At 35.1% G+C, this 144,179-nt stretch overlaps 12 protein-coding genes and 1 long non-coding RNA gene across 20 annotated transcripts; 9 read left to right on the forward strand and 4 right to left on the reverse strand.

Moving 5' to 3' along the window:
* Positions 1-3,583: 3,583 nt before the first annotated feature.
* On the forward strand, positions 3,584-15,951 carry LOC120328020 (uncharacterized). Of its 2 annotated transcripts, XR_013477215.1 has the most exons (13): positions 3,584-3,746; positions 3,971-4,081; positions 4,601-4,695; positions 4,965-5,069; positions 5,758-5,898; positions 6,471-6,652; positions 7,012-7,131; positions 8,170-8,275; positions 8,672-8,792; positions 9,459-9,591; positions 9,960-10,108; positions 14,664-14,880; positions 15,576-15,951. XR_013477215.1 is itself a non-coding variant. In XM_078114181.1 (12 exons), the coding sequence occupies exons 1-12, from the start codon at positions 3,659-3,661 to the stop codon at positions 13,293-13,295; spliced, it is 3,096 nt and encodes a 1,031-aa protein (XP_077970307.1). In that variant the 5' UTR covers positions 3,584-3,658; the 3' UTR covers positions 13,296-14,646. The 2 variants fall into 2 exon arrangements, 1 of the variants encoding a protein (XP_077970307.1); XM_078114181.1 differs by lacking the exons at positions 14,664-14,880; positions 15,576-15,951 and adding an exon at positions 11,551-14,646.
* Positions 15,952-26,810: 10,859 nt separating this feature from the next.
* LOC120328221 (potassium channel, subfamily K, member 16-like) lies at positions 26,811-36,150 on the forward strand. The gene is made up of 6 exons (XM_039394652.2): positions 26,811-27,273; positions 28,503-28,623; positions 29,226-29,356; positions 30,517-30,733; positions 33,825-33,989; positions 35,067-36,150. Exons 1-6 carry the CDS (start codon positions 26,899-26,901, stop codon positions 35,495-35,497), a joined length of 1,440 nt encoding a protein of 479 aa, XP_039250586.2. The 5' UTR covers positions 26,811-26,898; the 3' UTR covers positions 35,498-36,150.
* A 129-nt stretch (positions 36,151-36,279) lies between these two features.
* LOC120328222 (carbohydrate sulfotransferase 10-like) lies at positions 36,280-40,707 on the reverse strand. The gene is made up of 5 exons (XM_039394653.2): positions 40,634-40,707; positions 39,826-40,065; positions 38,875-39,169; positions 37,709-37,818; positions 36,280-37,240 (listed from the first exon to the last, which is right to left on the reverse strand). The coding sequence occupies exons 1-5, from the start codon at positions 40,690-40,692 to the stop codon at positions 36,832-36,834; spliced, it is 1,113 nt and encodes a 370-aa protein (XP_039250587.2). The 5' UTR covers positions 40,693-40,707; the 3' UTR covers positions 36,280-36,831.
* Positions 40,708-40,974: 267 nt separating this feature from the next.
* On the forward strand, positions 40,975-44,341 carry LOC120328046 (carbohydrate sulfotransferase 10-like). The gene is made up of 4 exons (XM_039394432.2): positions 40,975-41,953; positions 42,054-42,348; positions 43,076-43,185; positions 43,502-44,341. The coding sequence occupies exons 1-4, from the start codon at positions 41,679-41,681 to the stop codon at positions 43,905-43,907; spliced, it is 1,086 nt and encodes a 361-aa protein (XP_039250366.2). The 5' UTR covers positions 40,975-41,678; the 3' UTR covers positions 43,908-44,341.
* Positions 44,342-53,515: 9,174 nt separating this feature from the next.
* LOC120328875 (carbohydrate sulfotransferase 10-like) lies at positions 53,516-57,469 on the forward strand. Of its 2 annotated transcripts, none has more exons than XM_039395430.2 (4): positions 53,516-53,968; positions 54,398-54,692; positions 56,313-56,422; positions 56,962-57,469. In XM_039395430.2, exons 1-4 carry the CDS (start codon positions 53,667-53,669, stop codon positions 57,362-57,364), a joined length of 1,110 nt encoding a protein of 369 aa, XP_039251364.2. In that variant the 5' UTR covers positions 53,516-53,666; the 3' UTR covers positions 57,365-57,469. The 2 variants fall into 2 exon arrangements, with proteins under 2 accessions (XP_039251364.2, XP_039251367.1); XM_039395433.2 differs by having other exon boundaries at positions 53,889-54,030.
* A 1,240-nt stretch (positions 57,470-58,709) lies between these two features.
* On the forward strand, positions 58,710-61,528 carry LOC120328736 (carbohydrate sulfotransferase 10-like). Its single transcript, XM_039395265.2, has 4 exons — positions 58,710-58,990; positions 59,412-59,706; positions 60,253-60,365; positions 60,542-61,528. The coding sequence occupies exons 1-4, from the start codon at positions 58,743-58,745 to the stop codon at positions 60,945-60,947; spliced, it is 1,062 nt and encodes a 353-aa protein (XP_039251199.2). The 5' UTR covers positions 58,710-58,742; the 3' UTR covers positions 60,948-61,528.
* Positions 61,529-62,697: 1,169 nt separating this feature from the next.
* On the forward strand, positions 62,698-69,068 carry LOC120328867 (carbohydrate sulfotransferase 10-like). Its single transcript, XM_039395417.2, has 4 exons — positions 62,698-63,143; positions 65,366-65,663; positions 66,093-66,202; positions 67,185-69,068. Exons 1-4 carry the CDS (start codon positions 62,875-62,877, stop codon positions 67,588-67,590), a joined length of 1,083 nt encoding a protein of 360 aa, XP_039251351.2. The 5' UTR covers positions 62,698-62,874; the 3' UTR covers positions 67,591-69,068.
* Positions 69,069-69,927: 859 nt separating this feature from the next.
* LOC120328210 (uncharacterized) lies at positions 69,928-74,433 on the forward strand. Its single transcript, XM_039394642.2, has 5 exons — positions 69,928-70,108; positions 71,183-71,480; positions 71,690-71,866; positions 72,283-72,498; positions 72,572-74,433. The coding sequence occupies exons 1-5, from the start codon at positions 70,057-70,059 to the stop codon at positions 72,720-72,722; spliced, it is 894 nt and encodes a 297-aa protein (XP_039250576.2). The 5' UTR covers positions 69,928-70,056; the 3' UTR covers positions 72,723-74,433.
* A 4,858-nt stretch (positions 74,434-79,291) lies between these two features.
* Positions 79,292-85,744, forward strand: LOC120328265 (carbohydrate sulfotransferase 10-like). The gene is made up of 4 exons (XM_039394704.2): positions 79,292-79,802; positions 80,719-81,013; positions 81,665-81,774; positions 82,794-85,744. Exons 1-4 carry the CDS (start codon positions 79,321-79,323, stop codon positions 83,197-83,199), a joined length of 1,293 nt encoding a protein of 430 aa, XP_039250638.2. The 5' UTR covers positions 79,292-79,320; the 3' UTR covers positions 83,200-85,744.
* Positions 85,745-87,020: 1,276 nt separating this feature from the next.
* On the reverse strand, positions 87,021-98,865 carry LOC120327483 (uncharacterized protein C12orf56-like). 2 transcript variants are annotated; one of them, XM_039393784.2, is made up of 14 exons: positions 98,727-98,865; positions 97,880-98,047; positions 97,369-97,513; positions 97,193-97,289; positions 96,843-96,904; positions 95,683-95,876; positions 94,167-94,211; positions 92,432-92,568; positions 91,683-91,841; positions 90,810-90,899; positions 90,227-90,383; positions 89,515-89,595; positions 88,813-89,036; positions 87,021-87,941 (listed from the first exon to the last, which is right to left on the reverse strand). In XM_039393784.2, the coding sequence occupies exons 1-14, from the start codon at positions 98,781-98,783 to the stop codon at positions 87,830-87,832; spliced, it is 1,728 nt and encodes a 575-aa protein (XP_039249718.2). In that variant the 5' UTR covers positions 98,784-98,865; the 3' UTR covers positions 87,021-87,829. The 2 variants fall into 2 exon arrangements, with proteins under 2 accessions (XP_039249718.2, XP_039249719.2); XM_039393785.2 differs by lacking the exon at positions 94,167-94,211.
* A 65-nt stretch (positions 98,866-98,930) lies between these two features.
* On the reverse strand, positions 98,931-105,670 carry LOC120327484 (replication termination factor 2-like). Its single transcript, XM_039393786.2, has 6 exons — positions 105,320-105,670; positions 104,100-104,179; positions 103,174-103,324; positions 102,439-102,571; positions 101,984-102,115; positions 98,931-101,045 (listed from the first exon to the last, which is right to left on the reverse strand). Exons 1-6 carry the CDS (start codon positions 105,481-105,483, stop codon positions 100,794-100,796), a joined length of 912 nt encoding a protein of 303 aa, XP_039249720.2. The 5' UTR covers positions 105,484-105,670; the 3' UTR covers positions 98,931-100,793.
* An 8,833-nt stretch (positions 105,671-114,503) lies between these two features.
* On the forward strand, positions 114,504-120,604 carry LOC144425161 (uncharacterized). 5 transcript variants are annotated; one of them, XR_013477334.1, is made up of 6 exons: positions 114,504-114,617; positions 115,399-115,460; positions 116,462-116,580; positions 118,489-118,582; positions 118,751-118,801; positions 119,190-120,604. It is a non-coding gene; the product is annotated as an uncharacterized LOC144425161 (long non-coding RNA). The 5 variants fall into 4 exon arrangements; XR_013477338.1 differs by having other exon boundaries at positions 118,545-118,582; XR_013477335.1 differs by lacking the exon at positions 118,751-118,801.
* A 2,281-nt stretch (positions 120,605-122,885) lies between these two features.
* On the reverse strand, positions 122,886-125,483 carry LOC120328257 (uncharacterized). The gene is made up of 4 exons (XM_039394694.2): positions 125,140-125,483; positions 124,812-124,959; positions 124,352-124,473; positions 122,886-123,562 (listed from the first exon to the last, which is right to left on the reverse strand). The coding sequence occupies exons 1-4, from the start codon at positions 125,389-125,391 to the stop codon at positions 123,323-123,325; spliced, it is 762 nt and encodes a 253-aa protein (XP_039250628.2). The 5' UTR covers positions 125,392-125,483; the 3' UTR covers positions 122,886-123,322.
* Between the last annotated feature and the right edge of the window lie 18,696 nt (positions 125,484-144,179).

The raw sequence follows: 144,179 nt of genomic DNA on the forward strand, positions 1-144,179 counted from the left end.
TACCCCGTACATGCACACACAAGTATAAACGGCACTCCGGGAGCGCCGTATAAACTTGCCGTTGCTTTTGCTATTCAATGCATATTTACCCCACACATACTCTAAAATACATATTTCCCATACCCTAAAGCAAATTCCCGTCATTCCCGTCTTTTGTGAAATTTCCCGTAGTTCCCGCAATTTCAAATTGACAAATTCCCGTCGTTCCCGCATTTTAGTGCATTTCCCGTTTCCCGCATTTTAGGGTTGCCCCAGTCTGGCGTCGTGGACTCGTGATGCCTCTTTGTGGATTGAACAAAACTGTAATATGCCAGAAACTGCATAGTGCAGTGGTTCTCAACCCGTACCGATGGCCCCCAGGGGGGCCACGACACATGCCCAATAATCGATCATAAAGCAACTTCATTTGCTTACTTTTCTTTCAAAATAAAATCAGGCGTTTACAGCAGTTTCATTACCGGATGAGGTTATTTGCGATTACTGGGTGAATTCACTTTCGTATACGCCAATTGTTTGATCATATTGCCCAAAAGAATAGAATAGGATTTACATATTTATCCCGAGGGAGAGGAAAGCCGATAAAACGTCTTAGTAACATGGCGAACCACGGCCCCTCGGATGGTGAAGGAAGCCGTAACCGACAAGCGGTCACGTGAACCACCCTACGGCGGCGAGGGGCAATGTTCCCTCTAATTATATGTAGTATGTGTGCGCAGAAATTTTGGTGTGTGCGCACTTTTTTGGAAATGACTAATATTTGTGCAAAAACCAATGAGGAAATTTTGGCGTTCTAACCGGGTAATGGGTGGGCCAACAACAAACTTTCTCAATCGGCCAACCGAGAACATTGTTACATTACATCGCAATACGTCTGTGCGCAGTAGATCTATGCGTGTGCGCAGCCTATGAAAGCTGTGTGCGCGCGCACACCTTAGAGGGAACACTGGCGAGGAGTCTAGCAATCCTCTCGCACATGATCATCTCCGCATGGGATCCGAACCTGCGAACCCACAAAAGGCAATCAGAGATGCGATGGCGAGCGTATTCCTAACGCTGAGAACGATGCGCCACACCGCCGAGCCGAATGCAAAAGTGGAATGGCAATTATGTTGGCTTTGGCCTAACCGAAGTAAATTTAGATGACAGATCATGAGCAATTGATCATTACGCCCATCTAACTACATAACCATCGTGAAAAAACTTATGCCCAGTTAAAAGACGTTGGCATCGGTTTCTTGGCTGACAAGCAAGTTAGATCTGAAAAGAAAGCAACATTGGCCAAGTTCGGGATTCTGTCGGAGGATAAGTCTGCTCTTGAATGTAGCTATGAAGTGGCATTTCACTTAGGGTCCATGTAGAAAGAGCAATCAGAAGGGTTAAAGAATATCAACTATTTGAAGGCAGAATACCACTGAGTATGCCAGGAACAGTTAATCAACTATGGACTGTTGCTTGCTTATTAACTAACTTTAGCGGTCCTTTGTTTTAGAAGCAGTTGTTTAGTTTTATTTTGTTCATTGTTGAATAATTATTTTAAGTTCAAGCAGTTTAGTTTATCAAATACATTCAGGACATATTTCATGTCTCCTCAAAAAACCTTATATACAGTAGATGGTGTGGGTGTTACAACATTATCAGGTTAACAGTAAAAGGAAAATTCAGAATAGCCTTTTATACTGCCTGTCTCGCCTGTTTCCAATAAATTGCACATGGCAAAAACACAAAAATATCAATTTATTGAAAAATAGTTGAACATGCATCTTGAATTTTTGTCCTCAAGATGACATGTTTGATGCAACCGTATTTATGAAATGATCATAAAAAAATGATTCTAGACGCATTTGCATGTGTAGAAAATATGCATCATCAAAATATATGCGATCAATAAAACATGCATCTGAAGGCAAAAGAATAATGATTCCTAAACACACCATTATTGGACACGTAGTGGACATAACGATCGTTTCAATATTATGTTGTTCTTGTTATTTGACACAGAATATCACACCTAGTGGAAATATTAAAAAACCGCTTTTCTCTTCGAATACTGGACCATTTGCTTTGAAATTTTCAGTGGTTGAAGATAAAATTTTTCCCCAGAAGGCTATTACTTTTATTCATTTTAAATATTTCTGTTAGCTCTGTGAGATTTGTTTTTGTTTGCTATGACGTCATTAAACGTTCTGCGGACATCGGACGCCGTTTTGTGTCCTACTGTACTGCTTCGCTTGGTGTGAATATATTTGTAGGTCATCATGAAGGTCATCAAGGCTATTGGGCCATGTCACATGTGCGTATGCTCTATATAAGTATTCATTCAGATATAGCATCAGCGATGGAAATGGATGTAATAGAAATAAAATATATATGTGCGAGTCAGCAATTTAGCATTTTGAGGTTATTAGCAATTCCCGCGTTTGAGAATTATTACTATTATCAAACGCATACATAGTTTAGTTTTTATAAATGTTTGTAATATGTCACAGATGTGTATATATGAATCAATTTGTTACTGATGTTCTTATTATCTGTTTCCTTGTTCTTCTATGAAAGAATTCTATTCTCTTAAACTAATGGACCAATTGCTTTGGAATTTTCACTGGCTGAAAATTGTATTTTGCTAGAAAGCTGCTACTTTTATTAATTTCAAAACTTTCCGTGGGCTCTATGTGATTCGTTTATCGATTTGTGTGATGACCACTGCAAAATTATTGATGAAAATTATTTCAACGATTGTTCATTAATTGTTATACGCTGCTTTAATGTTGCCCTTATGAGAGGCAAATTTCGACATATAATAATTTGATTTCTTTTTTTGGAGCAGTCGAACATAAAGATTCCTACATTCACTATACTGTGGTTTAAGATCTATGTTTTTATTATTTATTAGTTTCTTATATAGCTTTTGTTTGACTTTGTTGAGTTCGCGTAACTCAGTATCATACCAAGGTATGATATAAAAATATATAAACAATTCAATCATTTTTTAAAAAACAGATTGCAAAAACACTCTCAAAGTAAGCCTAAAATATTTTGCGATGGTGAAATATAGAAAAAAAGATTTTGGGGTCATGGGTTAACATTCAACTGCTCGTAAATCCTGCGATGGTCGACATGGTTCACCGATCACATTTCATAACCCTTACTATTATGTCCGTACTATTGGCCAATCGTAGTATCCCACGGGTAGGTAAACCGGGAAGTAGTTTTTGCTAGGCAGAAGTGTTGTGAACTATTAGGTTGCGCTGATCATTTGTCCATAGTCAGTGGATCTATCTCGTACAAAACCTTGAAACAGCTTTTCTGTCAGTCTATTGTAGTCTACTAACTGACAGTCAACAGCCAGACAGCGGTGATGGACCGATGGTACGGTACCGTACCGTACCGGTATATTGTGAACTTGTGTCTGTGTGTGCAGAAGTACCGGTACCGGTACTGGTACCTATTCTTATTGCCTTACCCTTTTTGCTCTGTCAGTATGTAGACTGCGGGTACCGGTATATCTAGACTATATTATATACAGATATACCGGTAGGTACCGAGATATGATTTTTAAAATTGTTTGTTTCTTTAACACAGATTATAGACTAAAAGTTTATGGTACGGTATAAAAGTTTATACTTACAGACTTATTTGTATATGAAGATATTTTGTTGGAATGATGAAGGAAAAATTACTCAAATATGTTCATTCATTGGCTTCTCAAATGCCAATATTATTAGTTTTACTTGATCTACATTTTGAAGGTATGATATTCATGATAACTGGATTTCAGGATTTATACAACTTCCAGTCTAATTTTGATTTTGTTGACAAAAAAGGGAAATTCAATAAAAAAAAGAAATTTTGTATACTATTGTTTCCAACATAGCACTTCACAGTTCAGCATTTTATATGCTAAATTCTTATGGAATTTATGCGTCAAGTCAATAAAATTTTATTCATCAAAAATGAACTTTTGTTTTTACAGGTGTCGAAGGAGTGAATAAGGCAGAAGGAAACAAACATTTAACATTAGGAAATCAGTTACTTCATGCAGGACAACTTGCAGATGCTTTAACACAATATCATTCTTCAATAGGTCTGTATATTTGTATATTGCAATAAGTACAGTATTGACTGGAAAGTTTTATCTTTCTATGCATGTATGTAGTAGCTATGTGATTGTTTGATACAAAAGCGTAGTTATGTGTTTTGTGCAAGTCTCTGGAGTTGCAAGTTTGGCACTTTTTTATTAGTATTGAAGTCAGAGCCCTGAACCAAAGTTTTTTTTTCAAGTTGGAATTTCAGGTTCCTTATGATGGGTACTGATGTTAAAATTTTGAGAGCGGATAAGAATGAAATGCCTTTCAACAGGGAGTTAGGAGCCATAGTCAGAGATTAGATTTAACCGACCAGGAGTCTGAGCTGAAGTAGTTTTTAAAATGGGTCGGAGTTTTCTTTGGACATAAATTTTCCCCTTGGTTTTGTGTCTTCTAAGATTATTTTTTGGTATTGTATATCATATGTGAAATACTTAATTTAAACATAAATCATTTAACATTAAAACAAATATAAATACATGAAATACCTGTGTATAATCTAATCTTATATATTCCAGATAATGATCCCAATAATTATCAAGCATATTACATGAGGGCCACTGTGTATTTAGCAATGGGACGGTCAAGAACTGCTCTTCCAGACCTTGATCAGGTAAAGTTTAAATAAAGCTTATATTATCTAACTCTACCCAACTAAATATTGATAATAAAAATAGATTTATCACTTGCGATTTTTGAATTTATTTTGAATCATTCTAAATTACAGATAAGCTTGAGTTTGGGATAAAAACTGGCAATCCACTACAAATATCAAATATCTTTTATAGTGGGTTCTGAGGGACTTCATGTAAATAGATTCATAGTTGGAAATTTTTTTTCTTTTTGGCAATATAATTTTTAATTATGTTGTTATGATTTCAGGTGATCAGTCTTCAACCAAATTTTGTAAAAGCCAGATTACAGAGGGGAAATTTATATTTGAAAATGGGAAGATTTAATGATGCACAGATTGATTATGAAGCAGTGGTGAGGATCGGTCTTTTTTCTGTTTTAATGTTCTGGTCACATACAGCGTGACCACAAAAACTAAAACCTCTCAGAAAAATTAGAAATTTTATTAATTATACCAATGAGGAAATAAATCTTGATCGCATCAACTTTCGTTTGTGTATTGTACCTAAAAGATTCAGATATTTAGGAGTAGTACGCCTTGCACAAAGTTATGTTCTCTATAGAATATGTTCCAAATGGCCTGGGTTCTGTTTGATCACCCTGTATTGATACTATACTCCCTTTGAGATTACTGTTTCCACACATTGACTTTGCCTATCTTGGTGTTTTTCTACTTCAACTGAGAACATTCAACTGTGGAGGTTGCGATTTATCGGGTAAGAATTTGTTATGAGAAGTTTAGATGGTTGTAATTGACTTTTGCCAAGCTGATCTTTGATCGATTTCGAACGTTTCAATTTTAACAACTGATATTATTACGTGCCACATATTTCAATAAAAACAATGTGTTCACATATGTAGCTTATAAATATCATTGGTTATTTTTATCTACCCAATCAGCAATGATCTGCTTTTGGATTATTGCTGGCAGTAAATAAACCTACATCCACTAAATACTAATTGTTACTTATTCCCGCTTTTTAAAATATCCGTATAATTGGACATTTGGCAATAACTAATTAGCCATTTGTTTCCTTTCCAGTTAAGTCAAGAAGATAATGCAGATGCCAAAGCAAAGGTGGAAGTAATTCGACCACTGAGAAGAAACATTAACCAAGCGGCTCAATCATTTCAATCAAAGGATTATCGACAAGTTGTCAATTACATGAAAGAAGTTATTGAGGTCGGTTTATTCTAGTTATGATAGAAATTCAAATTATGAAGAATTCATTTTCTTCAATTTTTAAATGGTTTTGCAGACATTCAGGCTGAATGCTGAATTTTAGGGACACCCGTAGTGTGTGTACCAGGTTAGGATTAGGCCATAATTTCATTACGATTTTTCTTATTCTAGTTCTATTACGAGTTCATGGATTGTCTGTGTTAGCCAAGTGAATATTCCCCCCTGCCCATACGGGTCAGTCCCTTCATACAACTTTATGTAAAAAAGGGAAACAAAATTAGTTACCTCCACATTGGTACACACACTTCTGGAGTGCCAAATTTTATTTATTTGTTCCTCTCCTACTTCCTCTCCTTTTACTGGTATATAACAAAGGGTATAATGAAGATTGATAGATAAAAGTATGCTAAATAAGCATATAATAAAAATACATCCTGCTTTTGATAATTCAGTTGTGTATAGTCACTAGTGAATAGTTTCCTATCATTCACACACCCTTGATATCTTTTTCATCCACAATCTTTTGGGCATGTCGTCAAGTTTATGATTTAGTATAATACATCTTATTACAGACTTGTCCATGGAATGCTGAATTTCGTGAAACAAGAGCGATGGCACATGAAGGGCTCGGTGATCTTAGAAGTGCAATTTCCGATTTGAAACCTACCACAACATTACGATTGGATAACACCGCTGGATATTTAAAAATCAGTATATTGTATTATCGTCTTGGTGATATTGAACAATCGTTAGAGTAAGTTGCTTCACTGTCTCTCATTAATATAGGAATATGGTGATTGATGGACGGCCTAATGCGAAAAATTGTATTCATTTTTATAATTATTCTTAAACTAGAAATAACGATGACTCAATAGTTGCAAAATCTAATAGAATTGTCTTGAGCTTATGATAGAATAGGATTTTTCATCTTTATCTTGTGAGTAAAACGTTGACGAACTACGCAATCCTTCGAAGAAACTATAATTTTGACTAATTCATATTTCATCTGCAACAAAGTATACTGATTTTATTTTGAGAATTTAAACTTATTTACTCGTTTATTCCAGTATTCATTTAGTATCGTTTAGTTTTTTTCATTCTTATATTCAACAGTGAAATTCGTGAATGTCTCAAACTTGATCCCGATCATAAAGAATGTTATGCTCATTACAAAAATGTAAAAAAACTTTTCAAAACTGTGGAATCTGGAAGGAAATTTATGAATGAAGAAAGGTATGTTAAGTTATAGCTCAAACTTGACTAAGATTTTGTTCATTTTTCATTTTTACTCAATATAAGGCTCTGAATAAGCTCATATGGCGTATTTATAGACTTTTGTTCTGAACATGAAGCCACTGCTATGTAAAAAGATAGGTAATATCATTTTGAAAGACCTTGTTGCACCTACCCAATTTATACCACTGTGGGTGAGGTGGTGGCCATAGAATTTGAACCCCCGATTTCAACCTGCGATGTAAGATGAAATACTACTGGTAATTTAAATGTTCTATATCATGGGTCTGCAACCTTTGTCATTATTAGCTTTATGCCTCCCTTTTTTATTGAGTTTCTACTGCTTCTAACAATACACTGCTGCAACCACTTGATTCACACGAGCCAGAGCTGCGTGAATAAAGAGCCGCAGGTTGCCTATCGTTGTTCTATATAATGAAAAGATTATTATTTATCGATCTCGGTCGGTAAATATGTTGTTCGGTATTTTCCTGTTTGTCTGTTAGACACTTTCGTATGTTACGCGATATCTCACGAAAGCGAGATTGAATCTGCTCCAAATTTTGCATGTGCATTCATCATATCTCTGAACAGAAACCTATTGATTTTGGATAAATTATGTCGTATAATTACCGAGTTATTAATTAATTAGTGATGGAACACGCGATGTCGCTATGGAGTCAGAGCAAAGGAATCGAAACCGCAGTTTTTTTTGGGATCCCCCAACTGCCTAACAATGCCCTAATTGTCGAGTAAAATATGGAACATGCGCAAGATCGATAAGTCGGCGGTCTCCTATCACTATATCGTTCAGATTGTATTAGATATATGTGCGACTGTTTTCTCACGGTGTATCTATTGAATTTAGTTTAAGCCTATGAAGAGAAAATATTTTTGGTGAAAATTAGGTGAAATGGAAAAAAGCACAGAACAATCGTCCTTAACTACTGCTTTTATTACTGCCCTTTAGCACTTATCCTGTGCATTGAAATGTGTGGAAAATTTTATATTAATCTACAAAATTATCTTTTTTGTTAGATGGGATGACGCTATTGGTAAATTTACAAAAGCTCTTCAACAGGAACCAAGAATTCCAGCATTTAATCTCGAAATAAAACTCAGAATATGCGAAAGTTATGTAAAAGTAGGCGACTTTTTTTTCTCAATGAAAAGTGTTGTAATAGGAAAGTTTTAGTAACTGAGATTACCCATAATCAACGTATTGTGATATTTTTTTCCACAATTTATATTTAGACAATTCTCTAAGTTAGTGTACTGAGAGGTTTGGTTAAAAAATTTTGACCCTAAATTTTATTATTTTTATACATTTGTTACGGATACTCTTGAACTTGATACTCTTACGGATACTCTTGAGCATTTTATTTTATAGTATTATAAAGTGCATATTTGTGAAAATATACTGACAATATCAAATGGCAAACACCTTACAATTGATACACAAATGAATAATATTTTATCCACTTTTCCCTGAAATGCAAGCATTATTAATCAGTATCAAAAACTCTTGTTTATATTACAGAAAGCATCACCTATTGAAGCTTTAGCTGCATGTAAAGATGTTTTAAAATATGATAGCCACAATATACCGGCTATATTTTTAATATCGGAAGCTTATACATTAAATTCACAATATCAAGAAGGTATGTTTGCTTCACTTTATTGCTACTTAAATATACTTTATATTAAATATACGGTCTATATCAAGGATGGCGAACGTTTTGTAATAAATAGGACAGAAATTATGTTTTTATTGTGTAATTGGAGACGATGAGTTATAGATATTAAATCAAAGTTTTCATTACTCAAAAACTAGCTGTTGTGGACTTCGGAGGTTAACGAAAAAACATGGTGGGCCACTTTGTGACATGCGGGTCAGTGGTTTGCCATCCCTAGTCTATACGAAAAATGCAATTTGCATGTTATCTTTGTTTAAGCTGAGAGCATCTCCGTTTTAATCTCTTTATAAGTTATATTGTTGTCCTTTTGAACACAATTTCAGAGGTTTCATTTTTCTATATTGTTCCTATATATTCAATGTTCATACAACCATATGGGCAATATAAATCGGACAACCAAGTGGCTTTATTTCACAATTTTGTCTCCCATAAAGTATAAATTCTTAAATCTTTAACTAAGCAGTCCTGCGTTCATAAGCAAATTTGTAGCTTGAACGATTTTTATTGATCATTGTTTCATGAGAACAACTTCCCAAAATATTCCATTTACGGTAATCACGAGGCAAGAAATTCAACCAATATTCATAAAATATTTTTTCAAAGCTCAATTATAAAATTTCCTATTTTCAGCCGTTGATATTTTACAAGAGGCGAGTCAAATCGATGAAAATTATCCAGGTTTAAATGACAAAATTAAACAAGCTCAAAAATTATTGAAACAATCTCAAAAGAGGGATTATTATAAAATTTTGGGAGTTTCAAGGTAACAAGGGTTTGATGTGTTCTTGTAACAATGTATTTTGTTTTTTGCATTGGAACTCCTCTGCTAAGCGGTGTCCCACCATCTATAAGACACCCCCTTGACAGTGCATACAATAAGTGAGTTTCAGAGGCATGTGTACCATAAAGTTACACGTTATTTATTTATCGAACAACGTTCAAATTTAAAAATAGGGTTTAGGAATCTTGGTGCACTCTATGCAAGAATGTGGAAATCAAATTACCATGTATAATTACTATTTTCTGTTATAATCAGCAGTTATTGCAGTGATATCTTCGTTTTGACTCTGTCAGAGTCTTGCTATATGAGTTCAATTCAATTAAGACTTCAATATAACTTTTTTTTACCAGAAATGCAAGGAAACGTGAAATTGAGAAAGCATATAGAAACTTAGCCCGTCAATGGCATCCTGATAATTTTAAAACAGAAGAAGAGAAAAAATCAGCAGAATCGAAATTTATCGATCTTGCTGCTGCAAAAGAAGTTTTAACTGATCCTGGTTAGTGCCGTAGATTTGTATTCGTTTAAAACTCAATATACTGTATTTATATCCCAGGTATAAACAGTATAGCTATATAAAAATACAGCCAGTAGATTCAAATACGAGTTGTTATAGCAATCGGCTTATAGCTTTTGTTAGGTCATTAGGCTAAAATTCATCAGAAATAACAATTGATATGACATAGCCAAATAGCGGTGTTTGCTCAAGTCATTTTTGATGAAATTAATCAATGGCAATCAAGCAGCATAGGCTTCACTAAAACATATTTTTCTGTAGAATGAATATTTTGTTTATTCGTCCTTTAATTTATTGAAGTTTTGTTATATTAGTGTTATACGGATATAAAATGTGTCAATACACATGGACGGGAAACACAGTATAATGCATGCCCTCCCAGCCCAACTAAACTTGTGGAATTAGAGAAAATTGATGGACCAGACCCATTTAAATGTTTAAAGGGTACTGTTAGATATGTTGTTTTGGCAGAAATGCCAAAAAATATCATTTTCTGTCTGTCAGAGTTGTACAAACCAAAGTGATAAAAATAATGACTTTATCGAAAAGCGAGAATTTCTCATGTGAAAGTTTGGTGTGAGGGTATTTTTTTTTTTATTAACCTGTAGTCAGTTTAGCAAAACTAGAACATAATACCATGTTAAGTGGCCCGCGCAGTATTATAATCGAATTTCTTTGGGTAACATGGCAGAAAGTAATTGTCTTACATGTTTCATTAAATTTGTTCTCAACAAATCTTTACACCTACTCATGTGCAAATATAATCTATAGATCTGGAAAGACATGAAATTTTTAGCTTCTCTTTCCACACTATTACATTTATCACATACTGGGCTTATCCAAGTTGTTGGCTATGGGGTATATCCCAAGACTCAACTGGGGCCGCTAGCATAGTTAGACCACTTCATCTTGTAGTTTCTGCATTTACTTCAGAAATGTTGTACTTGTAGGTTGTAGTCTAGACTTGTAGTGATATAGTACATACATATGTTATATTTTTCAAAGCATATGATTGTTGAAACTACAAGGAAGTAGATGTTAATTTAGTAGGAGCAAATTGTTTTAGCAGAGCGGTGTGCAATTTTTCTATTGCAAAAATTGTGGATGACTCCTTTCTTTGTTGTGATTGTAGACGTGGAGATAAAAAAGGTAACACTTTATATTTTCATACTATTTCATTATATAGTTCTCAAATAGGCTAGGATTAGATGAGTAGTCATTTTGTCTTAGAAGAAATACTTCACTATTTTAACTTCATGATGTAAATAAAATTGTCATTGTAAAAAATATATACCTCCAAAGGAAGTGCAGTCATTTTATGAGATAGATGCTACATTGGTAACATCTATATGCTTATCGTTGTAATTTTGTGTTTTCCTATATTTTGATCGTTACTTGAAATGTATGTTTTTTTCTTTCTGCAGACAAACTCCGAATCTATCTTGCTGGATACGACCCATTAGATCGTGACGACGTTGAACAATGGGAACGTGGAGAATCCCCTGGCGATATAAACAACGTCTTCAAATTTTTTTTCCATTCTGGAGGGAAGAAAGCTGACAAAAAACCATTTGAGGATATTTTGAAAGCATTCGGGAAAAAGACTAGAAAAGATGTTGAAACAGAAGACGATGATGAAGATGAAGAATTTCTCCAGGAAAGCAGGAGAAGGAAGGAGGAAAAATTGAGACGAGAAGAACAAGAGCAATTTAAAAAGCAGGAAGAAATGAGGAAAAAATCTGAAATGGAACGACAAAGAAAAATGGAAGAGGAACGTAGAAGGAAAGAAGAGGAACAAAAGAAATATGAAGAAGAAATGAGAAGGAAACGGGCAATGGAAGAAGAAAAACGAAGACAAATGATTGAAATGCAGAAGAGAAAACTGGAGGAACAAAGGAAAAGATATTACGAGGAACAGCAAAGGAAATTGCAGGAAGAGAGAAAAAGAAAAGAAGAACAACAAAGGAGATATGAAGAGGAACTGAGAAGAAGGAGAGAACTAGAAGAGGAAAGAAGAAGAAATATAAATATACAATTGCAAAAGCAACAGGAACAAAAAAGACAGTATTTTGAAGAACAACAGCGCAAGTTTCAGGAACGCATGGGAAATTACGCAGGAGGGCGACAGGATAGTGATGCCCAGGGAATCCATTCCCAAACAGCTGGTAAATCCAAGAAAACTAACAAAAAGAAAAGTAAAAAGAAGACAAAAAAATCCAAAAGTAAAAAAGCAAAAAAATCGAAGAAGGATAAATCAAAGCACTATACTAAAGGTACAGATGGTAGATGGTATGAAAAAAATGCATATGGAAGATGGATTGTAAGTAAAGGCCCTGATGACACAGATCATGACACTTCAGTTGAAGACGAAACAAATGGAAAAAAGCCTGAAACATATAGAGACTCTGAAGGAAATGTTTTTGTGAAAGCAAATGACGGAAACTGGTACATGCGTGTTGAATCACCATCAGTACCACAGAAACCTGATGCAGACAGTTCAGATGACGATGAACAAGATGGTGGAAACACTGAGCCAAAAGTTAAAATATTAGCTGGAGGGGTTTATAAAGACAATCTTGGAAGAATCTTGGATGCCCAGGGTAATATATACCTCCCTAAGGGTGATGGCACTCTAAGAATGATAGGTAACGTCAAACATCTTGAAATTAACAAAAACGTCTTGAAAGATAAGAAAGAGGCACCGAGACTCAATCCTTGGGCTAGGCAGAGTAGTTTTGTTCATGCAGAGGCAGATAAGTCGTATTTTCATGATAAAAACGGTATTCCTTACGTCGTTGATAAGAACGGAAATTATGTCCGTGTGAAAGGGCCGGAGGAACTAAAACAAGAGGCGAATTCACGTAAACATTACGAAGACTTGAAATCTCAATATTCGTATAGAGAACAGTCAACTGCCCAAGCTAGAGACAGGTGGACACAACCTCAGTATGGACAAAATGAACAATGGAATACTGCTGACCAAGCTCGCCGATTTCAGACTAACACAGGACAAGCAAGCTCTCAAGATATTAGAGCAGAAATAATGAGACAGCAGGAAATGATTGCAAAAAGGCTGATGGATGCTCAATTAGGACAGACTCAAGATGAGTTTTACAACGACAGAAATAATAAAAGAACTCGGTATACAAATATACATGAGGAACTTTAAATTTTCAATCCTGATTTTTGATTGCATATTTTTCCCTCGATTTATCCATGCACTAAAACTTTATCACTGAGAATATTCGGCGCTCCAGAAGTATGTGTACCAATATGGAGGTAACTAATTTTGTTCGCATACTTTACATCAAGTTGTGTAAAGTGACTGAAGCCTATGGGCAGAGGGTATATTCACTTGACTAACACAGACAGGTACATATACTATGGGAGTACCAGATATTCAACCTGATCACTCGGTAAATTTTCCTTTTTTGTGGGTTGCCACACTTAAAACAGCGCTTCATAAAAAGAGCAACTCTGGTTATGGATTCAGCACTGGTATTCAGTAGACACCTGTGAGTTGTGACTTTGCCCAATGTTAAGTTGTTGTTACATTGAAGTGTGTTTCCCCTGAGTATTTTTTTATAGAATATGAATTGATGTTATCATCCTTGTTCTAAACCATTCTTACACTTCATATAACATTGGTAAGGTGTTGGACATAACATGGCTCCAAATACGACATCTCAAAGCTGACATTGCTAACGAAAATAAGCTATTATACTCATTACTAGTTCATTGTACTCCTAAAATATTGTTACTTAAAGACTTGTATATGTTATCTTTTCAACTGTTTAGCCAGGTGGTTTTTCCAAGTGTGCTTGTATTGGTAATAAACTCTTAATGAATAATTTGTGCGTTTCCTTTTTAGATCTGTTTTTGAGTTTGGTGATATTGTATTTGTTTTTATATGGGTCTAAATTCGCCTCTCCAGAAGTGTGTGTACCAATATGGAGGTAACTAATTTTGTTCGCCTACTTTACATCAAGTTGTTTAAAGGGACTGAAGCCTATGGGCAAGAGGTATATTCACTTGGCTAACACAGACAGCGAACTTGTGATAGAACTAAAATAAGAAAAAACTGAATAAAATTATGGCCTAACCCTCCCCTGGTACACACACTACAGGAGTACCCTAAATTCTGATGAATAAAAAAAGTGTTTCCCAAAATTGTTTTTAAGCACGGATCTGTTGGATGAAACATCTTTTTTTTGCTTCGTAATTTTTGGCGTGGGTCTTAATTTTTTTTATACTGGAACAATTATATAAAAAAGCATTACATATTAATACGAGAAGTCGAATAACTGACGAGGTCCAAAGCAATGCTTCAATGTATCTTTTTTTTTAATTATCGTTATTGTTACCTTGAATAAAAGTCTTGGTCAAATTTTTTTGTTCATTATGATGTCGAGATTAGGGAGAGAGAGATAATACTCGATAATAATGTTATGGTAAGATATTTTTACATTTTTTTGGTCATAGATCAAATTTTTCTTGAAGACTGGTCCATTGTTTATTCGAATTTTTACATTTTTAGAAAAAAGGAGAAAATTTGATTCTGGTGTCGATCCGTTGGATCCAGAAGAACAAAACGGTGGTGGACATCATGGTCATGGTTTTCATTTCAATCCTTTCGGAGGTGGTGGATTTAAATTTCATTTCGGTGGGAATCCTTTCCATGATCATGAGGAATTTTAGTTTTTTTTTTGCGATTACTCAATTACATGGCAGTGCTGCTAGAGAATTTTCATCAGGTGAGTTTTCTCATGTTTAATGACACTTGTGCGTCCTTTTAGGCATGTTGTCTGCAATGGATTCCATTCATCATTTATTATCCTTGACTACTGTTTTGGATGTGTCGTGGTCAAACAGTGAATATTCTTCACTACAATAGTGCTTTCTTTCCCATTCGTCATAGACTCATTACCAGTGTATTCATTTTCATGTGGCATTAGCATATCTTCACTCCCAACAAGGCTGTGTATAAGCACCTCTTCACACATTATAACAGTGGTTCTCAAACGGTGGGGCAATATATTTAGGTCCTATTTTATGTGATTCATTACTGCACATTATATTCCTGAAACTTTTTCAGACAAACATAATCTTGTATGTATACATGAGGATTAGGGACCTCCCAGAGCACAGTATAGGGATAAGTACGGTAGTTTAACCATCATGCTCGCTATGCGTTGGTTACAACTTGAATAGAACTATGAAATTGGGAGGCAAAACTAGGAAATTAGTGATTTGGGAAAATTTTCTTTGGTAAAATTGACTATTTTCACAATGAAATTATAATTTCTGTCATGTCAGGATTTAACTACAATATTTGAAACTGAATTTATTAATCACAAGTTGGTTGATGGTAATGTCACAAAGCAATGAAATTTTTAGTCTTCCACTTGCTAATTCAGTTGTCATTTATGTGCACTTTCTTTCTATTTAGGAACTCCTTCGAGCAAAACTATTCTGCCGATACTGTGCCAACAATGATCAACTGTCTTTATCTATGAAATTCTACATCTCTAGAAACAAAGAAATTGTGTTTCTGGTGCATATGTTACTTCTCATTAAGTTGACTTAAATGGTGTTTTTTGTTTGTTTCATACTCTTGAATTTTTTTCTTGATAAAGTCGCCTAGTTGGATGTATGAAACCAAGATTAACAGAGCATAAATTTTTCTATCTATTTTATCAAGATTTCTCGACCTACGTCTTATGGGCCTCCATCCGCCATTGGTTGTATATGATAATTTTGTTTAGCGGTGGTGTAGTCAAACAGCATTTGTCTCAAGAATATACACTTCCTTTAACCCAGATTAATAAATAAAATCACTGTTACATTACTTGAAGTTTGGTTGCACATGATAAAACAGACTTTGCTCTACAACTGAACATTTAAACTTAACTAATATCAGTTTTACTATGAAAGCCCTGCTGCTACTTTTTTGACACTTTGACTTTTTGTCATCAAAGCGTGCCTTTATAGCACTTTGTCATCAGACGGATTCAATTGATTTATTTAATATGTTTGATTAGTAGAAAAAAATATATTGAAATTATTTGAAATGCAATTTTGACGACTTTTAACCTGCAGTCAACTATTTCAGAGATCAGAATGTCCATTATCTTTATTTTTTTCCGACTTCCTCGCGTACAAATTAAAGCAATTTAAGTAGAACATGTATATTTTCCAGTTTTGGTGTGAAAAAAATACTATTTTTCGGTTCTATACGTATATATTTTCGTTATTTATTGTTTCATTTCTTAAACGGAACTACAATGACCCAAAATTGAAAACGTCTTTGATTATTGTCACATGGCGGGGTAGAAACTGCCAGTGTTAACTGCCTATGTTAAACGAATGGGCTAGTATATAGACCAGGGGTTCACAACTGGTTGTGAATTTACCCCTCGTGAGGTGAATTTAACCAGCAAAGGGGTTGGATTATACAAGCGAAAAGTATCATTCTTTATAAATTTGATACTGGTTTCATTACATTAGGGGTTCTCAACCTTTATTTTTTCGTTTGGTGATTCGCAAAATTAAAATTCTTCCCCTAAGTCGAATTTCTGTCTGCGGATATCATTCTACCCTGTAATTACTTCTTCGCACAAAGCCACTTTCTCTCCATTCGTCGTATACGGGCTTCACTTTAAATGTTTGCAAAGGGATGATTAAAGGTAATTTGAGAACCCTTGGTATTGACGTAGCGACATAAGCTGTAGTCACACACAAATTTATATATGTATGTAAACTTGTTTTGCTTTGTTAAATGAAAAAGCCTACTGATGCAAGTATGTGGCAGAGGTTCGGTTGGGAGTTCTTTATCTGTTCTAGCTTTTGTGTCACACGGCTGGTTTTTGGGATGATAGTCGCAACTACACATTCCATCAGGTGGAAGGTGCCTGAAGCACAATCGTTGCTACGCTTATTCCTGTCGCAATTGTTTATCTTGCTGGATGTTTGCGACTCCTGACACCATGTCCATGTAAAATTCGAGGTGAACAGCTAAAAAAAATCACGTTTCATTATGCAGACATACTCAACCTGCGCTTATCATAGAAAGGAAATGGATTCTGCTACTTTATTAACTTTTTATGGAGTGATTGATGTTTCATAATTAAACAGTAACTTATGTGAGATTGGAAATAAAATCCTAAAGTAGATGTAGGCCATAAGGGTTCAATATTCGTTATTAGTAGTTGTCTAATCCCAAAAATAAAGGGCAAAGTTGAATTGAATAACCATTTGAGTATGTTTAGACAGAAATTAAATGCGGAATTGAAACTTTGCCCGAGGCTTTCGTGCTAGATTTGCGCACATCGTTCACTTTAGTTGACGGAAGTGTGGCACAAATGTGTCTTGAGACCGCTATAAACTAAGATTATCAAAGTATGTTTACTGTTTGAGATATAAATTACAGAACTGTCAAAGTAGACTATATCAGGAAGAAAGGTCACTATTTTAACGTATGTTTATCAACATTTAATTTCCACGATAATACTTTTTTTTGTCTCCCTTAGCATGGTGCTTTTTGAGATTCCAGAACAAACTTATTCTGTCTAATTTAATCTGATTTTAGGCAATTCTGGAAAAAATCGCAATTTTACAGAATATACCTAAAAAAGTTCTCCACGTTTTCGTAATGATGCCGTTGGTTCAATAAAAAATGTAAAGTAGCCTATGTGCAGCTGCATATAACCGGGTACGGACCGATTAACGTCAATTTATGATTCATATCACTATTCTACTGTATTTGTTGTTTGCATCCTGAAATACTACTAGGAAACATATTAAGCCGCTTAAATCGGCTAACTTTTTAATGACGAGTGTATGCTAAATTTATGCCTTCGTGAAGCCGTGATGAAGTTAATATTCTCTTTCTCGATTTACCGATAGAAATGGTTTAATGATGTAAATACAAATGAGATTTCCATAAACATATTATTACTCTTCCATTGTCGGTAATTCATAGGCAATTCTATTGGTCAACTGTAGGCTATCTTGCAGTGCTAGTCCATTTCTAGGATTTATGGTGCATTCCAATTTTACCATTGCTCACATTCATGATTTCGAGAAATATAAAAATGCACACCGGCATCTAGAATAACACCATTTCTTCCTCATTGTCAATGACAAAATTTACATTTTTGAGGTTTGATGAATTTCGCTTGACACCTGATTCCACGTAATTTAAACTGCTCACGGGCATATGAAGAAATGTTAAAATATTCCTACTCTAAGCTTATAATAGGATCGCAACTAAATGACTTTGTAAGCAGCTTGACCTAAACAATTCCATGGCAAATATGTGGCTTTTGTAACTGCCTAATCCTTCATTATTTACCTGCCGTTATTGCACTCTGACACTGTAGTTTCACATCAACTGATTATTTTTTCACTATGTTTTCACTCTCGATTAGTTTCTATTTATGATATTGCTTGAAGGAAAGCCTCATTTTATATGATTGATGTAGACAAAACGACTGACGCCAGTCTTTCTTAGAAGGCTTGCAAAATATATACATGTACCATACAACGCTCGTTGGTTATGACATTAGTCAGAAATAATAAAGCGAATGAAGCATGTTGGTTGTAATGCAGGAGGCATCGGAAATAGCCCAGACCTACAAATTCAATCACGAACTGTGTAATGTATGCTGTCCTAACTTTCGTTTACATGTGTGCGGTATCGCATACTGACACTTATAACTGAAATCCGCCCAAAATTTCGTTATGCGACAGCACTTCGTATTGATTAGTTTCATTTTTTGAGTTTGGTTTTTGAGATTTGGCAGCTAGCTACTGAAAACATAATAGGAATGAGAACAAATGGCAATTATGTGAAGATATATCACACTGTATGTTTAATAGACGAGTGAATGAAGTTATTGACGAATTTTGGCCTAAAAACCAGCGATCAGTGTAAACTACTATTCATGACAACAGAGCAGAATACACCTAAAATAATAATAATCAATATACTCAGAGTTGCAGAAATTCCCGTCTAATGTAATTTCTTATCAACAAGCATACAGTCATGTGATCAACACCTTTTAAGGTTTACGGATGTTAGACCAGGCAATTTTATTAGTTTATTTAAAGTGATATGGCATAATTTAAACTTATTTAATTTATGTTTTTTATTCAGCAAAGTTGTGAGTGTCTCTACATTCACACATCTCCCCAATCTAATCATTTCCCTTTTTTGAACATACTAAGTAATATTGGATGTTGACGTTATGTCAGGGGTACTCAACTTTACACAAGTAAAAGGGCCGCATTTTAACCAGAAAAGATGCGACGGGCCGCAGAATATTAATGGCATGTATTTATACCATTTATTAGTCCGATAATGCTTAATATGATTCTAGTATTTATTTTTATTCATTCTAAAACATAGTTAATGAATAGCATTCGTAAGTTTGCAGCTGCCATTTCTCCCCAAGCGAGAGCTATGACAAAATTTGACAACACAGGAAAAATATTATTATATCCAACAACAACAATATTTTACAATTATTTTATTCCTCATGAGAGTTCAGAGTACTTTAAAATCTGGTTGTTGGTCAGTCGTAGTTGCTCGTAGGTAATTTTCCAAATTTTTGTCAGTAATACGAGAGCGCTCTTCTGATTTCATTTTTCTCATGCCAGAAAAAGAGGTTTCGCATAAATAAGTAGATCCGAAGCAGGTTAGAATTTTATGAGCACACAAAAGTAATGCAGGGTATGACATCTTCGGTACATATGATATCCAGAATGCTTGAATACTCTCCTCCTTGTGTTTTTCTTTAATGATATTGTTGTGCTGCAATTCGATTAGTTGCTCCTCAAACGCAGCCCTTTCAACTCCGAATTGGCCTAGCGTAAGTGACAATGAAGTAGTCTGAACGTTGCAAGAGAATGGATTCTCTGTGAATGCGATTGGTCCCAAAAACTTAACGTCCGCGAACCGGGATGAAAACTCCTCTATCAATTCCGTGACTTTGGTGTAGTAAGGGGTTGGTGAGAACAAGACATGTTTTTGTGACACTTGTGCCTGTAGAACTGGAAAATGTGTAAAATTACCCGCCTCAAGCTGTTGCGCAGTCTCAGCTTTTCCTCGAATGCAGTCACATCACTCATCATCGTCGGCAGAACCTCATTTTTTCCTTGAAGTTTAAGATTGAGGGAATTCAAGTGACGCGTTATATCAGTAAGAAAAGCTGTGTTTTGTATAAAGATGTCATCTTCCAGGGGCGTGGGTAAATCACGACGATTTCTTTTAAAAATATGCGTTCTGCTGATAGCAACTCCGTGAAGCGTTCGAGGACGTTTTCCCGACTGAGCCACCTCACTTCCGCATGCATTGCTAAGTCAGTATATTATGCACTTTCAAAGCATTCCACAAGCGAGCGGAACTGTCTGTGTTTCAATGAGTGAGCAAGTCTAAAATTGACTGTTTTCGTCACAGAGCCCATTATCATTTTGAGTTTTCCACCTCTCAGTTTGCTGCATAATTGCTCTTGATGCAGAATGCAGTGATATGAGAGGAAGTCTGGCATTTCGGGATCTTTTATGAGAAAAGCAATTAAACCTTTCTCCTTTCTTACTATAGACGGAGCCCCATCAGTAGTCACAGAAACCAGTTTTTTCAGGTTGATGTTTTTATCTGGTCGTCTAAAAAAGTTCATCATTGCAGAACAAATAACCTCTCTCCGTGCCCATTCAGTGATAGCAAAGCCAGCATTTCCTCAGCAAACGTATCCACTGTGAGAAAACGCACCCAGATTATATTGACTGCGCAATGTATCTGCAATCAGTAGATTTGCCCAGTGCTAGACTGAAGTATTCAGACTTTTCAACGTGTTTCAGCTTCTACTCTTCTGGTCACGGTTGAATTAGACAACTGCAGTTTTGAGATTTGCCTGATGATTTGGTCACTGTTGGTAAATTCTGAAAACAGCGATTTCGCACAGTCTGCAAAAGTGTTCTTAGGAAACTCACCTTCTGTAGCCGGCTTCTTGCATTTTGCGATATTCTAAGCAATTTTGAAAGACGCCTCAGTAACATTGTCGGCATTTTTTTTATAATACCGCAAAACATAGACTGCTGGGCATAAAACCTGGTTAACAACGTTCGGATTTTGTTTTTCCTAACATCACAACCAGGTGGATATGCAATTTTGAAATCTGGGTGGAGCTGTTCGTGGTGTCGTTGTAAATTTGCTCGCTTTGGCACGGCAACTGTTCTTGGGTTTTCCATTAATCTCTGCAAAAGCAAATTCATTGTTCCACGCAGAGTTGAAAATCCTCTTCTTTGTCGCCATGAGGTATTTCCCATAATCTGGATGGACGCAGTGTAATACTATTGTAAAGCGCACTTCCGAAGGTGGCTAGAGGGCGCGATGAGCGAGCCAAGTAACTCAATTTTTACGTGACATTACGATACGTCATTCATCTGTTTCTGTGATGACACAATCCATAGTCTTATCGTGCGCTGTGATGAATGAGAAGAATGATACCGTATCGAAAAATCGTTTATATCCGTTACGCCGAACCAACGACTAACATACTGGCCGAACATATCATGATATATGTTTAGGTTCGTCAAAGATCTTTGCGGGCCGCAAACTATGCATCGGCGGGCCGCAAACTATGCATCGGCGGGCCGCATGCCGCCCGCCGGTTGAGAACCCCTGCGTTATGTTATATGTAGCCTACAATATTCTTATATTGTATCATTACGACAATTTGTGCGTACGGTTAGTTGCATTGAAACGAAAATGCCGCCTGTGAATCAATGCCAAGTCAAGCTCTCTTGGATTCATAGGATTAATGATTATTCACGTCACAATAATACAATATTAATCGCGTGTTCCACTTCTAACTTTGGATAAATAAATATCAAGTGTAATAATAAATACTCGACGAGAGTGTTAACTGAAATCATAAAATTCTTGTATTCTTTTATTTTTGAAAATTTATCAATTCTTCCAAATTTCAAAATTTCAGCCATAGACAGATTACAATTCCGCTATATGATAGAATTGTGAACTGTCATTTTGAGCTTTAATCGAGCGATATAATATGAAAAAAGAATTTATTTAGTCAAACCATCCGAGCTTAGACCAAACCCGTGAGTGAGTATGAATGAGTTACATCGTAATCAAAGGTTTTAACGGATTTTAAGAACTGTGAGACAGATGTCCAAACTAAAATATCATATTAGACGGAAATAAGGCGTTTATCACATTTCATTGAACCGGAATAGTACAATAATGATTTACTCAACAATTATACGCATACACTCATCTGTCACGCATGCCAATCAATTACTTTTATGTCGTCGTCACGTTTGACAGTTTTCTTTTTTTAGGTTTTCTGAAACATACTTCAAATTGCCAATATTGATATGTTGCTCGAGTTTCTTTTAAACAATCGTAAGACTGCGTTATGGCTATATGAGAATGTACTTAATATACCATCACGTAAATGTGAGTGATGTACGGCACTTTCTGCATTTCCTTGATAGAATAGTTTTAGGAATTACGGGCAAAGATCTTCACGCTCAAAGCAATTTTTATGTGATTTGTGCTTGTTATTTTTCATTCAACGTTTCTGTTGACGCATTTGGATGTATGTATAGTGAGTTTTTTTGCTGCATTAAAGCGTCTGTGGTAAATATGCTATCAGTAGGCTAATTGCATTTGACAGGATTTTGAAAGGTGACGTCAGTATTTTATCTCGTATCTCGCGTCGCAAGCATAAATCATGCTTGGAGACATTTGAAAACAGGGGAAAGTAATCAAGCATAAAAATAAATTCCACGTTTTACACCGCTTAGTTTCAACGCTAATCGTTAAATTTTTGATGTACTTCGGTATTTGTTTTAAATGTGCTGTCATGACAACTGTTTTCACGCTCGAATACATTCTGATTTTATCTAAGACGACGGATCGATCCATATAAATATGGGATTGTATAGGGTTGTGGGCTTTATTAAAAATTAGACGACTAGATTGGATTATTGAGCTCATATATAACGCTTTAGCATTGAGGTGTGAGTAATCTGAGGTGTGAGTGACGAATAACGAAGCAGTCAGAAAAACTGTACTGGACCTACTTTCTTCGAAATTTTTGCATTGTCCGAATCGTATCATTCTCAAGAATTTGCGCGGTGGCTTCACCTTATTACCTAACTAACTATAAAAACCTATTTCTAAGCCCTATTTGGACGTTCAATTCTATCATGAATAGCTTAAATATGATTAGCATTTAGATTGGTAACAATTGCAAATTGATCGACTGGTTTATTCAATTGACTGGCTTTCTTTTACTCTGTTATTGTGATGTAAAAACTTCAGCGGGCTCCGTATAATTTAGAGTAAATATAGGCAACAAAATTGAAGACTTCGTGAATAGCAAACAGATCGAACGTTTCGCCTCAATTGTACGTCCAATTCATTATAATTATCCGTTGTCTTTACAGCTGTAGATAAATAGGTAATTATTTTTCAAATTGCTGTTAAAACTGCAGTATCACTTGTTTGGCAGAAGGACATATAAATTATTGAGGTTTTCTTTTTGGAAGTGGGTGGAGGGCCACACTCGAAAATAACATTCTCAGAGGTTTAGTGAAAATATTTTAATTTTTGTTAAAACTACATCCTTTAGGCGTCTCTAATTTATGGTTTATTTATTCGATAGCTCTATTTGTGTTACTCGGTAGGATTGATTTTATGGACGATCCACTATAGAATTTTAACTAAGATAGGAATTCTTCTATTAATAAAGACCTTTGAGTGTCTTGATCTGCCACTAATTAGATTAATATAGATTGAATTCTATTTCGTCTTATATGGAAGATTCAGCGACGCCGTGGACTCGTGATACGTCGTACTATGTCATTCAAATATACCTTTATAAGTAGGCTTACCACATATCTGAAGCAAAAAAGACGGGACAGTGCGGATTGGACAAGCCAACCTTGGCTCGATTCCGATGCTTAGTAATAGTTGAATATTGGCATACCATTGTTGGTAGATTACGGGCATCAAAATGAGATGTAAATTCTATTGAAATATCCTCTATTGGTCTTTGTTTCAAGAAAAGGAAATAGTTCTTTAACTCAGGGTGGTACAAACTGCGGCCACATTCAGTGACACATTCAGTGCGGCCCGCGGAACAATTTTGACATACACTAAACCATTGGTAGATATTTGTATTTATTGGCAGTAAATGTTTGAGTTATTTTTTAACTAATTCAACTGGGAATAGTCCTTTTCGTAACGCCATGAAACCATTAAAACCATGGAATGCTGTATTTATAAACGTCGAGACGGTGTCTTATATGGGAATAATGTCCTGTGATCGGTACCAAGAAAATGAATTGTCTTGTGCAGACAGGACCAAGCCGTTGAGATGAGTTGCACTTTTTATCTAAACTTCAAACCTTAAGCTCGCCTCAAGTAACTTCTCATTTGACGTTTGTGCCTTTATTTTAGTATAAACACTCCTCTATCTTAAATCGTTGGCTATTTTGACAGCAGTGACGAACCGTGGAGCTGACTTAGCGCCGCGCGATCCAGTTTTTTTTAGCTGGGTTCGGAGTCACAACTTAGACGGACTTGGTTTTTCTTCGACAATAGCAATATATAATATAACAATTCATAATACAAGGAGTGTAATAAAATATATGACCGAGGTAAACTGGGAGGAAACGTATTTCCTTACCCACAACAACGTTAAACCACAGTGTCTGGTGTATTTTCAAGTAATATCTGTCACGAAAGAATATAATTTTAAAACATTACAAAACCAAACACGAGAAAAGATGCCGAACATACCACGGTATTTCGCGGCAAGCAATTTAATAACTAAAGGCTTTATATATTCCCCTCAAAAAACTGATTAGAGCGGTAAAATCTCATTCTTAAATATATTTATTAAAGTGAGTAAATTCGCGATGTTTTGATCACTTTTGGGTTTTCTCCGACTGCGGCCCGCGAGACATTTCAAAAGTTTTTGCGGCCCGCCAACCTCGTAACCTTGGACCACCCTGCGTTTAACTCATTAGAAAACTTGCACTTTGTTTTCGGCATTAACGCGTTGTTTATACTTCATATCATAACTATGACAAAACAATTTCTCTCTTTTTTTGAAATAGTGAAATGAGTTGCAAATCAGTGGTAAATTGGCTGCATCCGGTAAAAACAAAACATTTCATATTAATATCACATAAAAAATGTTTATGACTGTAATACTGCAAAACTGGGACATTTAGGTCTACCGGCCGGGTCGGCGGGAAAACTTGATAAAATCGGGACTATCACGGCTAAACCGGGACGTATGGTAAGCCTATTTTATAAGCATAAAATTGCAACGTATTCTCACATATCCTGTACTTTCTCGATTTGTAAATTAATACCTTGTTTTAGTCTCACTTCATACATTTTTTATTGGTTTAGGTATATATTTTTGTTATTCATGCTTGGTAAGACATGAGGACCGAACTTAAAATTCCCAAGCGGATCATATTAGCGGAAATATCATTCTATTGACGTATGAACTAAGTTTATTCAATTTCGCTTCGATGTTTCATCGCCATAGTGTTATTGACGCCTAATGCAACGTACTGTTGATGTATATTCATTCTCTTGTTTTCATTGAAAATGTCTGGCAGCCAGTTTGCAGAGAAACTTGAATAGGATTAGTTAGTCGACGTGCATAAGTTGCCGGCATATTTCAGGATATTCAATATTCTTGTTAATATGTTTCAGTTATTTTTGATTTTTTTTGTACCTTCGGGCACATTGCCTTGAATAGATTTTGATCAAATTTACACTTACTTATGCGTATAGGAAACGTTTCCACTACAACATATTCCTACCAATTTACCGAGACTTGAATGATTTGGTGGGAATACAGATTGACATACATAATTTAACTTGGGGCGTGTTTTTTCTTCAATCATCTGTTAAAAATATTTGGTACTCTCATAGTTGGTGTTCCAGGCTAGGGTTAGGCCATAATTTTATTCCGAATTTCCTTATTTTAGTTCTATTACGAGTTCGGGGACTGTCTGTGTTAGTCAAGCGAATATACTCCCTGCCCATAGGTATTAGTCCCTTTACACAACTTGATGTAAAGTTGGCGAACAAAATTAGTAACCTCCATATTGGTGCACATACTTCTGGAGCGCCAAATATTCCATATCGTTAATCGATCTCATATTCTGAAATTATCACTTTCAATTGACACTTTGAGAAATCAGTGAATGCGACGTACATGACCATCAAGCCGTTCATTTGAGGCATCGAATGAGTCCTATTTTACCATTCGAGTGCAAATTTCATCACTTGCTTCTCATCATATGCTAAATGGCTCCCTTTAACAAATTGTGAAGTAATTGTCCTATATAACACTTTTCACTTTTCATCCAATCCTAATTTAGCCAACATTGATAGGTCAGCGCGCATTTGAAAGGCATTTGGTAGTGAGAGAATTGATGGATAAAATTAACAAAATTCTATTTATATTCATTTATATAATACACCGTAATTAAAAATGTTTTCAATATTTTACCGTAGTTAGAATTTATTATTGTCTCAAAAATATATTTCATGATAATTGTTTTATATTAACTATAAATAGTCGATCTTTCCACTTGACCGAGCTTAGTAAACATGATTTTTATATTTTTTAAATTAATATAAATTGAGGATAATAACGCTAAAATACGCAGAATTTTAATACTGATTTTTAACAGTGTATTAGTTTATAAATATGTCAAAAGAAGAAGATAAAAATACACCAAACCCCCAAAATGGCGACGCTAATTCCCGACTGGCTATTGAAGTTACTAAAGCTGAAGACGACGATAACGACGAACCATTGTCCGAGAGGCGTCCATCAGCTATGTCGTCCAGTTCAGGATCGCAAAGTGAAAAAAGTCGACCACCGACTTGGAAAAGCTATGTTTTATTAGTTGTATTATTCGGTATTTATATTTGCGTCAATCTTATTGGATCAGTCATATTCAGAGCAATCGAACGAAAATCGGAGGCTGGATCCCCTCATTGGTTTCGTGAAACGAAAATTAATTTTGTGAAACAGCATCGAAATAATTTAACGATTGAGGCTCTGGAAGCGTTTTTGTCGGTAAGTGACTGTTACTGAACTCTAAATATGATTAAGGTTTAATTCAAATTTACGATACTCCCACAGTGTATGTACCATGTTATGGTTAGGGCATAATTTTATTCCGATTTTCCTTATTTTCGTGCTATTACGGGTTCGGGGACTGTCCGTGCTAGCCAAGTGAATATACCTGCCCATAGGCTTCAGTAACTTTACACAACTTGATGCAAAATAGGCGAACAAAATTAGTTACCTCCTTATTGGTACACACACTTCTGGAGCGCCGAATTTACAACCATATACATCGTTTCGATATTGGTTGGAAGTCACCCATATTTATGTGTCGCGATTTTTGCGTTTATGTTTAGAAAACAGTATTTTGCGATGGGACAAGTTATTACGACTTTGAGTTTCCGCGAGTATAAATTCTGTTCAAATTGCATGCAGCCAACGCTATTAGTGTGTGCAATTTTACTATCGGGTGTGTGCGACTTGACAGTAGTAAGAGATCTTCAAAACGTATGGCGGACGATATATCTTTGCTAGAGATCATCCACCAATATTAAAAAAAATAATAATTATAATAGGGGTTAATAATGTTCATTGTTCATACTAATATATCATTCCCTTTTTTGTGTAGTACAATCATATCAAATACTTACTAAATACGTTGTCTCATTCAATATTTAACGTTTATGCCAGCAAAGTCATGCCGTGTCAGGCATGTTCCGAACTCAACAATGTCACTTTTATTATTCAATAGTTGTTATGCGTGCGTGCAAGTATAATTTTCGATGCCGATTAAGTGTATATTCCAAAACTTAGTATCTATGTTTGTACTGTAGTCGAGTACATTGTCCAATCTCGATCTGAATTATCGAGCACGTGTACTTTTAGGTCGCGGTATATTACCCTTACAGATCGATGCGCGTTCTATTTTGGGAAGTAGCACCCATGCCTATGTCCTGTTCTTATAACAAAAACACCGAAAGGAAATTTCAAAAAATTACCAAGTTAAAATGAAAAACTATAATGTTGCGTTTTCAATTCAATTTGTGTCACCCTGAGGTATGGTAGTTGTGGTGAATAGATGACGTAATCATTACGTCATTACTTCATGCAGTCTCTGAATTTTTTTCTTGGTTCTTCAGAAATAGACACTTTTTCGATATTGGCCAATGACAATTTACTGTATGTCTATAATGTGGGTTCTATGCGCCAAAAATCTTACATGATTATTATTTTTGCAGAAAACTGAAAAAGCGTTGTCAGATGATGTTTCATCTATTATTGGGAATGAAAGTATTTATACCGATAAATGGACCATTGGATCTGGCTTCCTTTTTAGTTTTACTATAGCCAGTACAATCGGTAAGATTCACTGTATATTAAGATCAAAACTTTATTATGATAAACCGCATTTCTTAATCCAATCTCACTGGATAAATATTGATGATTGCTAGAGACATCCCGTTTTTACTAAAACCAATCACAATTCTAATGTTATAAATTGCCAAATCCTAAACGAATATATACATAAAAATATATTGGAGATGACTGAAAATGTTTTGTGTGGTTGCACATTTACATAAAATTGTAAATTGCAGACAAATTTCTTGACATCAAGATTTAACAAAATTATTGCAACCTGAATACTATCTTTTTTCATGAACTATGCTATCCAATTATAGTAATAACCTACCTTGTATAATGTAAGTTTTAAATGTATGGGAAGAGTTCACTATGCGATTAAGGCCAAAGTTTGGTAAACATACAATTTGTACAATTTTGTTTTTTGATTTAATGGCCGGCTTCATTCCATTAATCAATTTAATGTCTTATACAACTTATACAACTATAAATGCCTACAGTAGAAGTAATTTCACATAGGTTTGATGGAAAGTAAAGAGATTTGTATTAGAAGTTGTGACTCTTGCTTTGTGTGTTTAAAAATTGGCTTCATTTCGTTTCAGGTTATGGTACTGTTACTCCAGTGACTGGGGGTGGTCAGGCATTTACGATTTTATTCGCATTACTGAGTATTCCATTCACCGGATTGTTAGCTGCAAAATTGGGCTCTATTTTGGCATATTTCATTAAAAAAGTGGGTATATTGTTAATTTATATTTCTCATATTTTGTATCACGATATTGTTAGGAAAGTTTCTTAAAAAATCTAACCTTTCCAGTTTGACAGAAAATAATTTTAGCTCGTAATTTTATAAAGTTTATAACATTTTTAACACAACAATTTGGTTCTGACAACCTTCATTTTTAGTAAAAGTTTTCGACCGTCGAAACTTTGAAATTTCGACTTTTACTTACAACTTTGGATAATGCAAAAAAATTTAAACCCGACGCTTGGAGAGTGATTGAATTTTGCCTATAAAACTGAGCAATCTTTGACGATGAAACGTGTTTTCAAACCGTGTATTTGAATTAACGTGGTGGTAGAAGAGGCGACGAAAATTAAACGTAGACTAATTTCAGAACAATCTTTGAACTGCGTTTACGTGATATCTTACGCATTGCTTAATCAATCGAGTAGTTTCAAATTTGGAGTTACTCCAAACTACACAGAACGTGCGTGCATATAATGCCGCCCTGATGTTGCCGTTGTGGTAATGCGAATTTCTGAAAAAATTCATCGAGTAGGAGTAGAGAATTTTTTTGTTTCAACCAGAAAAATCCACAAAAATTATTGATGATTTATGCATAATAAAACATTCTAAGCATTTTACTAATACTTTTTGCTCCGATTGAAGTTTGTGCCAATTATTCGTGTGTCTGGACGTGATGTCATAATCTTACAATTAAAAAATAATACAACTAATACATTGTTGGACATGAGTGTTTGATACGAGTGATTGAATAGTACCGCGGCCTGAATACAAAATCAAATTACAAAATAGGCTTAGTGATTGATCAATTCTTATAGGTAAAGTGGCTGACATTTTGAAGAGAAAATACATAGTTTGTGAAATAGAATAATTTTGTAATCTTTTATGGACTGGGGTTCACATAACCACTGTGCAAATAAACTTTCAACTTTTTCATCAATAATCATTTGTATCTATATATTAGCATGGAAGTGTGGTATATTTATAGTTCTCTTCAAGTTTGAAATATATTCAAGCCGTCATTACGCCTTTTTTCTCCCGGAATACATTCTTCTATTTCTTCTTGTGATAATTAAATATTCAAATGAATTTTTGATAAAAAAAAATCAACATATTAATTTCATACCATTTTATTTCCATTTCAGGCGGCCGCCATTATTTTTAGAAGAAGGGGTAAAAGCAACAGATACGTGAAAATAGCTAGCATTGCATTCACGTTTATATTCGGATTATTTCTCTACATCGCAATGCCGGCAATATTGTTAACATATGTTAGTAATGAAGAGGGATGGACATTTATCGAATGTTTATATTGCGTATTTGTAACATTGACAACAATCGGATTTGGAGATTATGTACCGGGTATGATCTTCACTATTCTTCTATAGCGGTTCTCAAACTTTTTAAAGCAGCGCCCTCTTTTTAGAATTTGTCAAGTTTCGCGCTCACCCCAAAAATACCTAGCTAACAATACGCTACACAAATAACAGATAGTGAGGCGGAAGTATGTTTCATTAAAAAAGCACGTTGAAAATACGTGGATTGGACGTGAATAATAATCAGCTTCACGCCCCCTCAAAAAATTGGCTACTTTATACTTATTGCTGTTTCATTGTAAACGTTCGCCTACTTGCGCTTAAGTCGGACCTCACATTTTAACTAAGAATCCAGCCCGGTCCGAACGAGAACAGAAACGGCCGAGTCACATTTGCAAAGTGGGCGTCCATAATCAACGTTTCATATTTCTGGATTAGTGCCTAAGCAAAAGAAACGGTAATCTTTATGACATTTTCTATTTAGTTGAATTGGATTACTAGATTTGTGGTTAATAATCCGATAAATTAATACATTACGCGTTTAAGTGAGTTAACTTGTCATAAATAATTAAGTCTGATTAAGCACCGAAAAAGATCAAGCCACAAGGGAATACTTAAGTATTCGACGCCCCGTAAGTACTGCAAATAACGATTGCAGTACTTGCTAGTCTGTCGTTGCGGATATTTGTTTGGCAGTTTTATACCTTTGGAGTATGTTCATTGTCTGTGTTAGTTCCTTAAGTCGGAATCGCAATGTCAAAAACCACAATAAACTTTTATTGAGAGATCTAATGAAATATACGATAAATCGCCGATACAAAATAAGCGAAATTAATTTTTTTACTACCGGTGTCGACACCCGATGTTAATCGTCAACTGTTTTGTGGTGTCACTCACCACCGTGTTGCAAATCCGTGACAAGCTCATAGAAATGTGGCATATTTTAAAATTCAAGTTCATGTTCTAAATTCATTGGTGAAATTAACAGTGACGACGATAGTAATGTATGAAACACGTGATAGTAAATATTACAAAGTCTTACATACGATGAATAACTAACTTTACCATCAATTCAACCGAAATTTTGAAAGTTTTTTATGAGGTTTACCAAGTTGTTTGGATACATATGTGTGCTATCAATTAAACAATTTCATACATCATCGCTATTTACTCATTCCCATAGGACTTGTAGAATTTCCGGAGGGAATTATGCTTAGAATTTCTCGTGCGACCAATAACACCACGATGACTATACCGATGACAACATCGTCCAAATATATTGTAAATTTGCCCGGCTCTTACCACATTGTCACGATATATTTCTAATGTACAATCAACTATTTTTTATTTGATATATACAAAAAGCGTTCTCTCAAATTATATAGTTAATTTTAGAGTTGTTGTCTAAAACAGTGGTCACAGCATATTGCTTATTAGTTATTACCAAACCCTTGCGGAAGACACAAAGATATAATTGCTCTTCTTTTTGAGTAAAGTGAATATTTCACCAGTTGAAGGTGTTGCAATGTTCCAATATGTACGAACAACTGTACTGGGTTTTATTTAATTTTAATTTCTCTGTGGGTGATGTGGTGAGTTCCAGGCCAGGCAACAAACTACTGTTATTGTAATTCTATTCCCTACGTTAGTACCACCGACTTTTACGTAACTATGGGAGTGGTTGAAACTAGATAATCAAGTTTTGTAATCCTTACTGAGCGTTATTTTATCCCGTCTAGGAGATGACAAACAACGCTATTATCCGGAAAAATGACACGTTGTAGACTAATAAATAATGTATAAACATATAATACAAAATTTTGTTTTTGATACAATAATAAGTGGTTTTCGTCTGGAAGCGATTATATATCTGAAAAAGAAATTTAGTTCTAACAATTTTAATGTGTCCGAATCCTATATAATTATTTGAACTTTTTAGACAAACCAATAGAAAAATTATTGGGTGTAGTATCTGAATATTAACTCATATTAAAAGCGATTTGAAAAATACAATTCGTAATTAAGAAAAGGGTAAGGGTAGTAAGGAAAATAAGGCAATGGGATCTCTGAGTGCTATATTTGTTCAATGTGGAATACGTACATGTACAAGTGGTAAAAGTAAACTGTAAATCACGTGCTATTAAGGGATTTTTTTATTAATCATTATTTATTAGGGGAACGTTATTACTATGATAGCTACAACTTTTTGAGACTTTATGATATTAGTCTATTGCACTTGCTAGAGTATAAATTGAAAACTAAAAAAGTCGAAGATACAAAGATCCGTTTTGGGTATTTTTGATTAAATCAAAAGTTCCGATAATAATGCTACATAATATTTCATTTCATCAGCGCAAAACGCTCCTGACTAATATTCAAGAACGCTTTTGGTGCCAGTTATCATCAGTCGGAATGGACTTTAAATGAAATATTGTTTTTACCAGACTAGGAGTTTGTTATGTATGAAACGTAAACGCATGGTTATTTATTCCTATGTCGGCCAATAATGAGCTTATAAGCAATTGGGTACTGTCATGTGGGATCATATGTATCCTATAGATTCAATACGCTGACTGGTGTATTTCTTTGATGTTTGTTGCTCTTACATTTTCGGTAAATAATTTGCGCTTAATTTATAGTTAAACGTTATATACTCAGATAAATATATTAAATTTACTTTTTCTGACAATTAGCGACTTTTGAATAATTAATAGAGTTCCTCACACCGTCCAGCTAAATAAAACCTACGCCATTGGCAAACTGAATCACCATTTTGTTTTATACTAGTATGGACCGGTGGTGAAATCACCCCCATCATATATCCCCCGTGCTTGGTTCTTTGACTAATATCGTAAACTTTAATTTTCAAAGCGTATACGGAAATCGATAGAAATCTATTTCCGTTATGAATGTCATTTAGCCTCTATTATGTGAAAAAATATTTACTTATTTGTGAGAAAGTGAAAACTCTCCGGCGGTCATTCTTATCTAACTCTCAATCTCAACGAATCTCCACGGTGTTAGCAATTACTTGCATGGATTTTTTTTAGATTTTTTTTAGATGAAAAATATTCAACATGTGCTAATGCAATTAAAGTTTTTAAGTATAGGTTTGAAATATCTGTTTATTTTTTCAGATCCACATTCTACGGCTGGTATGTTGGGAAACATCGTTGTACTAATATGGGTTGTAGCAGGCTTGGCATGGTTTGCCACAATTGTGAATCTTATTGCCACCCAGTTGTCAAAACAAGCTACAACGCTAAAAAAGAAAGTTGCCAACCAACAAATTACAATGAAAAGTAAGTGCAGCAGTCCATACTATGCAAGCGAATGACCCAACTCTTTCTTGTAATTGATCGCTGTACATTGCGACTTTAGAGAGGTTGGAATCAGTATTAAAAGGAGTTCATCCTTTATGGACAAATACAAACACTGGATCAGTCTATTATAAATAATGCATGGTATGTCTCTATTCTGTGTCAACTTAGTAGGAGATTAAATTACGGAAGGATCATATCTTATTTTTGAATTTAATTTGTTTTGATTCATATTATAAATTATTAAGAATGAAATTTTACCCAATTTGTGGTGAATTAGATCAGAATCCAATGTGGCGTAATATCTTAATCCATGTGCGACAAAGGTAATTTTTGAAACATTTGGACTTTGCTGGAGGGTCTGTCAGGGTAGGATATGATTAAATTCATCAAGAGACATATATAGGAACATGGGAATAGTTAACCAATTAAATGTCCCATATGCTTGAACATTACTGGTACACGTACTACTCGGTATGTTGGAAAGCGCTTTACCAACGCTTAGTACCTTCGCAGGGCAGCTTCGGCATTCTCTGCGTGTTCTATAGACGCAATCACTTATAAATTGTAATTGAGTACTTGGCGAAATTTAAGATTTTGATTTCAAACTTAAATATCGAACTTAACGCAAATGCCATCCAGGTCACCAGAGCCCCGTTCTCCTCTCTATACTGACCAAGAAACAGCATTATTTTAGCATGCCAACATCATATGAAAATTATCCGTAATATGCACATTACATGAATTCTTATTTTACGTTTGGTAATTATAATTTTGGGTACTCCCGTATATATGTGAACCAAGATGGCGGACACCGGAACGTAGTATGTGTACCAGGTTAGGGTTAGGCCATAATTTGATTCCAATTTTCCTTAATTTAGTTCTATTGCGAGTTCGGGGACTAGCCAAGTTACTCCCGTAGTATTTGTACCTGAAATTATGGCCTAACCCTAATCTGGTACACATCCTACGTTTCGGTGTCCGTCATCTTGGTTCACATACTACGGGAGTACCTAATTTTGTTACCTTGATATTTATGTTTAATTGTAATATCTTTAGCTTTAAAAAATGCGACCGCAACACTTGGAAGTCGAATATCCACCAAAAAATCAGGATCGAAGCAATCTGTAAGTTCAACGAAGGATTCTAAAGGAAGCAACGACAGATTTTCGGATATCGAGTCAGGGAAGAAAAATTCGGATTCAAAACCCGAATCATTGGAAGGATCAGCTGACCCGCTCAACCCAAATAAAAGCACGGATACTGAATCTAGCTCAAACAATAGAAAAAGTCTTCCTGGCGAAACAAGTAGCGGTCCGTCCACACCTGTTAAAGCTCCAGATGATAGGCGAGAATCCACTACGTCTAGAAGCTCAAAACGCGATGACCGTATGCTCGGACCGAATGCTTTTATGTCCGTGATTTTGAACAATATGGAAAACTATGATGACGTGCATGAAAGAAGCGACGAGGAAGAACAACAATCGTAGGCCGATTTTGTTTTAAAGAATGGTTAAAAATCGGATGATGGTCGGTAAGTAAACGCGAGGAGGAGTTTGATCGCGGCATTCACTTCGCCGTAACAGTTTATTTAGCATTACAAAGAGATTAAATTTGAGACAAGGCCTTAAATAATTTTATTTATGTCCGCATTTTATAGAGACTGCACTTTTATATTGATTGGTTTTTAGACCTTTTTATCTGAAGCACTTTTCAATTTGTGACAGGGAGGATTGGAATCATTTAAATAGGTAACTTGCGTGCCTCATTACTAGATGATTTATCAACTTATCTTTTAACCAATCCCACGACACACTTTTTATTCTATTGGAATTACGCTACTCATGTAGTGAATCGTAATAGATAACAGTGATAGCAATAATAGTAATAGGTAATTGTCATTCAATATAATGTGTGTGTTCAATACGTACAAGTGGCACTCACAAATGAATTTGGACTTGGTAGCGTGTTTTACCAATTGAGCATTGCCACACTCACGTTCCGAAATGAACGTGATGGGTGGCACAATCGTTGAACTTTGGTTCCATACGGAAATATCAAGAATCGATCAATTTGCTTTACGACGTTGCCTTTTATTAATAAAAATCAATGTTTGTTGAAACAGTATCGTAATCAATACAAATTATATTGGATACTTTATAATATCTGAATTTTGATGCTTTGATGTTTTATTATCTTAAATATCTCAATTTTGGAATACAACAACCTTTATTACAGTACATATCAATATCATTACAACCAAATTCAAAAGTAGGGTGTTACCTATTCTAAATCCTATAATTTGCCTATATGTGTATTTCTTTCTTTCTACACTTTTAGCTTCTCACCATTATTCTGTAGCAAACTGCAACGCATTTTATTTTAAATCTTTGAGATTGTTTAATAAAATCACAAAATAAAAAAAAAGGTTTACTAAAATTTTGCTTGATAGGTTGCGGTCGACTGTTTGTTTGATATCAAGGGCAAATTTAATGGGGTCGTGGTTTTAATTCTCAGTCAGTCCGAAAATTATAATGGTTAATTAGGGTCTTGAGGGTATTTTTGATCGCGGTTAAAAAAATTTTGTTCAAACATAAATATAGAGATTAAACATGTCATGTAAGCTTGATTCTAGCTCCAGCATTCAAATCACTGACATTTCTTTTGCATGGATATATCCAGATATATATAGCACTCAGCACGAAACGGGCTCTTTTGAAATTTCCATCCAAACTTTTTAAAATTCAGTTGCTAGCTAGATTTTAGCGAATTCGCAACAGCAATTCTATATAATTTCAAGTATGCTCAAAAATTCAGCTTCAGTTTATTCAAACCCTCCTGATTTCATAGTAGTTAAGCTGAACGTATATCCAAAATAGACAAAATCTTTTACATATACAGTGTATAGTTTTTTGACGACTTCGAGATCCAGTTTCGACATATATTCTTTAATAGAGTCACTTGGATTTATCTGAAGCAAACTTCCTTTTTTATTTACTCCTCGACGTACGACTTTCAGATCAGTCATATTTATCCGATTCATCAGCCATTGCTGATCTTTATCAACGCTTTCTGCTTTTAGTATATAAGTATATGCATAGTTGCAAGGCTTGCATAGTGATGTTGCCGGCATAAAATGATAGTCCAATTTTCGCTCATCCCGACCGTGATCTGCTATATAACGAGCTAAATCCTCAAACGCTAAAGTGAAGTTTTCCGGTGGAACTGAAACACTAAGAAAAAGTACGAAGGTAAATTGAACGTTGTGGAATAAAATGTGATTTTAAATTTGATGAATGTTTTGTATCGATAGACGTCAAATTAAACCTCGAAGTTTATATACTGGACACGAAGCGTACTGTTGTTGTTGTGAAAAATCGATTTTCGTTGCCACCAATGGACCCATCGGGTTTGAATTGCCAATACTCGAAGATGGAAGATGTTGCTCGAAGCCTATTTCTCATTTATAATATCTGTCGCACACACCACCATGTGACTTCTGTTGCAATTCTGTTAACATCTAGCTCAATTTTAATGAAATTGCGGTAGTTATTTAGCCTTTATGTCCAAATATTCGAGCATTGTTCCTTTTTATTATTTTTCCGTTCTTAAAAATTCCTTAAGCAACTAAATTTGTAAGGTGTAACCAAGGATGAAACGAGGATCGTCAGCAACTAAAACAAAGTTAAAAGTTTTCTCACTTGTAATCTTTGAGTTTTGGAAAATGTTTAAACATCCTATCTCCGTATGCCGTATTATAGCTGAATTTGTCTTTCCATCCTGAAATCAAGCGAGCGAAAGGATGGCGCGCCTGTAAATGTGTGAAGAATGTTATAAAAAGCTTCAAAGTCGGTATTCAATTATAATTTCATATCTGTTACAAATTTTTATAGCCGATAAAAAAATGTCAATGAAGAGCTGATCGTAATTGGTGAGATCATATATATCAAATCTAAAACCTATTTGAAGTTGTTGCTGAAGTCGGAGCCGAATTTAATTTTAATTTAAACTATTCAGGAGTAATAATTAAACATTTCAAATAACCCAATTTTGTGGTCGGACTAGAGCTCCCTAATTCGAACAAAATACAGCCTGGCAATGTTAAAATTTTGTATTTGATTGGCCGGTAGTCGGAACCAAAATCGCAATTTCTGGTCATCTTGATCCCGAGTGAAATTCGGATTCAGAATTTTTGTCTGAAATTGGAAACAAATATATTCGATTTCACTTATAGGTAAGGATTCTACTTATGACTACTTACTAGTTAGTATTCGATTCTCAACCGATTCTTAAATTTTCGATTCCGATTCTCGATTCCAAATCTCTATTGCTCGACATATCTTATCGAGAAAACATACCCACCTAAGCAGTACCATAAGAAATTAAACAAGAAAGCTATGTTCAGATATAAGGACGGACATGACGGCCAAAACTATGTATTAAGGGTATCAAATCTGTCACAGGAGACAAAATTGCACAAAATGAGGAATTTCTCAGAACCCACAGACAGCACCCTTCTAGCGAAAAACAATATATAGTGAAGTTTGCGGCGTCGTAGCAACTCAACATAGCAGTAAAGCAGTTTATACATATATGTGAAGGAATTGACGCAAAACGTTACACATTGTTTGCAATCCAAGTTTTAACCTCGAGAATCGATTCCAATGCATCGGAATCGATTCTAGTCGATTCCGCAAATAATCGAGTCTGTAATCTTACTACTTATAGGATGTAAAACATTCCCAGTCACATCATCAACTCACAAAATGAAAATAAATACTAGAAATTCTTTCCAGATGCTAGATGTAAATTGTAAAGAATAAAACGCTGTAATCAGGTCGTAAGTTATAATATTTAACAAACTCACCAATACAAGTCGATGACTTTGTCCCAGCCTCGGACTTTGAAATAGGTCGTCATCTCCATCATGGTAGACGCCTAGCATTTGTCCAACTTTTGGAGGAAGCTTACGAGCCATAGCATGATTTTCAACTGTATCATTCCATCTATAGAACTTCTGATCTTCATCGAGTCCAGCTCGTTTTCGACGTAAAGCCCAAACAATACCGTGCCACGTAGAACTTCCAGACTTTGGAACTACGCATACTAGTAATTTTTTTGGAGGGTCTACGAGAAAGTGAGGTATTGGCACCCAGTTGGACCTAAACTTAAATTATGTAATTATGTTTCAATTTGTCGAATTTCCCCCAAATCATAGATTATAGAGTGTGGGCTAAAATTAGAGTAACAATTATTAAATTATTTAATAATTATTCAACAGTTCGCCTGATGACCTTCGATTGATTTATAAACTTGGACAAAGAAGTATAAATTTATACTTGGGATAAACTGAAATTGGAGGTATCGTTTTGATATGCATTATTGGTCCATCTAAATTCTGAATAATTTTGCCAGAACTAAATTATTGTAGCAAACCTTTTCAAACTTTAGCACCTAATCGGTGGAACCAGAGTTCAGGTGTTTTTTAAACTCGGGCGAAAGTTGTATTTTCAAATTTATTCAATTCCGAGTCTAATTTCTAATTGCTCAAGAGTCGAATCCAAAATATCAGATTTTTTATAGTCGAGACGGAGGGTCTAACTCTAAAACATTAACTGTACGGAAAAGAGCATGAAAATAAAAACATAAAAACTTCCTTCTGAAGAATTTGTTATGCTATCATGAGTGAATAACTTCCCATGGTTTTATTTTTTATTGTAACCGGATACAAATAGTTACGTGACGTCATGCTGGCGAACTGTGGCTTACTCAGAAAGGCGCCTTTGATTGGATGGCTTATGATGATTGCGTTTCTTACCTTTCTTTTGCCTTCGTATAATCATTCGGGCATCTTGAATGCAGTAATTTGAGTCTTTTATCAAAACGCTCTGGCGCTAAGTTGTCTTCTTTTATGGTGGCGATAGGATAAGAACGAAGTTGGAATACTGTATATCGTTTGATCGCATAAAATGTAAAAGTTCCTATGCCGAGAGCAACGAGGAAAAAGACCCTTAAAATATTTAACGACTGCATGTTGTATACAAAATCTGGAAAATGTCTAAAAATACACAACGTTAAAATATCAGACATGGTCATTTTAAGATAACTACAAACACTGTGTTCAACTAGTAGCCCAGATTGTTAACCTAGTGCCCGTAATAGAACACGACCAGGCAGCACACCGAACGTGTTCTATTATTTTGCTCAAATTCTGATGAAGTGGAATACAAACATGCATCAAGTATAAACTGAGAGACTAAGCAAACTTTTGTAACCTGCAATTCTAAAACTATCTCACTTACAATACCTCTATCACTGGTTATGTATATACGTAAATTGAAATATCGGCCGAGGAGCAACTTTTGCACTTCGCACGCAACATCACAGAGTCGTTTTACATATATACCCTCCGGCAATTCAACGAAAGCTGTTACATCTATCGTTTCGACGTCCCGGAGATATATCGTATATTTAGCGCGTAACGCATTTGCGTTGATGAAGCAACGTCTTAGTTGATATTATCTCACACATAAACAAGAACGAAAGTTATCGGTCTAAAAGAAGACACCTGATATATACTATAAATGTGAAACCTTTGAATTCGTTATTCTCTCAAAACATAGTACCTTCGAACGTATAAGAGCATGAAAATGTCCTTGTCCAATCTATAGGTGTCTGATTCCATTTTGTTTTGTTGTCGGTGGTATAATAGCTGTACATTGAATCATTACGTTACTTGCAAAAGCAGAAATATTACATACCAAGAAACATCATACGCGGTATTTTTGTAAGCGACGGAGTTTATTAATCGTAGTTGCGAGACTGCTTTATTAGGCATGTTTGTATGTGAGAACTTCATCGTGGCCACACAAGTTGGCCTTAGGCGATACGAGGGAAATTGATGTTCGGTAAGCCCGGCTGAAGCGAAGAACTACAATTATATACTCGATGATAGAAATATTTTTCTAGCTTAGCCATTGGTTGAAGTGTAGGCCTTTGGGTGACCTATCAAAGTTGTAAAGTTGTATGAGCTGCAGTCTTTCATAAGACATTTGTGAAATGAATATAAGGAAATATAGTGACTATGCACTCTAAGAAACTAACTGCCTGGAACTGGTTTAATAGGTATGGCGTATGAGACGTATGTTCAAATTGAGAAACGGGGTTGAAACTTTGAATCCAACACGATCAAACGTCCAGGTTAATGTTTAATAATCATTTAAAAGTTTGAATTCAAAGTCAAAAATGTAAATTGAAACTAAAGGATTTTGTGAAATCGAAAATTTCAAAGAGTTACAATACTGGTGCTGGAGTAAGAGATTTTTAAATAGTCAATGCGGAGTTGGAAGTTTTTCTTCCTCTCTATAGCCATGTGCATTCCAAACTATATTTACCGCTTATTATTTGTAGGAGCAATTTTATTTTTCAATGTCAGAGACACGCTATGTGGCAAACAATTAGGATGAAAATTTGTTTTCTTGATCAAAAAAGTTTATCAACAGAATTACAGACCAGCGTGTCATCTATAATACGGAGATAAAAGTTTCTCAATATAATTCGATATTCAGAAGAGACCGATACCAGATAATTTGAAACATTTATAATAATATATGAATAATTTTCTTCAACCTCACGTATAGTACAGTATTATATTTATTGGAAGTTCAGAAAATGAATCTGAAACGCAGAACAAAGGGAATCTTGCTAGCGTTCCCAGCTGTAGTAATTTTAATTCTCCTTCAACGTAAGAAGCATTCTATTACATTCCAATATGATGTGAAGACGAAAAAGATATCGCCAACAGTGAAAATAAAACAGACCAAATTTGTACATGATATCAGCACTACTACCCATGCATACGACTGGAATGCAGCCCCTCAACGATTTTCGAAAAGAAAACTTCATTTGGACAATGCTTGTAAACGAAGACTGAATAAGCCTTTGAGGTATGTCAAGTTTTTGAAGTATGACAGTTTTTCGTGCAATATATTCCATTTCAACAAGGTAGTGGGCATAGTTATGTACATGAAATGTTTTACCTTGCAGGTTGAAATGGAAGAAAAATCAAGCTTTTATAGCGAACTATGAGCGCCGTATGCTAGTTTGTGCGTCTCACAAAGCTGGAAGTAGTACATGGCATTGGAGGATTTGGGCAACAAATATAAAACAGAAGGGCCTGGATCCATATAAAGAACCATATGGTCGCGACGCAGCACTGGGAAACTATAAGATCGTTGGTGAGCTTTCGGAGACCCAAGGAAACAAACTAATTACTCACGTGAAAGGAGACGATAATTTTTTCAATCCATCTCCAAAGAATTCAAGCTTACGAATTATATTGGTAATAATTTATTTATGGTAAATGTGACAAAATTTTCGCAGTAGATTTCGACTGCCTTGTAGATAACTATAAATATAAATTGGTAAATACATAACATACATTGCACCAGGCTGTTTTGTTTTTTTGAACCATAATACCTTGAGCAAATTAAACATATATAATTCATTCATATTTTAGTCTCTCTCTCGAATTTGTGTACACGTACGATTGTCGTTTTGTGAAACAACTGATCCTTCCTTATACTTATATTTTTTACCGAGATTTAATAGAGCTATTCTAGTGATAAGGGGACTTACTGCATCTTATCATTGATATATTTCTGCTGCGCTGCAATGATCAAAGACAGACTTTCTCACAAATTAAACAAACCTTCACACGTATAGAGTTATAGACAATCCAATCAATACTTGTTTTAAGTGGATTTTTAAAAAAGTTTAAACTTGTTTGTATTACAGAAAGTCTAGCTTATATTGCATACGATTTCTATCGTTTCCTATTAACCACCAGAAAGACTGCATTTTGAAAAAGTATTCCTTGTACGTGTGAATGCCGAATAAAGATGACTCGGGTACAATCGCAAATCCGCATTACTATTTATTGTGTACAATTGTCAATCTATTCCAGATATGAGCTATATTTGATATTACATATAAACAATCTTTTTAAACTAAATATGTCATTTTTTATCCTACTTTTTCAAAAAATCATTTTACGATATATTTTTCAGACTAGGCATCCTTTTGGACGATTAATTTCTGCATGGAATCAAAAATTTCTTAAAACATCAAACTATTGGACAATTTTATTGAAGACTTATAAACTTATGTTAAACTTCAAGTAAGACATCATGGATAAACATATCATTCTAACCTATTTGTAGATTTACTTACTTTCTTTTAGTTATGGAGTCATTTGCGAGAAAAACCCATTTGCGCGAATATCGATGTTATTCATTCTACAGCGAGTGTTGTTATCGTCTTCTTCGCTGTAGTGTATAAATATCAGTTTGTGTTATTTTTACTGAGGACGTTTGAAGGCCGTTTATATCTCCCTTGAAACAGGTATTTGTATTCAGTAGTTTATTATATCAGCATTTTTCCAAGGAACTTTTTTTCAGCAGCTTTAAATAAGAAAATAAACATTTTAACTATAGGGAGGACATCGTAAAGGATCATGCGATGTCATTTAAGGATCTTGCAACTTATATCGCAAATATTCACGGCAACGGACGATATTTCGACATGCATTTTCATCCAATATCGAAAATATGTCAACTATGTGAATATGACTATACCTATATCCTGAAAGCAGAAAGCGTTGATCAAGACGAGCCATGGTTGATGAAACGACTCAATTTAACAGACGTTACAATCGGAAAGAGAAACATGGCAATTGGTGGAAGCTTAATTAATAATAATCCCAAGGAAAACATTAAAAAATACATGTCAATGTTACCACCGACAGTTGTTCAGAAGTTGTACAAATTATACGAAGCTGATTTCGATTATTTCGGATATACTTTCAACTTGACAACCCTAGAAGCTGGAGGATTTGAATGAAATATATATTTATAATCAATACTAGTCATAATTTTGCACATTTGCTCATTGTAAAAACGTGCTTTCAATAGATAGTTCTATCGTTGAGATAGAATTTGTGATCCCGAAATTGAGAGCTCGGGTAAAACTTGCATTTTTTGTCATCTGGTGGTCAGGCTGTTTTTTACGCAGACGACAGTATCCCTGTTCGAAATACAATCACTTTATTTTTATTAATCTACTCTGACTTTGAATATTCTAATCCATAGAAGTTATTGAAACAGAACGTCAAGTTTAATTGCCACAAGGATTGAAAATACTGAAAGACTGAAAAACTGAAAACTAAACGTTGTAGAAGCTCTGAAAAGCACCAGCACATATATAACTGTTCTCAATATTTTAAAAATAGTTTACATGCAGATTGTTTGAATGAATAAATCTTTTTCCAAAATAGAGTAGTTAGAGTTCAAATTTACACATTTCTCGCACAATTTTGTACGGCTCCCCACAGCATCATAAACTGTGACGGATGCCATTGACCCTTCTACAGAATTATGCATATGCGCTGAATAGTTTTACTATCATCATGGTTATCATGAGTAATAGAAGACCAAATTGGCACGTCTCAAAATCACAGAAGAAATATGCATTAAATAACGTGTCCCGTTTAATATTTCACTGTAAATGAGTTTCATCGTCACCAGTGCGTGAAATATATGCATGAAGGCCGGAATAACATTAGGATGATTGTTTCCTTTTATGAAGTTCCATGTCGTACCAAAATCCCTTCACGCGCATTCAGGGCCTACCAATAATACTATGCTAAGACAAGAGAGCGATGCTGTAATATATAAACACGAAGGCTAGACGAAATATTTGGCGCTCCAGTAGTGTGCGTACCAATATGGATGTAACTAATTTTGTTCGCCTACTTTACATGAAGTTGTGTAAAGGAACTGAAACCGGTACTCCCGAAGTATGTGAACCAAGATGGCGGACACCGGAACGTAGTATGTGTACCAGTGGGGTTAGGCCCTAATTTTATTCCGATTTTCCCTCATTTTAGTTTTATTGTCAGTTCGGGGACTAGTTAAGTGACTCCCGTAGTATTTTTACCTCAAATTATGGCCTAACCCGAACCTGGTACACACACTAAGGGATTACCAATATTTTACCGACAATTAACATAATATTTTACTGACAAAAAACATAATATTCTGGGCGTAGCTGGAACTGTGGACTATTGTAACTCACTAGTACCGGTACCCGGACTGCCGTAGCTATACCAGGTTTCCTGGCAATGATGATTCATGCGTCTTGTGCCAACGCGAATTAAAATTCTAAACGATTTGATCACAACTACAGTATTAAATAAATTACAATACTTTGCTTTTTGCAAGATACCTATTTAAAGTAGGGATGGGCCGGGATTCGAATCCGGACTCGGATTCGATTTCGAGTTCACGCCTTTTTTACCGAGTCTATAATCAATTCTGTTTTTCCTAAATGACGCCTAAATTTGTACTTTTGCCTCTATAAATCTCACAGCCTATACCTTAACTAGTTAAAGGTTAGATCTGTAACAATTTCCCTCGTGTGTATTTTAAACACTACTAAAAAAACGACGACAGATATCCAGATAATATAACGCAAGTTGAAAACTATTGATCGCTCATAACAATGATGTTGCGCCAGTCGCCTTCAAACTATCTATTCTTTTTGGTATACATGTGGTACACAATAAAACGTGTGTTAGCGCAATATTTTTCAGTTTTTGATTCGCGTAAAAATGAAACATGCTCTGGATCAACCCAATTGGGAGTCTCATCAATACCTCTTTTAAATCGAGTTTATTACGTACAATATTTTCCCTAAAAAAGGAGCAATGGAAAGCACGGAGAGTTTTAGAACGTCTACATAAACTACTAAATTGCAAGAAGATGTACCACATTGCATTGGAGACGAGTGGCTTTTCTCTACCATTTGCGCACGTGACAGAGTGAATTTACAGCTGGAAATATTTGGAATTATGGAAAAGCATTGTACTCAAAAATTTTTTATTTTTCGTATTGACATAAAAGAATTTCTGAATAGCCGCCCAGAATCGACACAAGGTGGGGGGGGCTGGGAATCCAGTTCACAGCCAAGGCGCACATTGACTAACGTTTACGTTTGTATTAAGGCCGCCAAAAAGCGGGAATACAAAGAGAATACTAACAAAATGATAAGCAACATTATAGCAAAACGATCCATAGGTCCACCTCGTTTCAAATAATATTGAACAGGCTTCAGTAATTGGAATTTGTTTGGCGTAATTTAACTCGGCTCGATGTCCTGATTGTGCCGATGTGATGGGAACCAGCAAACCTTTCTTGTTTCAACCGTTCATGCCATCGTATTCAAAAATTAACGATACTATTAATTAGGAAACTCAAGCCAACTTCAATGAAAAATAAATTATCTAATTCGTGTTTACTCCGCATCGTCTAATATGTCAAATTAGCGCAGTTCTTAATCATTATGAATCCTGAATTAGATATAGTCACACTGAACTTTGCCAGATGGTTGGTTCGCTAATTATTTTTAAGCTACTGTGGAATGCAGTATTAACGCAATTCATAAGACACGCTGTTTTACCTCAATTCACAATAAGTGTCCTTTGACAAAGTCCGCGGCAAAATCCTTGTATTTTCTCAATCAGGTGCAATGCCATTGGTAGAATAGATGCGATGCCACAAATAAATGTCGTTACTGTAATGGTAATAAGTCAATAGTATATAAATTATAGTGTAGTCTGTACAAAATGTTATTGCTATTTAACTTGCTACCAACTACTAGATCAGCGACCAATGTTTGTTTACAGTACTCTTAGAGTAGGGGTAACGACCTTATTTGCTATCGCAGGCCAATTTATTAGTCACCGCTGAGTGAGCCGGGCGCACAACTTTTCGTTCATACCATAATATCTCTTATTAGTTGATCACATAAGAATGTTGTAGTCGTACTATAGGCCCAATCATTCATATAATAGGGTATGGAATATTCCATTAGCTCATTCATGAGTTAAAGGCTTTATAAGTGACTTGATCAAAGTTTGCTATACAGTTAGGTGAGGTTCACAGTATTTATTTTATAAGAGATTTGTGAAATTAATATAGGAATACATAATGACTTTATGCGCCCTCAGCAACTAGCTACCTGGAGCTAGTGTAATAGGTTTGGCGTATGACCAGGGTCGTATGTTCAAATTGAAAAACGGAACTCGAGGGCAAAAATGTAAATTATAACTGAAGTAACGTTTGTAAACGCGAAATTTCATAGAAATGCAATACTGGTGCTAGAGTCAGAGTTTTTTTTGAGGGATTTGGAGTAAAAAACAGTCAATCCGGAGTTGAAACCTGATACCCGATGCAAATTTTCTATCCTCTATACATAGCCATGTTCATTCTAAACTATATTTACCGCTTATTATTTGTAGGAGCAATTTTATTTTTTCATATCCGAGACACTTTGTGGCAAACAATTAGATTGAAAATTTGTTTTCCTAATCAGAAAAGTTTATCAACAGAGTTACAGACCAGCGTGTCATCTTTAACACGAAGATAAAAGTTTCTCAATATAATTCGATATTCAGAAGAGACCGATACCAGATAATTCAACAACTTTTAAACTAATATAAGAATAATTTATCGCAACCTCGCGTATAGTGCGGTATTATATTTCTTGAACTATTGGAAAATGAAGCTAACACGCAGAACAAAAGGAATCCTGTTAGCGTTCTCAGCTGTAGTAATTATATTTTTCATTCAAAGTAAGAGGCATTCCGATACATTCCAATATGACGTAAAGACCAACACGATATCGCCAACAGTGAAAATAAAACAGACCGAATTTGTACATGATATCAGCACTGCTCCTCATGCATACGACAGGAATGCAGCCCCCCAACGATTTTCGAAAAAAAAACTTCATTTGGACAATGCTTGTAAACGAAGACTGAATGAGCCTTTGATATATGTCAACGAACACTGGTACTGTACGAAAAGAGTTTTAATAAAATAATCTGAACCTCACTGGTTCGGCATTCCTACCTTATTATTACACGCTGGATGAATAATGTTTATATTTGACACTCTATTTTTTTTGGCTATGGCGCAGTGATGGCATCGGTAATGAAAAAAAATGTATTTTATGTGTTTTTCAGCATTTCAGGATAAACCCGGTGATGAAGCCAAAAATTAATCTCAAATATAAATAAATTTGTTTTATTATTATCTGGTGATAATTCTGTCGGTTGGAGTTTTTCGTGCAATATATTTTATTTCGAGCGAGGTAGTGGGAATAGTTATGTACATAAAATGTTTTACCTTGCAGGTTGAAATGGAAGAATAATCAAGCTTTTATAGCTAACTATGAGCGTCGTATGTTCGTTTGTGCAACTCACAAAGCTGGAAGTAGTACTTGGCATTAGATGATTTGGGCAACAAATACAAAACAGAAGAGCTTGGATCGATATAAAGAACCATATGGTCGCGACGCAGCACTGGGAAACTATAAGAACGTGGGTAAGCTTTCGAAGACTGAAAAAAACAAATTAATTACTCACGTGGAAGGAGACGACAATTTTTTCAATCCATCTCTAAAGAATTCAAGTTTCAGAATTATATTGGTAATAATATATTTATGGTGAATGCGACAAAATTTTCGCAGTTGTTTTTGACTGCTTTGTAGATACCTATAAATATAATTGGTAAACACATAACATACAATGCACCACGCTGTTTCGTTTTTCCGAACTATAATAACTTGATCAAAACAACATTTAATTTATTAAACATATATAATTTATTTATATTTTAGTCTCTCTTGAGAGATTTACCGAGATTTAATAGAGCTATTCTAGAGGACTTACTGCACCTTATCATTGATATATATATTAATTTATATATGTTTTTCACTCCATTGCGAGTCATTGGCAATAGTGTATTAATTTCAGTTTGTGGTATTTTTACTAAGGATATTTGAATGCCGTTTTACCTCGCCTAAAACAGATATATGAATCTTAACCGAGTGCTTCAATTAGTTGATCAAGCAAACTATTTTTCCGAGTAACGGCTTCCAATTTTTTTTTCTCAGCTGCTCTGAATGAGAAAATAAACATTTTAATTATAGGAAGGACATCGTAAAGGATCACGCGTTTTCATTTAAAGATCTTGCAACTTATATCGCAAATATTCACGGCAAGGGACGATATTTCGACATGTATTTTCATCCAATATCGAAAATATGTGAAATATGTGAATATGACTATACCTATATCCTGAAAGCAGAAAGCGTAGATCAAGACGAGTAGTCCGGCAGAATCGGGCCTTAACATTGTTTTGGGACATAAAGTTTTTTTTATTGTTTAGATATAATGTATATGACATATATAATGATACCCAGGTGGGTGTGGAGTATATAATGTTGAGCAATTTTTTTCAAGTGGATTTAAAGTATTCGGTCCAAGATGACGCACATCCTGAACCCCAACCTGGTAAACATACAATATTCAGGTTGTGCGCCATCTTGGTACGAATACTTCCGAGCGCCCTTTTGTTAAAAACAATTGTTTCATAACTACATGGTTTAGTTTTGCATACATAGTAACATTGAATCTCCTTACAATGTCAGAAATTCAATTTTAGTAGAATAAATGGTAGTTTATTTCACTAATACAAGCCAAGATCCATCGACAGTATCTAGCCACTTTCTATTGCGCTTTTCAAACTACATTTGCGTTACCGCGCGCATTTCGTTTTCCTAGTTTAAGCTTAGGGACTTGGCAAATATTTTATTAGTTGAATTGGATTGGAATATTTGACCTCGTATTTCACTCCGAACAAGGCCATGTAAAACCATCCACTGGTATCTAAAGATGTGTAACGTGTTTTCTTTTGCAAGAACCGCAACCTTTCAGTGCTGCATTGATTTTGGCAAAATCAATATATCCTTGTGGAGATAGAAGGTATGCGTATGCGAAACCGAGATGTGCACCTGTTATGCCAACATAGTTGAGTCAAACGTTTTGAATACTAGTACATCACACACATTTTCCTGCGTGCTTCGGTTGTACGTAGTAACGCGCACATTTTTGCGCACATGCATCAAATTCCACTTGATTATTGAGCTATAGGTTTTTGACGAGTTTTTGTGTATGATTCCATTTCATAGAATTTGTATGCTGTTCTAAAGAATATTAGTTTCAGCTTTTTCATTCATTCAAACCGCGTGTTGGAAGTAAGTTTTGTAATATTGCGTGTTGGTTTCCAACATCCTTAAATCGGTGATGCCAGTAAATCTTTAATACAAAAAGATCAGTAACATCTGCAATAAAAACAGCAGTACCCACTAAAATGACAGCTGGGGGATGGAAACTCTTAGTATGTGATCTATCGCGTGCCTCTTACAGTCTGTGCCAATTGGTATCCGCGCTCAGCCAGAGACAAAAAGTTTCGGACTTTTCCACGCTGTTCAGATGGGAATGCGCGAATATATATAAGAATTGCTAATATTGGTTTGCAATGCGATGAAATCCCATCTTGGCATTTCTGCTTCTCGCAATTGCTGCGTATACTTATCGGGGAAGTTCTGTGACGTGGTTATCAAATGAGAAAAAAAAACATTATTTTTTTCTACTTCTCTACTACTATCAAACCTTGACATTTTGTGAAACCTTTTTTCCATGCAACCTTTTTTTAAAACATCCCCAACAACCACAATTAATTCTGTTATTAAACTTCCGAAACAAACACATAAAATCATCAACAGATGCATATCACCAAGTAGATATTGCTGAATTGATCTTTAATTTACCATTTTTCATGTAATTCTTTTTGGTAAACCTGTTATCTATCGTAAATACAGCACATTTGACAAAGTTGTAGTGTGACTTTTTAGGCCTCACATTTTTGATATTTGTAGTTAGAGCTCTTGGGGCTCGTTCAAACAAAGTTACATACAAAATATTGGTTGTAAATTGCAAAACATGATCATGTTGTTGAAATAACTTGGCATTTTACCACCCGTATATCATTCATTGTTGAGAATAATAATAAAGTCATAAAATTTAAAAATCCATTTTCATGAAATTTTTGTTGTAGCTGAATTCCAGGAACAGCATGACAACAGGCAAGAGAAGCATGATCGCCTCTTTTAGCTTATGACAGGGTTTCTTAATAGGGGACCCCGTCCTCCTTGGAGGCCGCTGATCGGTTATCTGGGAGCACGAACAAACAGATGGAAATGCGAATATATAATAACATATACATAATAATATAATGTTTTTTTATAGAAGAGAAGAAGTAAATGTGTTGAGAGTCTTTGGTAGTTTGAAAAGCATTGGCATGGAACATAAGAATGAACTACATTCTTTCCCAGGGATATACTATAAAATGTAGCAATTTTCTCATTCTTGTTCTTGTGATATCATTATCTTTCACTGCGCCGTCGTGATCATCCCGCTGCATAACAATTCTCGCTAACAAATAATTGACTGTTCTCCACCGGGTGTATATACACTTGAACCACTGGCGACTGCATTAGCAGGCTTGTATTGTTAATTAGTATTTTGAACTGTACTCTTTATTTTACGCGTATGTTTCGACAGTATTTCCATGTACTGTATATGGGTCGCGACCCAAAGCTGGGCTCAACAAATACCTAAAAGTTATTGATTTTATTTCCTAGTAAATTTGGTGCTTCCGTAGTTTGTTCACCAAGATTGCGCACAACCTGAACATAGTATTGCAACAGGTGCGTCATTATGATGCACAGGTTTGACGAAAAACACTAATAAAAATATCGAGCCGTAAAAAAAATTGCTCAAGGCTGCAAACTCCACACTCATGTAGAAATGATGGCCAATGACCCCAAGATGAATAATCACAAATAAAAAAACTTTATGTCTGAAATCAAACTTGGGCCAAAAAGGTCCCCTTATCTTCCGGACTAGAGCCATGGTTGATGAAACGACTCAATTTAACAGACGTTACCAGCAAAAAGAGAAACGTGGCAGCTGGTGGAAGCTTGATCAATAATAATCCCAAAGAAAACATAAAAAAATACATGTCAATGTTACCACCGATAGTTGTTCAGAAGTTGTACAAATTATACGAAGCTGATTTTGATTTTCTTGGATAGACTTTTAACTTGACAACACTAGAAGCCGGAGGCTTTGAATGACATATTTATTGTCCTAATTTTGCACATTCGCTTGTTATAAAAATTTGTTTTCGAGAGATGGTGCTTTCAACTGGGAGCTTAAACCTTGAAATTTGGAAGTTCGGGTCGGAACTGAATTATTTATTATCTCGTAGTCGGTCTGTTTTATTAGGTGCCGAAAGGAGCCCGAAATACAAACACCGTTTTTTTTTTTTAAAATCTACTCTGACTTTGGATAGGTCACTCATAAAAAGTTATTGAAATAAGACGTTAAATTTAATTGCCGTATAAATATATCGGCGCTCCAGAATTTAGGCATCAAGATGGCGCACAACCTGATACCCTAACCTGATACACATACTATGCTCAGGCTGTGCGCCATCTGAGTGCACATACCTCGAGAGCACCAATATATGATTGAAGTCATTGCATGTACCAGGCCGAAATGTCAAGTTTAAATTTCTAGTTCAAACATCTCTATCGCATGAGTAATAGCAATTTTGGAGGACTTTGCACAGGACCACAAACTGTACGTACACCACTGACCCTTCCACAGAATTATTCGTACTTCAAGTGCACAATAGTTTTACGACTGTATAGTATGGTAACCGTCTGTAATAGAAGACCGAGAAGAACGTCTCGAAATCACAATATATTCTACTTAGTTGAATCAGGCATTGATATTACGGCCTTTTATAATCTTGTATTGCAAATGAGTTTCACCGTTTCTTTAGCAAAGACCAGTGCGTTGAATATATGGATAAATGTTAGGACGATTGTTTCATTTTATAAAGTTCTGTGTCGTACCGAAAATACGTTTACGTTGATTAATAAACTACCAATATAATGATAGGATACAATTGAAAGGATTAACATTAAGCATTAACACGCAGATCCGATGGGAACCATCAAAAATTTCTTGCCCTCAAATAGATCAATAAAGATACTATTAATTATGACACTCGAGTCTATTGCAATGAAAAATGAATTTTCGAATACGAGTTTATCGTCGAAATTGTCCAATATGTCAAAATAGTGCAATTCTAAATTCTTGTCAATCCTGAATTAGATATTTACGCTAAACATTGCCTGAGGGGTAAAAAATTGTAATTAATCTACTACGACCAATTTATGCTTAAATGTTGCAAGGTTATACGATACGTTGAATGAGTGTGATATTCACAGCAGGCGGTCAGGATATTTTATCTTAATTCACATAAGGTGTCCTTTAGTGAAGTCCGAGTCGAAAGCCTTTTTAAAGGCAATGGAAAATTGCCATTTTTACGTAGAAATGCAATGCCGCGAATAGAAATGATGTCGAGTACCGTATATTGTACAAAATTTCATTGCCACTAGACCAGCCACTAGATCAGCTAACAAAGTTTTACCGCACTTCTTGAGTATTTTAGCATTTGAGTAAAAAAAACGTTATTATTACTTTTACAGTATACGTAAAATTGTAGTATAGTTTATCGCAATTGGGTTTGTCTTTGGCATTCAAAAAGATTTCAAGAACGCAACATAACCTGCATCAAAGACACTTATAATCAAATCTTTCAGTCAAAAATAAAGTAAGGAATGATATGGCATCGCAAAGTAAAGCTGATCGGAGTGATCTGCACTATGCCTATAATTCTGTGTATACTCTATTATTCTACATGGACGCCGTCAGTAATAATAATCAAGAATCAGGAGCAAACCGACAGGAGGCCTAATACTCTTGCTACCACATCCAATAGTTTAACAACAATGAGTAAGAATTTAACGACAATAAAAACAGAAGCATATAGTTGGAAAAATGCTGCTAACAGATTCTATATGAGGAAGAAGCACCTCCATGGAATATGTAGCAAGAAGTCACATATTGACCCCCGGCTTAGGTAAAGAATGCTGTATTTGAATTTTTGATATGAAGGAAGTTGAAAAGTTGGAAGAAGGCGAAGTACGTGGTGTTTGTGTATTGTGAGTTTGCTCAGACAAATCATTTCATGTATATATATATATATTATTGTTTTAGTGTAGTGTAATTTTTCTTGTTGTACTCAATTGCCTATTAGAGTAATTGACAAGGCTGAGCAATTCATCTACATCCTAGACACAAACTTGAAAACATCAAAGACGACTACACTCTCATGAAAATGTATTTTTCACTTAAAAAAAAAAACGACAAGCGGGGCAATCCGAACCTAAATAATAATTTATTGAAAATGGTGTTTTACTTCACTTATCAGTTTGATTGTCAGAAGTTTAGTTCTGAGAAAAGATAACAATAATATTACTACACACAATTCTTGATTCATTTTTTCCAGAGGCCGGTGGGTAAAGAACCACAATTTTCTCGTAGATATGCCACACAAACTTATGATATGTGCTGTACCCAAGACTGGTACGACGACTTGGCACAGAACTCTTTGGACCATGAGAAGAAAGCGTGAAGGCCTTGATGCACCTCAATCATTGTACAACCATAAAATAAGCGTATTCAACCAAGCCATGGTAATGAAATTAAATTCTAGAGAGGGAGGGATTCTGATGCGGCATACAACGGGAGACGACAATTTTTATACTGATCCACCAGCTGATGCTAGTTTTCGTATCTTATTGGTAAGAGGAGCATCTCATTTTATTTTTGATTTATACTATATAGCACAAAATGAACTGACTTAAAGACATTAAAATCATAACAAATGAGAAAATATAAACTGCCAGATAAAACCATGCAATAAAATCATAAAAACGAGCAAAACATTTCCGATTAATACAAGAGCCATGCACAAATGTATGGGCACGAAATTGATACAGTTCATCGGTCAATCTGAAACTACATTTGTCGAGCGCGTCACGACAGCAAAATTATTACTCGGTGGATTGCGATACCTTGAATTCACTAAAATTCGGGGTAGCTTAACGAGCCAGTAAACCAAGAAACATATATTTCACGTATAGTATATTCTATCATTACCTACTAGTCGAAATTAAGACCCAAAAAGATTTGAGTTGCATTAGTACCCATAATGGATGTTTACCCTAGCATCGATTTCTTGATTATTTCTGAAACTTTTAAAGTGTGGTTGTATGCATTGCTCTTTTTGTTAGTTTTCGTGTTATTTGACAGTTTTTAGTCGTGTTTCTAAAAATTAGTTGTAAATTAAATACCTTAATTGTCAGTGTGTCTTTTGACGATTTTTAGTATAGGTACAATAATCAAAAATTGATACCGCAAACGCTGCGATAGACTAGCCCAGGGCTACTCAACTATTTTCAACGAAAAGCATACAAAACTTCAAAACTATTTAGGCCCGGTCTTTCCAGAAATTGTATTTCAGCATCCTTAAACGCGCACTTCCTCGGCGGGCTAACGATTATTAGCTAACCGAGATTGTTTATCATGGTGTTGCAGTTCTTTTCATATATATATATATATATTCAAATCTACAAAAGTCATTTTATAAAAGGAAACTTCAAAAGTGGGGATGATGATCCAAAATACAGAAGTAGGGGCGGTCCGAATCAAATACTCGAAAGGTCCAGATTCGGACCGCGGTCCGCCAGTTGAGTAGCCCTGGACTAGCCTAAAGAACCTATTAACGGCACCTGGTTTATTGTTTCGAATAAAAATGATAGTTTTGAACACGTGAGCCAGTTTGTAAACGCCAAATTGCCAAAACACTCAAAATCAGCTTCGGAAATTTTGCAATGATAAAGTATAGAAAGAATCTTCCAGGGGTCAAGGGTCGGGGAACGTCCATATAAATCTATTTTTTCAGTGTAGTCAGCAATGGAAGTCCCTCTATATAGCTTAAATTTGGTATGTTATATCGTGAGCATTTTCATTTCTTGTGTATTAGTGGTCAATTTTAGTAATTGGTTAGTTTCTGCTCGCTACGATATAACGCAAGTGATGGTTGTACATTACGTGGTACGCCGACTTAGGATGTTTTTGTCAACAAATTATTTTATCTTTATCCAAATCTGTTTTGTTACAATAGCTTGAATTCATTCCAAATCTCTACGACTTTGCCTCAGAAAACTGCATTGCAGCATTTTTGCTCCAATAGAACTTTGATATGAATATGCTAGTTTAATGAATCGGGTACGCCAAGTTGAATACTAATAAATATGATTTTATAATAAAGACAAGGACCGCATACTGACTCATAAAAGCTCAAAAGACCAAGTTTTATACTCAGTCATAACTAACCTTTAAAAATTTATCGTTTCCAGACTCGCCACCCATTCGCAAGATTGATATCGGGTTGGAATCAGAAATTTATGGTGAAATCAAATTACTGGGCCTATTTATTTAAAACCTTCAAACGTCTCTTGGATTACAAGTAAGATAGATTTTCAATATTCATCTCGAAAATCAGGAAAGGCAAATAAATCGGTCCATGTGATGCTACTGAGCAGTTACATGAAATAATTTTCCCCACAGAGAGCAATCCAATGTATATATTCATTCCCATACGGCATTTTGCAACAGTGAATGAAAATACACTCAGTTATTTACATGTCGGCTTTGGTAAACGATCTTGATTGGCCGTATATTAGCCGGAGATGAAACAACACAAATGTATTCCTATACCAAAATTATGAATCGTAGCATAAAAACACATTCAACTGGCAAGACATATTTATACTTTTATATTTCACTCAATTTTTTGCAAATATTTCGAACAACGTTGACAGTGTTATCTGAGCACGGTGCATATTTAAACAAAATCTATTTAAAACACCGCTATGAGATCTCGAGGAAAATTGTCTGGAGTGAGTTCGGGAAGACAATTCCATTAGGACAATTCAAGTTGATTTGCTTTCCTTCTTATAATATTACATACTTAACTTGCTTACTATTAAATTTTTCAACTCACAGGAGAGATGTTGACACAGATTACGTGATGAGTTTCAGAGACTTTTCCAGATATATAATAGATAATGCACTTTCTGGGCAAATAGATTTTCACTTCATTCCTGCAACTATGCTCTGTAAACCATGCTATTATGATTTTACATACATAGTGAAAGCTGAAAGCGTAGCCATTGACGAACCATGGTTTCTCAATCGACTAAATCTCACGGACGTTTACGCCGGAAGGAAAGGAGTTCCTCCAGGAGGAAGCGTTGTCAATGGAGATTTAGTTGAAAACATTAAAAAATATATGAAGACTTTGAGTCCGAAATTGATCAAAGCACTCTACTGGACCTACAAAGACGATTTTGAATATTTTGGGTATACTTTCAATTTTGACACGTTGGAAGCTGGCGGTTTCGAATAGTGAGTCTGGTCCAAATAATTCAAATTCTTCTTCTCGTTTTTATTGTTATTTTCGACAAAATTATAAAAACAGGACGATGTTGTTTATGAGCAAAATTAGGTGAGATTGCAAACAGTCGTTGCGTAATTATCTCTGGTAGTATTTTAACCTCAAATTGCGGTTTATAGTAACTTCTATTTTGTGAAGCATATAGTCTGCGATAATTTGACTATGGTAGTGAACAGTTATTTACAAATGAGAAAATACGAATGCGATTAATTTTTGGTTATTTGTGGTACGCGTGAAATAGTATAATATTTATATATATATTCGGACCTCCTGAAGTATGCGCACCAAGATGGCGCACAACCTGAACTCAGGTTGTGTACCAGGTCAGGGTTCAGGTTGTGCGGCATCTTGGTGCGCATACTTCAGGAGTACCATATATTCTTTAAAACTTTATATTATACAGTCTTTTTTATTTATCTTGCGTAAATAAACTTCCCAATATAAGATCTGAAGTTTTCAAACAATGATTATATTTCATTGAATGCGTCATGCTGGGATGGATGGTTATATGGCCCCAGCTGCCATTTGTCGCTGTAGAGGCCATATTGGACTGCCATTTGACAGAGGTTTGATTTTAAGGGCAGTTACGCAAAATGGTGATAATGATATCGTTAAAAGTATAAAAAATTAAACACGATAAAAAAGACAAAGGAAGTAAAGGGAAAAAATCGAGGCTCCTATACAGAGTCGATAAGACAGCTGGTCATCCATTGTTAAAGGGTGCAGTAATTTGACATTTCAAGTAATTTGCTATTTGAAACAAGAAATTCGAAAGTGTCAGTTGCTCGTAGACTGGTAAAAGCGACCGAATTTAAATCCCTATAGCTGGGCACACGTGCTTGTGGGATAGCGTAACTCACAAGAATAGATGTTAAGGTCAGGTTGTTGAACGGAATGGCCTTGGCAATCTGGGAACAATTTATAATAAATAACACAGCAGTTTTAAACTAATGTCAGATGTATCTATGGAATGTATACAGGAATAGAGAATCAGGTCAGCTTATATCAAAAAATGGAAGATGCACATGTAGAATAAGGGTTAGTTTTTCTGTTAGATATAAATCAGTTCGTAAGACGGCCGCAATCTATAATTCTATACCAGGAAGTAATATAATCATTTGGCGGATGCTAGCGACATGAAAACCTAATTGCATGTCAGGAAGAGACAATTGTAAATCAATTGTACAGAAACTATTCATAAATGTGGAGATATCGGCGCACACTAATAATAATAATAATAACTCCGAGATATGCCTAATTTATTATACTTTGAAAATATAAATGTTAGTCTTTTGATTGCAGGTTGTTACAGAAAGAGTTTATTTGAGCGATGAAATCTCACACATTACGTTTATTATGCTTCATGGGCCTCGTTCCCCAAGTTATTCTAATCTTACTATTTTTGAAGGAGAAAATTTCTACACCTCGGCTTATTTCAAAATATTATACCGATCGTACAAGCAATCGCATCAACAAAACGTATAATATGACAATTCCATACGACTGGTCTGATACAGCAAAGCGATTTCAAAACCGATTGTCACAAAAGAGGAAAGCTTGCAAGAATTATAAATTTCAGTAAGGGAAAGTGATATTTTTGAATATTGTAAGCATTTATATTGATGCCATAATATCAAACATTTGATATTCAAAAAAATAACTTTTTTATTACATACTTGTATAAATAGATTTTTATGTGTTTACATTTGCTTTTATAATTTAATGGGAGTATGTAGCTTGTAACTTCATTCTATGCCAATTTCACATAACATTGCTTTATTATTCATCACCCGAGATGCCCCAAGTTTTGAATATAAAAATAAGCAAAGTATATTTGAACAATCAAATTTTATCAGAAATAAGATGTGCCATATATCCTCTATGGGCTTTTTATGTGCATGACAATCAATGCTCTGTGTCGTGACCTGTTAGCGTTTTACACTTCCAGTATAGTGCAAACTTCGACACTCACGATTCAAATACAACCTTGTATTAATAGGAAAATATTGAAACCGAATTTGTATTACATACTGGATATACCACGAAGATATTTAATGTGCGCTCCATTTAAAGCTGGAAGTTCATCTTGGCATAAAACCTTCTGGGCAATGAGAAGACAGAGGGCAAATTTAAGCATGGATTCACAATATTTCACACATGGTGATTGGCAAGGAAATCAAGGAAGTTCTTTTCATTTATCTGACGGAAACCGAATAAACATAATTAAGTCTGTTCACGGTGATGATAATTTTAACGAAAATCCTCCGAATGGATCAAGCTTCAGACTAATTTTGGTAAGCTTATATATTGGACAACAAAAGAAACAAATTTTTAAATATATAAATTCATAACTTTTTTAAAACAATGACTATTTTCGTGTTCGATACATAATAATTGTCAGAAAATCGTCGAGGTATATTACAAAGCTAAGTATGAAGTAAAAACTTTACCATAATGTTGAGCTCACAAAAATGGGATATATATACTAGGAATAATAATTATAGAAACTGAGGAAGTTAAGTTTTATTTTATTTTCATCTCATGATAATCCGTAAAAATAAGAGAAAACGAAATCCAGCCCTATGATACTCCATCCGTTTATATCTAAAATGTTAAAACAATTTCACAAACCGTAATGAATCATTGTGTTTATGCCACCAATAAGTCATTCTCAAATTCCAATTTAAAATAATTGAGAGGACTAACTTAAAAGTCACTTTTTACTCAAATAAGTGGTGTTTTATCATCATCCAAACTGTGCTGAAAATCGAATTCAGCAATTTTCAAGTATAGTAACTGTAAACACAGAGATGGTGAAATAACGTTTTTATTGTCACCAGACTCGTCACCCATTTGCAAGATTCATATCCGGCTGGCACCAGAAATTTCATAACACAGATAATTATTATTGGAGACAACTGTACAAAAAATTTCGCAATTTGAAATTATATACGTGAGTCGCTTATGTTTTATTTGTTTACAAATATACAGTTGTTAGATTAGAGCAATGATGCTTAAGTTTGGAACCCAAGTGATTGCAAAATTGCTACGTAGTGGTAACATTTGGTCAGATTTAGAATTTGAAGCCGTATTTCATCATGCTTAAAGAGAAACGTTTTCTGATTGCAGGAAAAAGCTTGATAAAACTCATGTAATGGCATTTGAAGATTTTGCAACGTATGCTGCTGATAACCCAAAAATTATGAAAACGTTGGATGGACATTTTATACCTATTTCTACACTTTGCAAACCCTGCTCGTTAGATTTCGTTTACATTTTAAAAGCAGAAAGTGCAGATGTAGATGAACCTTGGTTAAAAAGACGATTGGGAATGGAGGATATCAATGTTCTGAGACACGGAATCGGGCCTGGAGGAAGTGTTATTAATGAAAATCCTAGAACAAATATTAAAAAATATATTTCAACTCTCCAGCCAAATGTGATAGCAAAATTATACGAAATTTATGAACAAGATTTCACTATATTTGGATATACATTCAATTTCACTACATTAGAAGCTGGTGGCTTTGAATAGGTGATGTTGATTTTTTTGGTGATGAACAGAGTGGGCCGAATGTGGGGTTAACAGTTAAATGAATTGATAAAGAATTAATGTCATCCTACTTTTGGCCCACTCTCTCTCTATATATATGTATATATATATTCATTAATTGGAAGCGCATCTGTGTTGACTCGTGGAGAAACTTGGTACGCTAAAACAGATGCGCTATTTGTGGAATTTACAGGCTTGTGCATGGGAATGGGAAACCCACTGGAAACGTCACATGGGATGGGATGGGACAGCACACATTTGTATTTCCCATGAGACACGAAAACCGTATGATTTGAAGGGAAATGATGATAAAACATTTCGTTATGGACTTCGTGTCCATATATTTGAGCATAGCTCTCTTGTTATTTATAATGAGCAAAATATATTCAGCATTATCAATATACTTCGTGAAGGGGCCGATGGACACATGTATAATAGTTATGAATATAAAGTTAACAACGTCCGTAAATTTTGTTGTTTTGCATGTCTCTTCTTACACGTAATCCTATTTTTAGTAGACGATGAACCTAAATTTAACAATGTTTATTGAATTGTATTCCAATGAGAATCCCATGGGATGGGTTGGGACAGGCATAATTGTTATGGGATGGGATGGGAATGGGACAGAAAATATGTCCCATGGACAAGCCTGGGAATTTACATCAGAATTTGCAACAAAAACCCAATCAAAATGAGGGATTCTTGGCAATCTATAAAATATCGATTGAAGACAATTGTATGTTTCAAAATATAAAATTAGTAAATAAACGTTTTTTGTCATCAATAACGTTGCTTCATTTTTCATAGTTTCGTGTGCTGTGTAGACATATTATAATGTATGCCGCCTAAACCCGATGATATTCCATCAAGAGATCGGCAATTCTAATTTAGATCTTGATTTGCCATTTGCAGGAAACTCCCAACGCGCTACGCCATCTAAAATTTGTAACAGACACTATTAAGACACTACTATTTACTAACTTGTAACAGACACTATTAAGAAACACTATTAAGTCGATTTATAGAGATAAACAGGTCTACAAAAATGGGGTGAGACCTGTCAAACATAAATTTCTTGAATCGGCAATGGTTTCGCTTGAGATTCTAAAATATTTCATTTTAAGATATTTTGTTTTATCGTACTTTTATGTACTATCCTGTAGTTCTCATGTGCAAATATCTATTGAATAAGATGGACATTTTTAATGAGGGGTTCAATCTTTCTTCGCCATACTACATTGTGAAATTGAAAAAAATCTGCTTTTTTAAACTCTGGGGTAATATCAATATTGCATACCATCATTAAAAGTCACCTCATTTAACGAAGGTAAGATGTTGATTTCAACATTATTCTGAATGCACTTTGTCTAAATGCCTTTCTATTTTATCAGCTTGCCAACTTATAAAAAAGGCCGCTCGAAAGCATATATATATAAGCCCGCTCGAATTGTATTTTCGGTTTTTACGCTGAGATATCGATTACTTTGCTAAATTGAGCTGGATCAGAGGATATTATTAACTTGGTCAGACATAAAATCTGTAGATAGATATAGAAATAATCAACTTGGGATGATATTTGATTCCTAATTTATGTTTTTATGATTGAAATATCACTCATGATTGCGCTGATTTGCATAGGATATTACTTCTAATTCAATTGCCCGCGGGGCTTCAGTAGCAAGTAATAATATAACGTAAGACCGGTACTGGTTTTATAAGTTGGCTGGCAAAAGTGGCGTATACACAGCAAATTTCCCGAGGCATTTAGAAATGCTAGGAAAAAGAACTTGATGTAAATTTTAGTCGTTGTTTTTACATTTCTTCATCAAATCGATTGGATAAATTATATTGGCCAAATATTGATTGAATTATTGTATTCCATTCTAGCAGCTTGAAACAGCGCATTGGAATGTATAAGTCACTAGTTCGAAATGTCTTCACGCTATCAATATTCAGTATAGTGCTTCTTGTCTATATTTATCGTAGAAGTCACACTCAGGGGAACCACAGAAAACTGTCTCGCACTAATTACAGCATGAGTCGTATTTCAAATTTGACCGTGGCTGCTACAGAAGAGTCGACAACTTTCGCAGCAAAATACGACTGGTCAGCAGCAGCTGAAAGATTTAAAAAAAGACTGCAGACCGTAAGACGAACCTGCGATCGAGATTTGCCGAGGTAACTTATAGGTTTTTGCTTCAAGATAGGGTCAACACCCTATATTTTGGGCTTCATTTCAGCGGCTTTTGCATCGGTAGACTCGTTTAGACATACATTGATGGCATAGTTCAGGGGTGCGCAACCGTTACTATAGGAGGGTCAGACACAATTAACTGGGTGAAACCGCGGGCCGCACCTTTATTTAACATAGGACTAGTAGTTGCATGCACAAAAATTTTGGTTATTGATCTTATGATATGTAATGGTTGCTTCGCACAAGCTATCTGTTAGGGCACAGCAACGCCATAGGCACGGATAATAAATTGGTCCCAGGTATAGGCGTTGCAAAGCAAGGGGATTGGAATTACTCGCACGTACCATACTAAACTAAATTCCCGCGCAATTTTTTTCTTGTGGGTCGCATCTGGCCCACGGGTCGCAAGTTGCACACCTTGGCATAGTGTATCGCTGACATTATTCCAATCACAATTGTGTAGAAACTGTCGTGCTTTTATCATTCAATCTTACTGATTGTTTTTGAAATGGACAATATAATTTTTAATTCAAATCAACAATTATACGGTCTTATAAGAGAATTACACCTGCGTAAATAGGAGACATTCGTAAAGTCCGTAACTGGCACCGCCTTTAGAAGTCCTTCATACTCTAAAACAGTTGTCGGCAAACTGTGGCCCGCAGCCCAGTCATGAGCCGCCGGCATTTTCTAGTGGGCCTCCAATAAATGTCAAGTATGGCAGTGATACACAAAAAAGTTCTTTAAATCCGACATTAACTATAAGTTTTTCGACCACTGCACTGAACCAATATACCTAGTAAGGGACGTGCCGAGCTTTTCTGCTGCTCAGGGCAAGTTTCTGATAATGATAACTCTTATACCTAACTTCGAAAATAATTTGGGCGATAAACAAATTATAGATGTTGTCACACATTAGAATAAAGTAAGTAAGAGGTAGATGTTTGTATTTTATGAACTAAATCATCAAACTAATCAACAAGCTGACATGTATACAGGGTGTCTCAAAACTAAGCAGTAAGTACATAGTATGTATAAGTACTTAAAATTTAAGTACTGTTTGCATTTTTTATCAACCCACAGAATGAAAAGAAGATTAATCTAAGAAATGAGGCGCAAAATTGCTGTTTCGCAAAAAGCATGTAAACCAGTAAGGCAAACTCAACGGCACTTTGGTCTTTCTGATCTTTGTGCATCAACTACAGAACCAGTTTCCTTAAATTCACGATGAATTGCATAAAATGTTTGTTGTGTAGAAGCCGAATTAATTCCAAATTCAATGTTTAAAATGCGCTGTGTTTTCCATTCTGGTTTTGCACCTCATGTCTTGGATTAATCTCCTTGTCATTCTGTGGGTTGATGAAAAATGCAAACAATACTTAAATTTAACCACCTATCTATACTATGTTTTCTGAAGAAATGAACGATCTATGATAAATACCTGGGAATGGAAAGCAAATCAAAACAAAAAGTGTATACTTGCTTTTGAGACACCCTGTATATATAGGTTAAATATTCACGCAATAACCAGACGAGATCATTGGCGGGAAAGGGTAGCCAGACATTGCTGACGCACCATCATCACAATCAGAAACACAACACTATACACCTGACATAGGCAAACTACGACCCACGGGCCAAATCCGGCCCTTTGGATGACTCAATCTGGCCCGCCTGATGCTGCCACAGCCGAACTAAAACCAAATTTTGACGTTTCATCTAAAAAAAAAGCTCGAGACATTTTTTGAGATTGCGATTAAATTTAGCTTTAGCACGAGGTTCGATGTTTTCCACTTTTGCTTTCGTAACACTGTAAAAATTGTTCATAAAATGTAACATTTTACGTCACACTTACATGGACCGCCAGTCTAGGTGGCCAAAATTGTTGGCCCCTGGTCCAAAAACCCTGCCCACCCCTGCTATACACGAAACGTCAGTTTTTACCTAAATAAGCACATCGTGTAATAACGATGAACATGTGCAATAACGCGAACGCTACAGATTGAATCTGCTGTCCCTACAACGTGCTACCCGGGGTGGCTGCCTCAATGGTCCTCCCCTGTACCAAGGATTGATAATCAGGGATACAGAATCGGGTCAAAATACGATTAAAAATACACTCAATCCGTCCATCAAATATGTCAATTTAAAACAAACTAGTTATGGTGATATTGGTATTATCATTTGATTTGTTATTATTTTATAGCAAAACGTGGGTGTCAAACTTCTATTTTCTCGTGGATGTTCCTCGACGTCTGTTGGTGTGTGCAGTGTACAAAGCTGGGAGTACGTCGTGGCACAGAACGTTTTGGGCAATAAGACGTAAAAGAAGCAATCTCAGTACGGATGATAAGAAGTATTACACGCCAGATGATACCATTAGAAATCAAGGAATAGCCGCTCATCTGTCGAAATCGGATGGTTTAAAACTCATTACAGTAACTAGAGGAGATGACGATTTTACTCGAGAACCCCCGGAAGGATCTAGTTTCCGTGTGTTATTGGTGAGTTTATTTTAATTTAGGTTTTCATAATCAAGATTTTTCAAAGTCACAATTTTTTTCGAAAAGGCGTTTAGAGAAATGTATGTAATAAACTTCATGAAATCAACACAGTCAAACAGTCAGGTATAATAACATCACTTAAAATCAAAGCAACTCGGCTCTGTTATTCATTGACTGAGAGCTCTGCAGACATTCGAATTAAGTGGTTCGCTTATATGTTTTCTGAGAGCTTAAATGTTTTTTGTATTGAAAATTAGCGCTAAACACTTGATGATGACACATGGCGTATAGTTTTGAGATTATAGGACATGTGATAATATAATAATATGTTCCTCTTGGGGTTATTCTAAAATCTAAAATAAATCATGATTGTTTCAAACTCGCATGGTTAAATAGCTGTAAGCTAAAATAGTTCACTTTGTTTTGTAGGCGCGTCATCCATTTGCAAGATTTATATCAGGTTGGAATCAAAAGTTTCTTTGGAGTATAAATTATTGGGTAAATTTTGTGAAAGCTTACAAAGGTCTGCTAGACTACAGGTACTACTAGCATTTTCCCTGCTATTGTTGATTTTGTGAAGTCTACCAAGAGAGTACTATAGGCATATAAAAAGTTTGATATAAGGTTGTCTGGCGCAAAAGACTTAAAATTGTTGAAAGCGCCATATACTTTCATAACACACACACATGATCATAATCATCTTAATGAATACGAATGAACCAAATAATTAGACTTATATTGCAAAGTGCTTGTTGGGCAATCGAAGCAAATCAAGTAGTGGAAATTGAGCACATTGCAGAGAATTAACTGTTGCAAGTTCTATTTTTTGTGGCCAATACAAAGCAAGAAGCATGCTACTACACAGACCTTAAGTTAACGGTAAATGGTAAATAATATTTAACTGCGTATATAAACACAGAATGGAAGAATTGATAATTGAAATGAAATTCATGAGATTTACTGGAACATAGCTAAGAAGTCATTCTTTTGAGTGTTTCAGATAATATTTGGTTGTATTTTCGAATTCCAAAACTTTAACCCACTGCTGACGTCAGATGGAATTTAATCCAACACGGAAATATCTTGAAATTTGCACTTTCTTACTTGTGATGATATATAAAAGCAAGGAAAAAGCACTGTTTTTTCTCCGCAGACTCTTGTAACAATGTGACGACAGAGATAAGCGCTTTCAATACTCATGCACTATTGAATGTAATCTATTAATTTTTACCTGATATGTAACATTGATATGATTTGAAAGAATGAATTAACTTTTCTAATATTCAGAGAATTGAAATTTAATTCGTACAATTTGTAGTATTGCAATTGGGAGATTTAACTACGTTTCATTCAAGTTTTCGTTGTATCATCTATATATACTCGACTTAGAATATTGTTGTTGCCATGTCAAAGTTAAGCTGCTCGTGATATGTTAGTATTTATGTCCCACGTTGTATTATCAAATAACTGTAGCAACCTATATCTAGATTTAAAAATGATGTTATCATCTATTTCAAACAGAAAACGGATTGACGACAAACATGTTATGGCATTTGAAGACTTTGCAGCATACGCGGCAAATAATCCTTTTACAATCCAAGCAATAGATGCACATTTTCGTCCAGCTACATCAATTTGCTCTCCTTGCAGATACGATTATACGTATATATTGAAAGCTGAAAGTGTCGATGCTGATGAACCGTGGTTGAAACGGAGATTAGGGTTAGAAGATATTAATGTCGGAAGACGAGGGCTTCCACCAGGTGGCAGTGTTGTTAATGGAGATGTAAAAAACAATATTAAAAAGTATATGTCGAAGTTGGAGCCGAGCGTGATCAAAGGACTATATAAAATTTATGAAAAAGATTTTCAATTTTTTGGATATACGTTTAATTTTACAACTTTGGAGGCGGGTGGATTTGAATAATCGTTAAAATGTAAAGTTAATAAAATAGAATATAGAAATCCCTGAGCGCAAATTGTTAACAAGTGGCAGCAATTGGTTATTCGTATCACAGCCTGAACATCACAGAATGAAGAGCAACTGTTTATTGCGTCTCTTTCCCAATGCTGCCTCAAAAAGCCTCGAAGTATTTTATAAATTTAAACTAGATTCGGTTCAAAAACAATCTCGAATAGAGTCACAGACAGATGGTAAAGTCTGGAGGACTGATGATGCTTTCTCCTAATATCTGAAAGAACATTGCTCTTAAAGATCTAGAACAGGGTCGTCTAACACGTGGCTTACGGGCCACATGTGGCACACTAGAGGGTTCCGAGTGGCCCTCGCAGCATTTTTCAAAATTTAGTATACTAAACTTATCCCGATGTCTCCCACAAACCTGAGCAAATATTGACACCTGCCATAAAAAAAAAATATTCCTCGTTTAAACACGCGAGAAATGTCACTTTTTAAGTCTCTTTGTGGACGTGATTGTCGGAGAGAAATATCTGGACTTCTTTTTATCATAGTCAGTCTTGAAAAGACAATTTTCGAGACATCGCTTCCAATTAGTGATATTATACGAACGATTTGCCTATTACAGTGTGTTGTATTTAACCGACACTTTCCAACGAGTCGTGAATGACAATTCAGATACAAATATTTTATATAAGGTAGTAAAGTATGCATTACATCATAATGTTGCGGTATAATTTCTACACATTCCAATTTTGTGCATGGAGTGAATATGACTAACCCAAATATTTTTCGTTCCGTTATAATTGTAGCGAACATTTCACTTGAATTACGAAAACATTTTTACATAACGTTGACTTTTGTGTCCACATATTCCAACATTGCTTCCTCGTTCACAAAGTCTTTGGTAAAAAAGCTACTTTGCACCGAGCGATTGCTCAACATGACTACGAACTCTTGGGACACTAGGATAGAGTAGCTATAAAAACAACAATATTTTGGATTATCGAATATTAATTCAGGATATAAATTTGGTGATTAAATTCACATATATATTAGTAAGTAGTAAATTTAAAATAACCTTTTTCGCGCTTTGAGTGAATCAGCAAAAAATAGCGAGCATAAACGTTGACGTTTTGCCTCAATTCCTCAGGTCTGCATGTTTAAAATACCTTGAAAGTCCTAAATAAAGCACACATTATCACAAAATTGAATTTTATTTGAAGGCAGCACTTTTTCCGTGTAAGTAAGCCGTGAGTGTTTTTTCTCGATAATTTGGAGCTACACGAACAAAAAGTTTTGCAACCGCTGGTCTGACAGATAAAATGTAATGGATGATCAGGTATACGTTATATCCACGCATATGTTGTACAGTATTTCAGCAATAACAAAAGCCTTGACGTCAACACCGGCCAATCAATAATCTTTGATAAAATATGAACGTACACATTGTGAAGCTATTGATCAGATTATTAGACATATTGACAATAAATAAACACAGTATATTTGATGTTTATTGATTTATAAAACATTTAATTATATATGGTTATTAATCGCGTAATAGTACACGGACAAACCACGGACGCAGAACTGGACAATTACGCCTAGTATCGGCCACAAACCTGCTGCAGTTTTCGCCTGGAAGCTGTCATATTATATCATCGAAAATTTAGTATTTAAAAACTTCGCCAATGCAGCGCAAGCCATTTATGTTGATGTTGTAATTTACTTACAAACAAATAGTCATCATATCGAGTATTTTCGAGTTGCAGTAGGAAATTTGACAGCACGTGGGTGCAATAACAAAACGAGGTCCATTTTTCAAAAGTAAAGTATAAGGGGAATTTTTCTTGAATCAAGAGTCGGGGAAACATCCATTCAAGTTAACATCCATTCACGTCCATCGCAAATGTTTTGTCATAAAATGTAGGCTACTCGGTATAATTTCTGGCAATTTTCACGACGCGATGCCATGTATTTAAAACAAATCATGTGATTTCACGTCGAAACAACGCCGAGTTTTCAAACAATATCAGCGGAAGGCAGTAAAACAATCACAGCCAGGGATGTAAAATCCACCGATCAAAATAAATTGCTCATGAATAAAGCCTGATTTCATAATAATAATTTGAGAATGGATGTTGAATGTGACAAATATCATGTGACAATATATATCGTGAATTAGTTCTTCGTCATTAATTATCTCTACTCGTAGTTTTTCCAAGGAAGTAAGCAAAAACGTTTTCGAGAGAATGAGAATTCGCAAGTTGACAAAACATGACGTCTTTCCAATTTGTTGCGGATTGCTGAATCCAGCAATTTAAATAGATAAATTTCACAAATTCTATCTATCCCCTTAAGTCAGCGACAAATATATTGCTATTGCGATATGCTGGTTGAATACGCTACTTTTCTTCAATATTACACACGAGAGGGAAATATTTGATTGCATTGGGAATCAGCTTTACATCACGTATGATGAATGAATGTATCAGATCAACCGACTCTTATGCCACAACACAAGCAGGTAAATGATTAGTAATAATACGTAGAGGAATAAATGATTAAAATTATTCACTGATGTTTATATTTTGTCGTACAGACCGGTGATAAAGAAATCAGAAATTCCTCTAAAACTTTCGTTTGGTCCGCCTGGTATATTATTTCAATATTTGAGTTTTCAGACGGATTGTTGGACTTAACTGTAAAGTACGCACCACATTCAAACGTCTATCACTGTTGTTATGGTCACGACAGTTGCGACTGTTAATATGTGAAAAAAATTATTTATTCTAATTTCATTTTTTTGATGATTCTAAATTTTACTATCAATTGATTTACACAGTATATTCAAAACATTCCACGTTGCCATGATGTAACAGCTATCAGTAGTCGTATTGAATCTATTCAACTGTCAGTTGAAAGCATGGTACCTTGCACATAACACCACCTTGCACCTAAAAAATATGCACGATAGCATAAATTCGCTCAGGCCTTTAAGGAATCCACCTCAAAACAATATCGTCAGATGAGGAAATTTTCAGTAGATCTGAAATAGATGTTCGCGAGGAAATGATGGCTTAACAACCCAATTTATTTTGTAGAACTATAATAGGCATGGTTGCAGATGCATGGACTTGATCGTGGCTCCTGAGGTTCAAAAACTTTCAGGTGCGAACCATGATTAAGCGTGGAATTTATTCTAACATTTGTTCACTCTATTCAAGCATGACTGAAGATATTTTCACAACACTTATTATTACACGTTATTATATTGCATAGTCGGTGTTACTTTCCATGATGTTACGGTATATATGAATTATACGCATTCCTTTCATTTTTCGTAAACACCTAATAACATTAAGAGTTTTAACAGAAATTGAATTTTCTTTTTCAGCTGGAATATTGAATAATATACTTTCGAAGTAAAATTTCAAAATTGTAATTTTTAAATCAAATTCAATATATACAGTCGTCATTTTTATGAACGGTAATATTTCAAGTTTTACTTTCTGTATGGAGTAGTCAATTTAAAATAAACATGTCATGGTTCAGCAAGAAATTAGGCAAAAAACTAAGAAATTCGTGACTTTTAACACAGCAAACATTCAAGGCTGCAGTGGAAGCGAGGAACAATCAGGATTCGAGATTAGCGACAAAAACTACAACAAATGGATCCGAGATGAATATGTGAAAGAACACGGTCATATCAGCGTCAAGAATGATTCAAATAAAAATCATTCTTGGAAAATGGATAGAACATCCTCACAAATGAAACCGAGTTGGACATTTGCCTCGCCTTCTGCAGATGGACAACTCTATGTAACATACAACATGAATGAAAACGGTAATGAAGTCACAATGGAATACCCGATGAAAAAGCAGGGCGAAAAGGGAATGTAAATATTTTTTGTACTGTGATAGGAAAACATAAAATTATTTATTTACCTATATGAGTTTTTAATAAACACTAATAAATAACACTAATAACTGCATTTTTACATCTTAAAACAATCACCAGTTTTCAAAACGATTACATTTTTACATGGAGATACTTTGCAATATAGAGTCAGTTCATTACATAGAGTTTTTTGTTTTTGTTTTACAGTAATTTCACTATGTTATTGCAAGCTGGTGGAAGAATGTTGTTCCGTGCTGAGTCCTCGCCGAACCGTTATCTTGTGCAAAATCAAGACGGTCAATTAGGGATGAAAACAATTGATGATCCCACTGATGAAATGGAATGGATGATCAGCTTTACCACACATCCATTGGACACACTGAGGCAAGAAATTTGGCTATAATTCACGCTGAGCCATATTTTTCATAAACAAAGACGACTCATTATTTTATTTCAACTTTTAATTTTTGAAACGATTTATATACCATTGATTCCAACCTACATAACGTCCAAACTTACTCACAGCGGTATTGCGACAATTGAATTGAATTTTTGGGGCATAAACATGGTTTTAGATTCACATGGACAGAGTTCTTGATAATATAATATATAATACCTTATCGTTCACGATAATTTTGCATATATATATGAATTACTATAAACAAGTATACTTTGGTACTTTCATCGAATATATATTTATCGCATCCCTAAGCAGAATACTTGACGAAAATAGAGAGAGATATTCTTCACAGCTAACAGGGAATGTTGCTCAATTCACAAAAATCCTGTTTATTTCTTAGCACACCATCGCGGTATAGTGCACAGATAAAAAATGGCACTCAGTCCAAAAAATGGAAATCTTCTGGTTCTGCTGAAAACCATCCTGTTCAGCAAATACAAACCAGTAGCCCGGAGAACTGGACAATTACACTCGGTACCGGTAACATTCTTAAGTTTTCATCTGGAAGTTGGTACATCAATAAATATCTACTTTTTGGGAATTCGAGCAGTGCGACGTAAGACATTAATTGTGGTATTTAACTAAAAAAATAACAACCAGAGAAATGTACTTATGTTTATTTACAACAGAAATTTCCAATATACCAAAGCGGGACCAGGAGTTACACTTCTTTGTAACGACAACAAAGAATACATTTATGGTCCAGAAGATGACGGGGATTTGGAGTGGAAGATATCGGTTTCCGAAGCTACGGTTTGGGAGCTACTTATAAACATGTAGCATTTATTGGTTGCCGAGCAACCATCCTTCTTTCCGAAATACCCATCGAGAAGAGTGAAACAGTGTAAACTGTGCGCAACTGGGACGAGCTAACAAAGCTAATAGCTAATTAATAACACAATCCTATTCAACAATCCTTGTTTATTGTAAATGTTGTGTAATGAGCCACGGATGCGCCATTTTAAAACAAACTCTCAAGTTAACAAAATCATTATCGTAACAGAATATATATTTCAGTGGTGTGCATCAGGCCGCACATGGGCCACAACTATGCCCGCTGGGCCATGTAATGTGGCCCTATTCAACACTTCAATTTTTTTATTATCAAATAAAAACACGCTGGCATGGGCATAAATAAATGATTTTTTTCTTTTGTCGCTGCTTTAAATCTTTTGCCCTTATTACTGTAACGCTAAGCGATAGCTGCATTTTTATGTGGCCCAGCTGGATTTCTGAAGTTGGTTATATGGCCCACAGACAAAAATGTTGCACACCACTAATCTATTGCATTATATTTAAAAATATTTACGTATATATATCAATCTTTTCATATTTCTACGAAATAATTAATTGATGGCTACAGCGTTAGTTAGAAATATTTGACAATAGTGTTAAAACGTCATTTTAGCTTGCTATTCAGGACCGTGGTTTGTAAAAATGAGATGCCAATTAGTGACCACGAATATTGTAAATACAACTAGATGCTGCATGTGTTCAGTATATTTACGTTACAAAATTGGATCGTTTTGTGGTATGTGCCGAGAAGAATCGATAAACATTATTTTTATCCAATTTCAGAACTAGGAAGAAATTAATTAATTTTCGCCAAAATTTTGGAATACAATATTTTTATACTGAAAAGTGGCACCCACATGGGGTACTTAATACAAACTCGTGGTCTTGTCGTCGAGAACGTGTCAAAAGCATAATTGATATGTATTAGTTATGTTGTTATGTAACTACAAAACTACACCAAATTGGCCCAATTCGTGAAAAAAACGTATGAAAAACAGAATTGATTATTCCCGCAATAGCAATTATCGTTTTTTCAAAATCCAATTTCAAATTTTAATAGCCTTTCGGTGCCATCTCATGTAAAAATAAATTTTATTTCCAGTAAAATTCTAATAACGTAAATTCGAAACATTCTGGTAAAAACTAATTCACTATATTTACACTAACTTTTTGCTATCTGGTTGCGATATATGTGAAATCTCTAAAGAATAAAAACTGCATTGCAAGCAATCGGGAGTAATATGTATGAAAAGAGGTACACGATTGTAAATATTCTACAAAGTTTAATGTAACAGCACCAGTATAAGGTTTATTCAACGTTAGGAAACGACGACAAAGGATGCTGGGTCGGGTTGTTAGTTTATTCTTTGGAGCAATAACGAGCAGTCAATAGGCCATGCACTCAAGTAATACGCGAAATGTTTTATTCGCTTCTTAAATAGAGAGAAAAATAAATGTTTATGAATGTTTTTATATCAACATTTATGCTGGTCGTCGAAAGTCTTTAACTGGCATACAATGTTTCGTCTCTCAATCTGTTCCTTGTATAATATTTCAGACTCTTTACAAGGGAGAAAGTGCTTTCATAAATGAAGCGCCCCCGAACATTGATAACATGCCGTTTTAGATTATATTCTTTTGGCGCCGACATAACTTGCAGCTCAGTTTTTAGTTTTCTATGTAGCCTATAGAGCAGCGGTCCCCAAACTATGGGTCGCGACTCACTGGTTGGTCGCAAAAGGAATCTTAGTGGGTCGTGAAAAGATGTAAAAAGCTTTGTTTAATTATACTGGTTATTAGAATCGGTGGCGACTCGAATACGTAAATCTTCATAAAAACAAAAGAAATTAAATTGAATTTAAATTCTAATCTGTGAAAGTCTCCTTTTTGCGATCTTCTCAAAGGAACAAAATTTGCTACACAACCGTGTTTCCCCGAAATTTAGACAGGATTTAGATTTATTTTATTTTGAAAAAGAACACTATGTTTTTTTTGGAAAAGGTCTTTTGTGTTCATTTATCAAAAAAAAAAATTACATTGTAGAAAATCACGAGATGGGTCACCATAAGCTGTAGTAATAAATAGTGGGTCCCAACTCTAAAAAGTTTGGGAACCACTGCTTTAGAGATATTATTAACAAATATTCCCGAAGAAGGAGATATATAGAATCAATTTGTAGAAGTTTTAAGTCAGTCAAATGTGTCGAAATCGAATAACTGACTTTTAAACCAGTTTAGGCTGGCCAAGAATATTATTCAATTACGCCACCAAAGTCACTTTTGTCCACTGCCGGTCTCAGCTATCTCTGTCACAAGTAAATCAAACGACATCAGAGATGCGACAATGTGTCAGAAGATTTTCCCGGTTGTTTTAATGACGAAACAATACTAAAATGCTATTTTGTGGTCATCACCAGTTGTTACCTATATCAGAAAATGTGACCTGGGTATAGACTAAGTATGCTGTAGGCTAGGAGGTCGTGGATAAAAATATTAAATGTGACTACTAATTGACAAACCTGTATTTTAGCCTCTAATCAACTTTTTATAACTGGAAATCGCTATTTTGTTTCAACAACAGATGAGTATAAAAAAACTAGATGAAGTTCTCAATGAGTCTAATTAGTCGAGTTACCAGAACACATAAAATAACGGTTGATAATCACAACTAACGGTTTATTTTTTTACAACGTAGATAGGTAAGTGCAGATAAGATAAGACACGGTTCGAAACTATAAATATAATGTGTAATGATTAGAGATATCTTAAAAAATTTCACATCTTTTGTCTTTCCTCAAAAAATATTCGTTGTTTGTTGTTAGCATTGGAATGATAATAAATCTCCTGTACAGCGTCTGTGACGTCACCCCGATAATCATCACCTTCTGGTTTATGCAAATGAATGCATATATGAGTGGACAATAGTACACAGAATTGCACTGCACGGCATTTAGTATATATAAAAACTGAAAGCAATTGTTTGTGGAGTTAAAAAATCATTTTTTGATGAAGTGACTAAATTTTCTTGTTGAAATATGATAGTTGAATGCCTTCTTAATGATGTTTGCGACAGTATATGGTGATCCATCGCAAGATGAAACAGAAGATAATACCACTTTGTGGCAAAACTCACTGTATAACGCAAATATTTAAATTACAAGGTGAGATATGGCCGAGTTTCATTTTTGATCATGTACCCATTTTTTATAACTTTATCAAGAGGTATAGAGTTGCTGTGGCTTACAGTAATCAATATCTTATATTTCTATGTAATACGTCGCACCTTTTTACGCACAACCTTTACACAAACTGAATTTCTAATTGTGATATTATGGAAATTGGAAGGATAGCATTTTTAAAAATTTAGCATAACTATCATATCTTGCATTTAAACATATTCAACCATAAATAAAACAATCTGACTGATCGCATGTATCCTCAGTCATAATACATTCTGTAAAATGTGAAGTATGTACTGCCATTTAAATTTTAGTTATTTGTCGTTTATATATTGTTGCTGAATGGGTTTGTATAATCTAATACAAGTACTGCTGATGCAACTTGTGGCAGTACAGATAGTTATATGTGAGCATTAAACCAGAATGAATACATTACATAGAAATTGGATCATTTCATACACAGTAGTTCTTCACCTATAAGTTAAAAGGACGTTAGAGAAATCTCTAAATCTGCAATAAAATATCAAAGACTACAATTTATTTTATTACAATAAACATTCATTTTACAATGATACCCGGTAGTCGATCAAAAACTTCGAGTAGTACTCGAATAATGCTGCGGTATTCAAACGGAAATTCGGATCTCGAACACCCGAGCCGAGCGAAGCGCGCGACCAAGTGAGATGACGCCACCGGAACTTACCCGAAACGTGCATCTCGATACAGGTCAAGACTGACAGACGATAATCGGCGCTCCCGTAATATGTGAACCAAGATGGCGGACACCTGAACATAGTATGTGTACCAGGTTAGGGTTAGGCCATAATTTTATTCCAATTTTCCTTATTTTAGTTCTACTACGAGTTCAGGGACTAGCCAAGGGCCTCCTGTAGTATTTGTACCTGAAATTATGGCCTAATCCTAACCTGATCCGCCATCTTGGTTCACATACTACGCGAGTACGGGAGATAGTCTTAGTATGCAGTTGAGAGTTTTCACATCGTCAGTTCGTCCTAGTACATAATATTAAAGCAAAGAAGTTCCCAAAAATCTCACTAAGCAAAAAATTCATTCAATGTTTATTTCTTATTTTTTTTATTATTTTATTCTGCTATATCTCATTAAATAACTTAAGCTGTATGAATGCATGGGTTTTAGTCTTTTCGTTTGTTGTTTGTTTCAGTTGATAAAAATAAAAATGTATCATAGAATGACAAAAAAGTTGTGCGCTTACTCAGCAGTTATTTTTAAAACGGCCCGCGATAGCAAATAGGTTAGTCACCTCTGATAGATGTTGGATTGAACTAACGATAACTAATTGATATGCTTGAAACATAGGGCTGATGTCGTAGCTTTTTGCTATAAGAGTAACTTCTAAATGTCTGCTACGATACGTGTTAAGTTGAATATAATTGAAAATTAAACAATTCACTGCGAAGGTATTATCGGATACTGGTCTTGTGTCATATACGTGTTGAACTTGTTCAGATCGTGCTAAGTTTGCCTGAGGGCATTCAACATCATAAAGTAGACGAGGTTAAGGCAACTTAAAATTAATATCCCACAGAATTTCTATAATTCACTATGTACGACAGTGATATTGGAATTAACTGAAGGCAAAAGTATTCATAGGGTATACTATTGTAGTAAAAAGTGCTGATATGACGATTTCTTGAGCAACAGTGATATTATATTTGTATGCCTGCTGCAGGTCCAAAGGTGGCAATTCAGAAACGATTGTGTTTTAGGAAAGACAGAGTTTCGCTTGCAAATCATGTGTAAGAAGTGAGCTGTGTTTGCTTTTAGTGTAGGCCTTGCTACCTAAAATTTTAATGCTTGACTTATTAGTTGAGATATAAGATTTTTCTATCAGCTCACAAGAACTACTCGAGACTATTTTTTTTGTTAGAAAAATGGCATAAATTTGAATGCTAACAAATGAATATATGTTCTAGTATAGTCAATGAACATTTTTGCGTTATTAATTTGCTCAAAACGAGGTCGTACGCACTACGAGGTAGGAAAGCTACAGGTAACCACTGAAATGCTTATGGAGCTACCGGAACTATATAGATTTAAAGTGGTGCATGCCATTAAACGTGAGACTCGAACTAAGTCAAGCCAATACGATCAGTAAAACAACGATGAGATGTTGAATATCACCCAGAATAATAAAATCTATACGTTGAAACATGTCTTTGAAACCAAATTATGTTATTGCTCTTGAGAAATTCTTCTTGTGAGAAAACCTTATGCGTAAATCAGCTATTTGTTGGTGAATCTGATTTCGAACGCTTAAACAGTACGGAGTACAGTGCGGAGGTGCTCTTTTCGGACCCGATAAATTTGATCATGTAAGATGGGTTTCGTCGGAGTTAGATAGAGCGTGTATATCAAATATGCAGACAAAATCATCGACCATATGCGTGCAGATACAATTGTATGAATGTCTAGAAAGTTACTCAGGACAGATATCCCTTTTTTACTTGAGAAAATTCCTGCGTTTTAAGCATAAAAATCCAACAAAATAAAAGTAAAGAAAAATAGTAACACAGAACCTCAAACTATTACAGTTTGAGTACAATGCGAGATCTAAATTTTCCTGCGTAACTCGTATCGCTGTTTATCATTTTATTGTTTGCGTTTCAGTTTTGTGTACGACGTAGTAATATATTTGCAATGTTCACAAGGTTTAATCCCGATTAGAGCGTGTTTTTCTTCTATTATAGCGTGTTTCACTGGTCTAAATTGCCCAGGTGATAGTTTACTTCGCATAGTTAAATCACATTTAAAACTTTGGCAAATATTTCGTATTTCGACTTATATGTTTGTTATTTTGAGGCTGACTTCAAAACAAAATATCTTATGTATTCTAAGGCCAACCTTACTAGCAAGCTTAAAGTGTAATTAAAGCAATTGTTTAATTTAAACCAGAGTTCGGTGATTTCAATAAAGTTTGAATCTGAAAATTGCGTGTTCTATACCCAATTGCACCCCGAATTGAAATGCACCTCAAAATTTCTAATTGCTGTATTGTAGTGTATGTTACTTGCTAGGCACAATCGGGAAGTTACTTCCAAACTGCTATATATATATTGCATATTTTTCATTTCAGGATGGATTTTGAAAATAATCCTTCTGCTTCTCAATCAAAAATACTTTTGATATTGAATTAGTTTTACTGTCAAAAATTCGATTGCAGGAATATTAAGTGCACACTTTTGTTGATACTCCCGTAGTGTGTGTACCAGGATAGGGTTAGGCCATAATTTTATTCCGATTTTCCTTATTTTGGTTCTATTTCCTCCATATTAGTACACATACTTCAGGAACGCCATATTGTTTACTGTATCAATAAAGTATCACTTTATTTCAGGTCGGTAAAAATTTCGAAACTTTGTTAAAATGATTCGCAGACGCCGTGGAATATTACTTCTGTCTGGAATTTCTATCTCTATTTTCTTTTTGTTGCACGAAAAAATAAGTTCAAATATTTCATTGTCACCATCAAACGAACAAATAGTGCAGATGCACGAGGAATTTGAAACTGCAGATAAAAGTCTAGAGGGTATGAAAGAAGCAAAAAAAGAATCCAGTTTAGAGGAAGAAATACCCCACATCAAAAAAGAACCAATAAACAGAAAGCTCAAAAATTCCAAACAACAGACACTACCACGACACCAGAATGAAGAAATGAAAGAAAACATAAACAAAGTCAAGAACGAAAGGCTAACACGAAAAGCAACGCCGAAGAAGAATATTTTAACTCAGAAATCACAACTTTTTCAGGCAGATCCAGAAAATGATGCAAAAACGGCAGCAAGGTTCCAAAAGAGAGTCAAAACAATGAAAAGTCGTTGCCCAGCATGGAAGCATTCCCCATTCAAGTAAGTAAACTGCACTAAACCTCCTGGACCTATCAAATATGCTCGCGACTTAACTGCAAACCCTTTCAGGTCGATGAAATTTTTGCCTCGATGTGCTTATATATGAAACGCGTTCTTCTGAAATTTCGGAACTTGTCCCTACAAAAAAGCTGTTTTTAGACTAGGTTGTACCGTTTACTGTCAGTGTACTTATCAAATAAAAATAAACTTTATGCCCAATTTTTTCCAAGATTTCAGTTATATGTAATTCACTATATATCACAGCTATTTTCCTGGTAGTATCTATATTGGCTGCTTCAAGCTTAGGGTCATTTGGTATGTACTGACCTGTAATTCTACACTATGATTCTTTATTATCCCTGTATCTCTTGGAACTTCAGTGTTCGCTCGTTACTGCGCTCAGATATCAATCTTCTTTGTTTCTAAGTGATCGTGTGACCTCGCTCCAAGATGTGTTCCTTTTAGGGTAGGATTTGCATATTTATCCAGGCGGAGAGGAATGTCGAAAAGACGGCCTAATTATATGGCGAACCAAGGCCTCTCGTCCGGTTACCAGTCCAATTAACCAGTTATTTGTTTTCGGAAGCATGTACCTTTTACTTCTGACAGAGTGTGCGTGAATTAGCTTTTTGAAAAACAAATTTGCACTTGCGTTTTCTACCAGATTTTGTATTCACTAGAATATACAGAATACATCTTTGAATGAAAGTGGATCAGTAATTCGTAACTCATGATGATTGTAATGATATAATTAAATGATATTCTGGGCCCCTCATTTGATATCTCCGACATATTGCTGTTATGGAATTCCTTTCTCGTGGGATTATATTTGAAAATTGTGTAACTTTGTTTGCATGTGATACCATTCCTACACTATGAGCAATTTTTCTCATTACAATTATTCTTTTTCTTTCAGAAAAAATTGGGTGGTGAACAAAAACTTTCTGATCAATTACCCCCGACGACTTTTAATATGTGCAGTTCCAAAAGCAGGGAGTACGAGTTGGCACATGACTATTTGGGCCATGCGAAGGATACAAGCAGGTCTCGACCCAAACACGACATATTATACGTATGAGGACACAGTTGAAAATCATCACACAGCTGAAAAATTGTCGACCAATAAGGGAAAGGAGATGATATATTATAATGAAGGTGATGACGATATGTACCTAAATCCACCAACTGCGAAAGCTCGAAGATTATTACTGGTGAGTAGTTTGGTTTGAGTTTGAGGCTGTTTGAGTATTCGACGTGATAAGTCATTACGATCATATCATCGTCTATTTCATATTAAGTTATACGTACAATTTGTGGGCTCATTAAAATTTTATGAAGTATTAATATCGTGTACGGTAAATTCGCCGCAGGAAGTTTCGCCGCATAGGAAAATTTGCCGCATGAAAAATCGCCGCAAGCGCATTTTGCTGTAAAACAAGTATTTGTGATAGCATGAAAAATCACCACAAGAGCATTATGCTGCAAACAAGTATAAGTGATAAAAACTGTTAGGTTTATAGGGTTAGAGTATGCATTTGAATAACGAATTTTTTTGAAATAAAGAGGTACCCAAAAACCTAACTGTTCTTATCACAAATACTTGTTTTACAGCAAATTGCTCTTGCGGGAATTTTTCACGCGGCGATTTTTCCTATGCGACGAAATTTCTTGCGGCGAGATTTTCTACGGCAAAATTTCCTGCGGCGAATTTTCCTAAAACCATTAATATACCTTTGATAGGGTACGCGATGCAAATTACCGCAGATGCGGTCGCGCTCACCAACACCATTGCAATATAATGACAGTCATATGTCCATAAATTTTGTGAACACTTTACAACTTGTCTGATTTATTTTATATAGACACGTCATCCATTCGCTCGGATGATATCCGGATGGCATCAGAAATTTCTACCATATTCCTCGTACGCAGACCTGATGTTCAAGCGTTATCCAACATTGAAGAGCTATGTGTAAGTAGGAAGCATAATAACTAATGTTATGGTAGGCTATGGTTTCATCACATATACTTGTATTGAGGTTTATTGAGTGTATATTTTAATATATCTGTATTTGGACTGGATGTGAATCTTTACAATATACGAACATTTGGCATTCAATATATTGTGTGCAATTGGCTTCTGAGGAGTTCAGATCGGAGCTATGTTCAATTAAACGTGTGTCAACTAGGGCTGGAAATGGTTAACCGGTTAATCGGTTAACCGATTTTAGATGGTTAAGGGTTACGATTTATTTTAACCGTTAACTGACATCTCAGGTAAAAATCATCATTATAATTTACAATTACAATTTCTTCAAAAATGATTACGTCATCGCAAAGTAATCTCCTGGACGTTTAATTCAAAAAATAAAATATCAATAACTGTATCGGTAAGTACTCAATAAATGTAAAAATAATTTATGATTTTGAAAATTTGACAATGATAAATTTAGAATCAGTTTTCAGTAAAAATATATTGTTCACGATCTTATTGCAAAATCGTACATTTAATGTGCGCAGTTGATGCTGATTATCCATGATATCTCAAAGTATAATTTGCACATCGAGCACTGAAAATTTGTCACATAAATAGCATTTAATACCAGAATCGGGATTTACTAAAATACTTCCATATGTTCGAAGCACACTGCATATCGCGACCACGAAACTATTTCGATTCGTGAATAATTTTGAGAGGTACCGGGATAAGATCACGCAAAATTGCTTTGTAACCTGAGTGACGTGATAAGCTAAAATTATAAAGTACTGCGTCAAACGTCACGCTGCGGTTAACCGGTTAATTTTACCCGGTTAACAGTTAGAGTGTTTTCCCAGCCCTAGTGTCAACCCAATAAGTGTCAACCCACGTGAGTGAATGCGCAGATATGGTCACTCTCTTCCTATAATATCATACAGCATTACTTGTTAAATTCCACAAATGGTTCTTTTATTTTCTTTGTAATCTATGTCTTTCGTCTAATTAATTTATAGGAGAGAGAAGGATCCGAACCACAGAATGTCTTGGAAGGATTTTGCTGAATTTGTTGCTGACACTGGTACTCGACCTCAATCTTTGGATTATCACTTCACACCAACCGTGGAAATATGCAAACCATGCGACTACGCTTACACATATATACTTAAAGCTGAATCTGTGGACATAGATGAGTCCTGGCTTTTGAGACGACTGAATATCACCGATATAGATGTAGGACGAAAAGGAGTTCCACCGGGTGGAAGTATAGTAAATGCGAACCCTAGTGATAACATAAAGAAACATATGTCGCAGTTGAAATCATCAGTTCGCAGAAAACTTTACGATGTATATAAAGAAGATTTTCTAACGTTTGGATATACTTTTGATTTTCGAACTTTGAATTCTGGAGGATTCGATTAATGGCAACTTAATGCGATACAAAGTATTACACGAAAAACAAGTGATGGCGTACAATGTAATTTGGCAAATGTTCACTCCTGTGCGATCACCTGATATTAGATGCGTTTGAGAGAACAGTCCCAACGATGAGAAAACTACACTGTCGTTCTCACACTTCAAAATTAGTTTTAAACAATACCTCGTCAGCATTTGTAAATCTACTACAAACGATGCAAAATGCATGCAGGAGATTTTCAACTGAAATTGGTTCCAAACCATTTGAAAAGCGACCCCAACCCTCTACTCCCACTTCAGCTATGAACTCAGAAAAATAAAATTTTGAGAAAAAAAAATTTTGCCGTTTGCGAGCCTCCTACAAACAAGAGAGCTATGCTCAAATATAAGGACACGTTCACCGATTCCAGGAAAAGCACCAACATTTAAAGACATCAGTTATAATAGTGAATGCAAGCCTCGCTTTTACGAGTTAGTTCAGTGTCAACGCGCTGTGTTACGATACCGGAACTGCCCTATCTTAAGAAGTTCCTGTCTTGTGACAGCGTGAATTGAAATTGCAAGATGGTTCGACTCGCATCTGTAGTAATACCAACGATCCGAGTCACTACTGCAATATAACACAAAGTACGGCACTATTTGCCATTCACCATTTCTCAAATCTTAGCCAGGATTTCGTTACGAACCACCGACGAGAAGTGCCAGCATACACGTCACAAGGTGTCGCTATTTTTTTTTTATTCTGACACATAAAAAACGAATATCTTGAAGTCCACAGAAGTTTTTGAAATAAGTATAAAGAATAGCCTTTTGGCGAAAAAAATCAATCTTAACCATTGAAAACTTGAAAGCAATTGGTCCAGTATTCGAAAAGAAAAGCGATTTTATCATGACGAAGAAGAATATGAACAAGAACAACAACATAATATTGAAACGATTGTTATGTACACTCAAGTGTCCAATGAACAGAATGGAGGCTAGGCTATATTGAGAATACTTAGTCAATTTGATGCTTTCTGAGTTTCTGTCGGAAAGCAAGTAAAGGCCATTCAATAAATCAGAAAGAATGACTGGAAGCATCTAGCGTCCATCAACAGTCTAAACCTAAAAGTTTGACGTCGATTACAACCAGTGATGAGCTGGAGCCGGAACGCACCGGAACGGCGTTCCGGTTGTCAGGCAATTTATTGCATTTCCTTTCCGGTTGTTGAAATAAAATTATGTCATAGAAAGTCTAGTTCTAGTACATCTTGTAAACTTACTTATTAACTTACTTTTGTTACGCCATAATTCTTTTTACATTACAGCAGACAAATATTTAGTGCACAGCAATAACGTGTAATGGATGTTTTGCCGACCTTTGCCCCGTGAAATTTCATCATATATCTTTCTAATAAACACATTCGTATTGAATTGGTATGAATATTCTTGTAATTTTTAACAGACATATACCAGATAATTTCTTTATATTTCATTGTAGTCCTTCGGCTCTATCTTAGGACAGACAAAAATTTGTGGTAGCGTCCGTGTCGTGTTGTAAATATATAATACATTTTCACAAATTAGCTGCGTTCCGGTTGTTACGATTTTCCCAGCTCATCACTGATTACAACCATATTGTGCGTCCTCGCACTAATTCCATTTTTAACAGTGAGGCTCGTCTTGGACTCCAATATGCCAAACCATATATTTAAAAATACTGGAATGGCATCGACAAATTTTTCGACGCAGTGGGTGATGCTCGAAGGAGCTTTTGAACGAAACAGTTGGAACCGGGTTAATAATGATTCAATGCAGAACAAAACAATGCTGCAACAATAATGTATAAACACTAATAAGGGTAAATAAGTCTGTCCTCTCTGTGGCGATGCTGAGTGACGAAATATGTATGAATTGCACTGTTTCCGGATATTCGTATCGCGGTATTCGTAGCTTTTTTTCATTTGTTCCACTTGAGAAGGTCGAATTAACATCCCACCCCTGAATGTTGATAATGAAATAATAAACTAACATTGTGCAACAACTATCATTATTTACGTTTTTCTTATTTTTATATATAACCTTAGAATTAATTAGTACTGTATAACTTTAACCCTGGAGTAAATATCTGCACGAGCAGAAATTGTCAATCTGTTTGCTTACATGTCCATACTGCATGTAGCATGTACAAAAAACACTAATACTTTCAGATTTACGCAGGTACTTTTAGTTTATTGTAATCTAACTATACATAAATTACAAATTTAGGGGTTCCACACCTCTGCTTATTTAGGGTTACCATATTTTTTGACTCCAAAGCGGGACGATTCAAAAGACACGACCCCGTTAGCTGTGATACTGTCACTTTACAGTTTTCGATTTTACTACATAGGCCTACATTTAAAGCCATACCGGCTGTATTGAGCATATTGTCATCGAGTTCATGCGCATATTCTCTGTCTAAATATCGGGTTCAGTTCGAAAAATAGAAGGGAATAGACACTAACGATACAAATGATCCGAATTTAGATTTTTTTTATGTACAGCAAAAGGAATAAAGAATAATGAAATAGTCTGCCGTTTCTAAGCATTGAAAGTTTACTTATTCGGCCGAGCATGCTTTTCTGTAGATAACACCTCCAAAAAAAAACGTTGTTCAATGTTACATTCACGTGAACGTCCGAACAGGACCAATTAGAATTGATTTTACATGTGATACGTTCGCTAACAATGTTAGCGGGAAACAGCGGAACAAACAAAATAACGCATTCACCTTCAGTAAGTAGGCTAGCGTTGTGCTACACAGCAACAACAGTAACGAGAACATGTTCGTGTATTATGCTGGATGGCTGAACGCAGTGGTGGGATTCAGCCGATTCGCACCGGTTCTATAGAACCGTCTCACGGAATTTTATGAGATCAGCGAACCGGTTAGCATTACTGGATACTGTCAATGACTTTTGTAACAGAACCGACTTAAAAATATTACTTTTGTGATGGAACCGGCTGACAATAAAATTGAATCCCACCACTGGCTGAACGCCAAAGCGGGACTTTTGACTGACTTATCGGGACGGCGGGACAAGACACTAAAAGCGGGACTGTCCCGCCTAAAGCGGGACGTATGGTAAGCCTATGCTTATTAGGCGTGGCCACATGTTTTCTCTCGCCCCCAAACCCGGAATTCTCAGTGTAGGTATACGTCTAAGTTTTTAGGATTGGAACTTTGCTCTTCGGACCCGAAGCAAAAAGTTGATATTCCCAGACCTAGGGGATGACCGAAATTTTCACCAACACGGGTAATGAAGTCGGATTGCTAATACCCTAACATCTAAATAAACGGAAATTCTCTACACTTTAGATGCCTAAAAGTCGGCAATCGGAATTTGGAAAAAAAACAAATACCGGTACTTGTAAAACTCCACCATTGACCTTTCGTGCTGATCTTTTAAGACAAGTTTGAATCTGTAAAGAATAACCAATTAACTACCCTCGTGGACTAGTGATCATAGAAGCTGCTGCGGTTGGTTGGACATATCCGTCTTATTGGCTTTTCTCTCCTCTGGGTTGAATATAAACATTCCTTCCATAGCATTTTCCGACCAGTAAATTTTTTTTACACAGAACACTGAAAAAAGTGATAATCACACAATTTTGCTGGGAAAGAAAGCCTCGTGAAACAGACGCTGGCTATAGAGCAGCGATACCCAATGATCTAATATTTAATCAAAAAGATCGGGAATTCTAGTTTCTGTACTGTTTTTGTGGCGAGTATACAAGTCGTTATTCATTTAGTCTTTAGTGTAAAATCAACCAATCCTATCATGTCAACAGAACTATACAAACAATCCTATTCAAAATACTGATTTATTCGTGCGATTAAACAATCGAAAACTTGAAAGCTACAATACATAACACAAAATCATGAATGCTTCAAAAAAATAAAATTTCACCAACTACTGAAGATTTAAAAGTGCAAAGGACAGAAACTTACAAAAATATATAAAATGAAACAGGTAAAATTACAGTTGTACACACAAAAACAAACAAAAAGCCGGAGCAATCAGATTGCATTTAGAAAAGTCCAATTGATTCAAGAAAGTCAGAGCTAAGGAAGAGGCTTAGAATTTCTGAGTACAGAGTGGAATGTGGAAGTAGAAGTCAAAACGACAAAATATTTCGAGCTTATGAAAAGCCTGGAGTTGAATGTCACATAAACTTCAATTTTAATAATACCTGAAAAAAAGACAAAGTCAAAAAAAGATCAAATAGAAAAGCAAATGCATTTCATCGTCAAAAGTGCAAATTATCAACGATATAAGATCTTAAGCAGTCAGGATTGACCCAACAGTTGGGATTGGGTTAGGAAACCCATCTTGACTGAGTAAGCAAAAGTGAATTGAGCTGTGCAATATTTAAAAGACAAAATCCTTCATTTTTAAACAACAAAATAACTATTTTTTGGCAAGGAAATTATTGCAGGATATAAGAAATAAACAAAAACTAAGTTGTTAAAAATAGCTTGAACATATAAATAAGCCATATGTATAAAGGTCAGAATTTTTGACTTCCCCAGTTAAAAAAAAATTTTTCTTCATAATTGTGCTTGTTCTTTGTGTCTCTGAATTCTGTGACAGTAATTTCTTACAAAAGATACTCATATCGCAGTAACATAGGAACCAACAGCATGGACTACAGATCTTGCCATAGCAGAAATAGGATATTCCTGAGGAAATTTCGCAGAAACGGATGAAGGATTGATGTAATACCTGTTTTGTAAAAAAAGGATTAGACTTATTTCAAAATAATGTAGCATATACACGTTCATATTTTAGTTTTATTACTGTCTTTAGATCAATTGAAACTAGATTTTTTCGCAATCCGGGTAAAAACACCTCATTATGATTGGAATGCATAGCTTTTATAAATAATTTTCATAGATTGAGTTACAATTATCGTTCAAACCGTATATCTTATTGAAAATTTTCAGGTTCTAGTATTTTTAACTGTGATTCGAATCCATAGCCGACCAATTTCAAAATGACTGGGGCTATATCGAGGTCAAAATCAAATTGAATGCCTCCAAATGGCAGCTAAATAAACATCTCAAATTTCTAAACACTGAAATAGGGATTTGACAAATTACTGCAGAGATGCTCACTACATCAACGCAGTGCATAATTAGGTAAACTATATGACGAATCGCAAAGATTACTTTGGGAGAAAACAGATAGATACTAGAAGCTTGAGCAGAGCAAGTTGCAAAACACCTCATTAAAATCAATAATATAGTCTACAGGTTCTGGACAGTGGTTTTCAACTGGGGTTGCAAGGCATGGCAGGGTTCTCCCAATACAAACCAGGGTTCCGCAAGCTTCCATTCAAATCCAATACCCTCTAGATATATGTACATTGTTCAAAGATCATTTCGTTTTGCCAGTATAATGTTTGCTTTTATATATATATATATCTATAGTTTATACAATTGAGACAATGAAAAACAATTAAACAGGGGGTTCTGTGAGCCTCTGGAAAGTTTCATTGGAAAGATTGAATGAAAACCAGTGTCCTAGAACTATTGCCCCAATGTATTCTGTTTGTATATACCAAAGTACACTGCTCATGCTGAACGCAACTCACTTGAATTCTTCTCGGAAACTTGATCTGACATGTTGCGCTGCAGTTGGGGATCTGACTATTATTCGATGAAATACAGTGAATAAATGGAAAGCTTTGACAGCGTTTTCGGGAGAAAAAACTTCAGTGCCAAGAAATTGATGCCTTTTCTTGTATTTAGTCGATTTCATTTCTTTAGAATCCCATAGTTTGATACAAGAATGTATCAGTCTATCCAGGAAACCATGCTGAAAGATTTGCAAATAATAGTGCAATGATAGATAGATAACTGTGGGTAGATATAAATTTCAACTTTGCAAAACACAAAATTTCAAGCCCAAAATGATTTTCACCATTGTGACAAACCTTTTTTGTTTTATTTAAAATTTGATTCCAGAATATTTGAAATCCCATCCCCTAGATTGAAAAAAATTCGACTGATATCAGAAAAGTTAACAAAGAAGAGCTCAAAAAAACTCAATTGCAATTAATTGAAAGTATCCATTCACAAATTCAATACTAATGTAAGATTTGAAATGCCATCTTAGCAGTTTAGAGATTCCAGGTTTGATCCCCCATTCGTCTAATTTTTGACACAATGTAATATAAATTTTCTGTCCTTGTATTGACAATAACTTGCAACCTCATATGCTTGCTCCAGTTGCTCGTCTATTTGGTAGTTAAAGGTAAATACCTATGACATGAGAATATACAGTAATAACTTACCAAGCGCTCACTTTCATTTATGGTTGCAAACAATACTGTTCTACCAAAAACTGTGGATTTTCCTGTGACAATCCAGGATACCTGAATGAAGTTATCTACTATTAGTTAAAATTGAGGCTGAGGGCTAGGGGTCTTGGCAATATTACATTACATCTTGACTGTTGTGAAGTCAAGTCAAGTTTATTTTTTCTAATCAGTAATAAACAATCACATACAATATTAAAAATAAAATGACTGTGGAAGGGATGCCATGCAAACCAAAGTTATCTATTGGGAAATTTATTTCTGAAACTACCGTTATTGTTGGTGAGAAACGATGGCTTTGTAAAATTATGTGACTATAATATTTTAATAGGGATTAGAGATCGATAATTATATTAGATCCATCAGAGCATACAATACAACAGTAATAACTGTGGGTCCGCTCTAATTATCATTTCTGGTGCACGAATATAATTTTTGGATCGAATAGAAAAAGCCAAACCAAAAGTTTTTCCCAAAACTTGTACTTTCCAGAGATTGCCTTCCAGCGACCCATTTCCCAGACAAATATGACTTTGAAGTTTTGTGTCAACCACCATCTACTGACATTTTTGTGGCATAGGATAAACTTATTTAAAGCTTTTAGCTCTGTTGGGTATTCTATTTTACCTTTGTGGTAAAAGAATTCCAATTTGGCTTGGGAACTTGTATTAAGAAATCCAAAACATACCTGTTGAGATGCAATGATTATTTCATATAAAACTTCACATGAAGCAACAGTGGATTCAGCAACCATGGATTTGATATCATCATTGCATAGCCATGAGTCACATAATAATTTTGGCATGCATAGCAAAGATTCTATTATATCTTTAAACTGTGGAAGACTGAAAAACAAAAGTAAAATAACTCTTATATATATATATATATACCAATATAATATTAAGTATGCAGAATTGAACTACCGGGTCGTACAATTGCAATCAATGATATGCTTTAAGCTCATCGTTGCAAATTAAAGATTTCAGGTTTATACCTCATAATAATCTGACCAGGGATGTGATAAATTGATCTATTCCTAAACCAAAACCAATAATAAAACTCCACAGTTTCTGTAGCTGAATATCTTGATCAGGGTTGTGAGAGCCATTTAGTGTGAACCTTAGATTTTCTCCCATCAAGAATAGAATCCGAATAAAAAAAATCATCATTAACTGTTCATAAATGTTACTTGATGAAGAAAACATACATAATCCTTCTCAGCGGATAACTATCGAAATGCTCCCAAATGTAAATGTATTCAATATACATACCTCAAGTTTTGAAGAACTCTATAACATCGAGGTATTGCTTCGGACTCTCTAATCATAATTGCCACAGTATGAAGAACAATGATTGCTAATCTGAAATAAGAATTAAAACAATGACTACCATTCTAAAATGAAAATTAAAACTAACATCTTGATCAGGAATATTTAAAACTCAAAAATATTTATGATGATTACTGTAATCCGGGATGGGGAGCTGGTTTAAAATCATAATAACGCAGACTCTAGCTCTGACATGGGCAAACTACGACCCGTGGGCCAATTCCGGCCCATTTGGTAATTCAATCTGGCTATCACTAAACCAAATTTCAATGTTTTAGCTAAAAAATAGCTCAAAAAATTTGTTTATTTTGGCACAAGGCTTATTGTTTTCCACTTCTGCTTTTGTAACACTGTAGGCCTAAATAAAATGTAACTTTTTACGTCACACTTACAGTTACATGGCCCACTAGTCTAGGTGGGCCACATTTTTGAACCCTGGTCCGAAAACCTCGCCCACCCCTGCTCTAGCTCGAAAGTAACGATATATATTAAAAGTAAGTTGGGCTCCAGTTCCGGCTCCAAGCCAATGATGTTTTTAGAAAGATCACTACCATGAATCATCAGTCCAAATGCAATTTTGGGTAGTGGAACTTAAAACCACCATTCAAGGGTTCCGAATTTCAAAATTGAACTTGAAACTCATTAATTAATAAGAGAATATATATTAAAAAGCTGATAATCTGGAAAAGATAGATTTTATTACATATTTAAGAATATTTTTTGAAATGTATTCAGAATAATAAATAAGTCATCATCCTCCGTATAAAATGGTCAAAATAAACTGTAAATATTATTTAGTAATATAATCATACTTACTCTATTTCATCAGCTCTTTCATCAATATTAACAGAAACACTTTGCTTGATATATCGGCTGATTAAATCAATGCTTTTTTTAAACAAAATATCATCTTTCCAGAACAAATGTTTTATTAAAATATCTTGTGTTACAGCTGTCTTCAATTCTTTATATAACCTGCAATATTTAGAGAATAAAAAATCTTGTGAAATGTTAGCACATGCACCAAGTCTCAATATAAACTGTATTAGAGCGTGGTTTCCCAACTATGTGCCGTCCCGGTCTCAAAAGTGTGTTGCAACTTTTTATGAAATTCCTGAGATTATAACACAATATTCAACATGAACAATATCACATAAAATCAGTAAAGGGTGTAGTTTGGAACAACACATTTAAAGTTTTATCTTGAGACTGATACATGAGGGGATACTAATTTTGAAAGGATTGCAATTTTCCAGATTCCTTTGTTTTTCAGAACCTTCAGAGTTCTGATCTCTTTATACTACTTATATAACCACTGACAAGTTACTGTTTTCTCCACCATCTAAGTTATTGGTAACTTAGATTTTGAACATATCATCTATTCTTATACCAGGCTCCAACTGATGATAAGATCAGGGTTCATTATAGATATTAATAGACATCTTATAGAGTTCCCTCAGTAGCCTACATTCTGTTTCTGGGTGTGTATTCGCTTCCAATCCAAGATATATAAAATACTTTATTATATGAGAGACCACCAACAATTGTTGTCAATTTTTGTTTACCCATAAAGCATTTCAATATTTTGTGCCATCTGTAATTCTTGTTTCAAGTCAGCAAATAAACTTTTTGTACTTTCATCCATTGAAGCTGATTTATCTGAAGTTGCACGATCAAGTTCATCATATTGAAGAGTAGAATTCTAATGCAAAAATTTAAAGCAATTGTCATAATGTACCAGTTAGAAACTTCAACATTGCATTCTATTGCTAAATACAGTATAATTGAATGGGTAAATAAATGCCTTTTGTTTTATCAAGAGACTATCTTGTGTAGTTGATGTAAATCCACACAAAATAACTGTTACCTAAAATTTAACAAAAGGGTGGAAGTCATAATGACCAATGAAAAGTTGAGCCAAATATCATAATCAAAATTTCAAAGCTTTCCACCTATACCCAGGCTGATATTTGATATGATAGAAAAAAGAACCCTTTCAAAAAATCTTTTTGCAGTTGCATGGTTAACATTTAAAAACAGTAAGCTGATTTTTCACAGCTATTTTACTGGAATAAAATAAAATAAATATCAAGGCGTTCTTTTAATACCACTTCTTTGATTACACAATCAATCTATATTAGGCACAAAGAATAAGTATAAATATACAGTGAGTAAAAGCATAGCACGAAGCCCTGGATCTAACATAAAGCTACTAGCTTTAAATTCACACTACCGCAATACTCAATAACAAAAACCAAAGTAATATCGTCAAATGGAACACATAAAAGTGATGTAAACAATTTACCGTAGTCCGTAGTTCAATATAAATTATTTGCATTTGGAAACGTTTTCAAAATTGATCTAATAAATATTAATATGTTTCTACAAAATTTGACTTTTTCCCAGTGAATCACATTTGTTTGGTAAAACTTGTCAGATATCATTATTTTTGCTCTATAGCAGATCGTGTTAAAAGAAGCAAATAATAATTTGGATAGGATATCTCCAAGCTTGTTTAATGACCAGAATAACTGAGGACCTGACAAAAAGCAAATGCATTAGTAAAGATGACAATACTCCATTCTGTAATGTATGCATGATAAATCTTTCATATTGTGTTAAAATAAAAAGATGAACATCAGATAGGCCTAGTGCATTTTCGAAGCCATGCATATAAAGCAATGTAGGTATTTTAAATGAAGTTAGATGAATGACAGAACAATCACTAATGAAATGTTATAAATGTCTTTGCTATTTAATAATGATCAGTATGAAGTTACGATATGACACATGAAAAGATAAAAAATAACTGATATTGCTAGCCATATAATGTAACAAAAAAATGTATTGATTTGAGGCAATTCAATATATCCATATTGATGGGAATTGGCTGAAATATAAAACCCATTCGGCCTTTTATTTTATCCATAGCCGACCATAGCCCACAGTTAATAAAATGTGATCAAAATTTGAAGTGATCACTATCTTTTAAATTAAATTATTTATTCAAGATTTATTGAAATATTGAGTGTTTTTCTTAGCACAAGAATAATTAATGAAGGATGGATCTCCATATTCCAAAAGTTATATTTTCTTGATGCAATGTTTAATGCAAACATATGGGTATTCTATATTATCCCATTGAATAAAACTCACCGACTTTAGTTAGTTTCAATAGCAAAGCAAAGCACACCAAACTAATTCTATAATAAAAATAATAATGCAATGAAATGACTGCTAATCTACTTATGAGTGGCACACATGCAAAACAAGACCAGTTTCTATGCACAACATTCTAACCAAGGTAGATTGAACTTGTTCTTGTCTTTGAGAAGAGCTGTGGTACTGAAATTAAAACCATTATGAATCACACATATGTAGATATCGTATATCCTCGTATATTAGCAGAGTTCAAAACTAAAAATAAAGTTTGCAACCTAATGGGTCCGCGTATGCGTGCATAACTCCGATCGCGCAAAAAATTCAGTTTACACGCTCATAGCTCTGATTGCACTAAAAATTCCTCTTATATGTGCATAACATGTGCATTTGCAGGGTCGGCATATATGTGAATTTTAATAAATTCACTGTTTTGGACCATGTTTGATTTATATGAGAGGATATACGTAATCAAAAAATTTCTTTCCACCCTTGCATCAAACAAGGTTTATATAAAGCTGTCACTTGTCAAGATAACAATAATTTTGGATAATAATAAAGGCATGCCAAAAAAAGAAATTGGCATGTCTTTATAAAGTGTTGACCAAGTAACTGCTCATTGCCCATCTGTAGAAAAACACTTACAAATCTAAAAATTATGTCTAGTTCCTGCTTATAGTCTTTATGCTTAATTAAATAAATATAAAAAGTGAAAAGTTATAAAATATTACAGTCTGCGTGAAAAAAAGCCTATCACAGTATCACATAACGTAATATAGATGACAAAAAAATTCATTTGTTTATTATACGAATTACAAAAATATTATCTTTTGAATCACCGAATTTTCAATTTTAGATACATCACTGTAAATACAAATAACAGAAAAAGGAATTTAATTTGTTGCAGTGAAAATTCAGCACACATAAAAAATATGAATATTGGTAAAATAAGCTTATAGAGATGTTATTTTAACTGAAAAAAAACCTATTTTATCAAAAGTATTTCAAAATTTTTCTAGACTAAAAATGCAATAGAATAAAATTGTAGTAAGATAGGGGAAAAGACATTCGAGTTTCAATAGTGAGGTCCTCAACCTTATCATATACAATTACATTCAGTTGAATTGCAACTAGTAAGGATATACCACTGAACAAATTGATTTATGAATATTGATAACAACCAGTTACATAACTGGTATTTGTATGTTAATATTAATAATTCATAAACATACGTAATGAATATTTGATAAACCCTTATTTTCCTCGCAATTTTTTTTTTGTAAACTTAGACATTAGGGCACCTTTAACGGCACTCCCGTAGTGTGTGTGTACCAGGTTAGGGTCAGGCCATAATTTTATTTCGATATTCTTTATTTTAGTTCTATTATGTGTTCGGGGACCATCTGTGTAAGCCAAGTGAATATACCCCCTTCGTATGGGTTTCACTCCTTTTACACAACTTGATGTAAAATAGGCGAAAAAAATTAGTTTCCTTCATATTGGTACACACTTCTGGAGCGCCCTTCATAAGTATAGAAAAATTTTCAAAATATGGTACAGTTACAAAATGTACTAATATTATTAGTAACAATCTCAATAAAATTGATTTAAGCAGAGATGTCCAGAGGTAATAAATTATGTTAGAAAAGAGTCCTACCACAATGTAATTTCTCCACACAGATTGAAGCATACGAAAATATATTGTGTTTTCACTTAGTATATAGATATGCAGTTCTTCAAGATTTTGAGAGGAAGACATCACAGCGTTTGGCAACATAACTTGAACATAATAAGGATCTTTACTCTCCCATCTACTTGAACCTGACAACCGCTTAGTTCTTGAAGATTTGGCTTTAGAATTAATAAAACATATTGTTAAAGTGAGACGAAACATAATTAGAACAAATCCATGCAAAGGTATTCAAAGAACAATACATAGAAAATGATTGTATTAATAAGAACATTTGGTACTCCTGTAGTGTGTGTACCAGGTTGGGGTAAGGCCATTATTCTATTCTGATTTTCTTTATTTTAGTTCAACTACGAGTTCAGGGACTGCCTGTGTTATCCAAGTGAATATATCCCCTGCCCATAGGCTCCAGCCCCTTTACACTACTTGATGTAGAGTAGGCAAACAAAATTAGATACCTATATATTGGTACACACACTACTGGAGCGCCCAAATCTCTGCATAGGTATTCAAAAAGCAATGTCTAGCAAATGATTATATTAATAACATAATAAGATCATTTTGTATTCATCGTGATCTACCATCGTGTATATAGCCAGACTGAGTGATGGAATTCAAAATTTTAGGTAACATAACAGGTTCTCTATGTATCGAACTCACTGACGACAGGTTCCCTCATTTCAATAAACCATGCCTAACTCATAGCCTTATAATCATTCAAGAAAGTAACATAGGATTATGTGATAAAAAAAACTTAACCATGGAAAACCACCAAAAACTTGCAAAAACAGTGAAACACCAACGACAAATTTATTAATATATGTCACTACCTATGCCATAGGTTACCTATTTACTGGGGTTGTCTAACATTTTAAAAAAGCAGGTACGAGTTCGATGATTATCACGACATTTCAAGAACATTCAAATGAACTCCATTACTGTACGTGGCCATGATGCAATAACTAGGGTATTTTTAGTTATAACAAGTAATGTTTTATGTTCATTTACATTAAAATATTGTATTCTACAATATAATGCCATTATTGCAAAGACTCTATTTAATTCCTATAAGTTTTTTATTTTGGTATAATGAGATGCCCAATCTCAGAATATAATATAATAATTACCATTTTTCTTGTTTTTCTGTGTTGGAACTTCATTCATGTTGTCATCAAAATCACTCAATGCTCTAAATAAAAAAAAATAAAGGCTGTGAAGTTCAGAATTCAGTGTTTCTCAGATTTCCAGTTTTTAAGGTTGAGACTATTCTATTAAGGATGTGAAACTGTTTATGAAGCTACAAAACAAATAGAACTGCAACATGAATCAACAATTAAAAAATTTAAAAATGGAGGAGTGTTTCAAATTAATAGTAAATATCACAAGAAAATGATTTTATTACATATACATTTTATTAGATAAACATATACCATTACTTTCTTAAATTTAATTATTTAAATAATGCATTATAACTTACTGTGGTTCTGATGAAACAGAGTGACTATCAGCTACAGAACCAACATTGAGATAGGAACATAAGAGTGGAGTCGGATTTTCCGTTGAAGATGAAGAACCTATACATATAGCAATAACCTCAATTAATAGAATGACATCATGAAGTTAATTCAACATAAACCAGTCATGCATACTTACCAGCATTTCCAGAAGATTCTGGCATCAAATGTGAATTATCAAATGTATCATTGCTGTTATTACCATCCTGACTTATGTGTTTGACAACAACATGTTCAACTCGATCCCGTAGGTCTGCTTGTAAGAAATTCGCATTTTTATTGACCTGGTAATAGTAAGCTGTGAAAGTGAGTCTGACAATAAATTTGAATAGCAGTTTTCCTTCAGAAATTTATATGTTTCAACTCACCATTTCTGCAAGGACCCCTAACAATGCCTTAAAATCAATAACAAAAAGAAACTATTTTTTGTGCTAGCAACTACTAGAAAGGCTATCTTAAATAAAGGTGCGGCCCGAGGCCTCACCCAGTTACTTGTATCTGACCCTCCTGTAATGAAGGTTGCACACCCCCGGCCTAAAACATTTGACTCCGCCTACTAAGAATTTGAAAGTGCAAATCTAACACAAGACTCCATTTGAACAAGAAATCTGCCAACTTGACAGCCTAGCATAAAACTTGACCTATCTTACCACAAAAATATCCACTACATCCTTCAATTCAACAGAGTATAGAAGACTTTTTGGTGGATTTTCTGTGATATAAATTCTATTTCTTGTAATGAACGTGAATCTGAATGCATGTTTTTCTTTGCTTGATGTAACAACACAAGGTTCATAAGTTTTCACTTCTTTGTATTCCTGAGAAAAACAATTTTGTAATACACCAACAGATAGCAGAAGATATAAAAGTAAAAAATCAAGCAAAATAGGCAAAAACTACAAAACAAGATTGACTTTCAAGCACCACACCAAGTGGCAAAACCCAGGGGTGGGCAATTACTTTTCTGAGTGGGCCAGTTACAGATAATAGACTTGGTTACCGGGCAGGAGGCTCAGAACTCAATATGAAAAACTATAAATAATAAACAGTCTATTTATGACAGCTAGGCTAACATTTATATAATATTAAGCACAATGTAACAAGTGGGGTCACTATGAAGTTATTTTCAACATAAATTTATGTCCATAAAAACTATAGTCATAATTTCATCAGACACAAGTGGGCCGGATCTGGCCCGGGGGCCGTAACTTGCCTACCCCTGGACTAAACAAAACAATGCATTCGAAAATATCAACTACAATTTCAATACAATGTATTTTTGAAAAAAAGTTTGCTCAAAACAAGGCCCAGACACTTCAATCGAAAGTAAAAAAGGAAGAATGCTGACCACTGCACAGTTGCAAGGGACAATTAATGCACTGTGAGCTCAACATATTATTACATATACAAAAAATAATATAAAATAGAAACTTAATTTCTCATAATTATTTATCCTTATCTAAATCCGATAATATATAAATAAGGTTTAAGTATTACCTTGTTGCTCAATATTCTTTTCAAAAAACTGTCAAATTTAGCGTATTTGACTGACATCACCGTCAATGTTATTCCGAAAACATTCTAACAGACACCTGCTAAATATTCTCAACTGACTTCCATAAATAGGGGTGCGTAATAAGCAGGTAACTTCAAGTAACAAGAAGACAGTTTACATATTGCTTGTAACTAGAAGGCCTAACCCTAGACAACCAAAAAAAGTATTTACACATATAAAAAAAGCAGTTACTTTGATAGAATTTTAAAACATTTGAAAATACCAAAAATACCATAGCTGCAATAAAATAAAGATATTATACCTGTAAACCGACTGAAATTTTTTGAATACAAATATTCCTCATTTGATTCCAGAATCAATAAGAATTGAGTACAGAAATCAATATATGATATACCAATGCAATAAATCCATTTGTACATATTAAATCAGAAGCGCTTATATATCCATGATCAATATTTGTTAAATTATAAATGTATTGGGTTTGTACCTTAATGTCATAAATATTAAATGACATATCTAGGTGTGGTTGGATTAAGGCTTAATCATTAAGCAGTGACGTCAGAAAATATAATAAAAAAATACATTAAAATTGAAAAATATAGAGATTTTGTGTAAAACTTGACTAGTTAACAACTCTTTCTCAATTCCAAATGAATCACTGGGAGAGTGGGAGTTACTGTTATATTCATAAAAATTTGCCCATGATGACCTGATTTTAATGAAACGAAAGATTACCTTTTGCGTCCAACCGATTATTTTTATTCAGTTTGCTTAAAACCAGGCCCTGGCCTTCCAACCAGAACTGAAAAATTGGTACTGATATACCACAAACTCGCTAACAGCTGTGCATAAGTTTATCTACCGGTATCTATAAGTTGGCGACTGACGATAATTACACAAATTTTGTCACCAGGTAGGGAGTTTCAACACAATCAACTAGGACAGACAAGAGTAGAAATGGCTGAATCTAAAATTGGCTGTGCATTTTCTAAAATCACAGAACATATTGTTCTGCAAAATATGGTGATACTGTTATATTATATAGTTTCATATACCACTACGAAGCATATACAGCAGCGGTGAAAGCAATTTCCACTGAATATCATATATATTTAAAAAGGTGGCAGTGTTCTTGGGATAGCAACCTCTTTGCTACCTTTTCAAATCTGTGAGGGCATGATAAAAATATACATCCAAAGCTCAATTTGATCATAAAATACTTGAATAGTTTTGTACAGTAATGTTTTTATATACTAGTATTCACTCAATGTAAGGTGGGAGAGACGCACAAATTAAGTGAACAAAAATTCCCCATGAGGGGTAAACTGACTTATGCAAGAAATAACAGACATACAAAAATTGTTAATAAAACCAATTTATATTCAGGGAAAAAAACTTAGATATTGTCATTAAGAAATGGAATTCTGTGAAATTGTGAATCTGTTAAAGGTTGTTAGTTTGTTGGTGCAATATTGTGAAGTTAGAATTCAAAGGTATTTTCATTGAAAAAAATTTATGTTGATAAAAATTCATATGAAGGTGGTATAATTTACAACTTTTGGACAGAAATAAAGAACTACATGTAAACAATCATTTTCCATATTGAATGAATTTTAAAAACAATGGATGTTTCCACAAGCATCGGATGGTGATGCAACAATCAAAATTTTAGCATCAGCAACATTAGTTCATTTCCATGGTTTTGCTAGTGATTTGTCAGTTAATAGTATTGTTTATGAAATTGAGATATAAATTAAATTTTTCATGGGTTGTTTTGTTTTCCACTGAGTTAAGTTATGGGGGAATGATGGGGGAACTTTAACTACAAAATAGCCTGAACCTGATACAATTTCAAATTTGGTTATACTTCAACCAGATTTGTTTTATTTTGAATCAGTGTTTATCTATTTCATTTAATACACTTTTATATGCCTCTTTATATACGAGACTTAATGATATGAACACTCTGTATTCGAGAATAGCCATCTACTGGACACCAATTATGTTGAGTTATATTTCCTCATTCCAATCGCAATTTTCCTCTTTAGTTAACAATGATATGGATTATAAGTAATCCAATGTGCTTTTTCATCCTTGCTTCTCTTGGCAGAAGAATGTGAAGTGAATATAGATTTGAATGTATCTGATTTATATATTTTAGCTTCCTCAATTCTACGTTTTGCCCCATTTACAGCACTTCCCACTTCAAGTTTTTTGACGTGATTGGATTTTGTGCCAATCTTGCCATTCTGCTTCTTAGTTGTAGAGATACCAGATGTAGAAGGCTTGTCTTCATCGACCTGAAAAATTATAATGGAAATCTACTGGTATTGAGCACAGATACAATTGTTATGATAGCTTGAAGTTATACGAAATCACTGTTAAACGTAAAAAAAATTTTGAAGCAGGAACTTACCATGTTTCCCCGAAAATAAGACTGTGTCTTATTTCAATTTTCTTCCAAAAAATAACAATAAGGCTTGGCTTACTTTCTGGGGATGTCTTATATTTTCATTTATTAAAAAGAAAATTACAAAGTAGAGAATTACGAGATTTTCAAATCTACAAAATATGAAAAGCAATATCTATTTACAGTACTTATAAATATCACATTATTTTATTCAAAATAGTTGTACAACGTAGATTATCAATCATTTAAAACATGTAGGAGAAATTTCTTGCTATTGACTAGATCGAGAAAAAATTCTGCATTATTGACTAGGTCTTATTTTAGGGGAGGGCTTACCGGTATATAAAAATCATTATTGAAATTCAGGCTAGGTATTATTTTCAGGGAAACACAGTATATAGAGTATATAAATGAAAATTAGTGGAACAATAAAAGAAGCATTAGGCTTTTCAGGGAACAAAGGGCAAAATGTTGCGACGAAAAGCGCCTGAAATCTTATTTTGCCAATGAAACTAGAGATAAATTTTGCAAGCCTGAAGCTAGATTTCAACCAATCATATTAATAAATCATTAACTCATTTGAATTTGGTGAAATAGCTTAACAATAGTTTGACTGCAATTTGAAAAAAAAAAACTTTTCTTGATTTTTGACTTGAGATAGAGCTCTACAGCATAAAGTAAATGTAAAATTTTAGCCATACCTACAATTTTTACGATTTTTAAAGTGAGAATATAAAATTCAAAATTGATACTATTGGAAAAAAATCATTTAAAAATGACAAACCCTGATATAAATTCTGCCAATTCTGAAAGCGAAACTTGACTTACCTTTTCAGAATGACCATTAGACAAATGTCCATTTGTTTCTCCGTTTTTGGCTTTGTCCCTTTTCTTCTTTCTATCAGATTTCGAAGCACTTTTCCTAGCTTCTAATTTTTGTCTCAATAAATCTTCCTCATCCTTTCAAAATGAAACGAAAAAGGTTAGTTTTCAAAAAAAAGATCCAGTAATTATAGGTTCAATCCCTGTTACCAGCACCGAATCAAATAGTAAAGTAATATAGAACTGTTTTTGTGAAAATTGTATTTTCTTACTATCAGGCTGGTAAGTTAACTATGAGTGGGGGTTATGCAATACTAACTCCTTATCCTTCCTCAATGCATTTGCGCTGGTGGATCTGTATGTGTACAATGCAAGGCGAAACGTTACAGAAATACATTTCTGTTAGTATGCAGCAGGACTCTTGAACTTCATAGTGTATTTGCGATAGTTTTAACTTGTACCTTGCTTCCATTAAGAATAATAACATCGTCGTAAGCTGAATATTTCTTTGAACAAGTTAAACAAATTTCATCTCGAACTTCTTTTAATGCTCTATTGCTGAATACACATCCACATGTTCGTAGGTAACAGAATCTGGAAAAAGTAGAAAAAGTGTAATAATAGTGTTTTACGGGTTCAGAAATAGAAACATACTTTTTAAATTAAATAGGTGTTTTGAAATATCAACCTCAAAATTGCTTAATATTCTCATTACTTAAAAAAGTTCCCCGCAGAAAAAAAAACTAAAATATATTTTTCATCTTTAAATCAGGCAAAAATCGTGATTTCATCCACCAAAAAACTATTTCATCCAAAGAAGTATTTCCGACTATCCAAATTTTCAATAAATATCCTTTTTTAAATATCTAGTTTGCATTACTGTAAAATACATTTTTCAAGCATATTCTTTTAGAACTGAAATTAAATTAAGATAGATTTAGGAGAGTTTTTTATAATTGATTCAACTTTTGATCTCAACAAGGCATTTATAAAAGAATTAAAAGACACTTGGGATGGTGATTTTATTCTTATCCTGCAGGAAAGGGGAGATGCATAAGGACAACTCAACTAAACATGATTAACCATGACCGATTACCAGCCTGTGTCAGATATATGAGAATAATAGTTTATTTGTTCCAAATACATGAATTTGGTGGTAGAGAAAACGTAATAAGTAATTTTTCATTAACACTTACTTGTATCTGCCATTCATTTCAATTCCAGCAACTGAACAAATATATTTAGCATTTTGGTCATCAATGTAAGCATCTCCTTTCTCTGCATGATCAGTTTTATTTTTCCATGATGGATTTGCATGAAGGTTGAGAGTATGGATGTCCTTCAAGCCTGATATATAAGATTATGTTTGAATTTCTATTTTTTTACAAGAAAACAGGAACAGGAAAAATATTGAAAAAAGGCAAATGGTGATTGTGATCAACTCAACTATATGAGAAAAAGCCAATTTATATAATAATATGATATAATTTTAATTCCAGTGACATTTTCCCTTTCTTTACTAATTTCTGATATTGGTGGAAATCCAATAAATTATTGCTCTGAATATAGTCAGAAATGGTATTTTTAAACATAGAATATGGAATTTTAAATCGGGTTATGCTAGCGGAGGAATTATTGTATATTCAAATAAATTAAAATTATTGATGCATTGAACAAAGACGGCCTTGATTAAATAATTTAATATTGAGAATACATGAAAATTAAATTTTCAAATGAGGAATACCAAATGTATGCTGAAGTGGGTGATGATCAACACAGAAATTCGGAAAATTCATAAAAATTGAAAATGCTGATAAATATTGTATTGATAAATTTTCAACTTATTACAGTGTCAGAATCAGAAGCCACTATACCTTGAATGTGTACAATATTCCAAGAAACAACTACAAAGCAGTAGAAGTCAAAGAATTTAATTAATAATGGGAACTAATTTTTGGCTCTTCTGTTATTACAGTAGTAGGGTTACGGTTTCGGTAAATAAAGAGATAAATTAAGGATAGTTCGGGTTATTAAGTCAGTATTACTGAATTAGCAAGAGAATTGATTTCTCTTTAGGAAATGTTTTTGAAATCGACTTGAAAATGTTTTGAATGAAGCAAACCTTTTATATGATTCATTTTTTCAACTTTTTCAGATCCTTTATCGAGTAAATATTCTATCACAGCATCCTTGTTATAGAGCCTGTAATTTGATAAGGATAGTTTGAAGATAACTATTACTGAGGTAATTATAAAAAACAAATATCAATCTTTCTGAGTAATGGACCAAAGATACTACAGATATCTATAAATTATTTCTTCATACCATTCTGAATTGGCCACTTTATATAAAACATAGAGTAGACTAAAGTAGATCGAACAAAAGTTATCAATGAGTCTATGATTCAAAATACAGTACAGCACACTGCTATGAAAGATAACAGGATACCAATTCTAGGCTTTTTAAACATAAAAACACCACTACCACAACCCAACACTGTAAACAATAGAATAACACGCCAACAGTAAAGTATGTAGTACGACTGAACTAGGGTAATCAAGAGTACATTGTTTATCTAATAATTACACCGTAAAGAAATACTAACACCACACACGATTTCCAAATTTCAAGAATGTCCCGTCATTGGTTCAATAAAACAAACACTCCATGTGTCTCACAAACGAGGGTCGTATGACATAACTTCTAAAACCATGATTAAAAACCTGTCTGGGTATGGTATTGCGTAAAAGTGACTCAATCATTTGAGCCTGTATCACGGCAGATGCGTCATATCGCGTCACTTTTCCTTGATAATAATTTAAATTAATCACATCGGCAAAATAGGATTTTCTGAAACGAGACAATGTCTCTCGATATGAATAGTGTGCCAAAAATAGGTAAAAACAATTGACCGTGGATAACAATTTTAGAAACATTATAAATAGTGAGGCATTACTGGTACTGCCTGTAATAAAAATGAAGCGAATATATTAAAATCTGAGCAATTTTTTAATTTTGATTTGATCTCCAGTTTATAGGTTTACTGGTTTTGTACATTCAGAAATAAAAATTTTATTAAAATTTTAATAAGTCTGTACCGGTAATTTTTATAAGTCTGTATCAATATCGCTGTAATATACAGTACATTTCTTGTTTATTCTATTTATTTTGCTTGTTTAATCAGATATTAAAATATCGAGCAGCCTAATTCAGCACCGCGATTCAAGAAGTCTCTACAGCCATGAATCACAGAATTCAGAAAAACTGGAAAGTAAATCTGAAAATCAGTGATTTCAGAATTTATTAAACCATAGACTGAAATAATAATAATAGAGAACATACCTTCCAAGCTCACAAGCAACTATTGGTTCTCTCAATATCTCGTTAGACAAGGCACAGTGTTTCCATTTTGCAACAAGATCTGCATTCTTGTCTTTTTGTTCAGCTTTCTTTTTTGTTCTGACGAGTTCATGTCTTTTTGGTATGGTGCCACCGTCACATCCCATTATGCCGCAAATAGGATTGGTTTGCCAAAAAGTCCGAGACAAACTGATTAGACTATGAGGTATTGAATTATAAACCGCTAGCCTACCTCTACCTTATCCACAAAACTGCAAAAAGCACACACAGCCTTACCAAAATTCGATATTTACAGATTTACGTTACCTGGTATCAAAAGGCCAGCATCAGCTTTTGTTTGTTATTATACAGTATTTCGACTACCTGATCTTTATCACCGCCTAGTGGGATCATATCACCACTTGATGGCCAGTCCGGGTCAAAACGTAACAATAATAAATATATACTACCACGGTTAAAGTGATTGCCCACGGACGCTCAGATGTGGCTAAAATTATAGGATTAGCATAGGATTTACATATTTATCCTGTATGAGAGGAAAGCCGATAAGAAGGCTCAATTATATGACAAACCACGACCTCTCGTCTGGTTACCAGTCCATGTCGGTTGTGGTATTAGTCAGTTATTTGTTTTTGGAAGCATGGTTTAATGGTGTTCTATATTTTGAGTGATGCGCGTAACCTTGCTTTCAGTAACACTTTTTGCTCTGACTGCCTATGGAAGGAATGCACAAACTTCATGAGCGGCGAGCACCCTAATAATATTATAAGCTTTCAAAAGTAGCAGACATAACATAAACTCTTCGCTCTATTTATCTCGGAAACTGAATGCTAAGGCCTGTACTATTCCCAAGATTACCAACTGAATAAAAAAATATGTCCATGTGCTGATATAAATTCTTTGGGTAAAGTTGTAAATGGATGATGTTTTCGCTTTTTTTGATATAATTCGTACACCTTACCACAATTTTAACATTATATGAATTTCGAATACAATATATTGGAATGGTCATGATCACAAATGAACTGATTGACTTGACATAATTTGCAATACGTTAATCATTGTTATTAGATTTCCTCTTTCCAGAGGTAAATATATCTTACGCTATTATATATAGAACCAGTCGAACTTTACACCTCTCATTGCGAACCTGAAAGAATCCATAACATGCACTGCAATTAATACTTCAGCTTTCTCTTCTTATGAAATTAGTTTGAAACGAGCACGCCAAAACCGACTGGGAAAAATAGCACGTGGTGGCCCAGTATTTTAAATTACCAAAAGTATGTTGAAGCCAATGCACCCATTGAATATATTTATAACGGTCGGTTGTAGAATAGCAAATATGCAATTTATATACATATATATAATTAGAATATAGAAAATACGCTGGTCTGCTGTGCTCTCAAAGGCATTTTAGATATATATTAGACTTAGACAGGAGAAGCAATACGACTATGTCTACTTTCATTAAACACTAGACCAGTGGTTCCCAAAGTTTTTTTTGAAAAATTCTATGACCGTCCCCTCGCACTTTTTTTAATGATCTGCGGCCTTGTGCACTAAAATCAAATAATAAAAGATCACAACAACAAAAATAAATGCGCCCTACGTATTTCCACTCTGAAAGAGGCTTTACGGGAAATGTAACTCTTACGTAGAAACCTTAAACTTGCGGCTTTGGTAGGAATATACCGCTGGACCAAGCAGATTTTGAACCTAAAATACTTAACCCACAACAGTCGTGTATAGAGGCAGGATTTGTGGTAACTACATATGCGTGTTATTTGGGTTTTAAAAAAACTCGAAGTCCTCTTAAAATCCACTGCACATTTTAATCTGTCTTCTGTTCATTATAATCGGTTCATGTATCCCTCGATTCCTCACTTTTACGCTTTAAATTGAGCAAATTGGCATTCGAGATGTCTATCTTCATTATCTTCACGGTTTAGCAACGGATAAAATTACTTATCTAGAATTGAAAAAAGTCGGTGATTGGACGACCGTTTTGATTTATAAGTTTACCGCAGACAATACTTTCCACTAAAGTTACACTTTGATTACTCATTATATATATTTGTAGATGTGCTCAACAACTGATTTATTTCAACCCATTTTTCTTAGATGTGTGATAATTATGATAGAAATACATACATTCAGTTATTATCGATTGTTTGAGCAAAACTTCATTTCATCTCGAAAATTTTCTGAGAGAAGGTAAAAATCTACTACGAAGGGTTAGTTAATTCATACTTTAGAAAGGATACCTAAGTCCATAATATGCACTATTTCTCACGGCGATGAACGAGATCCGTCAAAGATTTTAGGCTAGAGCAAAATGTTAACACGAAAACATGTTTCTGCCTAGACCCGAACCACTTTGGGGGGGTCGTTTGCAAACGCGATGACCAATTCACTATGCGGAAAGACACCGGGGTCGGTTTTAAGTCGATTCGACGAACCATGGGTGTATGCGTTTCCCCATGTAGAAGTCCTCACGTTCGCCTAACACCCGAAAGATTATTGTTAAGTCTCCCAAGAGTATTGTTCATTATAATATGACCCAATCTTCCTTTTTAATTTTGAGAGGTAGCGAGGGTGTTTTTTTTTTGCCCTGGCTTTAGAGAATATTCAAAATTTTTAAACGAACGATTTCATGTCATTTAAAGTAAGACACAAAATGGTAAGGGCGTATTTTTAACCCTATTTTGCTCAATTCAAGAGCTATTCACTGATAATTGGCCGTTTTGGGGCTTACTATCAATTCATCCTCCAAATCAATCACGCGATTTGGCAAAATGCGCGATTGTATAGCCTGGAGAACTCGGAGGTGAGGTAAGTCTATAAAAGGGATTTTAACGTAACGATAGATATCAGTGGCTGCTTTTATCTTGCCTTGATCGTAGCAAAATCGTGCAAAATAACATCCGTAACACATCATATATACCAGAAAAATTGGGTTATCAAATTTTGGGATGGCCACGCTTTTACCGATGTAAATAAAGTCGATTTTTACAAAAACGTCAATTCTTATCGATACTTGGAAGTATAAGATTGGGATTTCAAATTTGGGGATAAAAAATGGGAAAAGTCCACACGTTTATTTCTGGTAGAAACTAAGCATAAACAACAGACAGGCTATAAAATGGATGATCTATACAAAGTTTCCAGCGACGCTTAAAATGAGAAAATCAGTAATTATCCAGTTAGAAATGCCTATTGCACCGAACATTACAGTTTTTGGACCCCTGAGATATGCGCACCAAAATGGCGCACAACTTGAACTCAGGTTGTGTACCAGGTTAGGGTTCAGGGTATGCGACATCTTGGTGCGCATACTTCAGGAGTACCTAATTTTTATTCATTCCGAACCAACTGGATAATTATTAATTTTTTATTTGAAACATGGCAGGATTGTTTCTATCAAATCTTACATTTTGTGTATTAGTGGCGGAGGCTTTGTACAAAAGATCCAATGAGAGTTCCCATGGGATTTAAAATGCTCAAAACCCTTTTAGTAATTTTCAGTGAAACATACTTATTATATAACATCGGTATCATTCAGTACAACCTCATGGTCACGTGTGTCCCAATCTGGAGATTCAAGAGCCGACGACGCTAGCACTTGCTTAAACTCAGTTCTCCTTCAAATTCCAACTAATTTAGCCCAGCCATACGGCTACGAGCGAGCAACCAACAAATTTCCTGTACCAAACAGTGGGCACCAGCTTTGCAACATTTGAAACCTATTAGGAGTCTAAACCTTCTATATCTCCATCTGTATTGACTACATCACTACACTATAGCCACAATAACAAAATTTGGCGGGTCGACAACACGAAATTCATAGCGCACGATTAAAATTTCAAAATTCGGCTCCGGCCCACTGGCATACAGAAATCAATGTACTTGATAGCGTGACATACACGTGTTTGACATCACAATGAGCGATAGCGATAAATATCGTCACGCTAATAACCGAATTGCGTAAGTCATTTTTGACGAATTTGAGTTTTTATTAAACGGACAATAAAACGCTTTACTGGGAGAAAAAAACGCGTTGCCTAAGTCATGGATGTGACATACGCAATTTTGCAACGTTTCTAAAGCGTTAATATTCAGCAGGTTACTAGAATGAGTGGTTTATTAACCAAAACCAATCATTATCTGACGTGTGAGTAAAATGTATATTCCAGGTAGCATGGCTAAATATAAGAACGTTGATTTTAATATGGAATGGCTAAATGCAACAGTGGAGTGTTTGACACTAATTTGCAATCGTGATACCGGTACATAAGTTAAAAAAAAAATTTCTAAACTTTCCGAAATTTATCGCCATTCCGTGTCAAGGAATGTGATAATCTGCAAAGTTTATCGGGAAGTGGCGGGACCTAATAGTAATTTGAAAAAGGCAAATCGTGGTTTGGAATGGGAATTTGACTATCTAAAACGCCATTCAAATTAGAAAAAGCATATTGACGCACTAGATCAGTGGTTCCCAACCATCGGTGCCGGTCCACGAAGTTGTTTTGCCGTTCAGCGAGAAATTTCGTTTTGTTGATTTCCTGCCGTCCCGGTAGCTTTATCGAATAAGAAAAGACGGATTTACGTTGGTTTATTACGCATTTCTCTTCCGCCGTCATATTACTGTTCGGCGATGACGGTATTAATCGCCCGACAACGTCTTGGCGCCGTGGGATCACACTTTTCGCTTTTTCGTTTCCGATTCATCGCGGAATCGCTCCGTCAAATCTCGCAAGATTCATGAACCTGGAAATCAGCATGCGTGCTTTTTCCGTTCCCCATGCTTTTCCTCAATAATATTACCATCCAAATATAAGGTTATGAATATTTTCTTGTTTAAACCAGAAAACAGTCAAGAACTGTATAATATTAAAGAGTATGCCTTGGAATCCAGCAAGATATGCCCTTGTTGCGCCCAGCAGGTGGTCATGCGACGTGCAACAAAAACATTGAGATATTTTATAGGTGATGCACAGCAGGATTTTGGCCCGCTGGTGCCAAGTTAGCAACTACTTTATCATTGTAATATGTATTCATTTTGTCTAGGGCAGGGGTGGCCAACCTTTCACATACCATGCGCCACCTTTTAAACATAATGTTTCAGATGCGCCGTAAATCTCTTGTATTCCCACCCCTAATGTCCGCTTCTTGTTGAAATTATATAAATTTATAATTCACACACATATATACAAACGTATATGTAGTTTTTACAATTTACAACTTCACATGAATAGAAATTAAGCAAGGAAGTATAATAAATAAAACTGATCAATTTTATTTAAGTACCGCCTTTATGAGACTTTTGCTGCTGTTTTACTTTCGCCAGTTTTTTTTATTCTTGGAGTTAAGTTTGTTACTGAGAGGAGCAGTGCATTCTTCAAATTTAAATCTGTAAGTCTTGACCTCGCTTTGCTTTTAATTAGTTTCATGACAGAAAATGTTTGTTCACATCTATATGTCGTTCCGAAACGACATATAAAACCCTGGGCAAATTTTCTCAGTTCTGGAAAATTTTCACGGGGTAACGATTGCCAGAACTTGATCATGTCAGATGCACTTGGGACTGAAGAAAGCTCATCAAATTTAATTTTCAATGATGGATGAGTTTTTAAGTCAATTAGTCCCAATTGTATGTTGCTTGGCATCGATTAAGAAGTAAAGTTAGGCGTAATATTGTGACAACAGGCCTTTAGTATCAATATCTACTCTACTCTACCCTCGATTCTAATTGGCCTTTGCTAATCAGCTGTTTGGCCTAGCGTCGCGTGATTTTACTCCAGGCTTCTTCGAGATTAGTACTTGCGTCACAGCAAGCGATTTTACGGTTCGCTTTTGTTGACAACGGTCATTTGGAGTTTGGATGAAAAAGGTGGTATTTAGGGGTCATTTTCAGCATGTTGTGGGTTGATTTATAATAAATTTTTTAGGCTTGGGCAATTCAACTGGTTGTTCAATGGTTATTGGAAGATATTTGGGAAGTCTGGGCAATGGGAAATCCATGTTTCAAGCTGATAAATGACGATTTTCTATTTTTCCAGAAGTTCTGAACTTTTTACTACAGTAGGGAAAAAATAGTAAATTTTACTAATTTTTGCTAAAAGTCTAGAATGAATGTCATAAAGTCCGTACAAAAGCTAACGTCGATAATCGCCTGTTGTTTCTAATTCCAACAAGCCGTAAGTGGGCGAGGTGGAGTAAGGAGAATAGATTTTAGGTACAATCAAAAGTCACCATGTAAATCGCAAAAAACGGCTTGGCGTGGTGAAGCCAAGTGCAATTAACAATTTTGGCATGAAAAGAGTTAAAGATGCAATGCGCCACCTCTAATCATGCAATGCGCCACGTTTGGCGCATGCGCCATAGGTTGGCCACCCCTGGTCTAGAATGAATGTCATAAAGTCCGTCCAAAAGCTAACGTCGATAATCGCCTGTTGTTTCTAATTCCAACAAGCCGTAAGTGGGCGAGGTGGAGTAAGGAGAATAGATTTTAGGTACAATCAAAAGTCACCATGTAAATCGCAAAAAACGGCTTGGCGTGGTGAAGCCAAGTGCAATTAACAATTTTGGCATGAAAAGAGTTAAAGATGCAATGCGCCACCTCTAATCATGCAATGCGAGGTAAGTGGGCGAGGTGGAGTAAGGAGAATAGATTTTAGGTACAATCAAAAGTCACCATGTAAATCGCAAAAAACGGCTTGGCGTGGTGAAGCCAAGTGCAATTAACAATTTTGGCATGAAAAGAGTTAAAGATGCAATGCGCCACCTCTAATCATGCAATGCGCCACGTTTGGCGCATGCGCCATAGGTTGGCCACCCCTGGTCTAGAATGAATGTCATAAAGTCCGTCCAAAAGCTAACGTCGATAATCGCCTGTTGTTTCTAATTCCAACAAGCCGTAAGTGGGCGAGGTGGAGTAAGGAGAATAGATTTTAGGTACAATCAAAAGTCACCATGTACATCGCAAAAAACGGCTTGGCGTGGTGAAGCCAAGTGCAATTAACAATTTTGGCATGAAAAGAGTTAAAGATGCAATGCGCCACCTCTAATCATGCAATGCGCCACGTTTGGCGCATGCGCCATAGGTTGGCCACCCCTGGTCTAGGGCTTCGATCAACTGCAGAGGGATAATATGATGAACCCGATGAAACCACTGGTTAACAGTCCAGATTTATGAAAGAATCACTCTCACAATATTCGATCTCTCTCGATAACGAATACCCATCGCTAGGTAATCGAGCAATCAAACTGTTGTCCAAATATTCAACCAGTTACTTGTACGAACCACTGGAACCACTGCACTAGATGCATTAACTCAGAAGCGAAACGTGGAAGCAAGAGGAGGTTGTTCGAACTTTCTCACCGCAATACCCACCGGGTAAGACAAAATTTTATACCTTGATTTTTGGTGGAACCGATGATATTTCAACAACAAAAATGTTGAGATCGTACATTAAGTATCGTACTTTGTATGATTGTCACGATTCAGTAAAAAACACAACAAACACGGAAAAAGTGTATAAATGTTGGAAAGCACGAATACAGGGAGAAGCTATTTAAATTAAATGGGTGCTTTTTTGCCTTCCGATAATAAATAATAGGCTACAATTGTAACATTTCACAAAGTTTGCAAATATATCAGAATTCTGCTCAGCGTTAAAATAGTCTTGCTCAGTAAAAACAACATTTGCACAGTGTGAAAGTTTCTTAGAGGGAACACTGGATGCAACCAAGTGATTTTGAATTTTTTTCATGGTGAAGCATAACACCAGTGGAACATTTAAGAGGTCCGAGGAATCCAATAGTGCGATAGTTTAGTTGTTTGAAAGGTAGACTACATATAGCAAATCTAATACTGGAGACACAAAATGATTTTTATTCAAGTGTTGCAAGTTTAATAATAGTGGCAAGGCTAATAGGATTACAAGTTGGGTTGCGAGAGACTAACTTACTATACTTCCAATATGTTGTTGACTAGGTCGAGTATATCATGTATTTTTATGGTCTTTCCTGGTGGTTCAGTGGTGGCCTGTAACTTTGCTCAGAGATCGGTGCGCGCGATATCACCAATTAGGCTTTTTCAGCTCATCCTCCCATTGGACACCGAGTGTACAGTACATATGGATCGTTACGAGTATTAAATATGCATTATCCAATCCAGGAGATCCAGAGTCAAGACCTCAGTCGCGCTTATATGAAGATCCTCACCTTGAACCTGCGAATCCAAGCGGGGTAATCTTAGGTTAGAAATCAAACGTATTCCTAAGGCTTATCACATTGCGCCACTTAACGCAAACGTAGTCAGCTGCAGTGCACTGTCTGACATAGTAACTAAATACATTGAAATACGGTTATACCCTTACGCTGGATGACAAAATCTCAGTACAGGATTGTCCTTTGCGGTCGTACATACCTGCATCATGATCGCTCTTTACCAAGAGGTCTACTGTGGAGACAGACTCAGTGCTTCATACAGAACTAGGGTATCCGCAAACTATTCGTTTACTCAAAATGACATAAATAATAAAATTTAGGAAGCAGAAAATACATCCGAGTTATTAAATAGAGTAATTTCAGTTCACTTATTAATATTAATCGGTAAGTAACAATTTGTCTTTGTTATGTTCTTATTGTGTGGGCTACATAAACAACAGTCTACCTCTTCACAAGCTCCATAACACCAAATATTTGACAGGTCTCGAATAGTTGATCCATACATTATCAGTTGTTGTCTTGAGCAGTCAATTACCGTATTTACTTCACATAGAACCGTGATTAATGCTGCTGGCGATGTTATGTCTCGGCCGGTTGGTTTAAGCGGAGAGATTACTTTACAGTAGGCATCGAAACAACGTCACATTGTGGATTCGAATTGCTGGATTCTTTGTACTAAGCTCCCGTCACTAATGCAAGAAAATGTGAGATCTGAGAAAAACACCCTCGACAATATTATTGTGAACTAGGTATTAAACGATCAGAAAATGTATGAAGCAAATACCAACCGTCATCTGCATTGTGAAAGTTTGAGATCACGCGCTAGAAGCGTGATCGGCTCGTAACGACAATCTGGAGTAATTAAAGTAATCAGGTAAAAATATTTGATTATGAACAATCAGTTAGCCTTTTTTCGTCAAATATTTGTGCGCGGGAAGCCACAAGCGATATCGCAGTCACAAATGTTCGTGGTATGATTTTGTGTAGGATGTATGGATAGGCTGACTGTTGGGGGTTATGACAGCGAGTTCGAAACAATATTCAGGTGAGCTGAATGTTCTTTATATCTATTGTTTTCATTGATATTATATTGCTTTCATTTTTCTATTGTATAAGGGGTAAATTAGAGGTTTTCGGGCCTATACGAATTGGAATAATTAACCTAATACAGAAATCTAGGATAATGAATGATTCTCTTTTGCATCGAACTCACTAACATCTGATTCCATTGTTTCCTCACAACTGGTCAAACTTAAAAGCTATATGGCAATACACGAACTTATCATAATAAGAAACTTAAACGTAATATACGTCACTATACGTAAGCTGCATTCCACATGGTACGCTTTACAATGCATAACTTTCAAAACGTTTGCAAATTTAGCGCAAAATCAATGGTTTAATAGAGATTCGCCGTAGTCTTTTTACTTCGATATATTATTGTGTATTGAGTGCTCCCATGATATTCGTACCAAGATGGCGCACAACCTGAACATAGTATGTGTACCAGGTTAGGGTTCAGGTTAGGCGTCATCTTGGTACGAATACTACCGGGGCGCCGTGTATAGATTGGAACTTTGTACAAAGACCCTACCAACGTTCAACATAAGATTATTAGTAATTATCCAGTTTAAAGATAGGAATGCAGATTGCGCTAGAAATTCTTCGAATCATTCCCAACCCCAAATAGATATTTACTAATATGTCATTTTAAAACGTGGCGGAGGCTTTGTGCAAAAGATCCGATAGATTCAGCCCCACTGTCAATTTATTATGCAAGAGAGTTCTGCGACGGTTTATTTATCAACATATTAACTTTTTTTCAGATGCAGAACTATTGAAGAGTAAAGATTCAAAGACACAAAGTAAAGAACGAGGAATAATACAAGTAAATATCCTTCAAACATTTCATTTGACTTTCGACGCCCATTGATTCCTGTATACATATGTTTTCGTTTAAAATGCTAAACAATTCGATTCGAGCGCACTGCGTCTCGGGTCTTGCGATCAGAGTTGGCATTGTTATGCCACTTATTTGATTGTGTGTTTTCTCTCGAAATCGTAAGATTTATAAGTTCACAAGTTTTAATAATTGTCTTTCGAATCCAAAGTCCAAAAAAGTAAGACCCATGTTCACGTTTAAAATGCTAAATAGTTCGATGCAAGCCAACATTGTTTATCCGCTTATTTGATCCTGTGCATTCTATCGAAATTTAAGATTTAGATTTTGCACAAGTTTCAATAATTGTGTTTTGAAGCAGAAGTCCAAAAAAGTACTATAAATATAGTACCTTGTATCAAATTGGGGTACTCTTTGCGACCCCTAAAATTCGTTGCTCGCCTCTCTGCTGGATTGCGATCTCCAGTTTGCGATCCCTACCGTGAACAATGTGATAATTCTACAAGTTACTGATCAGCGGTAATTAGTCATATACTCCATGACACAGTTATAAAACTTTTCAATTTGTGCAGTTTGAAAACTACACCAGATATGTTATAAAATATTAGGCTGAATTTATGAAATTAAATGATTACAATTACCTGTAACTGTAGAGTCGATGAAAAGCAATTTCTATGGTAATCTATAATATATATTTAAAACTTAATGGCAATTACTGAATAAAGTTTATTCGTCTAAATTTTTTTAGTTTTGTGTATTTTAGAAGAAAAATCGGAGGAAAGTTAGGATTTATGAAATCAAATGTCGAAATTTACCCGTTACGTATTTTATTAAAACTAACGTATATTTTTTGCTTTGCAGTGTCTCTGTCAAATAGCATTTGTATGAATTACCTACCGGAAAATGACATAGTTGGCGCAATGAAATTTAGTTTAATTCAAATTTAGAATTGGCTTACACAAAATCATGACATATATATTGAATTTCAGCTTTTTAAAACACTGCTTGAACGTCGACAGATCAATGTATCATTCTACCAAAAAAAAATTCGTCAAGTGCCAGCTTTCATCACTGAGTGAGATGGAGGCCTATCAAGTCTGACGAGCAAGTATGTAATCGAATCATTCGAAATTTTTCAATTCAGATGTCTATAAATAAATGATATATTGTATTTTTTCGGGAAATCTACAGACATATTATTATTTTCAATATATAGAGTATAATCTCAATGGCTTGGTATGTCTGTCGAATGAAATTTTCCAAAAATTACAATCTCAAAATTTCATAATAACATGATTCGCACAACTACCGTTTTTATTCTGGCTATTGAGTCGGCCCAGTGAATAAGGCTAGAGCCATGTTTCAGAAATGAAAAATAGGCTTTTTTTTTGGTTCCCGCCCAATAGACGACATACAAGAATGCATTACATTGATCTTCTTTTTGTCAGTTTGGGCACCAATGCGCGCTCATAATTGTATATGGCAAAATCTGTTAAAACCAAACCATGCTCATTTCGTGGAATCGCGGAAATAAATATTCTGTACCACGAATTAACTGTGCAATGACATAGTCAGTACAGCGCAGGGGCTAACTGCTGTGTTGTCCCATCTGCTGTCGTTTCGTTTAATCGTCCAAACCGAAAAGCCAATTACTATCTTGTAATGTCAGTTTATTTGAAGGTCATTAAGCCAGCATGAATAAAAGAAAAGGAAAATAATTTTTATAGTGATACTTTTAGTTCAGCAGTGTATATCTGCAGAGATACCGAAAGGATTTGAAGTATGCCTCGTTAATTAAATGCCTCGGTTAAAACACAGACCCAATTAAATAACCATGCGAATATTAAAACTTATTGTTCAACTTGTTTCTCATAGTAGCCTATATCTACTAATATGTCTAACTTTGTTGAAATCGTAGTCCTGGTCTTTTTTTAACCTTATGAGCGTTTTTGCCACAAATGGTAGTTCACACTAACTGTCATACTAAATATAAAGTAATCAGGCTAATTTCTTGAATGTAACTTCAGCTCATTGTGACCTGCACGCTCTGGTAGTAAACAGTTGATAACCATGCCATTGATGTTACCAACTGGTTCAAACTGGAATCGCCCCAAATTTTCAATAACGATATTATAAAAGTGAGTCATACTAACTGTATTAAGATAGCTATTAATCTTACACCATAAGAACTCGTGTCCCAACTAAAATTTCCAAAAACGAGACCGTATAAATTATATTCAACCAAGTGTAAACTCCTTTTTTGTTCTTATCCCGTTGGTAAAAGTACTTATCATACAAGGTATCATACCATCCATGTTAATTACTATTTAAATATAGAGACATAGAAATATGTGTCATATTTTCCCCATTGTTAGTGCGGGTCACGTTATGTTATGCCTAATCATGTGTATTAAGAAGAGCTCAATTAATATAAACTCTCCTATATAATCTCTACTAAATGGTGTTAGTTAGATCTTTTATACGGCACTTACCTTCAATATTATATATAGTAGTTTCAAAACCATATGATTATTGCCTTTTACTTCCCCAGTAAAACTGTGTAAATTTTCTTTGTGTCGTATTTTATGATTGTGATATTTATTTACTGATGGGAAAAAATAAACTTGACTTAATTTAATCGTGTATATTACCCCTTTTGGTATTAACTATGTTACTCGTGTTCATGTGTTTCGAACTGAAATCGCATTAAGTTTCCAATAGCGATATTATATAAGTGAGTAGAATCAATATACATCAATATAACCGGGAATCGTACAACCTTTAGTACTGTTTAACAATGCGATTTGTGTCACAAACTAAAATTTGCAAGGTTACTATATTTAGGAGATCCCGTCAATTGTAAATCTACTATAGTCAGCCCATATTCCCATTGCTAGTAGCCTTAGTAATCATACCGTCCCACTTTCATAAGTGTTCCAATCTGGGAATATATTCCTTATTTCCCTATCGTTTATTCCCTAGTTATGATCTGTCATGTTCTTATTTATATATATAGATATATGATGTATACAATGTCTGTGGCTGAAGTTATTTATAGACATATCTTTTCAGGAAGTTGCTGGGAAGGAAAGACTATAGAGAACTTGAAGGTAAAATATGACACACTAATAAATAATTTACTAGTTAAGATTTAGATATCGAGATACAACTGACAGATCATTCCGAATAAGTAATATTTATAATATTGAAAATCTGCAAATAATTTAAGAACGAACGTAAACGAATATCAGTACAAGTTGTCGTCTTTGTATCTTTAGAATAAGCATAGATTATCACAAAGGCGTGGACATTTTTTGACGGGCGTAAAGGTAATTAAGAATAGAAATATTTCTTAGATTTTATCTTTCCCGCCTCATTTTGATATTTACATTTCTCAAATGTGTAGCCGTATTTTCAACGTGCTTTTCAATGAGTATAAATATAATTTATATTATGTGTGGCAATATTATACACTGACAGATCATTCCAAAGTAATGTTTGTAATTTAGGGGGGAATCTGTGAATAATTTGTGAATGAACTGATTAATATTTTTATTTTCTGTATCCAAAGTATAAGCATAGCTTCTCTGTGCACTTGTCAAATTACATTTTCTGTAACTTATAAACTTAATAATGACATAGTTCAAACAACTATATTTAATCAAATCAGTATTATACAAAATGAACCTACATTTCATTATCTCGTATCAATTTCAGCTTTCTGAAACACTTCTTGAAAGCGGAAAAGACAGTTTATCATTACATCAAAAGACATGCGGAGTTATTCGTCCGATTATGCATCGTTGTGAGAGCTGGATGCATCGAGTCTAAAATGCAAGAATGTTATTAAAATCTTTTGAATTTTTCTATATTATTTTTTCAAGTTTTCTTTCCAAATTTTTCGTTTCGACCTGTTAGCGATAGCCGTTGGTAAATTCTTACTTGTAACTGGTTGTAATTTTTTTTTCACATTTATCGTTTCTACCTATTAGCGATAACCTTTGATAAATTCTTACCCGTAACTCTGTGTAAATTAATGTTAGTAAATTCTATATCAAGCCACCATCTCAAATTACTTCGTTTACTAATTGAATGGCAATTTCTGAATCTGAATTCGCTGTATGATATTCACTCACTAGAGTTCTCTTTACATTTTGATGAAATCGTGACCGATTGCATACCCGAACTATGGCGCTCTGGATTTCGTGTCCATGTATTCGAGCATCGCTCTCTTGTTCATTTTTGTTTGAAAACCATACATATATACTCAAATTACCTTGTTGTTTCACTATTATATATCATTTTACGGAAGAAGTGTGCATTACCCACTGACAATATAAAAACCGGTTTCGCCAACCTGAAGGTAAACAATCGAGTTGTATGTTCATCGCATCAAAATTTGTAGATATATATTGCTAGATTATAAACTTTATTTTTATCATGAGATAGACGGCCAGGGCATAAACAATGGTTGCGATTCGAAGTACTGCGATATCACAAAGGACTGCATTTTTGCGTGCGAAATATATATTGATTTTGTGATAACATTCAATGTAGAAACAAAAAAAAAAACAGGTTGAAGCAGTGATTGTTTTATTTCTCTTTGAAAATTGTTTCTTTGACAAACAAATATATATACTGCCGATTATATATTTATGTACATGTTTCATTTTATTCTAAAATCGAAAATAACTGAAACTCAAAACTGAACAAAAAACAAAATACAGAAATTTTTTCTTTAAACCTTCCCAAAAAGCATGACCAGTGATGTAAAACTAGTCATGTGGGTCGATACCTGCAATGATAGGGTGCCGCATTGATTTGTGATAGACACCGCATTAGTTTGCAAACACTCTCATTGGTTGTTCATCTCATTTACTCCTTGTAGATATATATCAGTAGATATTTAAAACTTATTTTTATCAAGAGATATACGCCCAGAACATATACTGTGGTTACGATTCGTAGTACTGCGATACCACAAGGGTTCGAATTCTTTCGTGCAAAATATATATTTATTTTGAGATTATATTCAATGTAAAAAATACCAGGTTGAACCAGTGATTGTTTTATTTCTTTCTAAAAATTTTTTTTTTAACAAACAAATATACTGCCGACTACATATATATCTATACCGATATGTGCTATTTTATTCTAAAATCGATTTACCTAAAAGAATTCTCAAAACTGATCAAAGAACAAAATATAGAATACTTTTTCTTTCAACCAAGTTCATTGATGTATACACTAGGGGTGGCCAACACGTCGATCCCAATCGAACTGTGGAATATGCCACGTCTCGAGAAGTCGATCACGTCTAATGTTGAGTAAATTTGACAACCTTTCCCAAAAAATCGCTTTGAACCAGTTGCGTGTTTTTAAAACAGGAAGAATACAGTACTGAACATGCGCAAAATACAATATACACATACAGTATTTGAGTCTGGGCAAGTCCGAGATAGAGCATATTATTACGTAACAAATGCAAGTTTTGCCGCTGCCAAGGTTTTAAAACTGAATGCCGAACAACGCGTGTCTTGACAGACGAACGATGACGATCTACAATAACTTCTACCGTATGTGAAAGTTTTTGTCTCACTTCAAGCGTAGTGTGATAAATTTTATTCGCATTGGTATTTCCCAATTTCAAGAGAGCAAAGTTTGCACTTGGAAGAAATTGTAAATTAAATACTGACGTTTGAGCAGCCATGTAACATTCATGATTATAGAATATTTATTGTTTGCTGTTTAGTTTAGATAATATATACATGAATACTTGGCACGTTTTCTTGAGGCAATTCCAACACTTACGACTAAAAACTAGGCAGGTCTTAGATCTGTATCGTAATATTTGAATTAATCTTAAAAATGCTGAGACATTTACCCCAGGGTAAAATTGAATAATTAAATTACCAACTTAAATGGAACATAAAAAAATTCAAATTTTTACTGCCAACTCGTATACATATGCAGCCAACCAAATATACAAATATATACTGCCAAGTCATATGTATATATAGCCAACTCAATATACAAATACAGCCATTAAGGTAATGTGCAAATACTGTCAGATCATTTCATAGGAATACGATTTATGTATATATATTCGGTTGCATCTACGAATTATATGCACATTACTGGTCGTTCATATATTTACCGCATTAAAAAGCGTAGAAAACTCCAAAGCGACCAGCGATCGATACAGTATCAGCACACAGGGGTAGGCTCCACTTACATGTTGATTGCCCACAGAAGGACATAAAACTACCAGTTTTCGTAGTACATGATAACTATACAATAGGTAATAATCTATAATATCATAATACCCCACAACAGCTGGTCGTTGATAACACGAAAAATGCGCTGGCTGAAAATCTCTCTTCAGTGATCTATTCTTTGGCAATAAACTGTCCACAAACTAATCCAATTAACGCTTGGTGAAAATATAATGCATAGAACTGCCGGTGCGCGTAGTTCTCGATAAATTTTCCATCAGCGCCAATCTATGCCATGATACCCCACAGAATCTAATCGTTGATAACATGAAAAATGTGCTGACTTAAAATCTCTCTTCAGTCCCACTGCGTTGCTGGGGTGCATTCGAACACACCTTTCTACACAATGGGGCTCTTATTAAATTCAACAAAATATATTATTGAAAATTAGCAACGAGACGCCATCACCATCTAACTCTGAGACTTCAAATTTGGAGATTTCTTAATTATAAAACTAATATTCAACTGAAATGTTAGATTTTTTTTCAAGGATATCCTTGAACAAATTGACAACATAAAACTACTTTGGATACATGCGTAAAGAGTCATTCTAGAAATATTCTTGAACATTTTTAATTCCTGTCATCAAATCTGTAGTAAATTTATCATTTTACTTTTAGTTTATGCCTAATTTCAATTGAAACTGAGATCGACGAACACGCGTGATGGAATGGCCCATACTCTTGCATCATATACGTATGAATTAAATACGACATTAGCATTTAGATGAAATATCTGGCCCTACATGGGTCCAAATACAATTTGGTACAATGAAAGATTTGCTAAGCCCTCACGTCCCATAAAGCTTACCAAATTTGGTTTTCAGTGTCTCTATAATTTTGTTTTTAAATATATTTTCACGGGTGTGTGACATTCGCAGAGAGTTTTTGCAAAGGCGTCTTAACACAAAAATTTGAGAACCATTGATTTACGGCATCGAAATTTCCATGTTATTATTTGTAACGAATGGTGTGTACAAAAACCTATTTCAGCATTACTACCCTGTTATTCTCATTTTAATGATATCAATTCATTTCGAAATTTACATAGTTGTAAATTCATGTTCTCTCTTTATAAAGTCGTGTAATAGGAATGGCCTGACTGAATAAACTTCTCTGGAGGTTACTAAATATAAATAAACTAGCAGCAGTAGCAGCAGAAGTCTCACAGATATAGCACGAGAAAAGTAAGCAAAGCTTATTGTCGGACTGGTATTTTTTCGAAATAAAACTCAATATGTATTAAAAATGTTTATTATTGTGCATGTTCTGCTTCTGGAGTAGTAACAAAGCTTTGTTTTTATGAAGAGGAATTGCAATTTTGGCCTGTTGTGTTTTCACTGTTTGGGGGATTCCATATCATTTCTCTGGGCCCCTCCTATATCCATTCAAAAGGGTCAATACTATGTTATGACAAATTTCGGTAGGTAGGCTACTTGAAAGAATTTAATCATTGAGTTTAGTCATTTCAGCACGCAAACCGAAAAAGGTTGCCCACTCCTGTTATAGATATATGATTATTGTTAATAGGAGGTATATGATAAAAATTCTGTATATGGAAAGCAGAAATGGAAAGTTAATACCACAAATACGCAGCAGCAATAGTAATGACCGAAACTATTAATGCGAAAGTAATGTACATTTCAGTGTACATTCCTTTCACATATGAATCATGTTTCAGGCGATGTGCAGTTATCGCTCCACCCTTGTTCTCATGCGGAAAAGGCACATCTGGTATTTCATACCCCAAGAATTGGCAGACTGGTCCCCAGCCTTCTTTAACATTGAAAATGAGCAATTGGTCCCTGGGTGCATTCTGGAACAAAATGAATTGGAGTTGTGAACAAACGTTTTTCATATGAGTGAGCATCACTCTGCTGTGGTGTTGGCGTATCAGTTAAGCACTTCGATTTTGTGCATATCTACCTTTCTATTAATGCAAAGACTGTAGATTCAGGTGAATACGATAAACTACATTAAAAATAGCGCGAATTGCTTATTTCTGCATGATTTCACTACGATGCAATCAATTGTTATTAGTCGAACCCCACGCAACAATGTCATGTGTGATAAAGGACTAAAAGAAAGAGTGAAGTGAACCATGCGTTGTTAGTGACGCAAATCGCCGAAGTTTACACTACTTTTGCGATTTCAGAGTTCCCCATTTAATTGAAAGGCTGCCGTCAACATTGGCAATCAATTTGAACTGAAGAACAATGAACAATGTGTTTTTATATCATCCCAAATACTAAAAAATAATAGGAACCGAACCTCGTGGGACCCCGTGAGTCACTGGTAAGTAAAGGGAATTATTGTTTCTATTTGAACATACTGTGATCTGCCGCCTAAATTACTAGTACTGAGTTTATATGCGAGTACTTGTAAACTTGTAAATCAGGATATGTCGAAATATATACTATGTCGAAAGCTTTCTTTAAATAAAATAAGCACTAACAAACTCTTTTTCTATCTATCCTATAGATAGTACAAATTAAGGCGCTCCTGAAGTATGTGTACCAAGATGGCACACAACACATACTATGTTCAGGTTGTGCGCCATCTTGGTGCACATACTTCTGGAGTACCCAAATTAAATCACATTTACCTCTATGACATCGTTATTGTGGTCTTCGTAATATTTTGCATACTGATCTTGATCCAAAATGGGAAATTTTTTACATATTTCAAATCCAGTGATCTCGGAAGGTGGTTTGCAGAATTTTGCAACTGAAAAAAAAAAACTTTCGGAGTCACTTCACTGAGTGTACCCAAGAAGTTCGTAAAGTAAAATGTCAACTGTCGACGCTCTGGTAACACATTTAATCAATATTGATTGATCCATGAATGATAAGTCTCTAAACATGAATCTGGAATGATTAATGATCTATCTACCTACAGTAACATTTTCCTCAAATTTTATTGTTGATTTTCAGCCCTCTTTCCAAAGACCACTACGAGCTATCCGTAGAATTAACTCGGCATTGACCACATCTGCAAAAATGTCCAGCACCCTTGGAGGTAAACACAGGCAGACTTCCATATATTTTGCGTAACTGAAAACTCACCAGATTTCCTTTCTAGGTCAAACCACCGTCTTGCTTTCATTGAAAAGACGGAAAGTGGGAATGAAAAAGCAGATTCATTGTACTTGGTATACTGGTTGATGAAAGACTTTGCACATTTGTATTTATCGTCGTGCATAGTGAGAATCAACTGAAAAATAAATAATCGATTCATCATATTATGCTTGAGAGCGACTATCATGGCCAATTATCCATTATCACAATATGATGTTTATACATTTATTCAACCATACCTACTCTCGAATACTGTGAAATGCAAATTGGAGGTATATGAAAATTGCATAGATAAATAAAACTTTCCACTTCTGACCTTAATATCAGGAAAAGCCTTGAGAAACTCTTTCCAATAAGCTATAGCAAAAGTGTCACTTGTTGCGTCATAACCTTCAAACATTTGGTGTAAATTTTCAAAGTTTCCTTTTCCTTCCAGAAATTCCATCCATTCTTCATATAACTCCTCGAAGTGTCTTCCATGTTCTGATACATTGTAACCCAGAATTCTCAATGCTTGGCACATACTTTTGGTTCCGGTTTTCAAGAAACCAACAATTAGTATCTTCATCTTGCAACGACCGAAGATGTTAGTTGTTATAAATAGGTAGAGATGACAACACCTAATCAAATATCAGTTGCTGTAAATGTAACATTTGATTGTGACCAGGTGAATGGAATGCTGATAAATAACAATATATGTTCACGCCGGTAATCGGATTCTACGCGGAATTACAGCAAAGAATTTCTAGTACTTATCGATATCAATGCGGTTGCCAGTCACTGCTAACATCAGAAAGATGCTTTTTGAATGAAAATTCCTTCGCATTTAATCCACTACCCAAATTGTACGCTCATTCACCCAAAGCCCGTGGTCTAGCTAGTAGAGTCATTGAGTAGGCCAACACCGAAGGTTATAAACATTTGATAAAATTTAAAACATGTAGAAATACTTGTGCCAGTTTTGCCAAATTGCACGAACAAATATATGCCAATATAAACAACATATTATGAAAATAAAATACGTTGAGACAATGAGCTCCAATTTGAAACTGTTTAGCGGACATGATCGAACTGTGTTTACCTCGCGATTTGTTTACATCCACCGCATTGACAGCGAACTAATCAATAACTTGATTGAAGTAATAATGCGGTTTGATCTAGCCTATAAAATTAAAATAACATTGAATAGCTACTGTCGACGTTTAGACTTCTCTGTAGTTGTATTGGAAAAGAATTTGGAGTTCATTATACAACGCGATCAGCTAACTTAAAAAATTTCATAACCGGTCTGATATATGCCATTCCTCGTGAAGTGGAGGCTCGACGAAGAAAAGGTAGATTCTTTTAAAAAAGATTGCTTCAAAACCAAAAAAACTCAAACGAAGTACTCTGATAACAAACGCGGAAGATACATCCGATTCACCAAAAGCACAAAAAAGATCAGCTGGAGATTAAACTGCCTCAGCAATAAGCAAAATAACCAAAGAGTTGCAAAGACTGACATCAAATACAAACGAACAAAATAGCCAGATAAAATCCCCAAAAAATAGACCCGAAAATAAAAAACATCCTCAAACTAGTAAAAGTATTCTAAGCTCCAGTCAAGAAATAAATAGGATGAGAATCATGGGAATTTCTGAAATTAAAAATCACCTTACAAAAAGTAACAAATCAGAAGAATCCAAAAGCAAAAACGAACAATGAAAAGGGTTGTAGATAAAAAATTCACAATATTTCAACTTTAAAGGCCAATGTAATAGAGAATAAAACTGATGATACGATAATTGACTCCACATCACCTTTGTAATTTGATTATAGTAGCAATACTGCAGATAATGTCAGTCTTATGGACAATGATAGAGATATTTTTCTCACATGAGACTCACAAATGGCACACGGGGAAAACAATAAAAAATTTGGAAAAGATCTTACTCTGGTGATACTTTTGAACAAATAATCCCAGAGATATAAATGGAACAGCGGAAGAATGAAAAAATGACATAACAAAAACTGACGAGGAAATTAAAGAAGACATAACAGAAATAATATATAAAGCACATGAATTTAGTGATATGATATATATTTATATGTAGCAACAATTCATGGAAAAGGGTCTGGAAAATATGAATTCGACCGAATGAATGAGCTACTCGGAAATGAAGTGATTAAACAAGGAGCAGTATATCAATTTCACCAAACAATCAGAAATTAGATTTAGAACTGGAGAAGAGTTATACAGTGCTTGGACATTGAAAACGTCCCCTGGTTTGGATGGCTTCAAGTGTGAACTGTATTTAAAAATTTGGAACTGTTTGCGCCCGATTCTGGGTTTTTGTCTAACAAAATTTTCGTGGAACAAGGACAACCGTAAGACAAGGTTGTCCACTCGCTCCTATATTATATCTAATGATGGTTGAATTGTTGGCGTATAATATTTGACGCAATAGTAGAATTATACGACACCATATTGACAGTAGAAAAATTTAGAATCATTAGATTGGAATTAATGAGGATTTTTTAAAAGACTACAGGTTTTTTTTACTCAAAACGTCTTTCTGGTATCTCTGATAAACATTCCTATTAAAATCTCATGACTTTAGTGTAGATAAAAACGTAGCGATAAATAGACGAAAAAGAAAAAAAATTTTAATTACAATTTTGAAATTATAATTATACATAATAATAAAACAAAAAATACAGAAAAAATTGATTCGAAAAAAGCCCTTGTTTTAAAACACGATGTTTTTTTAGAATTGATAAAAACAAAACCCTAAATTTACCCACTGCTAACTGCAAAGTTTGGTATCCACCGCTCTGAGTTCGGCCAGATAAAAATTATGTTCCGCTTACTACTGTAGCAGTAGCACGACAAACGAACAGCCTTGAGATCAATTTGTGGGTACCAAATTTTGCTAAAACCGTCAAGATGCTTTTTAGGGAATTTTTCATCACGGACGCACCTACTGAGATCTATGTAATGCTTGGAGAACTAAGGACAACGGATTGTAAATTCTCATTTAATTTTTCCTTTCATTTTTAAGGCGAGGCTCACGACCCTAGATGAAAACAAACTCACGTAAAGTAAACTCAATGTTCATTCATCTATAGTCTAAACTCTAAACAATACAGAACTATGCTCCTTCCACTATTTCCACTAGGCTTACACTATTTCATCTGTCGAAGTTGTGAAAATTTGGTGTGTCAAAATCGTGACACGCGTGACAAACTTCAACCAATCAATTGTTTTATTTTGTCCTCTGACATAAACAACTAAAAAAGTAAACTGACAAACAGAATGCAGAATTACCTGGGAATTGAGCATAACTTAGAATAAACTTAAAAACGTGTAAAACGCGCACATCGCAACTAAAAACAATTCAAACAGATTGGATATTGTTGCGGGTTGCAAAAAACAGTGTACGACTTATACCCTATGCCCTTGCCATTGAGATGACAACACAAAGCATCATAATACGTTTAGAATTATGTCACGCATTGTTTCGGTAGCAATTTTTTCCCATTTAAAATGTATACAATTGAGATGACAGCATAGGGACTATTGATCCTATCTGCGTGTTTGGCCCGCCTGTTATTAGGTTGACACACGCCTATTTGAGCAAATTCCGATTGATCCGAAAACAGATAACAAATTACACTTACAACCTACAGTATGAAACTAAATTTCTAACTAACAAAGAACGATAAACACGAGCAACACTAAGCGAGAGAAAATATATATATCATAAAGGCAATGAATTAGAGCTGTGGTTCTCAAACAGCGCGTCGCGACGCCCAAGTGCGTCGTTTCAATATTGATAGGGCGTCGCAAAACTTTTCTTCTTTTGCAGATTTGTACCTGCGGTGCGTAGAAAAAGTCAAAACTTTTCGTTATTCTCGTTTGAATCATACTTGAGAACTGGAAATGACCATATATTAATTATTGTAACGACCGATCTTATCTATATGTGACTTGCCAAACATCACAGAACATTCAATACTGTTTCAATTATGACATCACACAGGCTGGATCAGATCGAGTCATGCATGCCGTTCATTTCTAATTCTTTCATATACATGGGAACATCAAGCGTTCTTCAGCACTTCGTCTGCGCGTTAACCTAAGCATATATTTAATATTGACACCACAGCAGTTCACTTCAGGCATAATTTAAATAAAACTCATTTTAAAAGAGGTCTTTTATTGGAAGGTATCCAGACATTTTTCCCGGGGAGTCGCAGCTTGGCCATATTTTTTGGAGAGCGTCGCAATACCAAGAAGTTTGAAAACCACTGAATTAGAGCAACGGCCTTGTTTCAGGCGAATAACATGCACTATTAACAATATGGTGAAAATATTGAAACATACAGTAACTATCCTTATGTACTCGCTACAAGAGCATCAGTAATGAAAATCTTGACACGGACTAGTTTAACGAATTGTTTTGCTAAATTGTTGTTTTTCCAGTTGTTGAGAAAAACCGCGTTTACCCACATTTGTTTCGAGGATGGAAGGAGTCGATTGAAAGCGGCTAATACTTTTATTAGTTTATATTTTTTTTTTGAGTCCTGCTGGGCCCGATAGTATTGTGAAGCACACTCGAGGTTCGAAAAAGAAAGGCTATGGCAATTTTTAAATTTCGCAATCTTCACAAAAATCATATTTTAATCCAGGGGAGGTTGCTACGCTACCCGCGAGGGGAAATGTAAAGAAATATGTTTAGAAGGTAAAAAGCAGATGTTTGTTTGGGGTTCGTTGGAGGGCCCGGGTCGTTGCACCGTACGAATGGCGGCATTCATCCGCCGCGGCGCCCCCGACCTCTTCAGTTCATTAAATAGTTTAAATACCAGGTCATAAACTGATCACCTCTAGTAAGGATCGATTTTTATCACTTTTAAGGTCCGTGATCACTCAACCGTGACGAAATGTTTTGGTCATGAACTTCACTTTAATTACCTTGTATACCCCAAATATGACATCTCTATCTATTACCAAGTTCCGTCCGGATCGGCCTGCCAGTTCTCTGGGAAATGGTCTATCTCACAGAACTGTCGCTTGTTCCTAAGCTATTTCCATTACGACTATCGCGCAAGGAATTTTAACTCTAATTGTGATTTCGCACTAAAGTGCTCTCGATTGCCTAACCATCAAGCCTCATTTTAACTTTGAAGCGCATAACTTCGGATGAAAATCCCTAACCGCCATATCTTATAAAATAAAATACGACGTATTTTAAATTTTTTTAATATAAAACTCAGACACGTCGTTTTTATAGCAAGCATGAGGGATGAAAAGTACTAAATAAATATTCTACTGAGCAAAATGTGCACAGTTTCATCGTGCGAAAAAGTCATTCATTCAAAACAGGACAAAAATGGACAAGACAAGAGTGTGTAGTACCAGAGACACCTATTTCAAAGTCGTTTCGCTCGGTGATTGAATATTCCGTCTCAAACCAGCTTTTGCTTCAAGTTTCTAATCTACCTAGTTCGCCTATTTCACTGTTCTGTTGCAAACCTTATATTTCATTTCTTATATGGCTGTCTTGTTGCTTTTAACTGAAGAGTTAGGAATTTCGATTTCCTCGAGAATCAAATCGGGTCGCAGCATCTCAGCTGTTCTGGCGGTGTGCTCTCGACAAACTACGTCTACATAGGGTCTAAAAAACGTGGCTGAGGTTGGTGAGCCAAGATCTCCTTCTGCACCGAATATAGTGTCACTTCTTGATGATATTCATCGCCGGGCAACAGTGATTCAGCACATGGCGTGGAGTCTTGTCTGAGTAAATAAATTGTGAGTAAACCTACTACAAGTCCCCACGGTTTCGCACTGGCCTATGCCGAAAACCGATCGCAGCGCAGAGGATTTGATCGAGCTTTTGAAACCCACAAAATTTCAAACTGAGAGAAAGAACAGGAAGTGAAAAAAAAGTGGTTTGAGTAATCGAACTGGGAATGACCGGAAATTGTCTTTCTCTGATACAGCAGCTGCCTCACCCAACAGGTGTTGGACACATGGTGCATGCCAAAATCGATTCTAGTTGGATTAAAGAGAAAGGTATTGCTCAAACAGTTGTAATCAGCAAAGAGTCAGATTTTGAGAAATAAATACATCAAAACTTTTTGTAATCTCCTGACAAATCAATTTGAAAATTTCAGTACTAAAATATGGGAGAAGGCGCAAGAAGGCTTTCACATTTTTTGTAATTTTTTTCTGATCTGCGATGCCCGAAATTATACTAAAAAATTTTCTGTTTCAATTTGTACTTCGTATTCATATCTTGTTGTCATCTGAAAATGATCCGGAAGTAAACAGTTCAAACGGAACGGAGACAATTCTTCATCCCCCAGACATTACACGAAGAATTGATCATAATGATTATATCCCGCTAGAAATCTAGAATATATATTTGCAATAAAGAGCGTGAAACGAATTTACCATGAACATGTGTAACGTGTCGTCAGTCTATGTATGAATTTCCCCAGTTCGAAATATCTTTTAATATGGTCTGATGTCGATCTTCTTCTTAATATTCATTTATATTATATTGCAACAGTACGACTTAACCGGAATACCGTATAGGACAGGCCTGCCCAACCTTTTTCGTCTCGCGGGCCACTTTCACGTGAGGAAATCGGTCGCGGGCCGCAAACGTTTGTATTAAACATTAATACCAGATAAGTCCTGATTCTGGTGTAGGTAATTACATAATACTTAAAAGGCGAGTTTATTAACATGAAAACAATCAAATTAATAATTGCTTTCTGGTTACTGGGTAGGCTGGCAAATTATTCGAATATTAGAATAGCGGTTTACTATTCGAATATCTGGTAAACGGGGCGTGGACATAACACTCTCGGGCGACCGAATCAAAGAATCAATCATTACACAACACACTTGTGGTTTTTTGGCGACCACGCAAGAAACACACATCACGTCAAAGTTGAGTGTTATATTTGCGTTATAGTGTTTTTATTCATTTATTTTCAGTAGCTACGATACTGCTTTAATGTTTAAATATGCATAATGTGCGTCAATATCGCGGCAATATCAAGTTTCAGTGGACCGTTTCGTAAAATTTGAAACACCAATACAAGTATTCGATGAAGTAACATAACGGAGATTTCTGAACGAATAGTCGTTATATATTGATTTGTGACTAATTAGTAGCAATGCCATTACGTCAATTTCATCAGAATTATTGACGAATACGCAATGACGACATTTCCGACATCTTATTTAACGCGAACATAACATGAACAAAAGTACAAACATAAAAAGACAACGAGTCCGGGGACCAGTACTCAAGATATTGTTGACTTTTAAATTTACACTGGCGATAAAGACGATCAAAGCCGACACGAAAGAAAGCAATCAGAATGAAATTAATTTGCAAACTTAAGCTCCGAGTTCATTCCCATATTTGCGCTCAGCGTTTGTCTCCAATGATCGCACAATATCTTTATAGTTCGTCGAACAGAGTGCACAGTTTTGCGAGAAATAAAAAATATGACGTTGATGTCCACCAGGGTGCAAGACTTAACACATACGTAATAATAAAAACCAGCATTTGAACGTAGATAGATGGCAGGAATAATTACACTAAAATCACGAAAGATACTTATGTATAGTAAAATGTATGTAAAAATTTGAAAAGTCTGCTTACAAACTTTATAGGGCGGGCCGCAAAAAATACTTCGGCGGGCCGCGGGTTGTCGACTATTGGGCGAATTAGGGCTCAGACTCCACACACCAATGCATATGAATTAACTAGACAAGAAATATAAATAAAATATTAAACAATAAAAAATAGTACAATTCCAGTCCCGCCACAATACCCCTCTTTTCGGACACGTAGTGGACATAGCGATCGTTTCAATATTATGTTGTTGAACACGTCAGTGTACATAACGATCGTTTCAATATTATGTTGTTGTTGTTATTCTTCTTCTCCTTCGTCATGATGAAATCGCTTTTCTCTTCGAATACTGGACCAGTTGCTCTGAAATTTTCAGTGATTAAAGATTGATTTATTTTGCCAGAAAGCTATTACTTTTATTTTTTTCAAAAATTTCTGGGACTTCAAGAGATACTTTTTTTATGTGTCAGAATGAAAAATAGCGACATCATGTGACGTGTCCATATATTTGAGCACAGCGCTCTTGTTGTTCTTTGACACTTTTTGGACAACTAGTGGAAAATCTAAAAAGACGCTTTTCTTTTTGATTACTGGACCAATTGCTTTGAAAGTTTCAGTAGTTGAAGATGGAACTTTTTTCTAGAAGGCTCTTACTTTTATTTATTTCTAAATTTTGTATGAATTCTATTAAATTTGATATTTCGTCCAAAATTTATCTTTATTTTTTATCCACGGGAACACGGATTTTAGTCCGCGTGAAGACCGGCTGTACGTTTTGATTCTGCAAAATCCCTGCTACTGAAAATCTAGAATTTTCTTGATGGTATCGGTAGCGTCAATGATACCGGTAAAGACTGATTCGCTCTCGATTACGTGTCCATATATTTGAGCGTTGCTCTCTTGTTATTGGAGGAAATTCATAAAAAATTTACTCTAAAAAAAAATAACATCCCTCAAGAAAAGCATTAAACACAGTAGGGACACAAAACTCGTAGAAAAGACAATGTGTGTCAAACAGTAGGTATTAGCAAAATATGAACACAGTGGAACGAAATATTCAACAGTAGAAAGCATTCCAGAAGGTATGGCAAATATACACCATGCTATTTACAAAATACACAATAGCAATACAAAAAATTCTAACTAGTCCTACCTAAATATATACATTATGGCAAAATTCCCATTGTATTCAAAACAAAATGTTACAGAGCATAAATCAAGTATGAAAATCATCCAAGTAGGCAGGTCCTTGTCCTACCAGAACGAGTAACAACCTGATGTTTATCAGACAAATCAGGAATAAAGTTAACTTCTGGTTCAAGTCCAACAGGAATAACAACATCCTGTACATCATCGTCAGAAACAGTCAAATCAGCAGTTATTCCTACCGCTTCCTTGAGCGACATGAGAGGCACCAGAGAGCATGAGCCGTCCACCACTACGGGAAGCAATAATAATAAACCACGCCCACCATATTTACTCTCAAACACGCACGCGGCCTCTGCCACATTATCAAAGTCAGGGTCCATGCATAAATTCGTCATCTTTTCGGTAGCAGCAGAGGACCCCCGTGGTACTGATTTCTGTCCAAAGGCATATCATAACTCCTGGGTGCAGGATGAAACTGGGGCGTATTCCCACCGTCACGAGTTTGGCCATTCCCCCCCCCCCCCCCCCAGGCAGAATTTGATCTATTCCCTGATGAAAAATTTCTTACTGAGCCATTGACCGTTTGCTGGGCCGAATACGCAGTAGAAGGCTGCGAATTCTGTGGAACATAATATCTATCACACTGGGAAGCTATATGACCCCTGCCATGATATCTCTGGCACAGGTTCTTCGGGCAATTCTTACGTATGTGACCCTTGGCACCACAGCCATAACAAGTAATACCTTCATTCCTACGCCGTAGCGTAACAACGCAATGTGGCGCCCCTGGATCTTTTCGCGAAATGCCGCTCAATTCCGCCGTAAAAGCTGAATAAGATTCCACACAACAGAAGAATTAAAGCATTAAACAAGAAATTTTATCGAAAGTTTCAAATTCAATGTCTAGTTTTCATTGAAGCAAATTCAGAATTTATATCGTCAACAGATAATGTCTCGACTAAATCACTTTCAATGGGCAGTATTGCTGGCACAGACAGCCTGCTTTCTCCCATTATCGATCTCAAGTAAAACTTTATCAACTTGGGGTTTGGCTTCTTTATTCGCAGCTTGTGAAAGCAACGGCAACAGTGAGGTAAAGCTTGAGACTCGTGAACAAATAAGGTGTTGATTCACATAAACGATGTTTGCGTACCCACTGCAGGACGTCCAGCGCTGTCACGTCATTTTTAAATGTAAAATCACTTGATTGTACTAGTACAGTGGTTCTCATCCGGGTGCTCCCTACAGAAGCACAAATCAGTTCGATGGGGGCCACGACACAAGATTAATAATTTGTTACATAGCGACTTCGTTTGCATACTTTCCACGGCAGTTTCATTGCCTGAATAGGAGTATTCGCGATCACAGGGTGTATTCACTTTACTGAGCGTGAATTATTTGATCATAATGGAATTTAAAATCTACCAATGAAAATAGTTCCCCGGTAAGCCGTCTGGTCTCACCTACAGAATGGCAGTTCCACTCGACCACTCGAGATAACCTTCGATAGCGTATTATCATGGTTAACTGAATATTCAGTTAACCATGGTAATATAGACGATTACAAAAATGGAACTACAGTTCTGTTTTGGCTGAACACATGAATAGCTGCGTTCCCGGGCCTTCAAGCACAGACGGATGTATTAACAACAACAACAGTCTCGTTGACTTACAAATTGAAGGATAAGCTTTCCTTGACAATGCACGAAAAGAAGTAGCATATTCTGTTGGCGTCTCAGTGGTCAACTTCTTCCTGTTATTAAACAGAGTAGCAAAGTATGTCTACTTACCCTCTGAATAATACCGCTTTTCAAGTGATTCACTGCAACACTCAAACTGTGCCTATCTGGAAGGGATAATTCATTTAACAAGGACAAAGCCTTCCTACGCATACACGCAGCAAAATGTACACCAACCATTTTATCAGTTCATCCATTACAAATAATCATCCAAAACATACCATCACCATTAAAAGTATCAGGCTGTATATCCACTCTCATATTATGCATACCAAAAGAAACCATCTTACAATCAGTAACGTTACCATTCACACTTGCATGCATAGACTGGTGTTGCATTGCAGGTGTAGACTGGTCAACCACACACTCATCAGCAAAATTCAATTTTGGTACCATCCGGTACCATCTATCAAACATTCAATATCAGGGCAGTCAGGTTCACCATTCCTATCAACACTCTTGGGCATCTCTGATGTTTTTAATATAGGTTTAGGTATAAATGATGACACCTCACCCTCAGCCATGACCTCGTCAATGCTCTCCAGACGGCATATCACCCGTTCGAGTACTTCCTTCGTGCTAAAATTTCTTTCTTCAAGTTGGTCTCTTTCTCCAACACTGGTCTTGACTACTTTCAGTTGAGACAAAGCATCTTGCAGTTGTCCAGCCAGTTCTTTATTTTCAGCTTCCAGTGATTTATTCTTATCTTCAATTTCTTTATTCGCCATTTGTATTTCTTTATTCGTGTTTTTAATTTCTTTGTTTTCGGTTTTCATCTCGACAATTTTATCCCATATTTTACCGCGTTCAAGGTCGCAATTCGGGCCTCGTGTAGTTTCTTACCTGAATAACTTCTAGTGGGCGTGGCGTAACAATTTTTAGATATATGATTCCCGACTCCCACCTGATAACGTCATCAAAAAATTACGTCACTGCGACATCACAATAACGAAATACAGCTTGTCAAAGTATAGCGGCGGTCCCCCGTAATGGCGCCCGCGAGTATTTTAACAAACTCAATACGTCAGAGAGAGAGATATATTTATTTCCACAAACAAGGAAAAAACAATATTAAATAATATCGATAATTTTTATAGAGTTAGACTATAATGAAAACAATGAAAAAACAGTATGCCGGACCGTTGAAGGTCATTTAGGCTCCTGGCCAATTTAGCACTGTTACCAAAAAGTCGGAATTGTTTGCTACAATATAAATATATATATAAAAGATTGAGAATGAGTCAGCAGATATTTTAGTTCCATGATTCAACACTAAAAGCACATTGTGATAGAGTTTAGAGGACATGTGTAAAGTAGGCTATATATAACACCAGTGCTACATTGTGATCTAGTTACTAGTACATTACAGATCGCCATAACACAGTCGGGCTCAGTATAAAATATAAACCAACAGAATAGCACAGACACAATAATCAAAAAAATTTGTTCCATGTTATATACTAATATTAAGGTAGGGCAATTATTAAACAGTATACACTAATCCTGGGGGAAATATAGGAAATACACACTTATATACAATCGGATATTGAATATATAATGCAAACTAAAAGAATAATAGATATTTTACAATCAATCATATTATTGACAGATTTAAAAAAAATGTTAACTAATCTGAATACATTGTTAGCAAAAGCTTTTTCATTTTCTTAGTAATAGGAGATAGAGACACATTTTTTATTTCAGATGGAACATCACCCCAAACCTGTACGCCAAAATTTTTTAAGATCGCTCCCCAACATCAGTGGAAACCTGCGGTGTAAAATAGGATCTAATTTTTTTGGATCTGGTACCATACTTATGTACATCTTTTAGAGGAGTAAAGTAGTCCTTGAATGCAGGGGGGACAGGGCCATTTTCATGCCGATGCATAAATTTTGCAATTTCTAAAGTATGCATCTCTGAAAGCTGTAAAATTTCATTTTGACAGAAAAGTCGGAGGTCGTCAGCGACCTCTCTCGTATCGGGATCTTTGCGCAGAGCTCAAATAAACAAGAAACACAAGCGACTCACCAATTGTCGCCAAGGAACGTTCACGATATCCCATTCTGACACACTTCGTGATTTCTTGGTTGGACATATTAATTTACATACACGCAATAGTTGTAGTCGAGCACCACACACATAAAAACTTGTTAATTATTTTCCAACAATAGCTCATGTATCGTGCTACAACCTATTAATAGGGCGTTATACGATACCACTCTGAGCAAGGCTTCAGACAAACAGAAAGAACATATTAATTCACGCAATGATTGAGGTTGGATACCGCAAACATAAAGATCTGTTATTTAATATCCGGCAACTGATTATGTATTGTACCACATTTTGTTAATAGGACGTGAAACGTCTCCCTCTATGCAAGGCTTCATACAAGCAGAAACCGACATATTAATTTGCTTCAACGCTATGGGTGTAGTTTCGTATCTCAATAACTTCTAGCCGGCTTAGCGTAACAATTTTTGCATATATCATTCCTGACTTCGCCATCCAGCCATGACCTCGTCAATGCTCTCCAGACGGCATATCACCCGTTCGAGTACTTCCTTCGTGCTAAAATTTCTTTCTTCAAGTTGGTCTCTTTCTCCAACACTGGTCTTGACTACTTTCAGTTGAGACAAAGCATCTTGCAGTTGTCCAGCCAGTTCTTTATTTTCAGCTTCCAGTGATTTATTCTTATCTTCAATTTCTTTATTCGCCATTTGTATTTCTTTATTCGTGTTTTTAATTTCTTTGTTTTCGGTTTTCATCTCGACAATTTTATCCCATATTTTACCGCGTTCAAGGTCGCAATTCGGGCCTCGTGTAGTTTCTTACCTGAATAACTTCTAGTGGGCGTGGCGTAACAATTTTTAGATATATGATTCCCGACTCCCACCTGATAACGTCATCAAAAAATTACGTCACTGCGACATCACAATAACGAAATACAGCTTGTCAAAGTATAGCGGCGGTCCCCCGTAATGGCGCCCGCGAGTATTTTAACAAACTCAATACGTCAGAGAGAGAGATATATTTATTTCCACAAACAAGGAAAAAACAATATTAAATAATATCGATAATTTTTATAGAGTTAGACTATAATGAAAACAATGAAAAAACAGTATGCCGGACCGTTGAAGGTCATTTAGGCTCCTGGCCAATTTAGCACTGTTACCAAAAAGTCGGAATTGTTTGCTACAATATAAATATATATATAAAAGATTGAGAATGAGTCAGCAGATATTTTAGTTCCATGATTCAACACTAAAAGCACATTGTGATAGAGTTTAGAGGACATGTGTAAAGTAGGCTATATATAACACCAGTGCTACATTGTGATCTAGTTACTAGTACATTACAGATCGCCATAACACAGTCGGGCTCAGTATAAAATATAAACCAACAGAATAGCACAGACACAATAATCAAAAAAATTTGTTCCATGTTATATACTAATATTAAGGTAGGGCAATTATTAAACAGTATACACTAATCCTGGGGGAAATATAGGAAATACACACTTATATACAATCGGATATTGAATATATAATGCAAACTAAAAGAATAATAGATATTTTACAATCAATCATATTATTGACAGATTTAAAAAAAATGTTAACTAATCTGAATACATTGTTAGCAAAAGCTTTTTCATTTTCTTAGTAATAGGAGATAGAGACACATTTTTTATTTCAGATGGAACATCACCCCAAACCTGTACGCCAAAATTTTTTAAGATCGCTCCCCAACATCAGTGGAAACCTGCGGTGTAAAATAGGATCTAATTTTTTTGGATCTGGTACCATACTTATGTACATCTTTTAGAGGAGTAAAGTAGTCCTTGAATGCAGGGGGGACAGGGCCATTTTCATGCCGATGCATAAATTTTGCAATTTCTAAAGTATGCATCTCTGAAAGCTGTAAAATTTCATTTTGACAGAAAAGTCGGAGGTCGTCAGCGACCTCTCTCGTATCGGGATCTTTGCGCAGAGCTCAAATAAACAAGAAACACAAGCGACTCACCAATTGTCGCCAAGGAACGTTCACGATATCCCATTCTGACACACTTCGTGATTTCTTGGTTGGACATATTAATTTACATACACGCAATAGTTGTAGTCGAGCACCACACACATAAAAACTTGTTAATTATTTTCCAACAATAGCTCATGTATCGTGCTACAACCTATTAATAGGGCGTTATACGATACCACTCTGAGCAAGGCTTCAGACAAACAGAAAGAACATATTAATTCACGCAATGATTGAGGTTGGATACCGCAAACATAAAGATCTGTTATTTAATATCCGGCAACTGATTATGTATTGTACCACATTTTGTTAATAGGACGTGAAACGTCTCCCTCTATGCAAGGCTTCATACAAGCAGAAACCGACATATTAATTTGCTTCAACGCTATGGGTGTAGTTTCGTATCTCAATAACTTCTAGCCGGCTTAGCGTAACAATTTTTGCATATATCATTCCTGACTTCGCCATCCAGCCATGACCTCGTCAATGCTCTCCAGACGGCATATCACCCGTTCGAGTACTTCCTTCGTGCTAAAATTTCTTTCTTCAAGTTGGTCTCTTTCTCCAACACTGGTCTTGACTACTTTCAGTTGAGACAAAGCATCTTGCAGTTGTCCAGCCAGTTCTTTATTTTCAGCTTCCAGTGATTTATTCTTATCTTCAATTTCTTTATTCGCCATTTGTATTTCTTTATTCGTGTTTTTAATTTCTTTGTTTTCGGTTTTCATCTCGACAATTTTATCCCATATTTTACCGCGTTCAAGGTCGCAATTCGGGCCTCGTGTAGTTTCTTACCTGAATAACTTCTAGTGGGCGTGGCGTAACAATTTTTAGATATATGATTCCCGACTCCCACCTGATAACGTCATCAAAAAATTACGTCACTGCGACATCACAATAACGAAATACAGCTTGTCAAAGTATAGCGGCGGTCCCCCGTAATGGCGCCCGCGAGTATTTTAACAAACTCAATACGTCAGAGAGAGAGATATATTTATTTCCACAAACAAGGAAAAAACAATATTAAATAATATCGATAATTTTTATAGAGTTAGACTATAATGAAAACAATGAAAAAACAGTATGCCGGACCGTTGAAGGTCATTTAGGCTCCTGGCCAATTTAGCACTGTTACCAAAAAGTCGGAATTGTTTGCTACAATATAAATATATATATAAAAGATTGAGAATGAGTCAGCAGATATTTTAGTTCCATGATTCAACACTAAAAGCACATTGTGATAGAGTTTAGAGGACATGTGTAAAGTAGGCTATATATAACACCAGTGCTACATTGTGATCTAGTTACTAGTACATTACAGATCGCCATAACACAGTCGGGCTCAGTATAAAATATAAACCAACAGAATAGCACAGACACAATAATCAAAAAAATTTGTTCCATGTTATATACTAATATTAAGGTAGGGCAATTATTAAACAGTATACACTAATCCTGGGGGAAATATAGGAAATACACACTTATATACAATCGGATATTGAATATATAATGCAAACTAAAAGAATAATAGATATTTTACAATCAATCATATTATTGACAGATTTAAAAAAAATGTTAACTAATCTGAATACATTGTTAGCAAAAGCTTTTTCATTTTCTTAGTAATAGGAGATAGAGACACATTTTTTATTTCAGATGGAACATCACCCCAAACCTGTACGCCAAAATTTTTTAAGATCGCTCCCCAACATCAGTGGAAACCTGCGGTGTAAAATAGGATCTAATTTTTTTGGATCTGGTACCATACTTATGTACATCTTTTAGAGGAGTAAAGTAGTCCTTGAATGCAGGGGGGACAGGGCCATTTTCATGCCGATGCATAAATTTTGCAATTTCTAAAGTATGCATCTCTGAAAGCTGTAAAATTTCATTTTGACAGAAAAGTCGGAGGTCGTCAGCGACCTCTCTCGTATCGGGATCTTTGCGCAGAGCTCAAATAAACAAGAAACACAAGCGACTCACCAATTGTCGCCAAGGAACGTTCACGATATCCCATTCTGACACACTTCGTGATTTCTTGGTTGGACATATTAATTTACATACACGCAATAGTTGTAGTCGAGCACCACACACATAAAAACTTGTTAATTATTTTCCAACAATAGCTCATGTATCGTGCTACAACCTATTAATAGGGCGTTATACGATACCACTCTGAGCAAGGCTTCAGACAAACAGAAAGAACATATTAATTCACGCAATGATTGAGGTTGGATACCGCAAACATAAAGATCTGTTATTTAATATCCGGCAACTGATTATGTATTGTACCACATTTTGTTAATAGGACGTGAAACGTCTCCCTCTATGCAAGGCTTCATACAAGCAGAAACCGACATATTAATTTGCTTCAACGCTATGGGTGTAGTTTCGTATCTCAATAACTTCTAGCCGGCTTAGCGTAACAATTTTTGCATATATCATTCCTGACTTCGCCATCCAGCCATGACCTCGTCAATGCTCTCCAGACGGCATATCACCCGTTCGAGTACTTCCTTCGTGCTAAAATTTCTTTCTTCAAGTTGGTCTCTTTCTCCAACACTGGTCTTGACTACTTTCAGTTGAGACAAAGCATCTTGCAGTTGTCCAGCCAGTTCTTTATTTTCAGCTTCCAGTGATTTATTCTTATCTTCAATTTCTTTATTCGCCATTTGTATTTCTTTATTCGTGTTTTTAATTTCTTTGTTTTCGGTTTTCATCTCGACAATTTTATCCCATATTTTACCGCGTTCAAGGTCGCAATTCGGGCCTCGTGTAGTTTCTTACCTGAATAACTTCTAGTGGGCGTGGCGTAACAATTTTTAGATATATGATTCCCGACTCCCACCTGATAACGTCATCAAAAAATTACGTCACTGCGACATCACAATAACGAAATACAGCTTGTCAAAGTATAGCGGCGGTCCCCCGTAATGGCGCCCGCGAGTATTTTAACAAACTCAATACGTCAGAGAGAGAGATATATTTATTTCCACAAACAAGGAAAAAACAATATTAAATAATATCGATAATTTTTATAGAGTTAGACTATAATGAAAACAATGAAAAAACAGTATGCCGGACCGTTGAAGGTCATTTAGGCTCCTGGCCAATTTAGCACTGTTACCAAAAAGTCGGAATTGTTTGCTACAATATAAATATATATATAAAAGATTGAGAATGAGTCAGCAGATATTTTAGTTCCATGATTCAACACTAAAAGCACATTGTGATAGAGTTTAGAGGACATGTGTAAAGTAGGCTATATATAACACCAGTGCTACATTGTGATCTAGTTACTAGTACATTACAGATCGCCATAACACAGTCGGGCTCAGTATAAAATATAAACCAACAGAATAGCACAGACACAATAATCAAAAAAATTTGTTCCATGTTATATACTAATATTAAGGTAGGGCAATTATTAAACAGTATACACTAATCCTGGGGGAAATATAGGAAATACACACTTATATACAATCGGATATTGAATATATAATGCAAACTAAAAGAATAATAGATATTTTACAATCAATCATATTATTGACAGATTTAAAAAAAATGTTAACTAATCTGAATACATTGTTAGCAAAAGCTTTTTCATTTTCTTAGTAATAGGAGATAGAGACACATTTTTTATTTCAGATGGAACATCACCCCAAACCTGTACGCCAAAATTTTTTAAGATCGCTCCCCAACATCAGTGGAAACCTGCGGTGTAAAATAGGATCTAATTTTTTTGGATCTGGTACCATACTTATGTACATCTTTTAGAGGAGTAAAGTAGTCCTTGAATGCAGGGGGGACAGGGCCATTTTCATGCCGATGCATAAATTTTGCAATTTCTAAAGTATGCATCTCTGAAAGCTGTAAAATTTCCTTTTGACAGAAAAGTCGGAGGTCGTCAGCGACCTCTCTCGTATCGGGATCTTTGCGCAGAGCTCAAATAAACAAGAAACACAAGCGACTCACCAATTGTCGCCAAGGAACGTTCACGATATCCCATTCTGACACACTTCGTGATTTCTTGGTTGGACATATTAATTTACATACACGCAATAGTTGTAGTCGAGCACCACACACATAAAAACTTGTTAATTATTTTCCAACAATAGCTCATGTATCGTGCTACAACCTATTAATAGGGCGTTATACGATACCACTCTGAGCAAGGCTTCAGACAAACAGAAAGAACATATTAATTCACGCAATGATTGAGGTTGGATACCGCAAACATAAAGATCTGTTATTTAATATCCGGCAACTGATTATGTATTGTACCACATTTTGTTAATAGGACGTGAAACGTCTCCCTCTATGCAAGGCTTCATACAAGCAGAAATCGACATATTAATTTGCTTCAACGCTATGGGTGTAGTTTCGTATCTCAATAACTTCTAGCCGGCTTAGCGTAACAATTTTTGCATATATCATTCCTGACTTCGCCATCCAAAAATTACGTCAATGACGTCACAATAACGAAATAGAGCTTGCCCAATAATAGTGACGATTACTCGTAATGGCACCCATGGATGTAGTTTCCTACCTCAATACCTTCTAGTTAACTTAGCGTAACCATTTTTTGTATATATCATTCCTGACCCTCACCTGACTGCGCCATCCATAAATTACGTCACTACAACGTCACAGTCATGAAATAGAGCTTGTCCAATAATAGCGACAATAATAACCCTGTAATGATTACGCCTGTGTGTACGCTATGGGTGTAGTATCGTACCTCAATAACTTCTAGTAGGCTTAGCATAACAATTTTTGCATATATCATTCCTGACCCT

This window comes from Styela clava, chromosome 7 (assembly GCF_964204865.1).
Source record: "Styela clava chromosome 7, kaStyClav1.hap1.2, whole genome shotgun sequence".
Lineage (NCBI taxonomy): Eukaryota > Metazoa > Chordata > Ascidiacea > Stolidobranchia > Styelidae > Styela > Styela clava.

Excerpts from the sequence above, each read along its gene's own strand:
- LOC120328736 (XM_039395265.2), top strand. The coding sequence starts at position 58,743 with ATGAAATCTCACACATTACGTTTATTATGCTTCATGGGCCTCGTTCCC. Across the intron at positions 59,707-60,252 it reads CAAGCTTCAGACTAATTTTG|ACTCGTCACCCATTTGCAAG; the intron begins GTAAGCTTATAT and ends TATTGTCACCAG. Across the intron at positions 60,366-60,541 it reads CGCAATTTGAAATTATATAC|GAAAAAGCTTGATAAAACTC; the intron begins GTGAGTCGCTTA and ends TTCTGATTGCAG.
- LOC120328867 (XM_039395417.2), top strand. The coding sequence starts at position 62,875 with ATGTATAAGTCACTAGTTCGAAATGTCTTCACGCTATCAATATTCAGT. Across the intron at positions 63,144-65,365 it reads TGCGATCGAGATTTGCCGAG|CAAAACGTGGGTGTCAAACT; the intron begins GTAACTTATAGG and ends ATTATTTTATAG. Across the intron at positions 66,203-67,184 it reads AAAGGTCTGCTAGACTACAG|AAAACGGATTGACGACAAAC; the intron begins GTACTACTAGCA and ends TATTTCAAACAG.
- LOC120328257 (XM_039394694.2), bottom strand. The coding sequence starts at position 125,391 with ATGAAGATACTAATTGTTGGTTTCTTGAAAACCGGAACCAAAAGTATG. Across the intron at positions 124,474-124,811 it reads TGACCTAGAAAGGAAATCTG|TTGCAAAATTCTGCAAACCA; the intron begins GTGAGTTTTCAG and ends TTTTTTTTTCAG. Across the intron at positions 123,563-124,351 it reads ACAATAACGATGTCATAGAG|AATGCACCCAGGGACCAATT; the intron begins GTAAATGTGATT and ends ATTTTGTTCCAG.
- LOC120328221 (XM_039394652.2), top strand. The coding sequence starts at position 26,899 with ATGTCAAAAGAAGAAGATAAAAATACACCAAACCCCCAAAATGGCGAC. Across the intron at positions 29,357-30,516 it reads TGGCATATTTCATTAAAAAA|GCGGCCGCCATTATTTTTAG; the intron begins GTGGGTATATTG and ends TTTCCATTTCAG. Across the intron at positions 33,990-35,066 it reads CCAACAAATTACAATGAAAA|CTTTAAAAAATGCGACCGCA; the intron begins GTAAGTGCAGCA and ends TAATATCTTTAG.
- LOC120328046 (XM_039394432.2), top strand. The coding sequence starts at position 41,679 with ATGAATCTGAAACGCAGAACAAAGGGAATCTTGCTAGCGTTCCCAGCT. Across the intron at positions 42,349-43,075 it reads CAAGCTTACGAATTATATTG|ACTAGGCATCCTTTTGGACG; the intron begins GTAATAATTTAT and ends TATATTTTTCAG. Across the intron at positions 43,186-43,501 it reads AAACTTATGTTAAACTTCAA|GGAGGACATCGTAAAGGATC; the intron begins GTAAGACATCAT and ends TTTTAACTATAG.
- LOC120328020 (XM_078114181.1), top strand. The coding sequence starts at position 3,659 with ATGATGAAGGAAAAATTACTCAAATATGTTCATTCATTGGCTTCTCAA. Across the intron at positions 4,696-4,964 it reads CTCTTCCAGACCTTGATCAG|GTGATCAGTCTTCAACCAAA; the intron begins GTAAAGTTTAAA and ends TTATGATTTCAG. Across the intron at positions 10,109-11,550 it reads AGAAGTTTTAACTGATCCTG|ACAAACTCCGAATCTATCTT; the intron begins GTTAGTGCCGTA and ends TTCTTTCTGCAG.
- LOC120328875 (XM_039395430.2), top strand. The coding sequence starts at position 53,667 with ATGATATGGCATCGCAAAGTAAAGCTGATCGGAGTGATCTGCACTATG. Across the intron at positions 54,693-56,312 it reads CTAGTTTTCGTATCTTATTG|ACTCGCCACCCATTCGCAAG; the intron begins GTAAGAGGAGCA and ends TATCGTTTCCAG. Across the intron at positions 56,423-56,961 it reads AAACGTCTCTTGGATTACAA|GAGAGATGTTGACACAGATT; the intron begins GTAAGATAGATT and ends TTCAACTCACAG.
- LOC120328265 (XM_039394704.2), top strand. The coding sequence starts at position 79,321 with ATGATTCGCAGACGCCGTGGAATATTACTTCTGTCTGGAATTTCTATC. Across the intron at positions 79,803-80,718 it reads TGGAAGCATTCCCCATTCAA|AAAAAATTGGGTGGTGAACA; the intron begins GTAAGTAAACTG and ends TTTTTCTTTCAG. Across the intron at positions 81,775-82,793 it reads CCAACATTGAAGAGCTATGT|GAGAGAGAAGGATCCGAACC; the intron begins GTAAGTAGGAAG and ends ATTAATTTATAG.
- LOC120328222 (XM_039394653.2), bottom strand. The coding sequence starts at position 40,692 with ATGGAATCAGACACCTATAGATTGGACAAGGACATTTTCATGCTCTTA. Across the intron at positions 40,066-40,633 it reads ATGCTCTTATACGTTCGAAG|ACATTTTCCAGATTTTGTAT; the intron begins GTACTATGTTTT and ends GTGTATTTTTAG. Across the intron at positions 37,819-38,874 it reads AAAGTCATCGACTTGTATTG|GCGCGCCATCCTTTCGCTCG; the intron begins GTGAGTTTGTTA and ends ACACATTTACAG.
- LOC120328210 (XM_039394642.2), top strand. The coding sequence starts at position 70,057 with ATGATGAATGAATGTATCAGATCAACCGACTCTTATGCCACAACACAA. Across the intron at positions 70,109-71,182 it reads TTATGCCACAACACAAGCAG|CAAACATTCAAGGCTGCAGT; the intron begins GTAAATGATTAG and ends CTTTTAACACAG. Across the intron at positions 71,867-72,282 it reads CATCCATTGGACACACTGAG|CACACCATCGCGGTATAGTG; the intron begins GCAAGAAATTTG and ends TTTATTTCTTAG.
- LOC120327484 (XM_039393786.2), bottom strand. The coding sequence starts at position 105,483 with ATGGGATGTGACGGTGGCACCATACCAAAAAGACATGAACTCGTCAGA. Across the intron at positions 103,325-104,099 it reads AAAAATGAATCATATAAAAG|GCTTGAAGGACATCCATACT; the intron begins GTTTGCTTCATT and ends CTTATATATCAG. Across the intron at positions 102,572-103,173 it reads GAAATGAATGGCAGATACAA|ATTCTGTTACCTACGAACAT; the intron begins GTAAGTGTTAAT and ends TACTTTTTCCAG.
- LOC120327483 (XM_039393784.2), bottom strand. The coding sequence starts at position 98,783 with ATGTCAGTCAAATACGCTAAATTTGACAGTTTTTTGAAAAGAATATTG. Across the intron at positions 97,290-97,368 it reads AGAATCTTCTGGAAATGCTG|GTTCTTCATCTTCAACGGAA; the intron begins GTAAGTATGCAT and ends CTATATGTATAG. Across the intron at positions 91,842-92,431 it reads AATATTGAAATGCTTTATGG|GTTATATAAAGAATTGAAGA; the intron begins GTAAACAAAAAT and ends TAAATATTGCAG.